This window comes from Dromaius novaehollandiae, chromosome 10 (assembly GCF_036370855.1).
Source record: "Dromaius novaehollandiae isolate bDroNov1 chromosome 10, bDroNov1.hap1, whole genome shotgun sequence".
Taxonomy (NCBI): Eukaryota; Metazoa; Chordata; class Aves; order Casuariiformes; family Dromaiidae; genus Dromaius; species Dromaius novaehollandiae.
Genome location: NC_088107.1, coordinates 20669389 through 20791284, shown reverse-complemented (window position 1 = coordinate 20791284; position 121896 = coordinate 20669389). Strand labels below are relative to the sequence as shown.

The following is a 121896-nucleotide window of genomic DNA, read 5'->3' as shown; positions in this document are numbered from 1 at the left end:
TATTTTTTACCATATTAGGCAGTCTTCCTTTTCTGGGATTTTGACTTGCTTCACACTAAACAAGGTCAGCACCCAAATATATTTTTAGTCATTTAAATGCATGGAATTTTGCTGGGGGAGGGGGAGCAGGAAGGATCAGGAAATCAGTGTGTAGTATGATACACATCACATTCAAGAAAATTATCTGAAGTAATTTTATGGAATTTTAAATCTGCAATGACTATTACTTCTTTCACTCAGAGTACTGTACAATTAGACTCAATATAGCTAAGCACCCACTTAAAAATATCTACAGGACAACATTACTATTTCTCTACCTGCTAGACTCTATAATTAACCAGGTTGACTTCTGTAATGCCTGTATAGCTAGGAATTTACAATGCACCTTGAAAAGAGATTTATTGGCACTCCCTCAGGAAGTACCTAGTAACTCATCCATGCTCACATAATGCAAACATCTCCAATTCCCAGTGACACTGTACCATGTTAACGTGCATTTCTGTATGTTCTGAGATCTGTATGCCTAAAAGAATCCACGGTGACACATAACTGAAGCAAAACCTGTCATTACGATGATTCCCTTTTGTTAAAAGTGTGCTTTAGTAACAGTGACCAGAATAGATGTTCCAGCCAGTAAATGAATAACCTTGGTAAGACCTGCCACATTTTGTGGTCCCTCACTGCCCCATCACTGGCCACATAAAGATAGTTAAGCAGCACGTCCCGTTCAACATCTTTCACCTACAAGTTTACAAAGTACATAAGGGCCAGAACCTTGAAGTATAGAATAATCAGGATATGCTTGCTGTATGTAAGGTATTTTTCTTTTCATGGGTAAATGCAGCAGCAGCAGTAGATCAAAAGGCTGATTTAATAGCCATAGTATTTAGGTGCTCATAGGCATGCTGTGTAATCATCAATCTTGCTCCCAAATTCTGGGCTTAAGTTTTACAACATTGCTCTCTATTTCTGCAAGAAGGTAAAGCTTTATATTACTGTCTTTCCCTAAGGAAACAGAGGTTGACAAGCCTGACTTCTCACTAAGGCTTCTCAGCAGCATAAGCAACACCGCATTTGCCATTCCTATGGTAAAAGGCTGGGACAGGGCCACTCCTGCCATGAGGAGAGGAAGGGAAGAAAGAAAGGGGGACAGCAACTACGGTTGCTGGGCTGCTGGTCCACCAGATTCCGAACTTTGCCATATCCATCGTGTCCCCTTCTCCCAGAGCTGCAGTCACAGCTACAAGCCGACTGGTTGCCTAGGGCTGTGGCACACGCATAGCTGCTGCTGGCAGCCTGCTGTCCCAAGCAGCTATTTCGCTACTGTCTAAAGTCAGCTCTGGATGTTAAATAGAGAAAGAGAACTGGTACTCCACCTTGAAATGTGGGAAAATGAGTAGATATTGTTGACAGTGCTGTAAAACCATTAGCAGTGTGAAACCACAACTTATCTATGTACAATGGGGGTAGGACTCAGGACTATCTGCAGACTTTACATTTTCCTGCAAGTACATGCATTGTGTACTTTTAGGATGTGTTGCTGGCATATGCTGCTTGTATTCGATGCAAGTTGGTCTTTTTTCAGAGGGGCCTACATTTCAGAGTTTTAAGGATTCACATTTATAATTATTTAGCTAGCTACAAGTCATCTGGAATTGTGAAGACGCTTCACTAAGGGCCGAGCAGTGAAATTAAAAACCAATATCGGACTCACCATCATCTGGATAGATTTGTTCAGCTAATGTGGAAAAACTCGTTGTTCATGGCCTGTCAGGGAAGCAGTTATTACCTCTCCCAGCAGCACCTCTGTAGGCAAACAGTTTGCAGCAGTCCATGGTTCTGTAATCATAGAAGATATTCAGGAATATTTACAATCTACAGTGCTAGTTTATGCTGGTTCCCTTTTACCCTATTTGCTAGGATAATGTGTTTATGGCTATGTATGAAATGTCACATTGCCGCTCTAGACACAAGACTCCTGGAGTAAATAAGCTGGTGGAAGGACTCCAGCAGCCCCAGGTGCCAGGGCTGCCTCAAAGATCCCTTTGTGGAGAGCTTCACACCAGCAGCTGCACCACCACTGCATTGCCTTCCCCTGGGAGCAAGGGCCAGAAGATGAGGACTCCCTACATTGCTGGAGGACACTTAACATTTTTTAAGATTTTGGAACATATTATTAAAATATAAACAGAGTAAACTTCATTCAAAAGACACCTATTTTTCATGCCTTCATGCAAAGAACTGGCCCCCATTTCATTCTCCCTTTTCCCCCACCCCCAGCTCCTTGGCCTTTGCTGCTATTATTAAGAGATTTACATTTCTGGAAAACTACAACACTAACGTCTTTCATGTTGGCTTTTAGAGCCAACATATGATTGGCAAAATGTTTACCAGCAAGACAAACCAAGCAAGCTTTTTAATGTCCCCCAAGCTACTAAAATACTGCTTGGAGCGCAGCTTGCTTTGAGTTTCTGTACCAGCAGAGATCACTCTGCAAGCCCAACATGTGGGGACGGCTATTTTAATCATCCTGAAGTTGCTTAAGCATACGTTCTCCTGTCGATTTAGAACAGCCCCACCCCAGAACACTAAGCCATAAATACATTTGGAGTTGAGGTTGAAGAAGAGTTAATATTCGTCTCTCTGGTTTTATGTTAAAATACACTTTTAGGTGTCCTGATGTGTAGCAGACATCACTGAGTCACACCAGACAGCTCAAAGATATTTTGGAAAAAGTTGTAAAGTGAGTTTTTAGGTTTGTTTGTTTGTTGCTTTTTTCCTTTTTTTTTTTTCCATCACGTGCAGACCTGGCTTAGTTATTTGTTTTTGTTTTGTAATAGGAGAACTAGAGAGTTGCATAGAAGTTAACGAACACATAACTTCCCTGGGCCATGCAGGCACTCCGAGAGAAATTCAAGGACTTGTGGTGTGATTCTAGCCAGCTGTGTTGATGAAGCTAGAGGAGAGGTGACAAGGGGCCTTTGCATTTATTGTCTGCACAGCAGCATCCACTGCAGCGAGCCTCTATGCTCACAACAAAGATGGAAGGAGGAAACACAGCAGTGAGGCCATTTCCCCAAACTTCCCCAATTCATACTGCTTTATGGGTCTGGCTGGCTGCAATGTGGGAAGTACGCAGCACCTATGGGTGTTTACAAATGTGCAGGGACAGAAATTAAGCAGAGAGGAGTCAGAGCAGAAAGGGAAATCCAGCACGCAGACTCCTGGTGACCTGCCCAGCGCATTCCCTTCTCCTACCCTGCTAGCTTAGTAATTAGGCAAGGCCAGAACTGAGGAACTACAGGGCTCTCTAGAGGCATTTCCATGAATATATCTGTCTGTAAGTGTTGTAGGTGGCACAGAAGATATTCAATGCCAAAGAGCAAGAACCCTAATAATAACCTCACTGGCCCAAACCTCTGCAGATTCTGTGCTTACTAAGTAGTAAGGTGAAGTCTGGCCTCCACCACCCAAACTGTACCTGTTTCATATACTTTCGCTTTTATCTCCCAGGTATTGTTAAAAGCTGCAGAGACAAAGTTATTGCAATCTGCATGTTTAGCAGCCATTTCTAGGACCACTGCCCGCAGCCCTGCTTCCTTGTCTGCACCTTTAGTACGTCCCCTCTACCTCGGCACAGAGGCCTCCTCACTTGGTGGAGTTTTTGTGCCCCTTATCTCTGCATGCCACTCAGCACCCTGACTCTGGAAAGTCCTAAGTTTGAAATCAATATAAGTATCTGAAGGCCTCTGTCTTCCCTACAGCAAGACCTTTTTCTGGCTACTCCTTCAGTGTCTCACATGTAACACGGGATCAGCTCTTGAGCCAACACCACGACCAGGTGTGGTGAATGGAGCAGACGGAGCAGAGACACTGATGGTGGTGCCAGCCGCAAAAATGGTCCCGTTATTCTGAGGCTTATTTATGGCAGGACCCAGCAGCAGTGCGAAGCACTGAGGCGAATGCCGTGTTCCCTCTTTAGCAGAATGCCTCCTTAGCTCTGCTTCCCAACTTGTTTGCTTGACCCTTTTTTTAACCAGACTTTTGGGCTTTCCAGTGTGTGCAGACAGGACAAATATAGTGACTCACCAGTGTATACCTATTATTTAGTTGTTATATAAAGCCCACCTGAGAGTGCCATGAATTCACGTTTCAGATTTGCTGGAAGCTTTCTTTGGAAATTTGCTCTGGGCTGTTGCCACCTTGCAGGGATCATTTCTCATCCCCCACACAAATATATCCTCAACACCCTTCTAAATGGGTACAGAGAAACCCTGTTAGTCACAGCAGTGACCACAGAAAAGGTTTTGCCTTTGAGATTCTTTTATTATTTCACACCACTTTACTAGGTAACCTTTCATAAAGTAGGGTAGCATTTGTACTTTTCATGTGGTGGCAGAGGCCACCATCCTGGCAGGCGGCAAGGAAATTTGTCAGAGCCTATTTTTGATACCAATTCTTGTTGCACATCATTCATCTAGTCACCACTTCTTCTCCTCCATTCCCCCATTCAGTGAAGACTTAGATCCTCAGCTCCACTCTAATGGTGGGGAAAGGTTTGAGTCCCTGACAAAGTGTAATCTAGGACAGGCTGATAAATCAAAGATTGTCATGAAAAAGGTGAGAGATCTTTTGCTACAGGGGTACTGCCAATATTTGGATAAACACAACAGATGAAGAGACCTAACACTAATGCTTCTTCTCTGTCTGCCTTAGAAACTCAATTTCTATATGCTTCTGAATAAAATCACAGTGGAATGCCATTTTATGCTACATCATTATTGCTCAGTCAATCCCGTCATAGAGTATCTCAGAGGAGATACGGCTCTGAGCCCAAGAACAAAACAAGAGGCCTCTGCTTTACAGAGGGCTCCACAAATTCCTGGATCCTCGCACATTAGGCTGCAAAAGCAAAGGAAAGGTACAGTGGGGTGGGCTCCCCTCCCATCTGCCCCCAGCCATGAGAGAAAGACAAGTTGTATAATGTCAAAAGAACACCTCCCCTTCTTTTCTAAATGGGAGACCAAACGGCTGTGTCCAGCCCATCCTTTCATCCCCCCCAGCTTTTTCATATTATTTTCTGGCAATTCTGCAACGAACACAGCATCCGAGTGAGGGGTGCTGGGGAGGGGGAACGGACACGCTGATGAAGCCATTGGCCTGGGAAGCGGGAAGCAGGTAGCCGGGCATTTGGTGCCGCAGTCTTTGAGTGAGGGTGAGTTGATAGTTGGCATTATAATGACTAGCTGAAGCTCACTGAAGGAGCTACTCACTGAATGGCTTGTGGAGAAGGAGGGAAAGACTCTGTGCAGTGTGCTGGTTCCCGGGCCATGTCTTCAAAACCCAAAGTCCTCACCAGGTCACTGTCTTGTTAGGAATGGACTGTGGTAAATTTAAGATGACTGAAATAAGCAACCTACTTCTGTCCCCACCTTTCTCCATCTACTTGATTTAGCAAAAAGTAATCCCAAATATTGTCTACTGAAGATAAGACAGCCAGCAATTTTTCACAAATTTAGGGAAACTTCCCACAGCTCTATTGCACAATTCTACTGTTCTGGCGAATGCAGCACCTATGATTAGTGTTAGTCGCGCTCCGAGTGGACTCTTGGAGCCTGCTCACAAGGAGGTGATTCTCATGTCCTAAAAATTATACAGAAAAAGCCATGCCTTTGCACAGAACGCAGGGACCAAGGCCAATCTTCACGCCTACAGTTCATTATAAAGCAGCATGTTTACCTCATCATTATCCTCTTAAATTTACATAAACACAGGTGATTGATGACCTCTATTAATTCATGTGATCTATTAGCACCAAAAAGGTTAGTGTTCAGTTTGGCATATACTCAGTTTCTTATTCATTGCATATACCCCCCCCACATGCAAGCTGTCTCTATCTAGATACCCGACCAGGTCATTTTCACAGAAACAGAATGTAACGGCTTGGAATTAACTGGAAGTATATTTGGACTTCTCACTCACATGTATGCCAAAATCAGAACTATTTCTAACTAGTTGTAGTTACAAGCACTGTAAATATGGCATTCAGTCTGCTTCTTTTATGGGTGCTGCTTAACCTATTCTAAGCAACAGTTTAGTCTACTGTTTAAACACTGTACTGTAACAGTTTGTAATCGACCCAGCAATTCAAGAGAACTGAAGCCTTCTGAAAACATACTCTAAGCAAGCCAATAGATGTACTTGGAGGGAGTTTTACTCTGTGCCTGACGTGATCCCCGTTGCATGCTCTTGTAAATCTGCCTGAGAGCTGACTCAGGGAAGAGGGGCTCCCAGTCTGAACCCCTAAAAGTGTATTCATGAATTAGGGTATTCCAGTCAGTTGTCCTGTTCTGTGGTGAAATACCAGGGAATCAGCAAGCTTGGAAGTGCCATTTTTCCTCAAGACACAGCCTGCACTCCATCTCCATCCAGTGTCTTCTCAGGGGAGGAACGGCAAGTCTTGGTACGTGGGTGAAGACCCCAACTTACAAGCAAGCTGCTTTATCAGTAAAAATGTAGCCAGCTGGCAAAAGGCAATAAAAACCAGCACACAGTGAAACCTGCCCCGGGACAGGGCAGTTTGCTAAAGCTGAGACCCGAAGATGGGCAGTGGAGGACTCTGCTGTGGCTCACCGGGAGGGTACGTTCCCAGGGCCTGCTCCTGTGTGCTAGGCTGCCCTTTCGTGCCCGCTAGGAGCTTTTGGACTGGTCTCCTCTTTGAACCTCAAACTGTTACCAGCACGAGAGCCCTAATCTGTCTTGCTAGGAAGTTTAGATCCTGTTCAGCTAACTGCTGTATATCACAGAGCATGTTACCACAGTGGGTGCCACGAGGAGCGTGCACAGCATAGGAGTGCTGAAAGCAAAGACCACTGACATGGAGGAGACTGGAAAATAGGAAGCTGTGACAAGCGGCGGATTGCTCCCTCGACAGCTGTGACTCTCTGCTTTGGCCTCTTTCTAGTCAGTTAACCCAAACAGATTGCCATGCAAACAGAGCAGTTTCATACTGTCTAGAAATCAAAACGAACCACAGAACTATATTCCCATGACTTTAGATAGCTTATATGGGAAGCCTGACTGGAAGAAAAGTGCAGACAAGTAGTTAATGGTGCATAATGCAGCTGAGGAGAAATAGTTTTAACAGAAGGCCAAGAATCACACACAGAGCAATAGACAGTGGCCACAAATTAAACCTGGAGCTTACTTCTGTTAATTGCACAAACATCAGTATGCCCTTGTATGTGCAATAAACAGCCTGATTAAAAAAATTATCTTAAAAGTTGTTCTCTGTTATCCAGCTTTCATTACAGTGCAAGGCAATAGTAATGGTCTTGCTCTGAGGGCTGAGAATAGCTTATGAGAATGGACATCACCATAAGCAGTAAGGGAGAAGTACAGCATCTTACAGCCCATCGGTAGCTGCTACCCCAGGCCATAAACTGAAGAAGTCACTATCCTACCTTTTTATATATTTACACCTAAAGACATGATCTAACATCCTCCTCTCAGCCTGTCAGCTTCGTCTGCAGCTTTTCATGCACTGGAATGATCCTCCTTTGTCCAGTTTCACCAGCTTAGTATTACCCTACGACATGTTACAGCCCAGAAAGTCATCCTAGCTCCCCACTTCAGGCCCTAAAGCAGCCGTGCATCTAGTCCATCTGGGCGCTGAGCAGAGGGATGGAAAAGGGAACCTTCTAATCCCACAGCTGATCAGCAATACAGTCATCACTTATACATTGTAAGACAGAAATAAAAACAGAAAAATAACTGACAGTACAAACAATCTCACTGTTTGTAAAATGCACTGATGCATGCAATGCTTTTTACCATTGCATATGGTTACATACATTTTTAACAACTTGTTTTTTATTGTGCAGTGAATCCAAGGAGTAAATGAAGCTAAAATTTAATACCTTTCAGCAGTCACCAGGCTCTGTCCTTTGAAATCCTAAGCCATTAATTCCTATTGTGAGAGTGTCAATAACTTATCTTTATTCCTACACAAACTGAAGCTGTTGATGTTTGCATGTCACATCAAATTCACCATTATGTTCAGCTAACATGAGAATTAAGGGAGTGGTTAATGCCCAGGAAAGATGTCGGCATGACAGCCCTGGAAACAGGAGCAATGATCTAACGAGAGTAAGCCGTGGATTTCCAACACAGCTACCCCATAGTTGCTCCTGTGCCCCCAACTCTTTCATTCTTGGCTGGCTGTCCACCCCCAACCCCGACCAGGATTCAGCTCCTGAAGTGTAGAGACACCTGGATCCAGGGCTTTCGGTTAGTCTCTCCTGAATTTAATGGACCATAAGCCCCTCCGGCTGTCTCAGATAAGCTCCTCTTCTAGTCAGAATATGGCCAGGCATAAGTGACATTCTGGCCTTCACACCGGGAAGGGAGGGTGGACCTGGGACTTCCAAACCTGCCGATTTATGATACGCAGTCCAGCACTTCTATTATTGCACCTATGAATTCCACTTCTCTCCCTAACTCGCTCACTCATTAATCCTCAGATATTATTTCATGCATCTAAACTGTACTTTAAAAACTAGCAAGTGGTTCAGCAGTTGCTGGTGTTTTCATGAAGAAGATACTATCAGAACTTGTTTCTGCCAGTCTTCGATCACCTGTAGCACATTCTTGTAACCAGCCCTGTGACTGGAGCCAACTGGTACAAGACAGTCCTACGGACAAGCACACGGTTTTCACCTTGCCGGCGTGCAATGCTGCAGGAGGGCGTTCCTAGGACGAGGGTTCGGCTGCCAAGGGCAGAGAGGCAATACTGTGCAAGCTGCAGCTACTAGGATTAACTACTGCCAGCTTTATCTGCTTGTCAAGCAACTACCTGAAAGCATGTGATCTTCTGGTAGGGTAGATATCATATGAAATAAGATATTAAACAATTTCTTGCATTGCATAATAGTTCAGAAATGTAGTTTTCAAGTTGATGAAAGACTGAAAGGCCTAATGGAAGATCATGTCAAGAAAACAAGGAACTTCCTTGAGACAAAAAATTGCCCATAAAATCCCAGTCTGGAAGCAGCCAGTTCAGCAGCGGACTGACCTTTCTAGGAGAGCCAGTGTCAAGAAGAAGGCAACACTGAAGCTCTGAACAACCTATTTTATCTGTACAGCTAAACACTCTGAGAGGATGGGGTTAATGGCAGTGTGCACACGCATTTCAAACACGGACATCAAGGTTTATATTCCAGCAGAGCTCAAGCATGAAAACAGGACTCAGTTTAAAGGCTGCTGCCTTGGGTCATGGCTGCAAATTGCCTGACAGCCGTTCAAGCCCTCTTAGGGCTCCTGAGGCAACTACACCCTGGGTCTCCCTGCCGATGCTGTGCCTTTGGCCTCCAAAAATCCTCAGGCAGTCCTGAGGTCAGGCCTTTCGCTGACACACAGTCACTTACCAGCCGATCAGCACAGGCCGGCCTCATCGGAGCCGCAGCGGGCTGCAGCGGCGTCTCGTGCCCACCGCCCTCACGGGGCCCCGTCGCCAGCCGTCGCCCCGGCCCACCCCAGCCTCGCCGAGGGGGAGACCCCGCCGCGCGGCACTGCAAGCCAGACTGATCTGAGCTATTGCAGACCTCAGATGAATTCCTTGTTTTGTCTCCAGCTGCCCGTTCTGTTTGCTTTCTGTTTACAGTATGCACAGTACTTCATAAAGCCTCTGTTTGTTATCACCGTTTACCCCTATGTTTGCTACATTTCTTTCACAGGTAAGTACCCATGCAGTACCAGCACCTCCCCTTAACTTTGACACTGCTCACATCAAAGCTTTCTCTTCCCATTTCACTTCAACTTCATATTTGAAACTAAAAATGCCAAGAGGAGGGACCGCCAAGGGGCAGTGGTCAGTCAAATCACGGCAAACTTTGCAAGTGAAAACTCCAAGTGTGTTGGATAGTCACTCCGATTTTTGCCAGCACCAGACTTTAAAATGGAAATGACACCTCACGGAGCATCATGAAAAGGCCTCATCTTGTCCATCTAATGGGCAAGGAGTATCAAATATTTAAGTGTCACTTGTGCATACTGACTGAGCAGCCTCCAGGCTAACCAGCTTGTAAAAAGACAAATAAAAAACATTCCCACTTAGTTTTCAGAGAGCTCTAATAGGCATTGAAGGTTGACACGTATCTACTCATCAGTGTATGTGTTGGTAGTTCTTGAGGAATATGTGAAAGCCCATATTCCCAATTCGATTTCCTGCTAGAATAGGTGATTCTTCATTTGATTCTTACATAACAGGAATGATACAACCCTTTTCCATGCTAGAAAGCACTTAAGGAATTAATTTGCAATAAACCCACAAGATATAACAAGTTATTCACAGTAACGGCTTTACAATCGGAAAACCACGATATGACAAACCAAAGGGAGTACAGGAAAAATCAGCGGAAACTTTGTCTGAGTATGTGTTGGATGATGCTGTAAAATATGTGCCGACAGGGCCAAGCAATTGTAAAGATACAGAATATCGCTCATTTCTTACAATCTGGAACTACTGGAAGTGCTTCAGTTCTGTTTCCAAAATTCTTGAGTCCGCCATCATGAAATGTGTCTGCTTGGCGATGGCAGAGTTTGGTTTGATAAATGAATCTGGTAACTCACGTGTCAGAAAAAGACAAGAGCATGACTGTTATCTATATTTTTCTTTTCTTTTTGCTGTGTCCCCTTCTAATACCATACTCCCCACAGCAAAGGGCATTGCTGTGATGAAGCAATTCCTGAAATGACAAATACAAACAGAACATTTATGAATCTGAAAATGAAGGAAATATTGGAAAACATGAGCTAATAAGAAGTAGTTTCCCAGTCTGGGAGCCAAGTGTCGTTGCTGTGCCTGTTAGTTTGTATCTGCAGTTTTTTTCTCTGTATGCCTTGTTATGAGATGGACAAAACAAATAAATGGGTATGGACTGATGCTGGGGAAAGAAGCAGCAGAAAGCCAGAGATCTTTGCTTTTGTACCCCAGATTAGCAGAACTCACGGGTGAGTGAGATGGAGCAGCATTTCCTTTGCTGATGAGCAGCAGAACACGTACTGGCCACCTAAATGTAGATAGCCATTTCCAAAACAAGGATATTTATACCCGAACATGTTTATTTATTTACCTGTAAGATGTCTGTCCACTTGTAACACTCAACCTGTGTGCCCACAGCAACTGCCACCATCCCCTAACTCAAACATGAGCAAGGAGACGCTCTTCTTCTTTTTTTTTTTTTCCACATTTAAGCCTGAGCACTGTAAAGGCAGCACTAATAATCTTTGCCAGTGGTTTAAGACATGTGTTAGTGATTGCACACAGGAATGTGTGCTACATTCGACAGAGCCCATGTGTATATCACCTGAAGGATAGCACATGTTCAGATCGAACAACTGTTTCAACAATATAATAAACAACATAAAAAGTAAAATAAACATGAAAAATAAACAACAAAAAAGAGTAAATTTTCTTGCTAAATTAGTATTTTGCTAATTTAAGTTACTTAGGAAGATGAACTGCAGTGAGATCACTTCATATACTATATTTCACTGAGGCATACAGGAATCATGAAGCTCTTAAATATTTGTAATAGAGAACTGCCTTGATTGTGGCTTACACTGCCCAGGTTTAATCACAAATGCCACCATGACAAGCGTGTTCCTCTTTAATTTTCCCTGCCGAAAGGCCATTTCCCCTATCATTGTCTCACTCCTGCAGCACAATGTCCTGGGAAGCAATATCCTGGCTTTTTTTCTGTTCCCAATTCTACACACAGAGATTGCGAGGACAAACTGGTACAGAAGAATAAGGCTGAAAATAACTATGCTGATAGTGCATCTTTTGCCCTTTGAGGTATACCTTAATAGCGGGAATTATATATTTTTAAAGCAGTTCCATTCATACACTGTGACAGTATTTAATGCTCCACTGTGTTCATCATGTTGAAGTGCCACGGCAGCGTAAGCTTCAGTGTAATTAGGAGAAATCTGGCCCGCCCTGCACAGCCCTGGTTAGCTAGATTAGATTTGGATGGTGCCAATGTTTTATTACCATTGCTCCAGGGAACTCTGGGAGCTTGAGTCAGCCAAACTCCACCACCTTCTCAGCTGAGAAGAGCAGAACTAAAAGTCTTGCAAAACACTGCAATAGAGAAAAACTGAGGAATAGAAAAAGCAAATGCATATTCAGGCCAACTGCACTCTGCATTTGATCTTCTTGTGTCCTGCTTCAAACCATGCAGGTTTCATGACTCTTAGTCAGGTAGGGGTGTGTTGGCTACTAGCTGGGGCAGAGCATTGAATATCTACTTTTCTCCAACATTGGGACATTGGACAACTATCATTCACCCCTTGCATTCCTTTGCCCCAGCTGTAAAATGGGAAATCACAACTTGTAAGAAACTGGATATGGAATCATTATCTTATAGTGTAATTGCACTTCTGCAGCTCCATTCAGCAGGGCATCTCACGACAATACTGAGTCTCCTCTGAGGCCCACGGTCCTGCTGGGTGGCCATGGTTTTCTTTTGTTTGTTTCTCCTTTCTCCATACCAGCTTTTGTCCTCCCTGTTCTTAGCTCTTCCTGTTGTATACTGTGTTTAAGTAAATATTTTAATATGGCAAACCCCCCATTCATAGAAGTCCTATCTATTGGCTGGCATGATGAGTTGCCTTAAACAGGTTGACACCAGCTTTAGCAGCTTGTCACACAAGTTGCCACTTGTGTGAAGGCTGATGAGAAAACCATTTCCTCTACAGAAACCTACAAAATGGTATGTTCAAACTTCTGGCAAGTTAGGAGAGGTCCTACATGCAGCAGCGATCAATTCTGTGCTGACGGCCCACACGTCTCAACACATTCAGCATTCCCCTCTGTACAAACAGGGCAGACAGACAGATGCTCTTGAATGCCCCTCGCTTTTGGTTAATGGCATTTAAAAAGCCAACAGCCAGACAGAAGAATAAAGATGTTAAAGGCATTGGCGCAGTAGCTCACACCCTCTCCCTCTTGATTACATCTGGCTGAACCAAAACAAGCAGAATCAACTGTTACAATCTAGGTTTACAAAATACAGAGGAGAAGTATGAGAGAGGAACTGTACTCAGAGACAGCTACTTTCCAAAATGCTACGAAACCTTCGGGGCTGCTGCTCTCTGGCTGCCCACTGCGTGGCTAGGAGGAGGAGGGCTGTCGCTGCCCAGCAGCAGCAGGCCAGCACCGCGCTCCGCAGCAGGTCCCTGCCGCGGCTCCAGAGGCGAGCCAAGCTGCAGTCCCCTTCCCTTTAACAGCCTCATGAATGGTCGCAAGCAAAAAGAAATAAATCTAATCATACTAAACAATTAAATAGTGTTTGATACATAGTGATGCTAAAAAGAATGAAGAGTTCGACCAAAACTAATATATGCTGCGTAGCTGTTACTGAGATATAGTAAGTAGTTAGTCACATTTATAAACAGTAATGTACTGAGCTAAAACTACTACCAGTCTCTCCAATCCCACCCTCCCTTCTTCAGCTATCCATGGTGCCTTCAGATTTAAGAGGTTATTGCTCAATAACTCACAGAGCAGGGCATCACCTGCACCCCTTCCCCCTCTCCATTTCCTCTTTTCCCCTTTCCATACACATACTTTTCACAACATTAGCCTCTGGGGCCATTTCTTCATGATTTTTCAGCCTTCCCTGCTTCATATACTCTGTTTCAGGTGCTTTCAAATTAAAAAAATCCCTTGCTGACCAGCTGGGTGGTTTTTTGTGGGAAGTGCCTGTGGTGCCCCACACAGCCTCCCTTGGCCCCCCCCCTCCCTCCAGTCCTCACACTAGTCTCCTAGGCTGAATCACACGGATCCAACAGTGGCAGTTGAAGGAGCTGCTCTGAACTAGGCTAGAAAACCCCTTCTGTGGCATGGCCCCGAAGAGCATGGACATTTTTTAAGCCTTTGTGTCCCTGCTGAAGAATTTCTGAAGTGCCACATTTCAGTTCCCCGAGTGCTGGAGTCTGCCCTGTCAGGAGCTCAGCAGAATGGGGGTAAACCAAGGAGAGGATCAGTTTTCTGAGGGTGCTCTGACCTAGAGGCAGGTCTGATTACATCATTTGTTTTGGGTTGAGTCTGAGGAGCTTTATAAAAAGCAGCCCTAAAAAGAAGGAGAGAATCGAGGAGAGAGAAGGGCAATAACTCATTAGCAGAAGCTCTGTATGTGTGTGTCTGCTCTTTGCCAGATATCTACAAGGGAGTTTCTTCAGAGTGCAGAGAAACCTGTGGACTGCCAGGATATTATAAGTCTTTCCTTGAGATGTCAGCCAAGAGCTTCAATACAGTCATAGTTGCTACTGTGCTTACTTTCTTCCTACAGATACAACTGTCAGTGCAAGCGCCGCTGAATGGTAAAGTCTTTCAGCTTTCTATTTTATTGTCATTCCTAACTTAGGGCAGCTAATGTGAGCAGAAAACTGGGGGAGACTTTTTGTTATTATTTCTATAGCATGCTCATAGCTGTATGTCATTGCAGTTTGCAGCAGTTTGGAGTTAGTATCCTTTTGCAGTTTTTCAGGATAGGTATTCTGATATACACAGAAAAAAAGAAATTTGTCCTCCGATTTAGTGCATGTTACAGACTCCTTGCATGCTCAGTATGCCGTGCTTTGTGATGTTTGTTTCTTGTAGAGTGAAGCAGAGATTGGCCCTTCTCAGAGCTAGCGGGAGCATCACCCCTTTCCCTCTGCCCTGCTTAGCTTCAAACTGAGGAAAAGAATCACTGTGAAGTGCCACATTTCTTATATACTCGACTTCACCATTTTATATTTAAACAGGACCTGTTTCAGGAGGTCAGCCCTCATTCTCCTTTTAGGAGTTAATGTTCATCCATTCAAGCTGATTATAATCAGTTTTCATCCATTTGAGCTGATTATAATCCATCTAGTGTGATTATAGGATGTGAGGCAGAATCATAGTGGAGGGTTGTGTGAGAGAGGACTTACTCAGCACCTATATTCATGGCAGGAAAATCCTGAAGGCTCAGAAGTAACCCAGAGCAGTCAGCTTCATAAAGAGCCCTGCCAAGACAAGCATTATACCAGGTTTTCAGCACTAGCTACACAAGGGGTGGAATTCAAACTTTTTAGGCCAGCTTGTTATTTCAGGAATATTTCCTCTGAGAAATGCCTGCATTCTCCAGCAGCATCTCCCACCTGAGGGGCAGAGGTTCCCAGACCTCGGTGATTCCCAGAATAACCTCTCTGACAACAGGCAGGTTTGGAAGTGAAAGTGTGTGTAGGAAAGATCTGTCTTATGACACATCCTGAAGGGAAAGCTGGAGAATTCCTGTTTTAGAATTAGACACCCTGTACCAAGAAGCGGTAACAGCTACAGCATCTGCCTGTCTTTGACATCTTCCCAAGTCAGAGAAGTAACTAAGGTACAAGCTATTACAAATGGAAGTGTTCCCACTCTCCCAGCTCCAAAGTGTCACTGGAAAGGTATTATTCCCCAGATATAGATCAGAGAGTCACAAATACGTTGGCTGTAGGTATTTCCTCCTCCATGTACAGGAGCATAACTGTGTTACTCATCAGCACTCACCCCAGCATGAATGGAGGCAGCAGAGCCCTCCCAGGTAGGGAGCTGTGATACTTCCTCTACTACACATGAATCAGACACTCCAGTGACTCCTCTCCAACCCAGGGAGACTGTGCGACAACCTGCCTCATCTTGATGTCATTGCCAAGCAGAATAAGGGTAAAAGCAACCTTGTCCACAGTCTTAGGATAGTAGCAAATCACTTTTGCAGCTCTGATACGTTCATACAGACAAAGCGAAGAAGATTCTGCTATCTGTTCCTCTTCTGGTCTGAGTTAGATGACAACAGTGCTAAGAGTGCCTCAGCCCTGCCTACACCAGCTGTTCCTGTTGTGCTCATTGGTAAAGGCATGATAGCGAATTACAGATCATCACAGGCTGAGGAAGATTTCATTCAGTAAAAGACTTTAAGCTTTCATTTATTTTTGTTCCAGTTGGGATAAAAGCCCAAAATACTGAAAATCTTTGAAATTTACTTTTTTAAGGTTGTTCTGGATTATCAAAAAAGATAGTTTTGACAGTTTATACACATTTCAGTGTGAAGTAAGAGCATGAGTGGAGAGTAGCTGTGTAGTTAAGCCAACATTTTTTCAAACCCTGCTCAGATGAGGATGTGGGGTTTCTAAAACTTGCTGACAGTCGGTTGCCCTCTTTATCAAAGTTGTGCCTATGGAAAGCGCTGACTGTAGGACACAAACACCCCCAAAGACATCAGTAAGAGATAGTCCCTTGCAGACGAAAGGGTGAAGGAGAATGGGGTTTCTCGTGTTGAAATCCCAGACAGAGCATGAATTCTCCTACACAGCATCACGGGGATTTCAGCCAGGATGATTACACAAAGCTTGTTCTGAAAATTCAAAAAGAACAAGGCTCTCTGGTCCTGACAAACCGCAGCTAGGGAGCTTCATGCTCCCAGCCCCACTCGATGCAAAAGAGCGAAGTGCAGCTGCTTTGCACACCCCCACAAATTCACCCCAGACATTTCACACTACATTCTTTGGTGAAGAGCCATGCTTGGGACTACATTTCAGAGTACAAGAAATGTAGCCAAGTACCATGTACGGAACATACGTGTGCGTCTGAGGATACACAAGCGCCTGCACGCCTGCACGCACACACATGCACACAGGGTGTTTGCAGACTCGTAGTTCAGGATCGTTTCCTGGGTGGAAACAAAGTTAAACTTGGGGAAAGTAAAGATTTTTATTAGCCTGAAGACCAAATCCATTCATGCCAGTCAGGACAAGCATCTGTAATTCCACAGCAAGCTGAACAACTGTAAGTAGGTTTCCAGGACCCAAAAAATTTTAAAAGAATATTTAAATAAATCAAGACATTTCTAAGAGCATGCAAAGGCAATGTCCCAATTCCTTAGGCAATCAATGGATACATTAATCATTTTAACACTCACTCAAGCTCCCATGATTCTCATAAATTATTTGGGTTCACATACCACATTCCCTTTTTTCAAAGTCCAGACATTTCCTATCTGTTTCAGACAACAAATCCCAGAGCCTCTGTGCAGCAAACACTGTCCATCGCTTCTCAGAGCAGCAGCTAGCACTCCACTGACATGTTTCAAACTCCCCAACTATGCATGGGGGGTTGATGACAACCTCACCCTGCTTGTATTTCTTATTTTCCCAATCAGAGAAGATCAGGGATACCTACATACTGATGTTTGTGGCTATTCCAAAAAAATTCACAGACAGAAATTTGTCCCCGGAATTTAAGTGACCATGAAAGTGTCAAGTCCTACAGCCAGGATCACAGGGATAAGTATAGCCAGCATTTTGGTTAGAAGGGTTCATAAGTTGTGAAAACTTTTATGTTTCTGCTCAACATCTGGACTAGAAAGACAGATAAGTATTGCAAAAATCAGTAGATGGGTTTAAATTGCAATTTGTTTCTTTAATGTGCACAGAGTAAGCTCAATTTCAAATATTCATGGTAATATTTCCTTTGTTTTTCACAGGGTCGAAATGGTCTTATATCGGTAAGTAGTAACTAATTCGTACATAATAAGTTGTAGCTTTTTTTTTTGTATTTTAAGGAGAACTTGCCAAATTTATCCCACTGAGAACCTACTGGGTTCAGTATCTTTACCCAGGTTTCGATCTGGCCCACTGTCTTCAAACCTGCTATTAATCCACCAGGGCTGTGTGGAGGATCGGGAGGCAGTTAGTGGGCTCTGCACTGCCCTACAGAATGACAAGAACTTCAGAGGACTGAGAGGAGCCCCATGACTGCAGAGGCTCCCCACAGCGCTCTGGTTCCTCACCAGTCACAGACCAGTAGCACATCTCAGCCTAGCTCTGCAAAGAGCTTGCCTCTCCCTGTCCACACAGGTCTTCATTTTTACTAGAGCCAGAGTTCAGTGTCACCTGGATCATATCACTGGAGACTCAGCTCCTTGAAGACCCCAGCTCTGACAAGGTAGAATAAATAACATTCAGTGGTATTTTGCATACCAGTCCTCCGAGTCAGACATTAAACCAGAGGGGCCTGATGGCTGCTCAAGAAGAAGGACTGTCTAGAGACTTTCTTTTAATTGAGCAAAACCCCTGGCCAGTATTTCCTCATTCAAAACCATGTTTCAGTGCCACATGCCCACAGAGAAGAAGGCAGTACTGAGAATCTCACAAAAAAATGCTTGTTCTTAAGCCTTTAGTGCTGCTCCAAGACAAACCCAAGAAACTCCAAGATTTAAATTGTTTAACTCTAATAGCTGCTCCTTTGGCTGTGCTCCAATTTACCTGACTTATTTCACATAAGCAAAAGGAAAACTGTCAGCTGCACATCTATAGGTATTAATCTAACTGACACTGTGTGTTATATATATTTCATATTCTCATTTGGAGAAGATGCTTGACACACTTTGAATAATAGAAGCCTGGCTTTGCCACCTTGAGAGCAGCAATCAGATGAACCTAGCCTTACTGGGTAATCAGGAAAGCAAGCCTTCTTTTACTACCAGCAAAGTAGAAGTTCTGCCCTCCTTCCCAGGGTAAAGCTTGTTTAAATTAGATACTTCTCCCTTTCTAGGCATTTGGAAACCAGTGTATTTTTCAGAGTACAGTATTCTCAGTGCCCAACTTCTTCAATTCATGTTACGCATTTCTACGCTGCAGTCCGATTTCTGACAGGTACTGGAGGATAGAGAAAAGGTTCATAAACCAGATTTGCATTCATTTGGTTTTTTGCTTTCTCAACTACTTTTTAAAAATATCTGGATAAAGATTTATAAAAGCAACTTCAAAAGAGTAAAGTGGCAATTGAATTGTACAGAACAATTCTTTGCAAATATCTGGAATAAAGCATGGGTAAAATGTTGCATGGAGAGAAATGACAATTAGAGAGACTGTCATCAACACCAGGGAAGGGCTGCTCCTCATATTCTCCCACTGATCACGGCTCCTAGGACAGCCTACACCTTCCACCCATTACCTTTACCCCTGCAGCGCTCTGCAGCGCCACCCACTAAAATGAAGCCAACGGGAAGGGAGAGGAAGTCAAGCCTTTACAGTCACAGTGCTGATCTCCAGATGAGGGTCAAGGTACAAGGTAAAGGGTGGAGGAGAAATTGAGACACCCCTGGTCAATGACAGGCCTATTTGCTCTGTAAGACAATATGCAGAACTGAACGTTGATACAGCACAACAGCTCAGGGCAAGGTGGTAAAGCAGGATGTGGCCAGGTGTTATATTTTCAGAACAAACTTGTAAAGAACTGGATATTTGGCTTGGCAGAAACTACTGCATTAGCTACAATAAACATAAAGGCTAACCTTCTCCACTTGCCTCTTCCTTAGCCAAACTGTAGCTATGCTATTTGTTCTTCCTGATTTCCTTAATCTTGTATATAGTCCAAGAACAGAACACAAACTGTGTGCCTGGAAGAAGCAGCGCAGGCCAGTGGGCTGGGGCATGGGCCCCGGGCCCATCTCTGACATAGGCTTGCTCTGTGTCCTTTGGTGGGCTGCTTCACCTTCTGTAACATGGACAAAATAAACAAAGTGCTTTCGGAAAGGGAAGCTCTGTCTCTAGTCACCATTACTGTTATATAGTACTACTATTGCTAATATATAGGTAGCTAGGGAATAAGGTGCTAGTGTCACAGTATGTAATGCTGGTAGCAGTGAGCTTCAGCAGTGTCTGGCACTCCGCAAGCTCCTGCCTCCGTGTGATCTTCTGCTGGGGGGGGCTCCACTCTATACAGCACTGAAGACAGGCAAACACGGTATCAGCCACAAATTTATGGGGCACTGTGCTACAAAGCACAAGGCTGACCTCAGAAATCAATGCTAATGAAGGCAACGCTGTTTCAGCACTGGGCTTTTTCTGGTGAAAATCAGAGAACCAGCATAAGACTGAGAAACATCCTGAGAAAAGTGTTTCCAGCTCCAGTTAGGGAACTCAAACAATGTTCAGATACCCCTAGAGCTCAGGACACTGTGCCTACACAGCTCCTTCTGCGTTGCTGCTGTGTGGCTGGAGGTGCAGGACCAAACTCCTCTGCCCAGAACAGAATTGGCAGAATTGGAGAGCTGGGCTCCAACTCCTTGGGTGCTGATATTCTGCTGCTTTTATGTAAGAGGACTGCAGGGAAACCAAAGAGCTAGAATCGCTCCCTAAGAGTGGACAAACAGCTAGGACACTGCCTAGTTTTACAGACAAGTTACAAGTCACAGAAGCAGCAGAATTATTAATGTGCTTTAGCATGTGAGGAGACAATCTTATTAACCTAGACACCACAAGGACTGTTGTTAACAGACATTATGCTAATTAAAGCTGCAAACTCTTTAGTTTTGTTGTTGCCAGGTGCTCTACTTCAATTCAGTGAGATGCTGAGAACCTGCCCTCTGTTTTTAGGAAATGCCAGCTTTAATGAACACTCTAGAACATACCCAAAGTTTCTTGTACAGCACCTGTACAATGGTTTAATGGAGTAGCAGCGACAGCTACAGCCCTTGCCGATTCCTCTACCTCACAAGCTGTCCTCTGGACACGTATATGGAAGACACACACATATTGGATACGTGTATGCAGAAAGAACGGAGCTCTGCCTGTGCTGTGAGCCAAACGGAAAACACGTGGCCACGTTATCGTGGCACGCAGCCCAGTCTCTCAGCCTTCGTTGCTCAGTCAGCCTCAGACCCAAGCTCACTGCAGCTACATAGCTTCCAGCTGGCTGGAAAATGGGACAGAGTGCTCCGTGTGGCTGCAAAACACCACACAGACATTCCCGGTCTCACTGATCCCATGCATTTTATGACATTAGTTCACTTCAGCCCAAAAGATCTCGGATCCCCCATCAGAAGCTCCAGCAGCATGAGTATTGACTAGTCATCAGTGCAAAAGCCTATTTGTAATAATGGCATCATACAGACCTGTTTTCTTCTTCTTTTATCCAGCCAGGGTATGCCTCCTGGGGGCAGAGACCCCTGTCATCCCTAGGGGAGCATTTGCCTACATCTCCTACCTGTGCCAGGGCCGTGGGGCTTGATGAAGGCTCAGGCGTGCAGAAGGATAAAAGGCATGAAAGGAGATGATATGATAGAGATATGCTGCTGTAGTGCTGAGCCATTTCACTCAGCTCACTGTGGAGCTGGGCAGCAAGGCCACCCAAAGAATTGTTACTATTTTACTCACAGGCATCGTCTATAAAATAGCCATGAGGGCACAGCCATGCTTAGGGTTACTTACATCCTGCTAAGGGAACACAGGCCTGGGAGCTCCTGTAAAAGGAGGCAGCCGACAAGCTGGATTTGAGCAACCAGGTCTGCAAGCGCAGCACAGCGAGTGTTCACGGCTGCATCAGGAGCAGTGGTGGCAGGGGCAGGGGGTCTGACATCCCCCCACGCTGACAGCTCCGCGCCTTAATCGCTTACTCCAACAGCTGAATACCATGTTGGATGGGTGGGACAGGCCCACAGCACAACTACCGCTCTGCTGACGCAGTCCTGGCAGGATCCTCAGGGAAGTAAACATCATCTGAGATGCCCGGGCCTTCCCCTTTGTCATAACTGTTGTCACAAAAGGAAGAAATGAAATATTAAGATGTTTTTGCAACACCTCTCATGTAAATACCTTATGGGACTTGTAATACAGGCCAATCTGAATACATCTACATGTTATTCTTTATTCAATAGTGATCAGACAGAGCCTTTGTAAACAGAATGTGATTTCCACTGAATTTCGCTAAATGTGCTGGCACAGAAAAAGGAAAATCTGGTTCACAATCAATCATTCGTTTTCAGCACAGCTGGCTCAGAGATGCCTTCCAGCTGTGTGGTTTATCTACCATGGAAATCTCAATTTCATATATGAAAACACAAGCTGCAGTGAGCTCAGCTCTTTGAGACAAGAGTTTTGAGGCGCTAAAATGAGGAACATTATGTGACAAAAAGGCTGAATTTCTAGAAAAACTGGTTTTGTACCAAAAAAAAAAAAGTTGTGTTGATTGAGCAGGAGTGGGAAACAAGCAAGAACTGCCAAAGCTTAGTGGCCTGAAGGCAGATTTGTGGATGTGTGCCAGGGAAAGGATGACAGCTACTCGAGATTAAGGTGCATTAAGACTGCAGTAACTACATCATTTTATTGTAAAGAGTGTTTCCCTCTTGAACTGCTGATGTTGGTATGAAAGTTCCCATACTATCCTGCCAACTCCTACAGGCATGCAATGCACCAAAAGTAGTACTAAAAAAGTGTGTTGTACTTCATGATGTGGCTTCCATTGGCTGGACCAGGCTTCTATCTTATGTATCAATTAAAAATTACCTATTGAATTATCAAGTGTCCAAACCTATGATGCACCTTAAAGACTTTCTAGAAACCCACTACCTCATCAGTGCACAGAAAAACAGACCCTTACAAAATTATTGGAATCTTAGCACAATAAAGGCTTTTCATCAATTTTTCCTGACACTGCTGGTCTGTTTAATAAATCATTTTGGCACTGCAGCACTGTGCCATGAAACCCACAGCTTGCACAAGTGCTAAAATCTTCTGTTATAAATACTTTGATGATCATGAAGTTAATGTCAGCATAAGATTTATTAACTTTTAAAAATAATTTAAATAACTTTAAGATAGTAAGTACCGTGAAAATCTAGGAGGAGAGAAATTACAGTGATTGTCAGTCAACTGCAGCCAAACACATAAGTTACAGCAACATCAGAGCCTATTTATACTGAAAAGCACTGATTGAGTCTGCGTATCCACACTGCAAACAATGTCATGTGCTAACCTATGTCTTGAATAAACTTAAAGAGCTTGCCTGAGTAAGTAAATTGGTCTTTGAGCACCAAAACTGAACTTGTAATTTTTGTCATACGCACTACATTTAAATCAGATTCTCCTCCTTTATTGATATCTTTGGAAATTCTTTCACATTAAAAAGCGAGTCTCCATTAATATTAGCCTGATCATTAATTTCCCTTTGGAAAATATCTGAACTTGCTTTGCCACTGATGACCTGATGTAACATTAGATACTGACATCCACAATTCAAGGAAGATGTTAACATACTGGAGAGACTTCAAAGAAGCCACAAAAAATATTACAGGTCTGGAAAAGAGGCCTTCTAACAAAAGACTCAAATAACTCTATCTGTTTAGCTTAAGAGAAGCATCTATGTTACAAGTACTTCCATGAGGAGAACAAATACGCTAACAGGAAGCTCTTCAATTACTAAGCAAAGGATTAAAAGCAGCCACTAAAGGTCAAAGCTAGACAAACTCACACTAAAAGGCAAGCTGTCAAGAGGAGTAATTACCCATTGCGCAGTTATGAAGTATCTTTTACCTGCAATGCTTAAAACGAGATTAGATTTTTTTTGTCCTGACAAAAGATACGGCCTCATTAAAGCAGAAATCAATCCAAGCGAGTCCAATGGCCTGCGTTAACAGGCCAGGTGACCCCAAAAGACCCTCCTGCCTTAGAAAGAATCAAGATGAATCTTCAATGTCGAGGAGGAACACAAGTTGCAAGTACCTCTTTTGACATTTAAATCTCAGTGGCCTCAGCTTACAGCTTGAAAACAGCTGCTAGCTATTAATGTGTAGTTAAATCAAAGGCACAATGAACAATTTCTTGATATTACCTATTCTTTGTAGAGTCTACCTAGGGCAAAAGACTGTGATGAAGAAAAGTTTCACAAGAGTTCAAGCAAGCTACTGCAGGTCAAATTACCATAATACTTTTCATTGTTGCAAATTAACTTTTCATGGCGTGTTATGACATATTGCTAGATAGAGCCAAACAGCTTGTACGATGAGGAAAAGGCTTGCTTCTTTTCTGTGATGTTTCCTCTGTCAACGTGAAGTTACTTTTTTCAGCAATTCTCTCCAGAAGGCAGGCACAGCTGCATTAGTGTGCGTATGCCTGTACTTGCACAGGGAAAAGTCATTCCTGTCAGAAAACAATCCAAATTTTGTGACACATCCGAACACAGGGGCACAGCCAGCACCGCGACTGTCTTTGTTTTGTTGTTGCCTGAAAACACTTAGGCCTAACCTGGTGAGCTACCAGGCCTGCAGTTCCCAAAGAGTGCAACCTAAAAGGCAGCTGAGATTGTCAAAAAATCAAGGGTCAGTAGGTGAATAACGAAATAGAATTTAAAGCATAATTTGGGGGTTTATAAATACCTGCATCTTTTGGAGCTCAAAGGGAATAACACTGTCATCCCAGAACTCCATTTCCAACCACTGAAAGGGTTGAAAAAGGCAAAAAACTCTTCCACATCATTTCCTTACTCCATGGTTTGGTAATAAGCAAAAATATAAAGGCCTAAAAATGCCTCTCTCCTATACCAGTGCAAAGTAAGACTAGCACTACTGAAGTTAGGGAGGTTAGACCAGGTCAGATACCTAAGCAAGTTCAAAGCTGCTCCCCCAACTTCTGCTGCACGCTGTCTGCTGCACCATCGCTTCTGGCTGAGGGTGGGGATGTGCTCGTCAGTGCACAAAGGCATCGCAAAGACTTGGGACAAAGGCTTCAGGTCAAAAGAAACATAACCAGGTCACCGTCGAAAGCCTCTGCAGGACTGTAAGCAATTCGTGGGTAATTCTAAGCAGTATCTGTTTTAATTGGTCACTGATGGAAAAATAGCCTTGCATGCACTGGATGTATTAAAACTCAGTAACAAAAGTTTTTTCAGTTATTTTAAAAACAAAAAATTGTTCCTGGCTTTTTTTCTAAGGAAAAAATCATTTTATATATGTAGTAGCTAACGGTCTGTGAAGGCTTTTCCTGCTATATGCATGACCATATGTAATAACTAATATGATTCATCTATCTAGCTATCATTAAGTTTATGTGAATTAAACTTTTAATACAGTGGCATTTTTGTACTACACAGTCTTATCATTGTTTTGTGAAATTCACATATATGAGAATTTGACTTGGATTGACCAGCACCAGGAGCGATGAAAATTGTAGAAAAAATGGAAAATTACAACTCAGGAATCTGTCTAGAAATTTGGTATAAAGTGTCTCTACGTGAGATTTTTGCTGACACTTTCTCTGCCAGCAAATGCATCTTATTACAGTAATCTGGCCCTTTTCTACCTAGTGAGATACTGGAAACATGAAATTGAGAAAAGCAGAGGAGCAGAAAAAAATCTTCAAGATTCAGAAAAGACTCCTTTTCCAAATTTTAGATGAAGGCTCAAACACAGGAGTTTTTAGATTAACTGTAATAGTTCATCCTGGTCTGTTTTTTACTATTTCTCAGGGAAGATCCAGACGACATCAAGGCTTGACAAACCTGTCTTTCTGTTAATTTACACAGGTCCTGATGGAGAGAAAGCCTGGCCAAAGAAATATCCATTTTGTGGAGGAGTATTCCAATCGCCGATAGATTTTCACAAAGATATTCTCCAGTACGATTCTAATCTCTTGCCCTTAGAATTTATAGGCTATAATGTGCCCTCCACTGACCAGTTTACATTGACCAATAATGGTCATTCAGGTAAGGAAGCTTAATGACAGTAAAAGATTGTGAAGGAAAGTATCACTGGAGTTCATAATTTTGTAAATCATGGGTGAACTACTTTGATTATCAGTTGAAATTAAGCTGAGATGGATGAAGCCTTCACATCAGCATACATACACCCCAAAGAACAGGCTAAGGAAATCTGGCAATGTACTAAATACAAATGGACCTGGCATAAGCAGAATTGAAAAACTGACATTTTTAAATAAATTTTAGGCAGGTCACAGAAGTAATTCCTGAGCTTTTGAGAGCTTTTCTTGTTCCTTTGGTTCAAGTGCTTAGAAACAAAAACAGACTTTGCAGTTTTGTTTAGAAAGAGAGAAACTGATAAAATATAGATGCATCGGCTCTTTGATATTCTAGTCTAATCAAAGCAGCTCAGTTGAATTTAGTGCAAAAATAAAACACAGTTAGGAGTACCATTCTCTTCCTTTGACTTGAGACCGAAACCTCCTATAGTGAAGGATAAGACAGATATAGATTCAAAAGATATAAAAATAATTAGAAACAGCTTACAAACATACCTTCCACTGTAGTACTAAATCAAAGTGTCCAGTATAGAAGATAAAAGTAGAGAAGAGGCAGTCTCATAAAGGTCTACGATATCTAATGTATCAATACGACATACAATACCAATAAGCTAGTTCCACCATTTTTTTCTTCTTGAAACATTTGAGGTCCTATAAATAAGAACAGGGCTAAGGCTCTCCTTCTGTGTATCCTCCTCTATTGCACAGGCATCAGAAGAACCTGTGTTGTAAAACGGCCTCTGCGCTTCCCTAGCATGCCTTGTTGAAAGATGCTTGACAGGCAAACTTTTCTCTTTTTCTCACTCTTTCAGTGGGGTAAGCCTGCTCTGTACAACATCATGAGCCCATTCGTCAGGTAAGGACCAACCTCTTAGGGCATGGTTCCTGGTTTTCCTCATCTTGACCAATTTCTCCACCAAAACCAGGTTGCTTTAGACTAGTAATACTGAAAGAAATAGAAGGTCTGGAACACCTTTTCTTTGGGAATCTCCTTTTCCTAAGAGCATCCCTGAGTCCTTAGCAAAAGATTATACTGTCAAAGTCGAATGCCTTAGGCCATTGCAATCATCCCTAGGCAGAGCAGGGAGCATCGTCACTGCAGCCTTTAAAGGTACCAGAGCGTAGGTGGAAACAACAGTACAACGCTGAGAGCCTGTCCCTTGTGATACAGTCACACGGAAAAAAAAAATTCCTCCCAGAGCCTAGGTCACTAAGATTTTCAGATTTTGTCCCTAACACCTGAAATTCAATCACTTCCTGATAAAAGCCAAGACAAAAATAGATTCACTCTCAGAAAATCTGGCTTCCTAAAACTGGAATTCACTTCTCAGGTAAGTGCCCTCCCGGGAGGCAGGAAACATATGGCCCACTCTCGCCAGAAAACTCACTCAGACACGATTGCTTGATTGCTCCGAGTAATAAGCATTGGTTTTCTTGGAGTGATCATTACACCATCTGCTGTTATCCTCTCTTATGGCTAGAGAGGAAATCAGTAGGATATCTAGTACTGTGCTATCAGGCATTCCTATATACAATTACTGTGTTTCACAGCCAGCTACAATTATCTACTTCAGCTAGACTGAAAACAGTAGAGCTCAAGAAAAGCTCTTTAATATTAGCTGAAGAATACATATGTCAGCAGTTGCTCCTTTATTAAGGTTGTGGGCCTTGTTTCCCCTGCAAAACATGCCTGGGACATTCCAGAAATGAAATATATTCATATTGGAAACTAGTAAAGGTAGATTGCTAAGAGATTGATCTATTCTCTACACAAAGTGTTGCTTTATGAAGTACCAAATTTCTCCAGACTGAACAGCGAAAAGAGAACAACTCAGTTTCTTCTCTACTGCAATTTCTACACAAAAAAAATAAGCCGGCCTGCCTTCCGCACTGAAGATCAGCACTGAGTAGAAAGGAGGGTACTGTATACAACAGTCCCCCTTCCCTCTGTCAAGAGAAGAAGTATTAATTCTTAAGGCCTCTGATTACCTTGCTGCTTGACATCATTACTCTGGGTTTGGTGGAGGGTGTTATTAGTTTATTCCAAATGCTTCTAAGAGAAGATTAAAAGGGAAAAGAACTCAATTTAACAGTGTTTAAAAATACCAGACCACATATTGGCTTATTAAGCCATTTTTTTACCATAATAAGGGAATACAAAGAAGGCACATGAGCCTAAGTTCTGCTTCAATACTCTGATAACTGTCTCTTTAATAAGACTGAAGTAATTTTGCATTCTTCAGGGAAGAGAAAGAATTCCAGTAGCAACAATTCTCATACTTAATTCCTTCAGTTTAAGGAAACAGAAAAAGGGAATGTTCTAAACTCTCCTGAACTGCCTAGAAAGGCTTAAAGACAACTGAAATGTTTATCTCTGACTGCAGACTGAGATGGATTCCGAGTTAAGAATCTAATAGTTTATTCTGCTCTGTCCCTTCTCCATGTGTAATATAGTTAGCCGGTAGTTCTATGTGCCCAGCGCTTGGAAGCTGTGCTATCCTCTCCTCACATCTGGGTTTGGTCTGCTTACAGTGAAAATGTATCTGTCGCCTACTATGTACATCAGAAACCTCCCGTTTGAGTACACTGCATCTCAACTTCACCTACACTGGGGCAACAGAAACAAGTCAGAAGGCTCGGAGCACACCATCGGTGGGAAGCATTTTGCAGCAGAGGTAAGACGAGCTCAGATCAGGGAAACATGCAAAGAAGGTTGGGCAAGTCCCACCAAGTGGGATCTTTACCTTTGGTATATGACTGGACTTATAATCTGGGTATATACTAAAAACCTGCACCGTGCACCAGGAAGAGGATGGGCTCCCATGTACTTTCATGAGTTTTCATGTACTTTCAGGGAGTTAGAACCCAGCTTTTAAACCCAGGGCTGACACTGGGTCACTGAGCAATTTCAAGCAAATTGCTAGATATCTGACCCCTTGTTTCTTTTCTATAAAACAGAGCACAACATTGGCTCCACTGGGCTTAAATGACATTTTGAAATGTTTTCCCTTTATCTTTACTCACTTTCTTCTATCCGGCAAAGAACTATTTGACAAGTCTTTTTCATTTCCATCTTTTCTAACCCTAAATTAAGGATTTAGGAATAGATTTGAAACAGCAGCACCTATTGCATGCTTATGCCAAATGATTAAATGAGAAATTATTCAGTCAGAATCATTTGATTGCATAAGAGCCCTTCAGGAATCTGCTTCTTCTCCCATTACATTTAACACCAGTTTTTGCATACTAAACATCAGAGAGTCCCAAGAATACCAAGGTGCTACAATTTCAGAAATATTTACTAGTACTGGCAATACAATCAAGATAGCTTGAAGCTAAAGCAACCCTCTTTTTTCTCCATCATGTAGAGAAGAGGGATAACTCAGCTATACAGGGGCTAGCAGAGGGAGTTCCAGCACATGTTGCTTTTCTCTAGAAGGTATTTTGCCATTACTGCCCAGAAACCATAAAAAACCATGGTATTGTCCTGGCCTGAGATGGCTGCACTGGTCTTTCTCAGTCAGTGATACAGAAGTGTTACCATAATATCGTATCTCCTTCTTTGTAGCTGCATATTGTACATTACAACTCTGAGAAATATCCGGATATAACAGCAGCAATGGACAAAGCGGATGGGCTGGCGGTTCTGGCTATTCTTCTTGAGGTAGGATGTAGGACTTCTTTATTTTTTAACACACTTTTGATCATTAAGTAAGGCATCGGAGATCTTTAAAGTATAAAATTACCTAGATTAACTAAAGGGATTTTGCTGAATATGTGTTCTTCCTTTTCTATTTCACAAAAAAGGGCCAGACTCCATCAGCACATATATAAATGGGTACAAACAAAGAAAAAGAATAATTCTGAATATTTCCTCATATTTTTCAGCAAATTAACTTCAGATATGCTGAATCCACTTTTAAATTCATTTACAAACTGAGGATTGGTAGAGTTTATCAAATAATAGATGACAGTGAATTTCAAACTCATGTATTTAAAACTGCCTATTGCAAATGAAGCAGTTTAACACAGCAGAGAGACACAACCCTTGCTCTGGCAACGATATGCAATTAGGATGTGACCATAGCCTTCAGGACGCAGACTTCCCAGATTCTTTGAATCACAGATTCTAGTAGTGATATAAAATTACAAACATGTAAATTCGGTGCATTTTTTAAAATGACAGAAGGACAGGTATCCAATTTTCCCTTCTAAAGCCCCACATCCATCAGCTGATCTGAAGAAACAACTTTGACAAGCTTATATAATTTTCTTTCTTTCTGAAGAGAAACTCCTCAATAAGCTTTACTGTAAAGCTATTCGTAAAACTGGAGTATTTTCCACTTTCCACCTAAGGCTTGAAAGTACCCAATTTCCACATTTCCATTGAATACGTAAAAATGTTTAAGGACACAGGCAGTTTCAACAACAAAAAAAAGGAGAGGGAAAAAAATGGAAAAAAAGATTTTTTTGGAGATTGACACAAATTAGTTTTAGGAACTTAAGACCAGTTTTCAGAAACTCACTTTTCCTAAGAATGAACTCTCAGGTAAGGCGGGGGGGAATGCAGAAAAAAGTGCCCTTTTCCTATAATTCTTTTGTCCTTTTTCCAAAAGGAGGACAGATTTGTTCAGCTCTCCTCCAAGGTTAGTCACCCAGGCAGGAGAGCATTATGTGACAGTCACAGCTAACACATACCGCTCATGCTTCTAATTCAGAGGGGGTGAGCACAGAACAAACATTCTGGTATCAAACAGCTCCTGAAACAGAACCAGAAGGAATAAATGCAAGAAAGCAGCTGTGTCTCATGCAGCCCCACACACCGAGACAGGGGCTTTATTGGCGTTGGCTGTGAACTGCACAGCCAGGCCCAGGTCCCACGCGGGGACAAGCATCCAAGCTTGCTGACCTAGCTCCACCGCGAATGGATAACATCCAAGCCCACCTCCTGGCCCACCTCTAAGGCTCCGACAACAATTTTGTGCCAAATTTCAGCTCATTTGGAAGTCAGAACTGTGGAAAGTTTCAGAGTATTGCATATTACTCTACGGAAGAATATCAGGATTCTAGGCTGCTTCCCCCCCGCAACTGTTAGTGTTTAAAATCAAGTAAGAGAATGTTGTTAAGCCTGGAGATTAGGTCTCTGAAAAACTTTCAGACAGCTGGTGGCTTTTAAAGTTGATTTAAGGTCACGGTTTTACTATGCTCAGTTGTCAGAGGAGTTGCTAAACACCAACTCCAGAAAATTCATATAAAAACGCATTGATTATTAAACCCCAAAGCTGCTGGGAGAAGTTGAAAAACACAGTCTTGCTAGAGAGCTGGGTTATAGTCCTTGCCGGAGGCCCTGTGGTGCCCAATAGTGTCATTCTTTATCTTCTGGAGCTGTGAGGAGCAGCAGACTAAAAAATGTTTGTGGGTGGGAAACTGTGGCTTTGCCTAGAGACCAGGGAATGACCTGGGACGCCTGTCAGCAGAGAACGCGGCTCTACAAGGCTCCTGCAGGAAAAGGGTTTTCTTCAGGCGCACGGTGTGCTGAACGCGCAAAGGCAGCCAGGTCTTTCGAGCACACGTGAGAGATCTATGCTGTCATTGTTAAGGCTTCATTATGACAATGTGCTAGAATAACATGTTAAAGCAGCTCTAGTACCCACAGAGCAGTAAGAACATTGTAGGGATTCTGGGAACAGTGTTAACGCTTTGGGTGAAAAGAGGAATTAGGCCATACTAGTACATTAGTGTCCAGACAGTGGAAACATTTCCCTAATGGTAGAGTTGTTCATCAAATGCTGTTACCTGCTGCATGCAGGAGCAAAGATTTGTATTCGGTCTGTGGTGATTTGCACAGCTGTTGATGGTCTGCTCGTTACAGATCGGACCTTTCAACCCAACATATGAAAAGATCTTCAGGCATTTCCGGAATGTGAAATACAAGGGTGAGTGACTATAAACCAGCTATGGACTGAGAGTGGCTAAGAGTATCCAGTATCAGCCAGAGAAGGATTGAAGAAACAGTCCAGAAGTCACAGGCAAACCTCTGTCATAAACTCTAGAAGACTTAAAATTCAGTGCATTTCTGTGAAGAGTGTACTGCTAGCGTGAGACAAGCACATAACACCATGTGTTTCTGACTGGCCCTTCTTTCTTGCATATGGTGTTGTTTGATTGACGTGGCCACAGTTTATGTTACAGAACTCTGATTTGGTATCTAGGAAAAGATTTGTACATAAAAAGATCTATTTCCTTATTCTACTGGGATAACCTTTGTTAAAATGTAGTTTCTTTTCTTAGTGATATGACCGAAAACATCATACTTACTGAAAAACAAATTCACTTCATCGGGACTAAACTACACCATCTGTGTAATAATGATACAGCATTTAACACAAATCCTCTATTTTAGATCAGATGGCCCAAGTTCCTGGTTTCAACATCCAAGAGCTGCTTCCCGACAGACTGGATGAGTATTATCGCTATGAAGGATCCTTGACAACTCCTCCTTGCTACCCTAGCGTTCTCTGGACAGTTTTCCGACACCCTGTTAAAATTTCACAAGAACAGGCAAGTTTAAATATGCCATGTGTTTTCCTTATTGGTGTTTACTAAGGAACAGTAAATACATATTCTAATTTCCTGGATTTCTCTTATGTTCCAATACATATCAGTATTGTATCAGCTTGAAAAAAATCACAGCAAAGAAAGATTCTTTTCTGTTTTCACTATGTACTTGCTCACTGCTTTGAGTCTTTCTATGAGTCACTATTGGATCATTTTTGTTCAAGTTTCACGGCTGAACCCTATCCATCAAGCCTTTAAGTGCTACTTGGATCCTGACTGACTTAGGGATGATAGCTCGGGTAGATGTTAGTTTCTAAAAGCCTGTGATAGATTAATGTCAAGCCCAAATCCCCTGGCTTTTCTCCAACACTTGTTTCTGTGCTCAATTAATTTCTTTTATTCTCAGGTGGCCACTGATGAATTATATAGGCTATAAACTCCCAAACACTGTCTTCTGATTCACCTAGTTATAAACATGAGGGGAAAAAAAAATCAAAATCTCTGACCAAATTAATATGTGCTCCCTGTTATGAAAGCCCCTTTTTAACCTTGTCCACTTTGCCAGATCATGTCTTTACCAAAATAGCAAGTCCTTTCATAAAGTAGCTTTTCATTCTGCTTGGGATTTAGACTGCGTTAGGGAAAACATGCAGCACAGGCCCACCATGTTTTCTCTCCTCATCTGATTTCCCTAGAAGCCGATTACTACAGAGGGTTAATTTTACCAGGATGTAAACAAAATACAGGTACAGGTTTGGAGATGTCACACTGTCTACATATTATGCTGTATTTGGGCTCACAGGCCATGCAAAATTTTTAAGTAGTACATAATGTATCCTCTTCCCTTTGACTTGCTCTGTGATTTCAAAGACACACCCTCCAGGAGTGTGATTCCTGGGATCGTACACCCACATTGCTTTTGCTGTGTCTGGGAGCTAACGGGTGCTTCCCTTTGTAGTTACGGGCGCTGGAAACAGCCATGTATTGCACAGAGAGTGACGACCCAGAACCCCTGGAAATGGTTGATAACTTCCGCCACGTTCAGAAGTTTGATGAACGACTGGTTTTTATCTCCTTCCATGAAGGTAAGTTGCGTGAGCGCTTCCTATAAAGAAACAGCGCACCACGGTTTGTGTAGACCTGGAATACCGAGGTGGCAGTCCCGCTGCTCTTCACTGCTGCCAAAACACAGCAGTCTCTTTCCTGCCGTTCGCTTTGTTGCCTTTTCTTCTCTTACTGCACTGTTGCCTGGGCAACTATGAGAGTAAGGTATACAGCGAGTACACAAAAAGCTGTTTCACAAGGGGTATCAGGCAAGCCAGCGCTGTGCATCCCTTGTGTTTCGGTCAAAGGGAAGGAGACAGGAGAAGGAAGACCATGCTTGCCCTTGTCATGCCCAGCAGAAGAACAACTTCTTGTCATTCCAAACACTAACCCGTTCTCTACAGCTGAAGTCTTTCAGTCAGTATAACAGCTTGAGCTAGCCACATTTCACCAGTTACATTTGCTGTAATTTCAGTTTGCGATGCTTTAATGAGACTCTCCAGCTGCTTATAATGGCTGTGTATGCCACCTACATTTCAGCAAAACACCTCTGCTCCAATACGCTGTTCGTGGTAAGCGAGTGACAAGAGTCCTGCCGACACAGCCAGGACTGGTCCCAGAAGAGGCTACATAAGATATGTAAGATATATCTGAAAGATCTAAAGAAAGGGCAGGATTTTGCCATGTAGGCTACCAGTGGCAAATCTGGCAAGACACAAGATCCCCCAAGGACACTAGGATCAAGAGGAGTCTTTCCCTTGACTTGCTGAAGCTCTGATGCAGGCTCAACGCCTGCATTCGTCTCATAAAGCTACAGATTATACAGAAAGGTGCCTAACTTAGGAACACGGCTGCTTCAAGCTCTCTTTTCAGTAACTGGAGAGTGATCTGCCAGAGAAAGTCACTGGCTTTTAAGCTACTGGGGTTTCACTTGATAAGAGATAAAATAGCATCTTGAGTCAGGAAAGATTTCAGTCACTGTGATGCCAGGCTTGGTTTGAGCAAGATTCTTCTTACGCAGAACACACATTTAAAAGGAACCACAAGCTCGCATTGCAGGGAGACTGTTTTGCGGGAAATTACAGAGAATCAGAAGAGGTCCTTGAGGAGCTTCCATCTGACAAGTAAAAATAACTTACAACACTGGATTTTATGATCCACTGTTTGGGGTGGAAAAAGTTAGCCATCTTATGAGGAAGACCTCATTTAAAAACTTAATTATGCAATGTTATACAATGACAATATTTAAAATACATACAGGCTTTTAAGGAAAACAAAGAAAAGCATCTGCGGTGGGGAGCTTTATCGCCCCAACAAGGCATTTGAGCATCTTGTTTGTTAGGATGTATTGCTCCAATTGCTGTGTTGTCTTGCAAAGAAATGCCCTTAAGCAGAAGTTGTGAAGCTGGATACACTGGAGGCAGATGAACCCAGGCAAACCACTATGTGTTTTGAGACTGTCACCAGAAGGGTTTTTTTTTTTTTTTTTTTAAAGAAAAAGAGACTGCAAAAAAAGACTCGCCAAGCAGTAAACTTTCAACTTCATAAAACACTTTAGTGTACCATTTTGACTTTGTCTGGTAGTTTCTCTACTGTTTAACTGAAAGAAAAGAAAAAACAAGAGGTGTCTATATTGGGAAATGTCACACAATAGCCACTGCGGGAACAGCTCTCCCCACAGGCATACTGCAAGTAGCTTTTCTTGCCCATTTCGTAAATATAAAGCTATAAAGCAGAAAAGTGAAAATTAGAGATTGGCCAAAATAAACCCCAGATAAAACATCTCTCTAAAATCACAGATGATCTGGACTTGTGTCTAAAAGTTTGCAAGTCTCTTTCTCGAATTAGCTGCACCAGAACTCCCAGGCTGGGCCATGTGGAACATCAGCAGCATTTGGCCCTGAGCTGAAGCAAATCCCCACCTTTGGGATAAAACCCAGAGACAGTTCCAGCAGTCATTTTGTGGCCAGGGATTGTTTCAATCCACATGGAAACATTTCTAAATCTTTCTAAAGTTTCCCATAAGAGGAACTTAATCCTACCACAAAGCTTCTCTTAAGTGCCTTCTTTGGAATTATTGAACATAACCTAGACAGTAATTATTTAAATAGGTATGTGACTGTTGTCCTTGCTGCTTAAGCACATTTTTCTCATTGAGTTCTAATGATAATTTAGATCTTCATTTCTCTATATTTTTACTGATCAAAAAATACTAACAGTCCTGAGCAGACTGAATATATGGCTTAAACCACAAGACATGACTTCACAGTTTAATGACATTCTCCAGCTCTGCATTTAAATCCCTGCATTTCACTGTCTCCTGGGCTCCAGCAACAAAGGCAGCATATCTTCTTAGACTGCTGTATCTCCTGCCTTCATTTAATTAACCACTCTACCTGCAGAGTGCAATACAGCTGATTCTCAGGAAAAGCTTATGGACTATGTACATTAAAGAAGGCCAGGCTGGTATTGCTCTGTGCAGTTCACAGAGCTCTCAGTGGCTTCAGTGCAGTTCACAGAGCTAAACTACATCAGGGTCATGCATGTCCGACTTCTGTGCACTCTGCAGAAGGCCACTGATTTAAAAAATTATTTTAACTTGCAACACTGAAAAGGACAGTAATCTAATAACAGATGGGCTATTTCCCAGGTGCAGAGAAACAGCATAACACATCTTACTGTTTAACATATGATAAGGAGCTGAAGATGTTACACTTGATGAGTAGTCACGACTTCGTACCTTTTACTGAGCACCTTCCAGCTCAGGTTCTCAACCCACCCTGCCTGTCTGTACACAGCTTCCAGCTTGCAACGAGAGGCCTCCAAAAGTGACTTTCCCCAGAGTTTCACTATGATAACTGCTGAGTGGAACAGAGCCAGGAGTCTGCCCAGCCCTAAACCCCAGTGCGCTGTATCCCAGGCCAAGAAACTTTACTTTTCAGCAACAGAAGAAGGACCTGTGACATCTCCTCTGAAGAGGACAGAGCATATCTATGAAACCCACTGTGAGGCTAACCAGCACTGGGAAAGCCTGCCCTTAGCACTGCTACACTTCTGGTACATGAGATATAGCGAACTGTGTTACATAATGTAAACATACACTGTAGAAATCTGAAAAATAACTGTCTTCTTTTTCCTGCTTCTGTAAGGACAGAATGTCCCAAACTGCTACAGCCTTCATTCCCAGTCTTTGGGGAGAAAGGAAAACTGCAAAACAAATGCACACAATAAGCAACTTGTGCTAACCCAAGCTCTGCAGTGCGTGAGTGCAAAGCCCAGCCTGGAGAGCCTCAGCCAGTAGCAAGTGGGTAGCTTTGGAAACAACAGTCATTTTAACAATTGCAAAACACTGAAATTTTTTACCAAGACTGTTGAATTCCAACAACAACAACAAATACAAAATAACAGACACAATGTAAAGGCTCAAAAAATGCTCTGAACAGACTTAGCATACCCAGAATATTTCAGGAAATGTTTCTATTTCACTATGTAGTAGACACATAGCTTTACATTTCAAAGATGATAAGATTTAAGAAGACAGATTTAAGCATTCCCCAAAACACTAAGGCAAGTTTATCACTGAAGTCAACACATTTACACCAACTCCCACCAGCCAAAAAAAAAAAAAAAGAAAGAAAAGAAAAGTATGGCCTGATTTATCATTTCATAAAACCTGTAAAAAATTAAGATGGCTAATTTTTCTCTAAGGCAAATTTCATAAGCCTCTTCAGAGGAAACCAGTTGGGGCCTTTGATTACTTTGACGTAATTAAGGCACTGTCATTCTCTATTATATGTTGTATTTTTGCAATAAGTCAAAATATTTATAAACAAACAGAGGTACAAGTGATAATTTGATTGATATGTTTTGTTCACTTTAGGAAAAAAAGAGGAGTTCCAAAGCCAACTCTATGTTATATTCAAAATGATACCACAGAGGGGAAAATGTCTGTAGCCTGTACATGATAGCAGGGTACACTTTTACCATCCTCGGTCTTTGAAGTACTCCATACCCTCCCTCTTCTTACAGTCAGAAGTGCCCATACCAGTATTTCAAGCACAACAAATTCTTGGTGCTTAATTTCCATGTTCTGTTCTCTTCTGATGGAGGTTAGCAGTGTCTGCCTCTCTCACAGCCAGACACAGGTTCATATTTCAAGTACACTATGAGTTAGAGAATTAATTCAGGCCATTTGTACCACAAATAGGCTGAGTAACTTTCATCTCCCATCCTCACTGAGGAAGGCAGGAATGCATTCATCCTAGCTACCTCCAAAGAGAAGTCCTCAAGCCTAGGAAGCCTGTTGAGACTGCAATGCAGAGCACTGTAAGCATCCACATTAGCTATGACTGTATTCTTTATATTTCTCTATACTTTCTCCTGTACATTTTTATCTCTTCCTCATGTATTTATCCAGCTAATTCCACTGCAAACTAAAAGGGAATCAAAAGTTATAGGCAGAACCTTTCACTTGGAAGATCCCAGCTTAAATTCTTCTATTTTGGCCAAAATTGCCACTGCCTCCTCTCAGAGGACTCTGACGCACGAGACAGTATCTTCTCTTCTCAGTAGATCTGAGAGCCAAGCTCATCTCTGGCCTGACAGCAGCTCTGAGCATTTCACATTGGAGCTTCCTATCAGCCACAACTTTGGTCAGCTGGCGACCCTGCAAGCTGGGCCAGGGTATTCTTAAAGGGATTCTGCCACTATAAATATAGTGCTATTTGTCAGGATGCTTTGCCAATTACAAACAGCACTGAGGTTTCCTATCAAGGGAGAAGACTGTGTCTTCATTTACCTTATAATACCACATGCATGATCAGTTCTGCAATTTTCACTTCTATAGCTTTGTTTTGCTTTTGAGAATTTTTCCCAGAGTGAAAAGAAAAAAGTTATATTTACTTAGAACTATTTATAAAGTCACCAAATGTTTCAGGGGAGCTATGAAGCAAGTTGCAACACTTACATTTACTTTCAACTTTTGTTTTAGGAAAATAAATTTTCCTAAATAATCAAAACCAAAATCCAAAAACTAGACTCCTAAGTTCACTTATCCCTTTAAGGTACACACAGTTTTTAACTCACTGTCTTGAGGTTGTTAAATAGAAACAATAAAATCCTGGTTTTAGTGATGTCAACTATGCTATCAACTTCAGCGGATCCAGGATTTCACACATGAGTTGTTAATTCTCAGTACAGCTGCACAACAGGTGTTTTCTGATATGGCTAGTGAATTTTTAAGTGCAATGTTTTATGGAAAGCTCACACTTAGCATTATTGCTAATACTAAGAGCTAAACAATAAAATCTACTATGTTATATTTTCAGTTTTGCCTTGCTAATGTTTGACTTTGTCTGGGCTAAAATCTGAGAACGTTCACATGGTTCACATGGAATAGCAGAGACTCAGCTACCCAATTACACATGCAAATAGCTGTCTGGATATCCAAAATGATGAGGGACAACTAACTTCAAATCGAGAGACAAGAAGTGAATATTTGTCCTTTACTATTCATCACTTTTGTTTTAAGCTTTCTAAAATCAAAGAAGGTCAAGTCTTTTCAAGCTCTACACTGTATCTGTTAAGGTACCATTATATGTAAATACCGCCCTGAAAACAAACTGCAAATTAAAATCCATTTTGCACTGTTTTTGTGGGCTGTGCTTAAACATACTACAAGGAATTCATATACTAGATTTGAGCTTCAGCTACATGTACATAGATGGTTATTAGTTTACATGCAAGTATAAGGTGTTTTTTTTTTTAATCTCTGTCTTAACTCCGATATACCAGGATAGTACTTTTCAGGTGAAATTAGTTGCTTTTGTGTATTCAGAAACCTACACTAAACCATCTGCATTATGTCATTTCTTTTTTATGCTTTGTGTGTTTATCTGAAATATTTTTCTGCTTTCATTGTCATTTTTTCCATTTTGTCTCTTTATTTATTTGCTGCCAAATGTATCTTATCATCTTGTTGATGATGTTCCCATTATAGCAGCAGACAGCTAAATATCTAAGTCTAAGGTGGCTCACGCTAGTTTCATCTTTCATCTATTTACGGCTATCATTCCTAATCTCGAATTACTGCTGAGAGAAAAGTTATTCTGATCAATTATCTCTTTTCTCAATTTTCTTTGTTAATTGTTTGGAATCAAGTTTCAAGGTCTGACTAGAACATAATACTAAATTTACCTCTTTTCTAGAACAAAAGATAGAGAGTACATTTAGGTACCAAACTTTTGTGCTAGTCTGCACCAGTGCACGTGTTAACAAAAAATGAGATCTTGCCCTTTCCGAAAGATCATAGTTACCTTTCTGCTATGCATGAGGAATGTCTGTTCACAGGTAGCTCTCTGCAGTAAGCAACCATTTGAATATATACAATATACGAAATTCACATACAAGGCTTACAAAGGTCACATTTAGGATTTTGCCAGTTCTGTACTTTGATTTCTCATTGTATACTATGAAAAAGCCATACTCATAATATTCTAACCTATTCTTGTGCTTCTTACCAAGTCCCCATGCCACTGCTTGCAGAGTATGATGGTTATAAAACAATGTCTCAATTTAATATCATTTTTCAATGAGAACTATACCTGTAATAAAAGGTAGAGTCTAACCAAAATAGATAAGAAAATTACCAGTCAGTTTAGCAAATTATCATCAACAATCCTATATAGCCACATGAGTTATATACAAACCGGTATTAGTTGTGCCAAAATATTCTGAGTAAAGTAAAAGATGAACAAATGGTGAAACAGGGAAAGAACTAGAGTATGAGAGGCCTTTTTTTTTGTAAAAAGAAAGAGAAGTCATAAGGCAGCAATCTCAAGATCTCCATTACATTAATATCAAGAATCCTGCCCTACTTATGTCCATTTTTGAATGCATGTATTTGTTTCTTTGGCAGTTTTCAGGAGAATCTAGATAATGGCAGCACAGGAAGCTGAGAGAGTGCAGAGAATGCTGAGGCAGCTCAACAGAGGCCCCACATGGGTGGCCTGGAAGTACTTAGTTCATTTTCCCAATTCCTAGGCAGGTTTACTTGATGTTTTCTTGGAGACAGAGCACAAATTCTTTCTCCAAAATGGGGTGCTTCCAGGAAGACTGAAAGGCACATCAGTATACTTCCTACTACATGCTTTTGTGGCTCGGTCACCTAGAAATATCCTTCCCCCACGGCACATTCTTGTTTGACTAGGAAGAGGGATACAACTTTCTTCTCAAACTTCCATTCTTGAACATTGGCTACAGTAGTTGGCTCCAGAATGGCTATTGTAGTGATTTCCTTCAAACCTCTGCTTTAGTCAAACCATGTACAATGATTTTAAGCAGCATGAGACTCACAATTTGCAGTACAGCTGCCAGGTTTCTGAGACAGCAGGGCTCCCCTGCCCTAAATCCATAAACAAATAATTTATTATAGCAATGCCAAGGCAGAAACAGTTACTGAAGTAATAGAAGCAGTTTTGGAGTGAGCAGCTTCTCTGTGTTTAAGACCAGTTCTCCATGAAATCCTAGTGATCTTTCACTTTTTCTCCCCTTTAAAATCAAGACCCAATACCTGATGGACTGACCACATGTATGTTGTTGGTTTGCTAACAGCATCTATGCACCGGTGATTTTTCTGATCTGAATCATGGTCATGCAGAAATGAGAAATGTAATTTTCCATCTGTATCATAATGTGACCTTTCAACACCTGTCTACCTCCTCTCTGTAAATCACACTCAATAGTTAAATAGTATTAAGTTACAATCCATGATCCCAGTAATTGAAAATCAGACAGTATGCTTTTCATCCAGGGATCTCTAAACACTTCACAGGAATAGTATAAGCATTATTATTTCTATCTATGGGGGAAAATTTGACCCAGATGTGACTTTCTCAAAATTGTTTCTGTGAAGCAGTGCCAAAGCCAAGAACAACATTTGGCTCTCCCTCTATTAAGCCACATCATTTGGCTCTCACACAGAGGTGACACCAGCTATAAAAGCATTTCCAATGTATCTTTAAAACTGGCATGACTTACTGGAGGTGAATTGTGTGGGTTATTGCCCATCCTGCTGTTCTCACCCAAGAACTGGTCTCTATGGCTACAGAAGGCATTGCTCTGTGCTACTTTAATAGAAACCCCATTCAGGCTAAGTACATTTAATTACAAAAGCTCATTGACTCTATCAGTGAACCACAGCAAAATGTTCTACCCATTTCAAAAAAGGTATTCATCATGCCTGTAATCTCCCAAGCAACATTCAAACACATTCCACCTGCCACAGCCACAAAGGCTCCCTCACAGGTGCAGCCCCTCACCTCAAAGAAGAAAGGTTCCTGCCAAAGCACAATTAAAGTGCACCTGGTTGTTGGCTGCAAGCACCCAGCACGCAGCCCAGTGCAGCCAGCCGTGCCAGGCAGGAGCAGCGTGTGTTTACTGGGAAAGGAAGGAGAGGCCGTACACACAGTCCTGTCTTGGGCCAGGCGACCACAGAGATCTGTGAAACAAATCCTGCTGTGCGGGCTGCAGGCCCCTACCAAAGCAGGTCTTCAGAGCAACTTTCCTGACCCAGCGTCAAGGCTAAGGGCTGCCATCTCCAGCTGAGTGTAGAAGCCACAAGATGGGGGTGTTGAGCTGTGCTTTGCACATGGATTGTCAATGACTGAAGCCTTTGGCCATCTACGTTTTGATACTGATAAGTAAAATCTAAATTCGTGTTAACTATTAACCAGTACTACACTGCAAAATGTCTCAGACCTTAAAGGATTACTCAGCAAAACTCAAACATGTTTATACTGTATTTTGCCTGCCAAATATTCCAATAAAAGCAGCTTCACATGCAGCTGAAATTCATTACAATGTCCATGCCTTCCAGTGCCCGCAAGTTACATGGAAACTGGTGCCTAGTTTTGATTACAGGACCATGCTGAACAGAACTATGCTGATTCTTGTTCTCATCAAACAGAAATTTAAGGCCTGAACTTTAACCTTGCCCCTACCCTTCCTCTTTAAATCACAAGCTCTTTCTACTTGTGTTATGTTTTGATGCCCTTTGGAAACTCCTTTACTTTCCTAAAAGTCCCCTTTTCTGTCTATAACAGAGTTTTTCTTCAAATCTATGCATGAACAGTTTCCATTTACTTGGACTTAATAAAGCACCCAGTGGGATAAGGATAAGCTCCAGGCTTTGCATTTCTGTTTTCTCCACGGCTTATTTAATAAGAGAAAATATTTAAATGGAATACATGAAACCTGTAAGCAGCTTAATATGCTTCACTCTGAAAGGGTTCTGATGATGCTTAGAAACAGTCATTTGATAAAATTTAATAAACTGTGTGTAAATGAATTATGAAAATGCAGCTAAGGAAAGAGTAGGCTCTTGGGAAGGCCAAAATAAGTAAAAATACTTCAGGCTCTTTGGGAAGGCCAAAATAAGTGAAAATACTTTCACTGCCAAGAATGTATCTGAAGATCATTATTAAAGATGGTATTGTAATGTTAATGCTTAACACCTCAGTGCTAAGATGAGATCACGCAATTGTTTATCTTAATATCTTGAATTCATTCTTACCTTCCTTGCCTCCTTCAAGCACTGTTCTCAAAGACAAAGCACACCATTCTTAGCTGCCATCCATCAGTGATGTTCTTCTGCCATGAAACAAAACAACAGGCATCAGACTTGACATCTTCATTTGCCCGGGCTTAGTTGCTGAATTTTGCTTATGCTTTCTTACATATTATAGCATACAAGGAGTTTCTGATCTGCCATGACTTTGCCTGAATGTTGGCTTGGTGACTTCAGTGGAGCTCTAAGTTCACGAAATTGTAAACTGAAGATCCAGTTGTGGGATGAGGATCTTCCAGTATATATCTGTGCAAAGCTATCCACCGAAGAGCCTTTGTATATGGCAGAAGCAGAACTAAAATGTTATGACTGACTAGAGACCAACCTTCTCCTCTCAAGTACGTGAAATGAACTGTTTTGTATATTTTCCATCTTCTCCTAGGTGTCGTTGTTTCTGTTGTGATAGCCTGCATTGTGGGAGTTGTCATTATTCTTGCAGTAGCCTTTTGGCTATTCAAGAGGAAAAGGTAAGACATCTTGTTGTCACATCACAGAAAGACAAGTCAAACCAAATCCCTGTTCTGACACAAGGAAGTGCTTGTGTGTCTAAAGCTTTCAGCACTTTTTCCAGTGGAAATGGTGGATCTTTTAGGGGAGGTATGATCTCTCCCTATAAGCTTTGATTTGTTTTTGCCATGGTAGATGCTATTTCTCCTGTATCATATACTCCAAACTAATCCTATTTCATTGCCAGCAAAAAAGGCTAAAAAATGGCTAAAAGGTCTCTATTTGCTGTGACTTTTGTGCCACAATGGCCACCCTTCTGCCACTTAAGAACAGTAGCCCCCTGGTTGCTTTGAACTTAAAAATAATTACTTAAATGGTGTTCACGTAAAACCTTAAAACATACAATGACAAGAAATAGAGAAGAGTGATACCCAGAGAAGTCAAAAACGCTTCACCTTTTAGCTACCAACTGCTCCCACAAGCAAAAGCTAAGAAATGAGAGTCCCTTTCCAGACTAAATGAGACAAGCACGCTGGCTAGATAACAGACTTACCTGATTTTTTCCAGCTATCAATTGCCATTTGTTCTTTTTCCTGGTCTTTTTGCTAGAGTTGCCACTTTTAATTGTTCTTCAAATTCTTTCATTTTTTTCTGGAACAATAAGTCAAATAAGAGGGGAATTAATTTTTAGAGAAAACCCCTTCCAAAGGTCACATCATTCAAGGGAAAGAAATATGTACTGACAGAGATAATTTAGCCAGACTGTTTCCATCAAAGTCAGATTCTGGAAAAAAGATTAAGACAACCAACCTTCCTACAGCATATTGATATTCCTTTGCAATCAGCATCAACTTTGCCACACAGAATGCGTTCACTTGAAATATCTGTAACAGTAATCTACTGTGACAGTTTCACTGGTACAGAGAAAAAAAAACCTCATGCATGCATAACAGACATTTAAAATAACCAATGGTGCTTTTCCTTCATTGCCATTTCAAACATCTTAATACAACTGTTTTGTTTTAGCTGCAAAAAGGGAGAAGACAATACAAGAGTCATCTACAAGCCAGGCAGGGACAAGGAGGAAGAAGATACCTCCGAAGTATGAGACTCTTCTTTGTCAAAAAAAGCCCCTTTTCACTCATAGCACTGACAGAATTTTGCATTGGCAAACACATCTCGTGTTCCTGGCTAATGATAAACCTCAAGACTGTTCAAAAAAACCTAACAGCCAAAACATTTTTGTAGCTCTTGCTCTCTGGTTTTCGGGGAGATACGATCCGTGAATACTCCTGAGAGAGAATTCCTCCCCACATTCTTTTCATGTTGGCCGTCTGCTGGGTCTGAGTCTTTTAACTGATTTTACAGTTAATACTAAACGCTAATTTTATGGTTTGTTTAGCATAGATTTTCCCATAAGTATTCAAATCTGAAGACATTCATCAAGCTACAAGCACTCTTCCCTGCTAAATAAAGGGAGGATAACTCAGGAACAGCATCATGCATATAGACAAGGTAAAGGGCTATGTGCATCTGAGTTACTGTCAGATCAAGATTTGAACCAGGTTGGTCAGCTGATACAGTGTTTTAAATCACAGCAAATGATGGTATCACATCCACCGGTGGGTTTGCCCCATTCAGAAATATTAGAGGAAAAGGCAAGTGTAAATGCAGTGAGATCCACATGGACTGTTAAAGGGGTTCAGCACAAAGAGTCAGTGCTGAAAACACAGATCTACTGCTTGAGGAATGACCCTCTTTCCAGTCATTATATAGCCTCACAAATGTGTTATGGAGGTCAGTTCTCAGAATGACTGTATGTCTGCTGGCCTGGCTCTGGAATTACAGAGGCATCTTGTCAGTCTTTCATGTCTTATTATCCTGATCTTATTTGTAGTGTGCACGAGTGATGCTGGGATAAGGCAGTTGCTGCTACTTTTAAGCAGACTAATTTCTATTTAATCATTAAAACTTGATTGATTTTACAGCATATATTATAAATGCAATTATACAGTAAAGGTTGCTGATTTAGTTCTCTGAACTCAGTAATTCAATTATTAGAAGGTAATTAAAATTGTCACTTCAAATCTCATAAACTAGATACTCTGAATCTCATTATGCATTTTTGAAAGCAAGAACCTAACTCCGCTTCCACTGAAGACAGTGTGAAGCGTACTACTGCCCCGAGGGAGAACAGAGCTAGCCAGTCCAGTACCGCACCTCTACAGAATCCCTCCGGAGCTGGACATCTGAAGGGCGGCACGGAAATGCCTGCACTTGCGTACACAGGCAGGACGTGGTTCAAGGCAGGGATACCCCTAAAATAATTCCGAGTCTGAGTGCCGCTACACACCGATTACTGGGGAAATTCCAATCTGAATTTTACACTTAGATCCACTTTCCATTCATATTTATGTGCTCCCTCAGTAGCAACACCATCATATTTGTGATTTTAAATAAACAAATAAATTGTGATTATATGTGTTTTCTCCTTTAGATTTCAGCATGCAACTAATTCATGACTAAATTTTTTCAATGTAATTGAACTGACATCCAAAATGTGGATTAGATTCAGTGGAGAAAAAAAGTAAAGTTGCAGCTGAGAAGTTCTTGAAGTAAAAGGATGAGCTACCAGCAAACACTCTCCTCTCCCCCCCAAATTACTAATCAGAAATGTCTGGATAACATAGAATGGCAATTTCCAAACTAACATTGGGCTCTTCCATGAAGCATGGTGAAAATGGCTCCAGCACGTGCATATGGCCCAGTGAGAGGTGGGAATTTCTGCTGGTAACAAAGCTAACCAGCTCTGGCAACCCTTGGTTGTCCAGCCGTTTGGGCTGCAGCAACTAAATCCAGTCTCAATTATCTCTCATGTAAGCTGGACAACAAAAACACAGTTTCAAATTATGTTTTGCATAAACTCAACTGATGCACACCAGGCATGCCCTCAGCCAGTTTTAAAAGTACACAGGCCTGTACACCACTAATTGACTTTATTTTCCAACCTGTGAGAAAAAAAAGCCTCCCTGTCAACAGTGAATCTTGATGAGCTTCACCGAGTGCACCAGTTTGCGCAGATGTTTCCATGTATGTGCAAACCTTAATACTGACAAAACAAAGACCATATGAATTCATGGAATATGATACACTGCAGCAAATAACCTTTCAGTGTACAAAGCTAAATCCATTTCTGGCACATTTATTTCAACTAATTCATTCCTTTTCAAAAACTGAATATCATTAGCCACGCTGAGATGCAAACCCTTTGTATGGTTTAAGCTGTAAATAGAGGTTCAGCAAGACCACAGGTCACCTACGTGCTGCTGGACGTGTTATGAACTGGTTGTACAAACAAGCAGTTCTCTATCTTACCAACAGATCTGGCATTTAACTGAAGTATGCACCGGTGGCCCCATTTGCTCCCTGCCTTGGAGCATCTACAGACCTGGACAGTCACAGGTAGCACTGCTTAACACCAGTCTCCCTTCCATGTCCGCTGAACCCTCACAAGAAACACTGCTTCTTTTTTGCCTCATTCTGTTCTTTCCCTCACCCCGAACTGCTCGAAGCATCCTGCTTCACTGTGCTGAGGCCTCAGCCACGCGCCCCAGAAGATGTCCCAGATCCTGGGACTCTCCCAGACAGTCGGAGAATTCAGGCCACAGGGTGAAACCTTCCGACTGAAAATACCGCCGGGGCAGGTCACAGCGAAGGCGCCGAGCCCTGGGGCTGCGGGCAGGGAGAGGGAGCGTGCCACCGTGCGCCCCAGGCCCCGCTCGCAGACGTGTTCGATGGCTTGTCAAACACGCCAGCTGCGCACGGCACAGCGCCCGCTCTGCCGTCCCTGGCGCGGGGACAGCAGCCTCCCCGGCGGGGAGAGGAGAGGCCGTGGAGGAGGGGGGCTGTAACTGCACCGGTCGCTGGTGAGCGTCGCTCAGACACGGGAACCAGGACCTGCGGGGCTGCTGTGTCCTTAGCTTTCTCCCGCTCCATCCGGAGCCAGAAAAGATGATGCACAAACTGCCCACAAAAATGACTTCAAAGATGAACCTGGAAGCTTAAATAGGCAGGACAGATTTCGGTCTAAACACGGGCTGGCATAAAAAATTAATCTATCATTACTTCTTAAATGAAACTGAGTTGACAGAATTTTTAAAACTATTCAGATCATAAGATCACATAATTTTCTAACTGATGCAAAGAGCCCCAAGGCTGGATTTACTGTATTTTCCCAACCTGTATTTGGCCTGAAGTTGGCTGCTCCTCTTTCAGGCATGAAAATATCATGCATCTAAAAGTCCATGATTTTTCAAGTTATATCTTGTAAAAAAACAAGCAATATTTTTACAAACAGTGGCTATCTTAGCTGCCAATTAAGTCATATCTTTTAAAAATCAAATCTGCAAGACTTCTGCACTATGCTAAGATGGTTATTATGAAAGTATTTGTCCAACAGCAGCCACTTGGTATTTAAAATGCCATCTGACATCTCAGCTGTTCAGAAGTCATGCATTAGTTCTTTTCTGTTGTTAGAACAGATAATGCTTAATAAGCAAAAAAAAAAAAAAAATCTCTATCACACGTTTATCCTATTGTGGAGAAAATAAGAGGCAACCAATACATCCTATGGACAGGCTGTGAACTATTCAATAGCCAGATCTGTACTGACTGGCCTGGAACTATCATGTCACTGTCTGCCCTTGTTTCCTCATCAAATATAGATGACCTTGGGTTGTAAAGTACTCTGAGTCTTCAGAATGGTGTTATATAAAAGCTACCATGTTAGAAGTTAAGCATACCAAGGTCAGAAATCTAATTATTGTTTTTCACTTCTCCCTTAAAATCAAACTAACAAAAAAACCTCTAAAAAACACTACCATAATTTTTTTTCATCTGGTAAAACCAGAAAAAAATTGCAGAATAGTCTTCAAACAAAAATTAATTTAAATTTCAAATTAAAAAATATTTTTAAAAAATTCTGATTCCCTTCATTGTAGAGGCACAGCAGTATTTAAAGTTTCCTTACCTCCAATTCATACCTAGCAGCCTCTATGGAACCTTTTTGCTCTTTTCATCAAGATAGTCTTCTCAGATAAGCATAAAACCCATAGACATACTACAGCCTAAGTGTTCTCAGCATTCCAAAATCCAGACAGGAAACAAAGATTATGAAAATAACAAAACAACATCAACCTGGAATGACAGGGCTTTAAACATGTGGACAGATGTGCCTTCTCCAAGCAGCTATGCTGATAGAAGAGGTTCTTGCCCATCAGCCCGATGCCAGCAGCTCAGCAGCATCCCTTGATAGAGGTTGCTTTTCCAATAATAGCCAGCTGAATTTGCCCACCGACTTTTACCTGTTTCATTGAAAAAAAGCCACATTAGATTAAGCAACAGGTGTTTGCTAAATTGGTAATTTCTTCTACAAGCACAGCTAAACCCAGAAGAGAACATCTGCCTTAGAGATTAATGTTTCTACAGTCTTGATTCAAACCAACATTGCCAATAACCTTCAATAAGTAGCAAGTTATGTCACCTCCTTTCCTTCGTATCTGTATCAATCCCAATCCCCTCTAATTTTCACCCCTTGCAGTCTTCATGGTTTAACTGTACTACTGGGAAAAAAAAGATTACATTATCTAACGAACGTCCAGCACATTCTGCATAAACACCCTCCTTAGGTCAGTTACTGCCTCACATTCCCTCCGGGTCAATCTCTGCTGACTCTGACAACTGATGCAAGTTTCACAATTGCTGATCTACAGATTAAAGATTTTCACTGTAAGGAAATAATATAGCAGCAAAGTTGAATAGAGTATCATTTTTATTTGCCTTTGATACATGTTAACATTTGAATAAGAGTGTTCTCAGTATTGTTTTATTACAGATAATTAATACTGTAATCTAGTTCAAATGACAATTTGAATAACACCTTTCAATTAACAGTCACGCAGTTTTGATGCTCTGAGTTCAAAATTAATACTTTGAAAACTCACAGATATAACAAAGTATTTCATTCATGAATTTTACCTCCACGCTTTTAATGACAGACACTGTTGTCTTTTATAAAGCTTGTTCCTCATATACATTAAGACACTGCTTTGCTCAGGAAGTGAGAAATGGGCTGCAGACAGCTACCCTTCATATTGAGAGGGAAAACAGAACCACTACCAACCCAACAGAAACCACCAGGCTAAATTTTCCTTCAGCTACATCACAGCAGAAATCCAGTTTCTTCTCTAATTATTATGCTTCATATCATGCTGATACTGAATCATGCAATCATGCTACCTTTAAAATAAAACTGGAAAATTCACGTTGTGCACTTTTACTCTTTCATTTACAACACAAACCAACCTACAACACAACAAAAACGTCTTCTAAATCTTGTGCACTGTAGGACTAAACGCAAAGTAAAAACACTGCAGCAGGTTTAAGCCACTTCAAAATAAATTTCTGTACACTTTCTGATCACATGGGATCAGAAAAGTACCTAAGCAATAGCTATTCTCTGATAACTTCAAAGGTATTTTACAGTTAGCAACAAAAGAATGCTGATACTCAATAAATGGGATTTTAAAAGCTCCATTTAAACTCTAAAATATTGCAACTATTTAAAACACGTAGCTATTCAAAAAGCATGTTCTTGGCTTATATTGGTATGATCTATGTTGACATGAATCTTAGATGCTAATTATTATGAACGAATCTGACAGTGACAACTTATGACAGGAAAGCACAGAAATCATTGTCCTGCTACTCCCACTTGTAACCCTCTCTAATTGCATGAAGTGCTCCTAGGAAATCCATACTACTTTTGAAAATGCAAGCACATCAAAATTATTGTCTTTTTTCGCTAATATTATATTATCAATTCACACTGCCAATGGCCCCTGAGCTGAAAAAGTCTAGAATCGCATGTTTTCTTGGCTCCTTAGCCACTATCATTTAATAAACCTATTTAAGTGTCACATTTTGAAATACTTCCCATGATATTTGTTTGTCATTCTCATGTGCACAACATTGCAGACCTATAGAAAGTCAAACATAATCAGAAACACAGGTGTAGTTAACACACTACTGTAATAAATCAAATCAATTTATAAAAGTTGCAATTCGCTCCTTCCTTTTAAATTGAATTGGCCACTTTGGAGACTCCAATAGCAGAAATTCAGCCTAAATAACTGAAGCCAGAATAGAAGTAAGAAAATCATTACTGAGCAGTTAGATGCCACAAGGGGTGTAGAGCTCTCTTCCATTTCCTTGTGACATAGGCAAACCCATGTCTTCGTGTTACAGTGCACCTATAATGCGGTTACACAATCTCAGGTCCAAACTCAAGAGCATTAATTTCCTGTGAGCAAAGAGGAATCCCATCGCAGAGGTGCCGCAGGGCCTGCCACGCTTCCTGCCTCCGACAAACGTTATCCCCCTGGGAGGAGGTTATCAAACTAGCAGCTGCCTGTTTTTCTTTTTTTCTTCAGAAATGAGAACTTACTTCTTATCACAGCTTATATAACAAATTTTGAAGTCAACGTGACACAACTTTGTAGTCCACAAATTGGCAGTCAGTCAGAAGATTATCCTACTAAAACTTAGGTACACTGGGCCACAATAAAAATTTTATTTTCACATTTCCTTCGCTATGTGAACAGTGAAGAGGCACAACACTCTTTGCAAAACTAAGTATATTTCAAAATTTGGTCAGGAAGCATAGAGTTCTGTATGTTTCATATATAATGCACAAAAAAAAACCCCAGACCTGAAGGATTACTTTCAATATTTTCACCTAGAAGTTATTGTCTTCTAAAAGCAAATATTAGCATCTGAAAAAGCCTATCAAATATAGAAGTAATTAAAAAAATAAACCTCTTAACTTTGGCTAAAATGCTGAAGAAAATGGAGTTGTATTGTTATCACATCTGTTGCAAAGGTTACTGTGTATTTACCCCCTCTGTTCTTGAAATATTGGGGTAGGTTGTTCCAATCTGAGCCTGAATGCCTCAGCTGTGGTAACTCCAGTTCCCCCTCTCACTTTCCATCCCTTCGCTCTCCTGGCTTCTCTGCCGCAGCACTTGCAAGTCTCCCCAGCTTCTTCCAAAGCTGTATTAACTCTGACTTCATCTCCTCCTCCTCCTCCTCGGGGGGGTCCAGGTCCCCCCAGGTCTTCTCTGCTTCCCCTCCGGAGCGGAGGAGGCAGCAGAAGACAGGGCTGCTCCGGAGCCACGCGCTCCTCCGGACGCTGGTCAACACGCGGGCGCTGATGAGCCGGCAGCCGCGGCCGGCCAGACATGATAACGCTTCTCCCCCAGCCGGGACTCTGCACCGCGGCTCTCCTCTCCTGGCCGCTCGCTAAACCTGCACGGACTTTAACTATTTGCCAGACTTTGTGGAAATCTGCCAATGGGTTTCAAAGATATTGGGGGTAAACTGAGAGCAGCACTTTTTCAGACATAACTGAAGATATTTTACAAGTATTATGGTTTGTGAAATAGTTAAGATAACTTTTTAAAGTAATAAAATTTTATACAATTCCAGAAGAAAATTGTAAATACTTATTCTTATGCATTGAACATATTTTAAAAATTCAGCATATGACTTAACTATGGGGTTTTTTTTAATCATGAATACAGTTTGGGACATAAAAAATCATAAAGACACTGTGAGGTTTCTATTATTAACCTGCAGAGAATATTTAAATCTTAATAACACTCCCACTTTATTTTACTTGCCTTGGTTTTTCTTCTATTTTAAAAAAGACCAACGTTCACTAGAAAATGTAAACGGGGCATAATCTGCCCCACAGACCTCTTTGAAGGAAGGCCATATTTATATGTTCTACATTTGGAAAATGCCAGATAATCAGACACATTAAAGGAAAGCAAAACCTGACACCTTGCACCAGTTTTGGCAGCCCACTCAATGAGTAAACATTTACAGAGAGACCTCACATCCACCACGCTTTAACTGAGCCCCACAAAAGCCCCCAGAGGACCTTGTGACGCGCACGCAAGACCCCTCCCCACGTTTGCCTGTCGGCTCCAGGGAAGCGGCAGGGCCGGCGGGGCGCGGGCCGGCCTCGCTTCTTCAGCAGGAACATCTGTGATGTGCTGGGCTCCTCAGATAAACCAGGAGTAACAACGCGATGGTGCCTTGAAAGCTCGGGGAGGCAAGGCGCTCCCCTAGCCAGTTATATATTTTGGCGGTGCCGGTTTTAGATTGTTTAATTACATTAAAAGCCTTTCTCGACCTTCCCGGAGGCTCAAGGCCTGCTCACCTTATAACCGACAACTGTAACTCCCTTACTGCACAGCTTTGGACAACTTATTTCTTTACTACCTTTTCTGAAACCTATAAAGTTTTTCTGTTATTAACCTAACTCATTTCACCTTGGCCATCCATATAAAAAGAAAAACTTTCCACCACGATGTGACAGCCACAGTTTCATGATACGGTCTCTCCCTCAAAGATGACTGTTGGACGGCAAATCAACAGCTGAATATTAGGCTGCCTTACATTATTCAAAGTAAGCAATTTTATTAATGAAAAGCATTCATGTAAATGCTAAGTTCTGTTGTGCCATTCTCTCTGCTTGAGCTATTAAAAAGGTGTCAAAACCATTTTGCAAAATTGATTTTGCAACCTTTCCTATTTCTGACCAAATAAACAGAAAAGTAATTAGTTATACTCGAAAATAATACCCACAACTTATACCCACTTCTTAATCAGCACGAGCTGTAACAACAGACTAGATTACCACGTAGCTTTTTAATGTGAAACTATGAAGCAAAAGTTTCCTGGTCAACTTTTAGCCTTTGCATTATATTATGCAAAATCATTTTCGTGGTACCCTATGACTAGAGCTGGATACATAAATGAGCCACTGTTAACCCTGTTCTTTACACTTGTTCGTACAGTCAAAGAGAACTATAGAGCAATTATCAGTGGATGAAAACTGCTATAACTCAACTGAAGTAATTCGTATTATAATTCACTTTAGCTGAGGATGCTTATCCAGATCTCAGGGGAAAAAAGGAAAAACACCCTCAAATAATTCTGCATAAAATTGCGACATTTTTATCAAATTAGGTCTCATTATCAAATTCAGTAAAATACATGTAAGCTAGCGTGAACTAAAAGCTTATGACAGTTTAAAAGAACAGAACTTTGAAATTTTGCATATTTTCATTAATGCACTCTTTTTCTTTGAACAAAATATGTATACTGCAGAATCTCAGAAAAAAAGTGAGGGTCCCCCAAAAGGAACCCCAAAAGTCTGATTCTTTTGTTTCCTTTTAAAACATAATTAACAACTTCTATTCAAAACAACATGCAAGACAAACTGTTTGTAATTCCAAAGAAGTCAAATGGCACCATCTAGTGACCCACGATCAGAAAATGAAGTCAGGAAGGTTGTTACTTCTTTTACTTCCTCACAATACCAGGCATTCAAATTTGGAAACAATAGCAAAAGGAAATGTAAAAATAAACATGAATTCTGGAACGCTTATTACGGAAAAAGGAAGTGAAAGCCAAGTATTAACTCAAGGGTTATTTTTCTACAAAACTATGTATTCGTAGTTTTTAGTACTTTATAATGTTTTGGGAGGATATGCAATATAAATTTAATAGTCACTGTACATACTACTGACTCAAATGTCTTCCTAGGAAAGCCAAATGCTTTTTAAGCTGTGGCAACAACAGCTAATTATGTAGTTATCTGGCAAGTAATGTTAACATATATAGGAGTCAAAATTTATTAATAAAAACTGGGTAACTTTGGATGCATCTAACTCATCACTGATATAACCAAGTAAAGCAGTGGCCCCTCTTTTCAACTAATAACACATCATTTTTGCATAGGCACCAGGTTCCTACGTGTTCATGTTCATCCATTCACATTTCCAGCAGACTGCTTAAAAGCTGCCAGCAGAAAAAATTTCTATGCTGTTTTTATAGAGCCAAACTTTACAGATTCTGTAAACATTGTGTACTTTTTATAAAGTCTTCAAAGAACTCATCCACAAGCAAGCTACAGACAAAAAAGAGTGTCTGCTACTCTTTATATTCTTTCTCTGTTTTTCTTAAACAAATGTACTGAAAGAAACTTAAAACTTAGTCGCATGACGTGTCTGAATTGCTTTTTTCTCAAAGTCATATGCCCTCTGGAGTACTATCAAAGGGGGTTTTTTCCTCTGGAAATTGCTGTACAAAGAGAGAAAGAGTGAAGGAGGCTGTGCAGTGGAGATTTTATAACCTTCAGGAATTTTTCACTCATGTTTTCTGCCTTGTTCTTTGCATTTATTAAACACACACAGAAAGCAAAGAACGGATTCCTGCTTTGCAAGCAAAATTAAGTCTCTAGCAACTAAAAAAAAAACATTAAAAGTGGGACAGGTTAAAATTACAGCATCAGAGAACTATCTATTTTTATATACTGAGAGAGTGAACCTTGTGAAGAACATTACAGTGTTCTTGCAGCCCTGTTCAGCTTCTCGCTTATTCATACTTCCAAGGGTAATAGATTATTCTATAACAGGGCAAGGAATACTAACTATTTCTAACAAAAAGAAAGATAAATAAGACAAACTGTGTATTGTGACCACGTCAAAAGCCATTAAGAAAAGCAACAGGCAGGAGCATTGGCACTGTCCTGTACTGCCGCAATCCTCAGCTGTTGCCCGCATACGCAGGAAAAGCGCAGAAGAGTCAGCTACTACCAAGCTACTACAGGCATGAATCATATTCCAAGAACTTTTGCATAAAATCTTTTGGTTAGTACTGCACTGGGTTAAGCTACTTAATTTTATCCACCATAATGTATGCAGCTGGTCCAGAATGAATCATTTCTCTATTTCTATGAATCAGCTCACCGCACAGATACCTATTTTAGCTATAGCAAAGCACAGAAACAGACACACGTTTCAAGAGGCTGCCCTTCCTCTTTTCAACCCGATTTCAGTTCAGGGTGAAAGTGCCGTCTGCAAGAACGGTCTTTGGCTGACACACGGTAACAACAGCCCTCTCCTCATCTGTCTGTCGAGAACACCAGCAGAGCTCACTCACAGCTTTTACAAAAAACGTATGAAAACTTTACTTGCATATACCTACGGATATTATTTATAACATAACAATGTCAGTTGCTTTAGATATCACGGAGACAAACACAGGGTAAGTCTACAGACTCCCATTCAAAATGATGTCTTTTTCTTAGCCCAATGTCAGCTAAAGATGCACTCTAATTAGACAGTCATAGGACTAAAAGAGCAAATGTTTCTGGTCACAAAAACAGTAAAATAAGGAAAACACAGATGGTAAAAAGCTCTGATTTATGTTAGAGTATTTTTGGATTCGAAAAATGTATATGAATACCCTGAAGGAAAAGGCATGTAAATAGTTACAAGAGAATACATGCACAAATATGCCTTTTTAAGAAGATGTCATCGTAATTTTTCTTTGAGTTGCACTAAACTTTAGACAAACTAATGCTTACCCACTAAATTAGTTTATATAATTACAGAGAGCTACATTAAACCCCTCCCTGAAAATAAAAGGATAAAAGATAATTTCTACCACTTAATGCCTAGTAATCAGGGACCACTTGCAGTTAATTCACTCACAGTTAAATTTTAGAACCCTGCATGCCTTCAGGCGAAAGTAGCATACGCTTTCATATGAGAACTCAGGTTTGAATGAAATTCATCTTGACTTGAATAAAGTTGGCATAAAATTTTAATAAGAATCCTAAAGATAGATTTTCTGAAATCTATACTTAAACCCATAAAAATACATCAGTGTGATATCATCACCCTTCCAATAGCTTATACGATTAAAATATTATACATATATATACATATACACATAAAGTCTTCCATGGACTATCTGTTGTTCCAGGAAATGTGCTAGGGGCTCTCTAAGAAGATGATGGAATAAACAAAGTCTCTGCTGACTGATGCAACCTCACACAAGTTTCATGCAGCCACACACAGATCACGTACCAGAAGACAGGAGGTGCTGCGGAGAATCCCCGCAAATATCCCCCATGCCTGGCCCCAGAGAGCCAGCCGGCATATTCACAAGAGAAAACACTCCACTCATGCTCCCAAAACCCAGGCCCGATACTAGAAAGCGGAAACAACCCCCCAAATGGACTAACCTCAGTAACTACTGCTTGAAATCTTTCCATGGGGCAGCAGAAATCTAATACTCAAAGTCAAAAGATTAAAAACTGAAGAATCTCCTCTTCCATTTCCATATTCCACCTTTGCAGGAAACTGGTTTCTCTATAGTGAACACTAGATAATCTTGATTTCATATTTTTATGAAAAACTTTCCATGTTTAAACTGAATTGGAATAGAATGTTATTGTACAGAGAAAATTAATAATGCCTTGGCTTCACCAAAGCCTTCCTAAAGGGATGTATAAAATGCAAAATATTCTACTCACAGATCAAGATCTCTAAGTATGAGGCACTCAAAAATATGAAGTTAAAAGACAGTTACCAAAAAAGTATAATAAAGGCACAAGCTAGGAGAAAATTAAAAAAGATTATACACTATGAAACAGACAAAAATCATAAAAGATATTTACTATTTGAATCCAGAAATCATGAAGAGTATAACATTTAACTTGCATTAAGTGGTAATTACATGATAAAGTAAGTATCACAGAGCGCTACAGAGCGCTATATGCCTAAACTGTGCATGCAATCTCAGGTCAGTGACGTAAGCTGTTGCTTTTGCACTCAACCCTATTTGCTCATCTGACATTTTATACAGCTGTCACAAGACAATTTATCATGATATAAGAGGCTACCATATGATACTGCAACCCACTTCTCAGCAACTTACCAGGCTCTGTCAACTTCGTGTTCTCATTTAGACAGAATTTAAATAAAGGGGAAAAACATTATAAAAGGTCAAAGTAAATATCTGATTCTATATCCTTAAGTAAAATGCACTTTGGAAAGTTTATTGGCATTTAATCAGTTTAATCTTTCTAGAAAGAGCTATGATGTCATATAGTGAAGAAAATTGGCAAGCAGTAATAACAATAAATCATGAAAACATCAAAATATATCATTGAAATTTAGTTTTCTCTAACTAAAACTAATTTTTAATGAAAAGCCATAATAAATGAAATCCAAGCTATTTAGTTCTAACTTGTCTTTCCTTCCCAGAGGTGGCCTTTATTATGGAAGATATAAGTTCATGAATTGATCCTTTTGTTAACCCTACTGGTTGTAATTGATCTCCACTTTGCATCATAGATTCAAATTTTAAAATTACAGTTTGGAAGTTTTATTAGTTGCCTTAAGGCTGCAACCACTGTATTTTCTATTATTAAACCCAGCTCTTGAGAAAGTATGTTGCCATAAGAGAACTGCTGATCTTGAATACCATTATCTATCTGTCCAGTATGGCTACGTATTTAAGGAATCTCCAGCAAATGGAAGATACCATATGACTTACTTTAAAAGTCTGTAGTAGGCAAATGGGGATAGTTCCTGGAGCAGAAGAGAAAACACCACTCCAGAGACGAGCACGTTTTTCTGTACTGATGCATTATGGCTGCCCCCAACTTGCACAGCAACAAGCCACACAAGGGAAGAAAGCAGCAGGAGAGCGGGCAGCAGAAGGACCTAGAATCAAAGAAGAAAAAAAGCAACTGTTCTTCCACTGTATTTCCCACTAGCATCTTAAATTTCTAATAAAGATCTCCATGAGGCAAATACATTAGTTAAGAGAGTAGGACAGTAGATGCCACAACAAAAATATATTATAAAGAAGAGTGCTTTTCCCCTGAAAAGAAACTGCTTTTTAATTTTAAGAATAATTTGACTAGCAATTTCATTTCTGATGTGGACAGGGTGGTTACAAATCAGTTAAAGAAGCCTGCTTACCCATGGAAACTGAACTACCGCAGAAAGAGGACGGATCAGCCTGATTACAGAGGAGCAGGACCAGCCTCTAGAAACATCTGCTTCCTGCTGTACCCGAGCTTCTTGGGAATACCTGCCAGGTACCGAAAATGAACCAACGGCAACATGGAACAGATTTAAAAATGCGTATGAAAAAAAGAGGGCATGTTTGAACGTTAGAGGCAGAACCAGGCCAAGCCCGTGAGGAGGGACCATGGAGCAAGGAGGGACCATGGCGCGAGGAAGGACCACGGTGCGAGGAAGGACCACAGTGTGCAGAACGTTCATGGTGTGAGGAGGCACCATGGCGTGAGGAGAGACCACGGGGTGAGGAGGGACCATGGCATGAGGAGGGGCCACGGTGTGAAAAAGGACCATGGCATGAGGAGGGACCATTGCGCGAGGAAAGACCATGGTGTGAGGAAGGACCGTGGCGTGAAGAGAGACCACAGCGTGAGGAGGGACCGTGGCATGAGGACACCACACTGTGAGGAGAAACCATGGCGCAAGGAGGGACCACAGTGTGAGGAAGGACCGTTGGCGCGGGGTTTCCCCTAGTCCCGCCACCCGCCTGCTCCCATTCAGGGCCAGCGGGGGCGCCCGGCCCCGGCCCCGGCCCCAGCCCCGGCCCCGGCCCCGGCCCCGGCCCGACGCGAGCTCCCTGCCCCTGCTGCAGCCGCTGCCCGGCACCGTGGGCTCCGCGCGGGAAGTCCGCGGCTCCCCCAACGGCTGCCGCTGGCGCGAGGCGCGACGCCACCTCACAGGCGCAGCGGCTGCCAGGGCCCGGCGGGGACGAAGGGCGGCGGGGACACCCGGGCAGGCCCCGGGGGGGGGCAGGGGGGGGCTCTCGCAGAAGGGCAGGTTACCGGATGGCCCCGGCTGCGAGAGAAGCGCAGGACTAACCGAGAGCACGGAGAAACAGCCCCCGCACTGTACGTACAGTTGTATTTTTTTTCCTTGACATGGATACTGTACCTGAAGCATAATGGAGCAGCTTGGCTAAACCAGGCTTGGGAGTCAAGGAAGAGTTAACTAAATTACTTCAGGAATATTCCTGAAGGACAGCACAGCCCCAGCCCCAGCCCCAGCCCTTGCACAGACAGCTGTTTAGGCATAACATCAAGTGCTTTTATCAGTGCTATGTTGGAAACACTAGTTAAGATACACACAGTTGCCTTTTCCCCTTCTATTTTATTGGTTCAGAGCATAAATGTGAATTGTACAAAGCTGTCGCACGCCAGGTGAAGAAGTGTGGAAGCAGCGCGCAGCAGCGTTACACAAGCAGTCCACGGCTAGAACTTGCTTGGGCATCTTGAAACAACTCCATCCTTCATCAAGAATATATACCAGAGCTAGTTAGTTATGCTGCCTGAAAAAAAAGAAGAAAAGAGCCTTGAAAAATAATTAAACATTCAACTTCCCTTATTAAACAAAAAAAAAACGTTATTAACCCAACCACAAGTGAAGTGGAAGTTCTTAATTGGGTGAAGATGGCAGCTTCGCTTTACAGATGAGCACATTGCCAACTGGTCCAGCCCAAGGAATTTATGTGCATGAAACAGTGCCGCAAACAGCACAAACGGTGAACGCAGCAGTTAGGAAAGGTGCCGGCTGGGCAATTCTGGAGCCTGCCCTTGTGTGTCACAAGGTAAGTTCAGAGCAGTGTAATCTCTTTTGTGCCGCTAAAGCGTTAAAACCAAGGTGGAAAGGTTAGTATACGCAATGGTAAAGCTCCCCTGAGAAATCAGAAAACATTTTAGGAACAAGTTCACCTGACTTACTAACTCAGTCTCGGAGAGCACTGCCTAGCATGAGGCTTTTGGATTGGTAGCCCTGCATCATGGACAATCATTTTTTAAAAAGGAAAAGTCACAATTGCAAGAGGTCATCTCAAAACTGTCTGCTCCAGGAAGTTAAGACTAAATAGGGTGAAATTCTCAACACTTACTGCATGTTTACAACTTTTCTTCACTTTGAAGATAGTGCACTGCGTTCAGTAGCAGAGTTCACAAGCTACAAGTGCCTTCACAATCCATTCAATGTGTACCAGTTCCCCAGGTGAGCAACATGAGTACATCCCACTTCACTTAGTTTTATTTTGCAGATTGAAAGAAAATAATTATTTACCAAACTTGTGCTCATAGGAATTTATGCAACATTTGATCATACCAGAAGCTTAATGCTGATGTGCTCTGCTGAAGATAGTGAGGACAAAAAAAGGAGCAAGAAACTGCAACATCCTAGAGGGCTGAGAAATTGTCTCTTCAGCATATGATCATATTTTGCATTCCCTGCCCTTTCTTCAAACCTCTAGATAGCAAGAACAACATTAAGCACTGAAACTTGTAAAAACCTCATTTATGTATCTCTTGCAGATTAGAGTTGTTTCTAAAGATAGATTATTTTGAAATCTTATGTGATATTAGTGACCTTGGTATAGCTCAAGAAGCTTAAAAAACACTAGTCAACTAAGTTGGAAAAGGAATTATTTAGAAAAAGGCAATTCACCAGGTTATAAAAGCTGGATAGGCTCTACACATGTACAATAATTTGCTTCTCATCTACAAATATGCTAGCACTATTTTTTATGATAATACCGTGTCTGCACCAAAAAATAGATCAAGGAACTTTAACAAATCACCATTTTTAGCACTGTAAATATTCTTGCCACTTCCATTTGATACATGAGGAATATAAATACATTTAAGACATTACTGGTGCAGATGCATGCCACTAACTTCTGAGAGAACTGAATTTAAGGACTCAGCTTTTAGGACTGCTGAGCATCTAAAACCAGTTCAGACCACAACGATCTACAAGTTAAAGTTTAGTCCTGAAGCAGTAATCTGAAAAACAACAAAAACAAAAACACACACACGGGTGTTACAGAACAAGAATGTAGCTCTAGCTTGCTCTTAATGAAGGTAAAGAGACTACATATCCTTTCAGCTAAATGCAGTTTACTAGAGGAAAATGTGAAAAGCAAGAATTTCAGAAGCGGCTTGTTACCCATGCTGAAGCACCTTTCCTGCGTATTCCTTAGGGTATCCATGTGGGTCTTGCAACCATGAAGCTGCTTTTGTCTCGAGTAAACCAAGCCATTCTCTCCTTAGTTTCTCTAATTTTTACACCAGTCATCTGAGTTACTGCCAAGCCACACTAATTTCTAAGTCAAGAACTGCTGTAAATGTAATTGCCAACAAATACTTGTCGAATCCCTCAGTGTAGAAGGAGGCTGGGCAAACAATATTTGCTGTATTAGTTCATTATACTTGTGCCTCAGGTTACTTAAAAGTCATAAGATCTTACCCTTCACACACATATACATATATAAATCAGAGTTAACAACTTAAGTGACTAGATAATTCTTTGACAAACCGGAGATTGTGTCTCACTATCTTTATGGAGCCTAAGGTCATCTGAATAATATACTTGGATCTTATTTCTAGGCTAAGTAATCACTACAGGAGTACAGGATATTTCAGGAGAAATCTGAAGAATATTCATGTTTAGGAATAAGCAAAACCATTCAAAAAAACAAAACAAAACCCCTGTGACTTGGCACTGAAGTTAAGCAAAGCTTTACTGATGCAGTTCAGCTGGACCCCTTTCCACATCAGATGTACCGGAAATAGCTGGAAATGCTAACTGTATAAAAACTACATGGAATATTTCATACAAAATACTCCAAATACTTTTCATTATGTAACTTTTATTTGAGACACGTTGTAAAAAAGTTTGCATGGAATAATAAAACCACTGAGTTTGTTGTTTTGGGGGAGTTTGGGATATTTTTGTCTATACATATTATCAATACACAATTAATGATTAGGTTTACAAGTTAATGACATAGCCAGTTCACTTTATCTGCAGGAGCTTTTCATATTACACCTTTAGAGCAGAGATAAAATGTGCTTAAACACACATGGTAGAACAATCCTATTTCAAAATTAAGCATTTTTTTCAAGGGCTATACTTTTTAGTCTGAATTTAGTAGCTATATAACATTAAAATAATTGTAATTGAAGTTTTATTTGAAAAATGTTTGTAAGGCCATAGGAATACACTAAAATACTTAAATTCACTGGAAATAAAATTAATGGAAATCCTGCTTTTGTGGCAGGGAGAAATACAAGTTTTATTTATAAGAACAAGAGTGGCACAAGCAGTTCAGTGAACGGAGGAAAAAATGACCTATCATCTACAGGCTAAACCTTAGTAAGTTTAACTTTGCAAAATTTCAGTTACATTTATATATAAACAGATAACAGATGCATTTCCACAAATAACACACTTATGCATTTTACATATTATTCATGTAGCTTTCAAATCATTATCCATTCACAATTTTTAACACAGTATGTGTATTCCAGACTATTTTCAACTGCAAAAACGATTGACTTGATTCACTTGACTTTAGCAGACCAGGAGGGGAAATGTACTTGTGAAATACATTTTGCTTAAAAAAACACCAAAAAACAACCTGCATGTCTGAAAAACCAATTAGCATTTCTGAGAACCCTCCCCTGCCGCCCCCCCCCCCCCCAAGTGAGTTGCATTAGGTTTCATGAGTGGTTTATGTTTTAACAATAATACAATAATAGAACATCAGGACAATTAATAACTAAATCAGATATTCTGTATCTACTCAACAAAAACACTTTGCGCATGTTTTGCTGAGCACAGACTGAAAGCTAAGGTTGAGAAGCACTGAGACCATTTTTTCTTTTGTTTTTTAAACCATTTAGGAAAAAACTTGGTCAAGATACATTGCACAGACATGGGGCAGAGGGAAAGGTTTCATAAAAATAGAAATCAACAGCATAAACGGCAGCTTTGTTTTATCAAAATCCACCAAAAAAGTCTGCCTTTCCTAAAAAGTTGATGACAATTTTTGGAGCAAGACAGAAATACATTTGCTGCTTAATGAATAATAACTGCAATTACATTTGCTGCTTAATGAATAATAATTGCATGACTTTCATTCTAATGTCCATTAGAATAGTAGCTAGTTGACTGAGGTATAGTTAAGAGTCCTTCAAAGTTCAGATTATATAGTCTTGAGCAAAGCTGCAACAAAGACTGCACAAAACGATCATACTGCTATCAGAAAAGCCTGTAGTACCCAGTATCTGATGCCTAGGCAGAACATATCATTTATCATCTTCCACTTGCCTAAAGCAAAATATAGCTTAAAAAGTTCCCAGTAAAACATACAATTGATTTGCACGCTAAGATACAGCACATTTTTCAATGCCTGACAATCCAGACTGTACACAGAAAGAGGTCTATACTGACCAAAAATTAGCACACTGGTAAGGTGCAGCCACTCAGCCATTTAATACTGTTGGAGAACATGGGTGGGAGCAAAACAAGACAAAACAAGAGAGGAGGAGAGAAATCTGCATTTTACCTTATCCATAAGACATGAAATTAGATTTCTTCAGTTTCAGCAGGGGACAACAAAATTGCACTAAGTTCTTCTACAAATAGAAAAAGATTAACTTTACATGAACATTAAGCAAAGGGAAATACTGACTGCATTATTTTATCATGCATAAAGTGAATTTCCTATGGTCTTACCTCACATTTATGTACAGTTTAGCATAGCTAAATGTAAGAAAATAGCAAGTTTTTTTGTTTGTTTTAAATACAGAGCAGATACCCCCATTCGCTGCTGCTTCAAGAAGCACTTCATAGACTCTACTACTTACAGGCTCTTTCAAAGGGAAGTTCATGGAGACTAATATTGAAGGTACATTTAGCTACACAGATAGGACAGGAAAAACAATACAAAGCATTCTGTAAACGTTGCCAAACGCAGAACATGTCAGTTTTGGTTTGCAAACAACCCCTGAGATAAAAATCAAAGTATTACGACACCAAATAAGTCAGAGGTAAATTACTGAAAATAAACAACATTCATAATTGGTGTCACAACACTTTCTGTATAGAAAGCACTTTTTTTTTTAAACCATACAGAAAACATAACTGCTTTAGCCTGTCCAAGAAAAACATCAAGGGCAGACAACAGAGCAGTTAGGGTTGCTTTGTTTTTCCACTAAACCTTGTTGCCATGAAGATTTTTCTGTTTTAGTGCAGCAACAGCAAGTTGCGAGAGTCACAATCTAGTTACAACCACCACTTCAATTAAACTACATGTGGGGACAGGTTGATAGAAAGCCACTTAAAACTTTATAACTTTATGGAACCTGCTACTAATAAAGCTTTTCAAATCAAAAGTCTTTAAATTTAATGCTATTGGCCCATTCTCTTTCAAAATATTTACAGCAGACCCAGAGATGAAAAATTCAGTACCCAACGCCACGAACTGGAGCAGAGCTATTCTGTGGTAACAACCAACTCACTGATTGCTACTCTAGACAACATAGTGGAGCAAAAGCAAGCACGTCAGAGACCTTACTTTGACAACAACAGAATCCACCTATCCCCTACTAACAAACAAGCTGGACACAAACCTGTAGGTAAAGCTTACAATGGTCCAAGTTTGGCACATCAACAGAAACTAAAGCACCTGTTTTAATTACTCAGGAAAATTTTCAGAACACATTTAAAAAAGTGGTAAAACAAAGATTAGGTTATACAACGCTCAATTGAGTAGAAAGGCAACTAAGTTTCAACTCTGCTTCTAACAGGCTAGGTCACTGTACCAGTTTTTGATGATAAAATAATTTGACAGTTTGAGCAGACCAAAGAGGGCTTCACACATTCAACATTAACTGCAGAACAAATACTACATTATAACCCTAGCGTGACCCTTTCCTTAGTGGCAGAACTTGATAAACTTTAGCAACTGCACAGGAAGCTAGTTTTTGTATGCCTCTGTTGTCAAGGGTCGATGCTTACAGACCTTAACAGACTATCCTTAGAATTACAGTACAAATGGAAGTCACCTTTAGAAACAGTCATTTCTGAACAAATGAATCCACAAAGAGGTTACTCAAAACTCATGCATTCAATTTCCGCAAGCCACTTAAGTGATAGCGATGAGGCCAATTTGTGATGACGATTTCGACTCCAGAGTGTACTTCCTCATCAGGAGCAAAAAAAGGTGCAGACAGTTTGAGCTAACAAAGGGAAGTTAAGTGAGGAAAGACACTGTGTTTATTCAAATAACTGAAAGGTGCATCTGTGAATCAGACAGTGACTGGCAATTCAGAACACAACTTTGCTAAGTCTGGAAAAGAAAGAAAAGCAACATACTACATTCAGAATAGAAGCCACAGCTTCTGCATAAACAGATTTGTGCATCTAAGAAAAAAACATACAAATTGTTAAATGCCAATTGTTCCTATAATACTCATCACTAGAGTGTCAACATCCATACTGCAGTCATAGCCACATGTATACAGCAAAGACTAGTGGAAATAAGACTTAATCTGTTCCTGGCTCTTCTGCTTTAAAATAATAAATTTGTTAAAAAAAGAAAATCCTGCACAAATCTGTTAAGAATCTTTCTTACAAGTCAAACTGTGCAAATACAAATGTAAGATTGTGCTGTAACAGGCAATAAGAGGCTAATATGGATGTGCAAAGTTAAAAGAAACATAGCAGCTTTTGCAACAGGCAATAAAACAGAAAGTAAAAAAGGAAAACAAGTTAACTCTTGCATTTGTGTCTCCACTTCATAGCTTCCATATCTGAGAAAGAGGAGCCTGACAGGTCAATAGGCTTAGTGAGCAAAATCCACTTGGTATTTTGTGTATCGCAGTCTACGTTCAATGGAGCTCTCAGCAGCAGCTTGGTGGTATTATTTCTGAGGCTTTGTGACCCTGTGCTTTCAGAGAAGCAGAAAAGGTTCTAAGTGTGCTGCAGTCTATCATTAGAAGTTCATCAAAGTAGCGTGCATCGAAAGAAGCTGCTCTTCTTAGATCGATTTTCTGTTATTTTTACTGGCCCACCTGCCCCTGATGAACTGTTGTCATTCTGAAAAAGAAAAGAACATCAACATCACAAAATGCAGGAAAAAGCTTTTCTAATTTCCCTCCACATCCTCTCCCTTACCAAGCAATAATCAGAGCTGTTTGCTCTAACTTGAGCTCCTCAGTTATCCAGACTCTGTTAATCCCTTGATAAAACTGCCTGCTTTTAAAGGAACTTATCTAACAGTCCAAATCTCAAGAATTAACTCAAGGACTGCACAATCTGAAGTTTAATAAAGCAAGGATCACATTGTTACAGTTAGAAAAAAATGCACCAATTTCAGGTTGCACTACATTTAGTGTTCACAAAATAAAGAAAAACTGCACACTAATGTGTGTTTGCATTAAAGTACCCACTTAAGTAGAGAACAGGTATACACCCATCTGCTTAAGATCTGACTAAAAGCAGAGGTGGGTTCTAGCATCTACCCTACTGAATGGCTCAACCACAAAATCTACTGTTTTTCTGAAGGTTCTTTTACTAGAAAGTGGCAAACCCATTCGCCTAACAAGATCTGCATCACTAAATTCTTGTTCACTGGCAATGGCAACTTCACTGATTGCATCAGTCAATTAGTCTGGCCAAATGTTTGCACAAGTGCTTAAGAAATTAACAACCACGTTTGGCACCAACTGCATTTTGCGTCTCCTTCTACAAAAGAAATACTTTAAAGTAATAAAGTAAACGAAGGCATATTCTCCAAACCTCATTTAAAGCTAACAAACAACTGTTAAGAGCAGCAATGCTTCCTACATCTGGAACCACATATGCTGAAGAACGGCTTCATTAAATCAAAGCTACAGGTTATATTATGAATTAAAAACAGATGAAGCATGTCACAGAATCGCAGAAATGTTCGAAAGGCCTCTGGAGATCATCTAGTTCAACCCCTCACTTGAGGCAGAACTGTCACTAACACTAGATCAGGTCAGCTACAGCTCTGTCTAGCTGAGCTTCGGAAACTTCCACGGAAATGGATTCACAACCCTCTAGGCAACCTATTCCAGGGCTGCACTAGCCTCATTAGTGATTTGCCTCCTGCTGCCCACGCCCAACCCAAACCTCCCAAGCAGCAAATTGTGGCTTTGCTACAGCTCCGTTGCTCTAGGCGCTTGCCCATCCTAAGAACTCTCCAGTGGAGACTCTCCAGATCATCAACCAACATCCTTCCTGGATCGAGATGCTCAAAACTGGATGCAGTAGTCCAGCAGCAACAAGTAGAGGGAGGCAACAACTTCCTTTGCTCTGAGGGCCCAGTTTCTTCTAATGTAGCCCAGTATGCAATTAACATTTTTTGCGATGATAAAAAACTGTTCACTCAAATATAAACTAGCAGCCACTGTATCACCACAAGCTTTTAGGTAGGGCCACTACTCAGCTAGTTCTTATAACTGGTTGTGTCAATTAATAAAGATTGTATGCCAATTGGGAATACAAACCATTTTTCTGTTGAGCTTTGTCATAATGTCCCGTGCAAGTGTGAAAAACGCCTGGCAAGGGGAGAGAGGGAAAAAAAAAGTCACAAGACACATTAGAGACAAGATAGATTTGGAGTAGTCAGATACATTAACAATACTGTATTCTGTAGGCCACTGCTAGCACTTCAAGTTGCAACGCACTCTGTGTACAATACTTACCTACACTGCAATAAGCATGCTTAAAAAAGTAAAATAAAAATAAAATCCTGTTTTAGTCTCCTTCTCTCGAAACTTTGAAGCAAGTGAACGGCCTTTCCCATTGAATAGCTCTTGAACAAAAACAACTGCTGAATGGAAGGCTGTTTACACAGCATTGTGATTCAAATATGCAGCATATATTTGCCCCCCACTCTTTTTTTTTTTTTTTTAAACCAAACTATATATTGTGCATTGCAACTAGAAACCTACAGAGAGCTTTGAGGCTGTTATGTCCAGGAATTCACATCAAGGTCAGCACTTTCTTTCTGTCCTCCAAAACTGCTGCACTTGGGCTAACTACAACCCTGTTTATGCTTCTAACAATCTTAAAACCACTTTGGCAAATTGCATCATTTCCAACTTCACAGCACAAAGAAGCAGAGAAATTTCTGTAGCAGGAAAAGGCTGCAATTCTCTAGAAGCAGGGAGAAACGAGATTTTAGGGATAAATCTGAAGATATCAGTACTTGAAGGACAGTTCCAGAATGGAAAGTGGTAAGCATTTTCCCCCTCACTGCATTTTGAATATATCCAAAGGAAAAAAAAAAAAAAGAAGAAAGAAAAAAATTACTATTGTATTAGTCTCCACAAGTTAAACATTTGGTGGAAATAAGATTAAATCATTTCTGGCAGAGTACCTACACCAGCTGCATTCTTTCTATGCTTTCGTCCCAATTCATGTGACGATCTTTAAAAATATTCAGACAGCCAAATGTTTTGGAATATGCACGAATTAATTTTGTGCATTTAACGACCTACAGGAGTTACAATGAAATTGCAGGGCATGTCATGAGGCAGCAAGTCAACCATCTGGACGAATTAATTAAGATGGTATGCACTTCTGATTGGGAGCCTATTGCTATCCATCACTGGTATTAGTTGCTAATGTTCACACTTCCACTGCCTGCTGTAAGAATCACAGGGATACTGTGAAAATGAGGTCAAACACTACTGCAGATGCAGCACAATTCAAATAAATTCATCCCAACTATGAACCAACCATTGTATCACAACCTTCCTGCAATGAAATAAAAGGCTAAGTGCCAGTTTAGTGGGCACAGTATCAGGCATGCTATTTTACAGTAACAGTTTCTTTAGTTTCTAGTTAATATATTAGCTGCACGATCTGAATTCAGTATGCATCTGGAACACTTCTAAGAAGTATCCCAAAGATACACTTGGAAAGGCTTTTAGACCATTAGCCTCAGGAACACCGTTTAAGAACAAACCTGCCTTATTTGAATGAACTGAACGGCATTTCTGCACTGCTTAACCCCAGCCTTAAAACTATTATGACATATATTTCTAAGATTAACATCTCATGTGTGATTTAGTACATTCACAAGATTTTGAATCAGCTCACACTTCAATCCTTTTGAGGGCTTCTTAATGTAACTGCCTTCTGATAGCATGTTTTACTGTCCACCTTTTTCACAGAGTTAACATCCTCCCCCCATCCTCTGTAAGACTACAAGTGTGATTCATGGTAAGACAGACTTGAGCTGAGCCACTCTTCCTTCCGATTCCATTTCCTTACACTCTCATAAATAGGGTCTGGCATCTTTTTGCACAAAGTTTATTTGCAGGAAAACAGATTGCAAATCTACAGACAGTATTATAAGCTTTCTTCCTCCTCTGACATCAACTTATGACAGTCTACACTGATGTTCCAGTTTAAAATGCAAATCTTAAGTCTCATCTGCATAGACATATTTAGTAGTAACCTGAAGTCTCCTTGACATAGTAACATGTTATTCAGAAAGTAAAGAATCTTGAATCCAGTTTCCTGCAGGAAGCGTTGTTTTAACATCACACCTACTCCTTGCCCAAAAGCACCTGTAATTTAAGCAGCAAGACAAAGAGGTCTAAAGAATCTGTTTGCCACAGTAATAGCAAAGCACTCTTAACACTCGTCTAAAAAGTATTCCAGATATTACCAGCAAACAAGCCATCCTGGGTTTTACAATAGCTATTTAAATAGAACACGACTGGAGTTGTCACTTCAAGTTTCAGATCAGGTCAGAGAGTCCGGCAGTTACAGATCACATAACATGCCTCCAAAGTAGTACTTCAGGAAACACAGCCAACTGTAACACCCATCTCTTACCTCTTCCACATTTATGCTGGATTTTGCACTCGTCTCCAAAAATTTGATTCCATAATCAATTGCTAACTGGAAGAGAGGTTAAAGTTTTTCAGTGTATTTAAAAGTTCCTTTGCAAAAGAGATGTTTACACAGGTTCATAACAGAACAGGGACTCTATGATGCTTAACAAAAAAAGCTTCATTTGTCTGCTTTCTCTCACAAAAACATTAATGTTACTGGACAATTAGACAAAATATTCCAACAGGCCAAATCCTCATGTAAATTCAAAACTCACAAAAAACATTAATTGCTCACAGAATAACTTAATTAAGATCCAAAAGAACATAAAGACAGAATCTTCACTGATTTGGATTTGTTGACAGGATAACTACATACAACCATCCCGTAAGTTGTGTTACTAGCAGCTATACTACTTCAGCTGTGTGATATATTGTGTAGTATTCTTACTCGCTTGTTAGCACTGCAGAACAAATTACTTTAGCTTTAACAACAATACTCACAGGAAGAGTCAGTAATCACCATGGTGAATTGTATGCAACATGATCAAACTATACACAAAGCTTTATATTGAGGTTTGTAACACTTGATGTTATAGGGAGAATCAACATTCTTTGCAGGATCTCTCCCTCAAGACAACAGCAACATTAAATTAGTCAAACTTGAACACAGTCAAGCACTATTACAAAAACCTGACATCCTACAATATATAAAAAGTTCTGAAACATGAGGCTTGAGGCCCATTATCTCTTATATACCTAAAACTAATGAAATATTCAATAACCAGAATCCTGAGAAGAAGAAAAATAGGCTTCTAAGCAAGATAAGTCAACATAAAAAGTTTACCTTCTCCCCTTTTTCTTTTGAGACTTGTCTTTTTTCATTCATATCACATTTATTACCGAGGATCATTCTCTCTACATCTGAAGAGGCATGCTAAAGGGGAAAAAAGCAATCTCTCAGAAACAAATCATAGCATTATTTAAAAGAATTTTCTGTAGGCCAAATTCATCCATGAATTAATATTTTCTTCTAAAAAAAGTTATCTAATGTGAGGGCATTACTGAGAAACGGCAGGCAATCCAGTAACTCAATATTAAAATAGTTTGGGACAAAGATTCCCACATTACATTTGCCTGAATATCACTACAGACTGACTACAGCAGCACCAGCTCTGTACCAGGTTGCATACACGCACAGGCATTTGGTTATTTTGGGTGTGTCCATACACCAGTTTGAAGTAGAGTGGGTACCATTACATCCACAGTATTTGGTTGGAGTATCATTATGCAACACATTTGCATTTTTAAGAGATGCTATAAACAAAAGACCTGTTCAGTAATAACCACTTCAGCACAAACACTGAAACATGCCTTTCCAGTCAAGTCATTATCACATTAAATTGATCACTAATACAGGAATTTTGCTTAGAGAGTCAAAGAACAATAATAAGGAAAAGCCTGTGGATTTTATCTTAGAGAAAAAACAGTAAGATTATGTTACCTTACTACAGCTTCATTAAGTATCAATTTAGGGCTTTCCCTACAACTTCACACTGACCTCCCCCTACTTGACAGCACGTCATGTTAAATAGTTTACGAGAGGTTAGCAGGCAGCTTACCCAAGACCAAATGAAAAGGACAAAAACATTTAAATGGACAAACACACAACACAAACCAGCAACTGAAATCAGACAGGTCTGTCATCACCCCAAGGCAGATACCCCAAGATCTTTCTCCTTCCCATTCCTTAGACAAGGCGAAAAGCAAAAAAGAGCAATGAAAATTATACAGGAAGAACAGTTTTGAAACACTTATGCTTGCTTTTTAAACCCAAGTTTCCTACTTTCTGTGCCTAGATAAAGGAGATAGATATTCTTCCCATTAGTAAGCACTGTTCCATTCACTGCAGTGTCTAATCTGGTCATATATATTGGCTGCTATATTGAAAGTCAATAATTACTTGATTATTATCTGTCCCAGAGAAATCATAAGGTGCACACAATAAGAACTACTTTCCAATGCCTCCTGTTACAAAGCACCTACCTCCTCAATGTTTCTTATCCAGTTTTTTATGTTGTCGAAAGACTTTTCATTTGTGATGTCATACACCAGCATAATTCCCTAAATAAAATTAAGAAAATCTGGTTAGATGAGCAAATACTATTGTTTCACTTTGATGCATGTTGTTGGTTTGATTATACTTGCAAAAAATTCAATATAGATAGGACTTACGCCCCTACAATCAATAATCCTTTCTCAAAGCATTAGGCCTTTGCTGAAAGTTTACACAAAATACTGTTTACATCTCTTGGCACTGTTCGATAGAGTCTGAACACACTAGTATGAATTTTTAAGTTATTAGCCTATGATCAGGAAGACTTTGCAAATTCTACTAGAACAGAGACCAGGACTCTATTGTTAAAGTCAAGTTTAGAAGCAGCAGCTTCGTGCAGTCAAAGGATGACAGTCCCATGAGATCTGACCTGCTGGGACCGTTAGATATTTACGGCAAAGCTGGTACTAGGTGCTCCCACAGAAGCTTAGGTCTTTCACACAGCTGTATATATATACCTGCACAGGCTCTCAAGAAATAGTGAAGCAAGTGAAACCACACTACAGCTACATGAAGTACACGTTGCCAAGTTCACCTCCATTCTTCATTGCCTTTCCGGTCATCCTTTGTAAGACCAAGAAAGGTCCTTGGCCATGCAGTGTGAGGTAGGGAGAAGACCCTGTCACTGCCAAACCCTTAAGTGCTTAATGCTCTAACACAGGACCGCGACCATGACTCTTTCTCCCCATCTGCATTCAATAACAATGGGGCTATCTGGATGCACAACCAGTCTATGAATGCAACTTACCTGTTCACACACAGTGAGAGAAGCCATAGTATCAACATAGCTAATAATCAGTCAGTTGAAACTAACAGTGTCCCAAACTAAAGCATCCCAAATCCTGGCATTTAAGAACCACTACAAGTAGTTGTACCACACAGAGTGCAGCCTTTAAGTCAATTATTTGACTTAGAGTCATCCTTAGTTGAGGAATAAGCTAAAGTGGCTTCTGCATGCAATCACATTTCTAGTGAATGAAGATTTTGCATTCTTGACCAGCTGAAGGTGCCAAATAGCAGCAGGAAAGGCAACTCAGTGAAATACATTCTTAATATTAAAACCTTCATTACCTGTTTTTCAGGCACTTCAACTGTATTAAAATGGTTGAATGCATTTTAAAAAATTGTCAAATTAAAGCTTAGCAGCTTAGCTTATTATATCTACAGAGATTACAACTATAGTAAAAAAGACAAGTGGGCTCAAAGTTTCATCACAGAAAACAGGATTAAACATAGTACCAGCAGGTTAAAAAAAAAAAAAAAGCAACCAATCAACCAAAAACAAAACAAAAACCCCACCACCACATTATTCCCCACATCACAAGCCACAGTTCTCCAACCCTCCAATCAAAGTCTTACATGGTATAATCGTAAGAGTAACAAACCAGTTACATTAGTTGCACCTAAATTTTTGGAAGGAAAAACACTCACCATGGCTCCTCTGTAGTAAGCTGTTGTAATTGTGCGAAATCTCTCCTGGCCTGCTGTATCCCTAAAATTCAGTGAAAACAAATACCCGTTGGAGACCTTCTTTAAACTCTTCTGTACTAAAATAGATGTCTTTTTTAAATAATAGTGTACTGATACTTATTAAGCAAATCTGCACAAATTTCTTCAGCTCTCAGCACCCTCTTCCCCCTCAGCTATCATATTTACACCAGTGGTTACAGAAGCACCATAAATACTGTATAAAAGCATTTGAATTTTCACACAAGCAATGGAAACCCAGCGCTACGCAGCCTTCTCTAGAATAACTAAGGCCGCTCCGATGCATCCAAATCTTGCGTTAAACAAGAATTAACACATGCAGCAGTAAAATATTTTTAGGATAGTGCATTTTCATGTACAATTAGCTATTAAAATCAGCCACTATACCTTAGTGTGCTGATATTTTATCCTAGATGACTTCAAAGTAGTATATCTGTGAGTGAAGAAGAGGACCAAAGTGTTTGGATACTGGTTACACCTAGAGGGAGCTGAACCCCAAAGACCTGAAAAAAACAGTTTTCTGACTGCTATCGGAGGTATAAAATTTGTACCAACCACTTCTAGCACTTCACTTCCTTTGTCACAAGGATTCTGGCTGACATGCAAGTATTAATCCTGAAGTCACAATTATCTTTGTTAAGACTTGAGTAATCAGCAATAACCCTACATTCGCCAGTAGCATTTTAAGAGTTTGGCATGTGCAGTAAGGCTACTCTATGACTACTCATTTGCTGCTCTATTACACACCAAGCAAGCAGCATTATCACCTGTCCATTTGTTAAGTACAACCAGGTATCCAAGTATCGGAGAATTCAGATTACATTTTTAATAGCTCTCCCCTTTTAATAGGGCTCACATTTTAGTCTACTGCTATGTAATTAATACTTTTCTTCCACATGGAATAACTAAAACTGCATTTAAGATAAGAGCTTTTGGTAAAATGGGAAGTTGCTTTAACACTAGTATGTGAACAGGCTATTTTCTGTGCTGCTGAGACAGAGCCACTCTAGAACAAGCTAAAAAAAAGCATAAGCCTCATGGGCTGCCAGTGAAAAGTTATGAGACTTCTAGCACATCCAGGCTCAAAAGCTATGAGGTGCTCCCGCTCAAAGATCAGTCCAATACGTACTGAATACTTACCATATTTGTAGCTTGATTTTCTTTCCATCCAATTCTATTGTTCTGATCTTAAAGTCGATTCCTGCCAGAGAAAAAGATACTTAAGTTTTGCCACAAGCAAAAAGGAAGTGTTCAGTTTCCTTTTGATGATTTGGTAAGAGCAGCGTTAGGCAAAAGATAGTTATTCTGAGGCTGTCACTTCTTCCACACACTAGGAAGTGCTGAGGATGCACAAAGATTTTCAGCTGCATCCAAAAAAATCAAGGAGAAATTATTCTGCTCAATGAAAATAGAACAAATTCAGACTCATTACTAGAATTAGTCAAGATTATGAGAAAAATTAATGTCAATACTCTTCAAGTTTATATGAATAAGGTCACTAGTTTAAATTGCTATTTTTCTTAGCTTTAGACTAGCCCCTGAAATTCAAATCAGTTCCCTAGCACCTCTACTGGCTAAAGTTATATCCTATGGCTGCTTATTTGCTTTTCAAAACTAGTATCCACTTTTTAATGCTCATGGTTAACGCAGTCTCATCAGACATCACGGTAAAGAGGAAAGATTCGTAGGACATAAAAGATACACAGCTGGTTACTAAAGGCAACTGAAGATGACTACCCACGGGACTGTTTCAAGAACACCAGTTTAGGAACAACTCCAATCTCCTGGAAAGCTCCAAAAGTTAGTGAGAAAATGCTTCCCTCCTCTCTCCCCCCTGCTCTTCCACACAGTACCTACCAGTTCTGTGATTGTTTCTGAAAGCAGATTTTAAACTATGGGTAAAAAAAGCTGAATAAATTCAGAAGAGCCTAGTAAGATCTGTTAAGGTTTAGGAGGGTCAAATGGATCTATGAATCCAAGCCAAGATTTCCAAACAACCTAGCAGGTTGGGTATTCTAACTTTTGCATCTCTAAACCTATATTAGAATATAGCTCAAATTTGCCAGTGCTGAACTCCTGCTATGCGGTTGCCAGATTCGTGAATCTCAGAACAGCCTCCCCAAAGTTAGTCCATTTTGAGGCTGATGGCCCATTTTCCCTTCACTGAATTTTAAAGGTTACTTGATATTTAGTCATAATGATTTGTTTGTTTTTTCTCTTCTTCAGATGTACCTTAAGTGACCATTATCAAGGGTATTTTAACTGGGAAAATCCTGTCTCTAGCTTTGCTAGTTCATCCACAGCTTAAACAGGAATCACTGGAAATAAGCTATGGGATTTTTTTTTTTTAAACATACTACAATAGTATTTTAAAATGAAATATAGATATTCATTAACTACTTGACTTTCACCCTTCTCACAGAAGGGCATAAAATTTTAATTGACTGAAAATACCAAGTTTCAGCCATTTAATCTTGATGCGATAAGGATACATAGTTTAGCCTATTAGAAAGAATACATATTATCAGTACAAACATCCCATCAGCACTTTTCACACTGTATGAAATTAACTGCATTATTTTAAAATGCTATGATGACTACTGCTACAGTCATAAATTCCCAAGATTCCCCAAGATTTAAAGGCAAATAGATTATTACTAACTTGCATTCCTCTAAAGTGATATAAGGATGACATTTATTACAAAAAAGTTCTTATTATATGTAGCAGAAGCTACAGAAGTGTCTCTATTCTACTTTTGCTAGGACTTTGTCTCCTTGCTGTGAGGGATTTTTCCTTTACCTTGCTATGAAGATTTTTCTAGTAACTAGTTGTAACACTTGCTGAAGTCACACTTCATTGTATTCATGTCTGAAAACAAATGACCTTGGCTCTCAATATATTTTTTTAGCCTCACAGATTCCAAAAGCACAAATACAGATTTTTCTGGAATGGCTATTTTACCATGGACAACAGCAAATTAAATAAGTTTTAGAAGTTCCTTTGTGTCTAGGCCTGAAATCTTGGTATTAAATACAATAACCCTACCAGAAAAATGAGGTTCAGAGACCTCTGTGGTTTAAAGATAATTCTATATGTACTGTGAACTAATGAAACTAAGACACATCAGCACAAGTAGTACAAGACTCCTGTAGGGATGGTTTCTCAAGAAACTGAGCTCACACTGCAGTTAGATATTAGGTGCACCAGTCCCTGCCTTGCACAGACTGGTTTCTTATGGTTAGTCATTTCCCTTACGGCACCAAAACAGTTTATACAACCATTCCTTTGATCACATCTACAACTCAGGATCTGCACACAAAATAGCTTTTCAGATCTTCAGATTTCTAGCAGGAACTCCACCGAACATTTTTATTGAATAAAGATGAAATCGAAAGCTAAAAAACAAACAATATACAGGAGAAAGCCATAAATCTCTCTGTTACAAAGAGGTTTAACAAATGCAACTTTTTAGAGGTTGAAACGAAATACAGGCTGATGTTTCTTTTGTTCTTTCACTTCAGTAAGAGGAAGCGGTGAGCAGCACACATTTGCCGAGCAAGCCTGGTGACACAGGCTACCACTTCCTGCTAAATACACTCGCATGGCTAAGTCTGAGCAACGCTTTGGGTACAGAGTTAAGCTCAAATTGTGCCAAATAAAACCCTTTAATGACTATTCCACTAAGTCTGTAGAGTGTCTATACTTAATTTTTTTTTTTTTTTGGTGTGGCTGTAGTAAGAAACCAGCCAGGAAAATAAGTCCTTGTGGGATGCAAATCCTTGCGGGAGGCAAATAAACTTCACTCTCTGTTGGAGTACGCTAGTCCATATATCCTCCACAGTACAGTATTTCTCTATCTCTAGCAATGCAAGATGTACTTTACAAAAAATGTTATACATAAAATACATTTAAAAAGTATAAAAACATGTACAGCACCCAGTGCAGTAGCATTTTAAAGTTTGTTTCCCCCCCCTCCAAGTTGTGAGAATAAAAACAGGTGACTGAACACTGAGAAGCTGAACAGAGGCATAAAAATATTAATGCTTGGTTTGCTTGCTTGCTGGAGTCTCATTTTAGACCCATCTATCAAAGAATGTAAAAGACAGCACAGTATTAAATTTTATTCATCAAACTAAAAACTAAGATCTGTTTTGCATGACCCACAGACAATAAAAGCCCCACCCTTTTAAGTAGGTAATCTCCCTATTTATCTAGCCACTTTACTCTTTTGAACTAAGAGTGGAAGGAGTCAAAATTAAGGGGAAATAAAAGTTTTTTCCAACTAGGTTCCCCGATAAACAACAACTCTGTGGCACTTATTCCCACAGGATATAAAATAGGAATTCATTACAAGATTGGGAAAGGAGTCAAGATATCAAGTCTCCTTCCCCTTTTAAGCAATAGGGCATCAAAATGTCTGGAATTCATGCATCAGCTTGCAAGCTGAGCTTGCTCCAACTTCACAGCTTTGGTCCTTCCTATCCTACTGTGCTCGTAAGTCTTTTTTGATTTTTGAACTTTTTAATGGACAGAGCTGGAGATGAAGAACACTTTGCTACTTTCTTACTGCAAGACAATATGTTAGATATGCAAAAACAAAGAAAAACATTTTCCTGCAGTCACTCAGAGTAAGGCTGAATTAAGAGCAACTTAAACTAAGCAAGCAAATTTGTAAGCTCCCTTCAGAAACAGGAAGCGAAAACAAGCACATGACTGACAAGCAATACACTTCACCTTCAGTTTGTTGAATTCTGGGAGGGAATTATTTGCAAAACATTTCTCACTGTAGGTTTTGCTTCTTGCAGACAGCGAACAACTAGCTGCATAGCTGAACGTCAGAAGCAGGCAGCAGCAATACGGCTGCAACCTAGCTCTAACAGCCGGTACTGTTCTGCTGACTCCCAAAGGGCAGGTTTGAGTTCTGCAGAGCTGTCACAGGCCCCTAATCTCCAAGACACTGCAACAGCACATGTCAGAAGCAAGGGTTGCAAGTGCATTTGCTTTTAACAATACTTTGAAGAGCTGTAAGCAATCGCTACTAGAGCCCACCGACATGCTTATTTACACACCTTGCTCACTACAGCATGAGCAGCTCGTGCAGACACCAGCACTGACCTTAGGCCTGGAGGAGCTTTGTGGGGAGGGCTGAATGGTTTCGACACCTCCCCAGCAGATACCAAGCACCGACAGACCTCCAGGACAACACTCCTCCAGAAACTTGTTCTTTGCCATATGCCATCTGACAGCTGAGGGAGATGGATTTGTTCTTGCAGATTTTCCTGCAAGCTTACCCAGGAATTACTATTTTTTTGTTCTCTGAAGTAGGTATTGCTGGCTACATACACAACCACTTTTTTTTTGTAATGGTGTTTTTAAGGGAATCTTTCATTCTACTACATCACTCTTCTGTCTGAATCTATAAAGACTGATAAATGAAGCCTCAGAGAGATGCCTATTTATTAGCTCTTTCTTGAAGGGTTCGAGTAAACGTAAGAATGTGACCAAGTAGGAAACAAGACCAGAGTGTAAGAGGCAGGGTGGGGAACACTTGCAACATCCTAGTGTGCCTAATGCAAAAGAGCAAAGTCTAATCATTTTGAACTTGAACACTTGGCTTTACTTCCTAGTAACATCTGCAAGGCATTTTCAGATGATCTCAGCAACATTTGTATCAGTATGTAAATTAAAGATGCAGTAGTTTTTATTGCAACCACTAAACAATAGGGCAGTGGAACATGAAGCAACACACTAGGGTGAAGGTCAACATTTTTCAAAAGTTGCAAGATACATTTATTTTAGAATTATACACAAGTGCAACTGGATTTATTTACCCTTTCATGACTTAACAGGACAAAGCTGTATTCAATATGGACACCCCGTAAGAATCCACAAAACACGACTTAAGTCAGAACGGGCTTCTTCAGATTAAGTTGGCCCTCCTTCGTCTCAGTCTTCGACTGTACAAAGGATCTAATATTGGTTTCCTACACAATGATAACAGAGCAGTGTCTTGCATCTTTGAAGCTATGAACACAGTAAGGTTCTTGAAGGAAAGTTCAAACACGCTACAGGTGGCAAAATAAAAACAGACACAAATGGCTACAGTAGGTAAGGCAATAAAGGATGCAAGTGCCACGTATATATGACACAAGGCAGTTTTCTGCTCATAAGCACTTGGAACTTGTGAACCAGATCAGATGAATGCTCATAATAATGTTAAGCAAAATGCAACTTCTGACAGTACTTCTCTCCTGAGCTAGTGTACGGCTACCACATCAAGATTTCTTTCTTTCCTCAGGTAAATTACTTGTCACTTAAAAACAAACAAGAGATTCAAAACGCAACTCAATTATCGGAATTAGAGCAGCTACACTTTGAAACATGCAGATTTCTGACAGCTCAGTGACGTACAGCTTAATCCGACTATCACACTAACATCTGTATCTAGCACCCTAACACACTTCAGTCACCCGTTCACAGCAGCACTGCTGGGATCTCTAGCAGCACACTGGAAGGCTTCAGGGCCAACACCAGAGGGTCCTGCAAAACCAGGTTCTCTTTTCAGAATTTTGAATTCAGAATTTACAAACTCCTTTGAATAGCTTTTAAATAACATGATTCTAAACATCAAAAATACTCAATCCACATCTAAAGACCACAAGATAAAGTAACAGTAGAACTTAATACTGCTCGACATGACTAAAATTACCAGTTTCACCAACAACTTTAAAGGAGTCGGGTCTCTGCAGAACGTCTTTTAGAGTTTACAGATATTACAGTACTATGAAAGTGCATAATAAACTAGCCTATTTCTATTCCTCATTCTATTTTGAAAATAAAGTAAATGACATTCAGTGAAAACTTAGTTTCATCTTGCATTGTTCTGGAATACATTAGAATTGCACTACTGATACAGATAGCATGGCTTGCTTATTTTAAGGATTATTTATAGACTGACTGTCTCTAAGAGGAATGCACTAACTTAGCTGCTTCGAAAACATATTCCTTTCAAGCTAACGTATGACTGAAGCGCAACAAATATTAAAATCATCCACCAGCCTTGAGTTGAGGCTCCAGTTTCACAGCTAGTCGAAACTCAGGTAGGCGCAGGCAGCCACTGAAGAGTGGTGACCAAATCCTCTTCTCTTTTTGGTCAGGTTAATCTTTAGCTGGATGAATTCCCTAATTCAGCTTAGCATTACCTGAAGCACTACTGATTGCACAGCAAAGAGAATCAGCACACAGTCACAGCTCTCCCGCTCTGAGCTGCTCACCACAAACTAGGCTGAATCAACGATGAAATTCAAGGTCTCGCTAACAGAGACTAAAGGTGCCCACCAAGTAGCTCGTGAGCAGAGCAGTCCAGTGTAGCTCCAATCCCAGGATACGACCTGACCAGCAGCAGCTCCGTGCTTGTATAGGAATTGTTCTGTATTTGAATCTCCACCTTTGGCTAGGCACTGGCCAAAAGCAGCTGCAGTGCTGTCCGAAGAACCCAGCTCCACACTCGCTTGTCCTGTAACGCAGCAATGGGGGATCTGTGCATCTGTCATCAACTCCAAAGCTGCTCCTTCCCTCGGGTCTCTAGGACACGCAGTACATGGCGACCTACTGCATGAAAACTTCATCACATTTGAGAGGTAAGAAAGCCAGATTTTCCCATTTAAAAGGTGGCTTAGGAATACAAGGATTTGACTACTCTATTGGAAACCAGTACTTAATGCAGAATACTACGCAATTCATAATCATTAACCACATCATTTAATAAGTATGACCAAAAAGATCCCCCAAAAAACAAAGCCAGAAAACCAGGAGATAAAGATGATCTGGTGTACAGCCAAACTTACTTGCAGCTCCTGCCTGTAAATCAGACAAGTTTGTAGATACTGAAAAGACAGAATATACTTTAAGCAAGATAACCCTTAAGCACTAAATACCTCCATCAGCAAAGTAGCTCACTTCATCCAAAAGTAAAGCATATTAAACATCCAAAAGTAAAGCATATTAAACATCCAAAAGTTTGAAAAAAAGCCTTATTAAAAAGATCCTATACAATCAACACTATCCTTAACATTACAAAGTTCCTTGTTCACTATTTGTATTCCACACTTCAGTTGTGCTGATGAGAAGTGGACAAGGAGGTTAAGTTTATTTTTGTTCAGTAATTTCTGATCCATATAAGCCTATATGACTGTCTAGTAAGAAACAGAGAATGGGCTTTTTATTTATTTACTTATTTATTTTTAAACCCTCTTAAAATTTTAGGACTCCACTTGATCTGAATGTATATAATGAAGGGGTTATTCCAAGTGAAGAAATAAAGACTTCTTAGGATCACACAATTGTTAGTTTATAATGGAAGAGCCACCATATAAAAACAATCATACAGAGGGTCCTAGAACGCATGAAGTAAAAGAAAAAGCGGTAAGTCATTGATCACTTACAAATAAAAAAGCCTTACATGGTACAAACAGTGCACCTTTTATCTTATACCGCAGCAGTAGGAATGATAGGCACTGCGTACAGATCCTGTCAGCTGCAGACTTAAGACACAGTGGTATGAAGAGTTGAAGGGAACAGTTAGTCTGTACAGCTGAACTTTGCTACAGCCTAACAACTACATTGCCAAACACCTCCTTGAGAGATTCAGGGATATCAAGGTAGGGCCAGGGGCAGAGGAAAATAAATGTTGATTTGGGTAGTGGTAGACGGAGCAAATACAAATTACAAATCACTTCTATAAAGCTAGAAGCAATTCAAAAAGATGAGCAGAGATGAAGATTTTTGAAAGTTTTACAGGAATGCAGGAATGCCCTACTCACTCATTACACAACAGACCGTTGGAAGCACAGGAGATGCGACTTTGGAGGGCCCAGACCCGCCAAAGGCTGGGGGGAAAAATACACAGAAGAGGGGTATTCCCAGCAACATATATAGAGACAAAAATGCAAGAAGAAAGCATTGAATTCTGATCATGGTAGCAGGACTGTTCTCAGCTTTCTAACTAATACTGTAGCCCAAAAGTATTTCGGTTATATGTAAAGATGAAAATGTCTCATTCAATAAAAATTATCTTTGTTAAGATTAATTATCTAACCTAGGACTTTCCGTAAGAGTCTGAAATATGTGAAAGGGTGTGAAAGGTTCCTAATGACCCAACATAGGCAAGCCAAAAGTCAAAACAGAAAATTTAAAGTTACTGAAGTTGTTTTTAAAGATGGCTCTCTTAACAGACTTTGGGAACACCATGTTTACAAGAGGCATTTTTAAACTCATGTTTTAAAGAGGGGATTACTGTACAAGTTTATTTTCATTTGGGAAGCAAAGGACATGGGGGAAGAAGGGCTCTTTTATTTAACTACTTATATGAACAAAGAACTAGGCCTTTCTGAAAGGTTTTTAGTTACCTAAATTAACAGGCAAAAAACACATAACTTACTAAAAAAGTCCATACTTGTGTTTCTGGCTCATAGCAGTTTTTTATCCAAGGTTCTTTTAATGGCCACTTCGTCTCCTTTTCCTACATTGCATGCTCTAAGTACTCCTCTATATCCACTTCAGCTAAGCCAGAGGAGGTCTCCCTGCCAGCAGTTATTCTGGTTTACAGTATCTTCCTCCTTCCAGGCTTGGGATGATACAGATACCTTAGCTCATCTTTGATTCCATCAGAAGTCACACCATATAGACAATGCCATTTTGCAGTAAAGCAAATCTATTTCTCTCCAACAGAAAGGAGAGTTTTGTCCTTTTTTAGTTTGGGGGATTTGGGGGTGGGGGGGAGGTGCATGCATGTGGGGCTGTTAGTGTTCATGTTCCACTGCTTGTACCCATTTAATTTTGCACAGTTTCTTAAACTCAACCTGTTCTCCCAAAGTTCCACATTTGCTGTCAGACTCCTGTTAGTGACCAGTCTGCTTTGCACTTGCTCACTTTCTGCATCGGATTTTTTTTTCTTTGGCGCCCAAAGCAGTAGGGTCTGTACAACAGTAATGAAACTAATACAAATCATCTTATACTCAATCAACTGTTTGGTCTCCCAAGCAGAAGAGAAATCTAAAATGTACATTAATTGCCTTCATAACCATGTACAATCTAATCAAAACTGTCACAGCTTACATTTCAAAGGAAAAGTTACTAAAGCCCACAAGATTAAATGATAGTAGACAACTGTTGGTCAAAAAAACTTAAGGAGGTACTATGTTACCTCCCGCTGCCACCCGGCTGCAACAACAACTTGCTGACTTGAGTTCCGACTTATGAGTCAGGCAACTAAAAGCCTCGGGATCAACTCTGCTTCTACAAAGCTTTATGCAGTGCAACTCCATTGGATTTAGTACTATTCATAGATTATTCACGTTAGAAAAGGATCAGATCCACATTTCACGCATCTAAGGTCACCTTGATGCACAAGGTATTTAAACTACCAGAACATTTGATTAAAGCTAAAAAGCAATGTAATATTCTGGGAAATCAGATGTTTGTTTGTAATGCCATCACAAAACTTGAAATAAAATATCACTATAAACACTACATGTATTCTTCACCATGTATTATGAATTTTAGGTAAGTTTTGAAAGAAGTCAGTTCAAGACGTATTTCTGTTAAAGGGATGGCTTTTAGTTGCCCTATCACAGAAGCACTAGGAAGTCCTATAAAACAAAAACAAACAAAAAACCCAGAAGCTATATGCTCTCAATACCTTTCTCAAAGCCTGTATCAATCAATTAAATGATACAGTTGTTCCTGCATTCATTCAATGCTACTGCGTTCTTAACTGTGCATTCACAGCAAGTCACAAAACTCCAAGCTGCCCTCCTGTCACTCAAATAGCCAGATAACACATACCCAAGACAGAGCTCCATCTGCCAATTAAGAATAGGCATGAAACAGTTTGACATCTGTCACGCTGTTTCTGGGTAACATGCAGCAAGGAAGCTGCAACAGCATTTTTAACTAAAGCCAAACAATTGCACTCACGTTGGCCCCTTACAGAACACAAAAGGGCAATTTGATCTCATCGGCAGATGGAAATCAAAGTCCAAGGTGTCCTTCGTTACCAACTAAGTGTTAGTGTCAGTTTTTATGTCACAAGAGACAAACTTTTAAACCTATGATATCTCTAACATCAGTCCTTTCTGATGAACATCTTGGTGATCCCCCATCACATATCCTGAAAACTCTGAATCCTTCTCCAGTTTCATATTTGCCTCCATAACGCTGTCTTCCCCTATTCTTACTTCAACCTTTGACCTCCTCCTCACAGAGATACCCGAATCCCAGATCTTACAAATCTTGCACTTTAAGAATGGAAGTGCATATAAGGATAACAGTACCACCTGAGACAGTTTCTACTAGCCTCACAGCTTTCAAAATCAGATTTGTAATTCCCTTAATATAATGACCATTTTTAAAGTACTGCCAGTAACTCATTCCTCACTCTTCCTTCCCCAAGCTCATGATGCTTGTTTTCTTCTACAGCTCCCATCTAGAGAAATCCAAAAGAGACTTTTTCCCCCCATCAAGCTTCAGTATGCCCATGCACTTTCAAAGAAGAATCTGCCTCTCCTCAGCTACTTTTTGTCTATAATACAAATAACTGTGGGGACAAGAGCAGAAATATTCAGTGAGGCATAATTTGAGTATACTGAAACAATTTACATTACACATTACAGACACAAGTTTCACTGCAAAAGGGAAGTTGGTAATTTTGCTTGTCAAAGGGTTTTCATCAATGCGTTCAAAGGTCAGCATACATGTGCTTGACTGCTGGAGTAGCAGCCTATTTTGCAAGATGATGGCGGAGGAAAAGTTACTTCTGTAAAATCAACAAATTGTTTCAGCTCACAGATACAGTACTGCCTCCTGTGGCCAGCTTCCTGCCTAATATTGGTATCATCTTGGATTAAAAATAAATATGACATTTTGTTTTAGAGTCAGCAAGTCTTCATACTAAGTCAGAAATACTCTCAGCTAAAAAATATGACTTTACTCTCACAGAAAACACTTTATACAAGAAGTTGTAAGGCTTATTCTTTGCATTCCTTCCTATTTGGAATGATAAACCCAATCCAGTTTTACCAGACAGCACTACTTGAACAGCAAGTTAGATACTTGGAGACTGATAAATTAATGCTTCTTATTCTCATATGCTGTATTAAAAGTACTAGCAAAGTGCACATTAGATATTCCAAGATAAGTTTTGCTTTAGGAGTTGTTGAAGTGTGAAAATTAGCTGACTTGATTGCATTTTACTTTCCACGTAGATCTGTGTAAAAGCAGAAGTCTCCACTTAGGAAGCAAACTGAACAACGTAACCTGACATAATGAATTTCCATTGTAAAAAGAGTTTTACCCTATGTTAACAGTGAAAAGCTTATCCTTATTAGTAATCACAGCAGTGATGGATTTTTTTGGCTTGGCAATCTCTTCAGAAATTTGAGATACATGTAATAAATTTAAGGTTGCTGAAGGCCAAAGACCTGCAGGCCGCAAGTTGAAAACACACACTTAGCATAACTAAAGAAACATTGGAAACAGATTGTTGGTTCACTTCTCTTAGTGGATGGCAAAGTTTGCTGACTGTATTAGTTATTCCAGGTAGCCAAGATGAAGACGGAAAGCCCCCGAGCCAAGGCTCACTCAAAAAAATATTCTGGTAAATTGTAAGCCCACATGCACTGCACTTTCATCTTACTCCTTATGCCACAGGATACAGGGCTAGGTGGACTTACAGTCTGAACCAGTGCAGCCATGACTATAGCATGAACACAGTCTTGAGGAGAAAAGTCAAGGGACCACTTGCAAACCTGCAAGCAAACTACCAGGATTCAGGCATGGTTTGCATGACAGCAGACAAGAAAAGAATCTGTAAAACAAGCTGTTTAGCTCAGTGACACAAGCACGTTGTTAAGAAAACAGAATAACTACAACAACTCATTATTGACTTATTCCTATAACATGAACATTGAGTATAAATAATATGAATATAAATAAAATAATAAAAAACACAAGATTTCCATATTCTTTTCCTCCTTTTTTGTCTTCCACAACTGTCAGGAAAAAGTTCCCATCACTCTGATAACTGAAGTTAGCGAATAACAATGCAACTGGGAAAGAATAAGGAAGATACTTTGGGCTTGGACATTTAATCATGGCAATAAAGTTAAACTCTGCATCTAGAATTTGAACTAAGAAAAAAGTTGAAAACAATTAGAAGTTTTACATAACTTAATTAGAAAAGTTCCCTAAATGCCTCGCCTCACACAAACAATATTTATGAGTATGATTAAACAACAAAATTTGACATCACATCTCAAGCAGATGCCTTTTCAGATTCTGGAGTCAAACCAACTCCAGTATTGTCAGGAATCAGACAGACTAAAAGAGATCTAGGGTACTGCTAAGGGCATATAACATAGTGCAAACTAATTAAAATGACTATGAGCTGAAGACATGTTGTAACAATAAGTATCACTGTCCTGGAGAAGCCTCTTTTTGGAGAGCATATAAACAAGGCAGCCTGGCAGTTTATACCTCAGGAAGACTCAGTGTACTCAACCAGGAATGCTAATCCAGGGACCTTAAAAATTCATTTCAACTGGCAAAGGGAAAAGCACTGCATTTCCAAGTTTCCCTCCATGCCATCATTGGTTATGCTTTATCAGTGGAGGAATAAATTCAGACGTGTTAAATACGGAATTCCCCTAAGCTCATCAGATATGTTAGTTATGACTGTAAAACTGACCGGTACCAAACAGTCAGCGTGCACTCACTGCGGTTCACTTTTTTTTTAAAAAAAGAAAGAAAGAAAGAAAGCATTTTCAAGAACATACAGCTTAGACCTGCATGAGTGACTTAAAAGTAATATAACCAATACATGAGAAAGACTGAAAAAAAAAAACCCCACCCCCACGTATTTTATTTAAGCATCCGTCAGCACTTTGTACGAACAATTTCACTATTTCCTGTGTTGTCAACGTTCCTCTTTGTAGGTCCTTTGCTAAAAATAAAAAAAGACTGGAAGAAAAATTATACGAATAGGAAAATGTGATTGTGAAACCACAAATACTGCTTGACGAATCAGAAGTATGCCTCAATTATTAGTAACTTTCTTCAAGTTGATTAGTGCTGGTATCAGTACCCTTATAAAAACAAATATAAGGGAAGGAAATAAGACAATGAAATCTTACATTTGCTGAATAAGGTAAGAAAAAAAAGAACCATCTAAAGCATCCTCAAGACTTAAAAGTGAATCAGCGCACAAAAGGAAACATCGAGGGACGAAGCAGTTCAAGAAGCATCATAATAAAAGATGACTGGAAGAAGTAGCGATGCACCCATTTATGTTAGCCATCTCTTTATATAAAGAGTTATTTTATATTTAGTACAGCACCCAACTTAAGTTTTTTTGAAAAATATATAGCATTTATAATAATCTCAATTAAGCCTTTTATCGTACCACAGGTACAGCGAAATATTCTTTAGATAACTGCTACTCAGGCCTTGATCAGCTGGTGTTACTGATGCAACATTTGAAAAAGCAGTTGCAAAGAGCAAGCAGAGGGGAAAGGAACATGCAATTTTAATTTTGTAAAAATGCTTCTTTTTTTTGAAATGTAGGAAGACTGGTTTTTCTTTTTAAGACTTGGAAATGCCAGTGATATCCAGTTTAGTCACCATATCTGCTTAAATAAGAATTCGCTTTTTCCCTGTGCATCAAGTGTTCAGCACAATAAGATGTCTAAACAGACTATGACATTTCAGTAACACAGAATAAGTCATATATTATTTCATCTCATCTTTAAATCAATTCCCTTAAAACAAAGGGAGCCTACTCATTCTCTTAACATTATTCTTCAAAGTGAACATTAGTTTTGCTCTCCTAAATACTAGCAACCTCCACAGGAATTTACCCCTTCATTCTGAAAACAGCATACTTCATTTTATTTTAAAAGTGACCCCAACTACAAGCAGTTAACCACGTACCTCCAGTTTTGCAGGGTATTTCAACTCAACAATATCTCAATAAAAGACTTTAAAAACTTTCTGCTGAACTAAATATAAGCACAACTTTTAAAACAAGTCTTACAAAAACTTAAACCACAGTAGTCTGCTTTAATATATTAGATCTCATTAAAACAGGTTAGTTGAGTTTTTAGAAGCACTCCTTTTCACCATCGAGTCTAATAACCAAACTCAGCTTTTATCAAGGAAGTTCCCCTATTCAATCACTAAGGCATTTCTACATAATTCTTAAACAGAACTACTTCAAACCCCCCAGATTTGAGCTGTATGTATATAAATACACACATGCACATTCAGAGAAGTTAACACTAGAAAAGAGATTTGTCAACGACTGCTAGGGGCGGTTTGGTGGCTGTAGCTACGTAGCTGAGCCCAACAAGAGCAATAACCAGCCTGAACAGCTCAAGCCATCTTCCATTTTCTGAAAACTTACGTACAAACACGAAACGAACAACAGCGAAACGATAAGGAGCACAACTGACAAAAAGAGCACCGATAAACCAGTTCGCATCACATTCTGCATTTTGTATATGACTCATTACTGAGCGAGCTCTGCAAACAGCTTTTTATTAAAAAAGAAAAAAAGAAAGCTCCACACACACACGGATTTCCAGGGCAAGAAAGAAGAAAAGGCGGCTCAGTGAATCCGCACAGCCGAGGAAGAGCCAACTGTTGATACCCCGAAGGCAGGCGGAGGCCCCACGCTCGCAGCCCCGGGCCGCAGGGAGCGTTACAGGGCGGCGAGCCCCCGCCAGGGGAGCCCCCCCGCCCGCCCGCCCGCCTCAGCTCAGGGCCAACTGACAGGCTGCTCCCGCCTGCGGCTGCCGGGGAAAGCGGCCGCCGCCGCCGCCCCTCTTCCTGCCCCGGCGCCCGGGGCCGACCGCGCCCCCGCGGAGGCTGCTCCCGGCCGGCAGAGCTCGGCGCCAGCCCCTGGGCGCCCAGCGGGGCGGGAGGCCCGGCCGGGGCCCGCGGCGGGCAGCCAACGCGCCCCGCTCTCCCCGCGGCGGCGCTTCCGACCGCGCGGGGCCCGCAACGGCCCGTAACGGCCGCGGGGCTGCGGCGCCGGAGCCCCGCCGGGAGCAGCGGCGGCTGCCCGCGGGCGGCGCGGCCCCCGCCCCGCGCCGGTGGGCCCCGCCGGGGAGCCCCGTGCCCCCGGAGCGGTGGAGGCGCCCCGAGCCCCCGGCGGCGCGGCGCGGCCGCTCACCGATGGTGGAGATGAAGGTGGTGTTGAAGGCGTCCTCGCTGAAGCGGAACAGCAGGCAGGTCTTGCCCACGCCCGAGTCGCCGATCAGCAGCAGCTTGAACAGATAGTCGTAGGTCTTCGCCATCTTCGCTCGGCCTCCGGCTCGCCGCCACCCGCAGCGGCAGCGACGGAGCGAGCGAGGGGGGAGGCGGGCGCGGCGCAACCCCGCCCCGGCCCTTCCCAGCGCCCGCTCACGGCAGGCCGCGTCACGGCGCGCCGGAAGCGCCGCGGGGGGCGGCGGGAGCTGTAGTCCCCGGCGGCGGGGCCCCTCGCGGCGCGCCTGCGCGCAGAACGCCCGGCCCCGGCGGTGCCGAGCCGCGGGGGGCGGCGGGGGCGGCGGGGGCGGCGCCGCGTGAGCGCGGAGCAGCAGTTCAGCCCGCCGCCCTCGGAAGCTGGCGTCAAAATCAGTCCTTTTCCCAGCAAAGCGTTTCGGCCGGTACAGCCGCCAGCGGGGACAGCGGCCCGGCCGCCATTGCGCTGCATATAGACAGCACAGCGCTGAATTCCCGTGTGCTCACAGCATCTGCGTTTGTACCGGGCAGAACGGAATCCGGGCTTCCCCACGAAGGCCTCCCTCCCTCCCTGCCGCGGCCGGGCAGCCAGCTGCAGAGCTGTGGCACGGGCTCAGAAATCTGAACACGCTTATTTAGGTAACCCTCTATTTCTTAGTGGTTTGCCTGGGAAAAACAGTTCCTTGTCAAAAACAAGCCTGTCACCAAAATAATGCTTCGGTGGTACTGCTCACACCACACTTAACACCATGATTTCTAAGTATTTGATGTATCTTCTACTTAAGAACAAAGATAAAACTTTGGACAGACTTTTGTGGCCCTTCCACAACGAAGCAATGCTGCACCAAACGGCCTGCGCGCACCTGAGCCCAGCAACGCTGGCTCTCGGGTAGCTACGGCCAGTAACGTGCTGCAAACCACCACATTCGGCTTCTCCTGTTCACATGCACTAGAGCTGCCAGCCTCATTTCTAGCTTTCCTATTTCCCAAGGCTGCGAGCAACGTCAGAGGATCTCACAGGCGACATACTGCCCAGGAGCTTCAGATCGGAGACCCACGTCTACAGAAAGGCTTCACCAGCTGCCTTTAGCTGAACAGCTCAAATACTCTCTACAAGCTACTTGTCTATATATTTTCATATTAACAGTCTTCCATAAATGTAATTTTTGAGGTTGAGTTTTAAAATGTGTATCTGTAGTTTGATATTGTAATATCAAATTTGTAGTGTATTCTAGTGTATATTACCTTTCAGGAATGCTAAAGCTTAAAAACTAAAAGAAATAACATTACTTTAAGAGTATCAGCAGATGAAAGAAATACAAAGCTAACATAAAGAATACTGAACTTCATCCTAAATGCACTGACACTACTGGTAAGTTTGATATCTTGTATTTTTACTGTCAATGCTCAAATTACAGTGGATGCATGAGTTTTCTACATAGAAACAGATGCATTCAGAATTTAATGGCACTGGCAGAACTGCTAACACTGAGCAATCAGGTGGTCAGCTTCTACAACGGACTGGGCTAAATTCTCTTTGGAAACCAATCTAAATTTGTAAATTAGAGTCATGTATTTATCTGAAGTGACGCAATAAATAATGGCATAATACTGCACTTCAGTTATATATGTACATCATTAACAAGTAGAGGTGAAAAAGAGATGAGCATGTGGCCTCAAAATGTTTCTTTTAAGTGTTGATTTGGGAGTGCCATGTAAGGAATAAACTGTAATTCACACAACACAGAAAATTATTTTCACCTAGTCTCAAGTAGAGAGTTAAAAATGTGAGTATTCTAGAACAGTATGTGGGTATTTTACAGCATCTGAATGAAGTCCTTTTCCCATCTTTTTCCACTGGTAATTATCTCTTAATGTGAGGCAGCCTCATTATGTATTTTTTTATGCTGTGTTCCTTACAAGATGTCACAAGGTGCTATAAAAATAAATAACATTACTGAAACAATTTAAAATGACAGCAAAGATCTATTGCTTTAATTTTTAAAGTTGCAATACGCCTCTAAAGAAGCTATAAAGAGAAATTTCTATCTGTGTAAGTCACTGCAACAGTACTTACTTCCCTCTTAGGAAAACAAAGGAAAAGAAGCAGTTTCACCCGAATGATTCATTAAGGGATTGCCATCCTGCAAGGCCTGAAACGCCAATGTTCTTTTCAGCTCCCTGTAGGCTTTCCCTCACCCCTGTGCAAGAACGGCCCTTCGGCACCTACTGACGCAGGAACAGCCCCTGCCAGTCCGTCTGGCGGGGCGGCTGGCTCAGCAGCTACCCTGCGCGCGGGCAGGGGTCAGCTGTGGCCTTAGCAGATGCCAAGGGCAGGACATGCACCCCTCTGATTTTTTTCCCTATGTGCAAGATTCGCAAGTACCCTCTAGCTGGGACTGCCCCCACCCAAGTAACTTCAGTCATGATAAACCTTGAGAAAACAAGGGCTGTTATGTTCTTAATCATGTATTACTCAGTTTGGTGGTGTTCCTGACCAGCATATGTTTGTGTCACAAATCATGAAAAAAGATCCAGTGACAAATCTGATGTAAAACTGTACAAGCTGGGTTCAATAAAAGCTTGTCATAAATGCTAATCAAGCTTCGAGTTAATTGTATTAAAATCTAAATTCATAACATAGATGCTGTGTTGGTGATTCAAGTAAAAATTTCACTTTGTTTGATTAAGACCTGTGGCAGATCAGGATATCATCCGGTAGAGGGGAGCCGAGGTGGCAAAACAAGGATTTTGGAGGGGAGAGGTTTGCCGGTTTTATATTAACACACTTGTAGAGCTCAGCCCTGTTCAGGCTGGAATTTGAAAACATGGCTGCTTAGTTCATTTTTTTTACTGTATTATTGGCAATTGGGCTGTTCAGATGTTGAGATGGGCTGCTGAAGTACTATAATAAGATTTAAGTTTATATATGATAATGACAATCTGGCACTGAAGCAGTAAAACCAAACAGATTAATTACTTCAGACTAGCATGAATAATCAGATTATAGGAAACTGCAAATGAAAAAATAATCTCTGAAACATTTCCATATATCTGCATTTTCAGAGACACGAATTGCTATGTACTGTAATTAGGGCCCTGCTGAGGATTACTGCATCATCTTCTTTTAGCAATGAAGAGAGTAATTTGGGGGTTAATATTCACTCTGAGATTTATGGAACAAATAGGTTTCCATATGTCTTTGGAGCAGTATGTTTGTGACTGCCATCTGTTACTCAAGAGTAGTTTTATAGAAAAATAATGCAAATTGCCTCCCTCTTTAATTACACTGGTGCTTTGCAATATTGTGTTCTGTTCTGATTTGGAAAAGTGCCAGCCTGCCAGACTCAGAAGGCAGATGTTTACTTAACCACCAACTTTAAAGTTATTTTAAAAACAAGATATAAAGACTGAAAGTTGTATTATTTTTGATTTTTTTGAACATGTAAAAGCTGTAATTGTACAATTGTATACCTTGCAATACTTCAGTAAAAGTTTGAAGAACACTATCAAAGCTCTTAGGGCTTAATAATTAATCCAATACGGTACTTGGTCCATGAAAATACTTTGAAACCCAGTCTCTGTTTTAGCACTGAATTGTAAAAGACAGTATTTGTTTTATGTCACATTGCAGTCAAATAGATCAACTAAGATTAAACATTTTATTTGTGTCTGACATGGGAGAACCACTGAGGGGAATACTGAATGCGTAGGAAGTTGAAAATGGTTGACATTATAGTTTACCTTTTGTCACTATATAAATGGGGATAGCATCATAATAATGTTGTCTAGATGTTGACTATGATGCTTATTTGTACATAACAAAAAAAGCAACACTTTAAAACCTTTTAAAACCCCCCAAAAGAATTCCAAGTTCAATCTCAACTGCCTTAACAGTTTTGCCTGAATATCACAGTTGAAACTCATCCAATAAACAGATGTTGAGTCTCAACCAAGATATGGGAAAATTCCCTTAGTCACTGAGATGTATGTAAAGTGCATCTGTTAAAGCACTGAGATTTTGCCAAGAAAGGCACTAACATGAGTAGCAAAACGCAATTACTCCCTTGATTCATATGCAATAAATATAACAACCTTTACAAACACATAAAAACCCCGGAAAGTACTTGTGACTAGTTTATTGACATCTAAATTTTTAGGAAAAATAATAGATTACAGTCTTGCTCCTTAATTCCCACTCTTGTTTCTACTTGTGTCAAATGATAGACACATTACTTCTAACTTTCAAAAATCTTTTTTCCCCCTCTATTCAAATAGAAGATTAGCTAAGTATAAAAGAACCCCATACAGAACACATATTGCTGTGTGAAAGTCCTTCTTTAATCAAGTTCTTTTGTTCAATGCGTAAGAAATTGTAGGAATTTCTAAGTCTTAATTGTTAAGTACAAGGCTTCAAAAAACAATAGGATTATTTGAAACGTCGGTAGAACCAAGATCCTGTTATCCTGGCACTAATTGGGGTCTACAGGTCCAAGTTCTGCAAAAAGCTTATGAGGCAGTCTTTCCCAGAATGCCACCTAACTACAAATCATGAACATGAGCTTTGCTCCTTAACTCTGGTAAATAATATAATAATAGTTTTCATGTATATCCTTAACAACTCTGGTTTTGGCAGATGCCACTGAAATTTATTACCATTTGATGACTATCATGTGACACTCCTTTAAATAACTGCCACTTATTTGCCAGTTCTAATAAATACGTCTTGCTCTGCAGGTGGATACCTCTACGCCCATTCTCCACTTTGTCTCAGTGCATTCAGTATGCCCTGCTTTTTACTTTTAAAAACATCAATGCACATGTTTCATTTTTTTGGTCTTTAGAAAGAGTAGTACTTTCCTTTACCTGAGTGACCTAAATGTATGAATTCTTTATATCTGTACATGTATATGTTGCAGAACTTTATATAGAAGAGATTAAGTCAAGCCATTAACAAGAAAAAGTACACAAAGTATGTACAGTTTGGTCTCCCTCAATCCCAGAAAGGAAAAGCACCATAAGATTCTTACCTGTAAGTTCTATGAAGTTCAAGGTTTGTTAATAAGTTAAGATTAATGCTAAAGGGGACCTTCTTCAAATTCCTTTGCCAATCTGAACTATCTCAGCATAAGCCATATTTAAACCCACTGAACACATCCCAGCATTTATACCTTTAATTTATAAACAATTAAAAATTACTATTCGTAATTCTGCAGTATGAACAAAACCACAGGCAGTGTTCCAGATCAAACATACGACTTGAAGGGAAACTTGTTCTGAGTGCAGCTTACAGTTGGTTAACATATGGAAATCTAAACAGTTTTAATGATAATACTACAGAGACACCTACCCACATTTTAGTATTCCAAATGCACCGCAGGAAGCATTATTATGGTGAATTCATTTTTCTGGAATAGTCAATATACATCTCCTCGGAGACCATGCTCAATTTGAAAGATGCCCCCAGTAGCCTGTATTCTGGCAACATCACATACCAAATGCTAACAACCCACCCAAGCTCTGCTGCCAAAGGCCACAAAAGGAAGAGAAGGGAGTAGTACCGGGTGCGAGCAGGCGCTCCAGCGTGGCCTCCCACGTCGCAAAGCACGTCCCAGGCACAGCTCAACGAGAGACCACCACAGTGCATGTCATCAGAGTTTCAGCTTCAGCTCTGAAACAGCAAAAGACTTCCACTCACTATGTGGAAAAAAAGGAACCATCATTATATTGTTTTTAAACATCTCCAGAACAATTTCTGGAAATTTTATCTAGTTGTTCTAGCCGACAGACAGTGTTTCTTGTTCTTTTCTCTGAAGTGAGATTAAAGTCTTCACTGAGGGAAGGTTGGAAAGGGGAAGTAATTTCTTTTGGACTTTTAGATATACTCCATAGGCCATGTCACTGTGGTACAAACCTGGCAAAAATGGACTATATTTCTCTCCCAGTTAACTTGCAACATAAAGCTCTGTGCTACATTTCTGCCTTCCAAATAGTGTACTTCAAAAAATGGTTTATATCATAAGATTGAATGTAATCCATTATAACTGACTCCTTTAGCAGGTCATGCTCAACTACAAGCTGCTATGAAAAGGAAATGAATCTCCAAGTAAAACCAAAATAGAGAACCAAATAGAGGGATGTGTCCCAAACACATCCTGTTTTCAGATCATCCTGTGTGCCCCTTCTTCCACAGAAACCTGTTTTTAATGTAAACTGTGAATCGACACTCTTCCTCAGGCACCGGATGGTCCTCGCAGGAAAAACGTTTTTGAAAGGAAAGTTAGGAGGAAGAAGTGGAGGGTAGTACTTGAAGGTTTGTTTTGTTTTGTTTTGCTTTATATATTGTGAAGGTGGTATCATAACCAAAGAAATGTATAATTCTCTTCCAGATTCTGATGAACAGCCTTAATACATTCTCTCCTTTCTGCTTGCAGCTTAATACCATACATTTGAAAAAGACTGAAAGGCAGTAGAAACAGTTAAGAAGCAAGAACTTGAGCCAGCTGCTCTGTATTGATAACTAGTGCATGTTCCTAACTTCACAGGACAGCGTGCAGAGCATGAGTCAGGGCCTTTCAAAGTCCCTATGATATAATGAAAAGGACTTGCAAAATACCCTTGCTATGTGTCATCATCTCACCAGAGCATAAGGAAAAAAATGCTAACATAGCATTACGGTGTGACGGCTGTGACTGAGACACGAGAGAACAATACAATGGCCTGAAGCACTATAACACGTGGGTCTATTCTTGCAGAATAACATGGGGTTTTGAGGGAGGGAGAACGTATTTTGAAAGCTTTGTACACTGGCAGCATTGGAGATGCCGCCTCAGCTTTGGGAACACTGTCATCAGACAGATGTGCCTCTATGAAAATTTACATCTTCACTTCTGCACCCGTCAAATTTTTAAAATCCTGGAGGAAGAAAAGGCAGGAAATCCCAGCTCTGTATTTTAGGAGAAATTAAAACAATTCTCAGAAAGAAATAAGAAACATCAATAATGGAAATTTTTTTACAAAAACTTTCATATTCATGCAATATTTCTTACTAGACCATAGCAAATTTAAGATCAACATTATTAACAAATATACTAAGCAGATAACAATTATGTTAATCGGTGTTATGTAGTTTAGATGTTAAAGTATAATACAATGAATTCACTTTTTGACAGTTATTGAAGAAGTATTTCAGAGAAGGTGCATGGAGAATTCCTTTATGTCTGGTTAAACTATTCTTAACATCTATTTCTTTGATAACATTTTTGCTAAATGCATCAGTTCTTCCTTCAAAAAGGATGTGGCTTGACATTCTGCCTGTTTTACGTTTTTGGAAGACTTTTCATAGAAAGTGTTTTTTGTAAGGTGTATTTGTGCCACTTACTGGACTTATAGTGAATTACACTTTCAAATGCAGCTTGGGACTTGTTTCAGTTAAATCCAATAGTCTGACAAATTATACTCCTAATTATTACTCATAAAAACCTTCTACCTCTTAGTAACAAAATTAATGACTATTTTTTCATTCCCACCATCAGCAATTTTTTATTTCTCATAGCTTTTCTAAATCAAATTAAATGCATAAATGATAACCAATGCAAAAACTCTTCTGTATTTTTTTTTATTTGAGTGGGAAACTCCAAAAGAGCATGTAGATATATACAGCTTAAGTCAGGTGTCATTTAGCATAAAACACTGAGTCACATTTTAGTCAAAATCTAATATAAAGTTACATTGGTCTTCTAAACTCCATTTAATATCTGAAATTTCGAGTTGAGACCTTGAGCTCTGCATCAATGAACATATGAAGATGCTTTGCAAAGAGAACTAAGTATCTGTAGGCTGATGAGTTGTTTTAGCAATTATACTTGAACATGTAAAAATCCTATTTTACAAGTAAGTGTATTTTGCTTATTTTTTCATGTGTTATGTATTCAACAGTAAAAAGAAAATACAAGCAGATTTGTTTAGAAAAAAAACTAAAATAATATTAATATTCTAGCACTGTTTTTCTCTGCGCTTAAATCAGTACAGCCAGAGGGAACGTTACGGTGTTTACAGCAGGGCAATGTCACAACGACCGTTATAAAAGGTCTCGTGCTTTCTCTTTCCCGTAAGCTGCATTTTATCTGCGATAAAGCATTAGACCCATCATCAAGAACATCTTTACAGGAAGTGTATTTAACACATTCTCTACGGCAATTTGCTGAAAAAAGGTTAATTAGTTGCGTTATATGCACAGAAGTTACACTGTTATTTTTCCAGTACTGAAAAATAACTTCTGTATTAGGATGAGCTTCCTCCCTGATTTCTAAAAGTCTGTCAAAAGCGCACGAGACCCGGCCCCAGGCGCTCCCAGCGCGGCCCCCGGCGCCCCCAGCGCGGCCCCCGGCGCCCGCTCGCCCGCTCGCCCTTGCCCCTGCCCCTAGCGCACGGCCCCGCCCCGCGCGCGCCCCAGCGCCGCCCTCACCGCGCCGTTTCCCTCGGGCGGCCACGGACCGCCAGGGGCGGAGGCGGCGCGCCGCGCGGCCGGACCGTTACGGCCGTTGGCGGGCGGGGCCGGTTCTCCGCCCGCCCCGCAGGACACAGCCCGTGGCGCAGGGCGCTCCCCGCCCCCCGGAAGCGGCGGGCGCCGAGGGGAAGGGGCGGGCGGTGGCGGCCGTGGGCTGGTGTGGCGGCTCCGCCGGAGACATGCCTGTGAGTTGTTTACCAGCGTCGGGCGGCGCAGCGGCCCCCGGCCCGGCCCCGTCGTGACCGGCCGAGGCCGGGGGGGTGGGCGGGGCGGGCGGACCCCGGGAGGCCGCTCCTGGGTGACGGCGGCCCTCGGGCCTCCTCGTGCGGGGCGCCCGGCCTGGCCGGAGCGACCCGGGGGCGCGGGCCGCGGCCGGGGGCAGCGCCCGTCCCGGTCCCTGCCGCCTCCTGGGAGAGCGGGGCGCGGCGGGGACGGGCGAGCCTGCTGCCCGGCCTCGCTGCGGCTGCCGCCCGCGCCCTGCCACCTTGGGACTCTGGGGCTTATCACCTCCCCGTAATCACTTAATGGCTCTCAAAGGCTGCTTTCCTCAGAGCTGTGGCGTGATCTGGTAAATGCCTCTTCTCACCGCCCCCCTTTTTTTATTTCCCCCCCCCTCCTTTCTAGTGATAGCTCCGTGCTTGCATTTACAGGGATTCATTTCAGGAAGCAAGGTACTCAGCAAGGGTTTTTTGGTTATTCGTGTCTGCTTCAACCCTTTTATTCAAGGGGAACATGCATATTAGCATTGCTACTTCACTATATGTCTGGAATGACAGCATTTTTCCTAATATACTACGTTTTCTATTCTGGCATTCAAGTAACATAAGTCAATAATGGTACTGTAAGTTATTCTAAAGAACAAATGTTTACACAGGTAGGTTACGGGCAGCAGAAGATACGGTTCGTTGTATGCAGTCTAACTAGACTGAACATTATTTAACATTCAGTGCATTTTTTTTTCCTGTCCAGTTGGCTAGAGATTTAGTGCATCCCTCTTTAGAGGATGAGAAGAAAAAGCACAAAAAGAAACGTCTTGTGCAGAGCCCAAACTCCTACTTTATGGATGTAAAATGTCCAGGTAAATACTTAAAATGTTTGTATCTTAAAAGAGGAATGAAACTGATTTTGTATGCAGTTCAGCTTCATAAAAGGCCTTTGAAAAATAATTTACCTAAATGTGGTTTGTGTGTTCTGTAGATTAAAAAAATATGGTTGTAAATTTTGTTACTTTTTCTTTACAATAAAATGTTTCAACCTTTTTGAAGAATTGATTTAAAATATCAGGTTTTATTTTATTTTCTGGAGGTTTGAAATGATATGTTGGGTTTTTTTGGTATTTTTTTTTTTCTGAAATCCTGGCAGGTGGGGAAAAAAACACCAACCTTTCCATGTGTAAGAACTGAAATGAAAGTGGGGTTTTAGAACATCCACTGCACAAGTTTCAAATGGAAAATAACATTATTTTTCTCCTAAGTTGGGTGATTCTGGAAGAACAACCAGAAAAATGCTTTGTAAGGATACAAACAGATAGACTGGAACTTTAACTGTAAAGTAAAAAATACAACACTCTCTCCTTTACATATTTCTGTTAAGAAGTAACTTTACATTCAAACCAGACATACAGGAGACACATTTAAGGTATTGTCTTTGTCCACTTTTCACAGGTTTTAATTATTTTGGCTTAGAAACATCTGTACAACCTCTCCTATGTATACTAAAACATAACATCTTCTAGCACAGTTTTAGGAGGATGCTCTACCAGTGAACAGTTTCTTTGATCAGCACAGCTGCATTCATACTGAGGCACAGAAATTGTCAAATGTTGTAACTTGTCTCTTGGACACTTGCAATATAAGAAATCTATAAACTGTATCTTAAATTAAAACAGTAATAAAATACATAGACTCACTTAGAACAGTGATCATCCTGACAGGAAGCAGCATAGTGAATCGTTGCTGTATTCATTTCCTTGCATTTGTTGTTATCCAGTTCTTTCTTAGTAGTTACATTTCTAGGATGGTCTGAAACATTGTTTTCCATCTAAAGATGATGCAAATTCATTAAACTGTTTGAAGGTAAAGTGTGATTATTAAAAAAAAAATATATGGTTAATGCCACTTAAAAATACTTGCTTCGAACAAGTGTTCATACATGCATGTACTAAGATATAGTTAGAAATGCTGACTTATGCCCATAGGTCATTTGTTACATTCATAATTGTTGGATTAATTGGTTACTGAGTTTTAGGGATATATAGAGCAGAGGAGGAGAGCTTCAACCATGACACTCATTGAAGCACTGCTCCTGACATCAGGCAGCCTTTTGTGTCATCCTCTGTTGCTGAAGATCCTAAATAGTTGTTGAAATTAATTGTGCTCATTTTCTTGCAAAACCCCAAATAAAAACTCATCAACATAGAAGTTCAAATTTGTGGGGGAAAACACTTGCTGTTGTTAAGTTTCAGCTTCTAGTATTTTTTTTTTCAAAGAAAGATTCTGGCAGCAGCTATTTATGGTTTAAACAAAGTAGAAGCTGTCATCTCCTCTCATGGAGCGTCTCTTTGCCTGCCAGCTTGTCAGGGGTTTTTCTGACGTTTCGGAAGACCTTTCTCACATCAGACATTCTATTTTGTCTTCTCTTTCTGATATTTTCAGATAGTGATGCCACCTGAAAATGGCTTCTATGCTTGTCAGTAGCTATTTGTGTATTGTTTATATTCACATCCGGATTGAAATCCATTATAAATCTTCTCACCTCCAAAACCTCCCTTTCCAATTCCTCTTGAGTAATCAAAAAAAGGAGTGAAAAAGCCCTTTGTCTAAGCCACGTATGAGAACAATTCAATTTTCTGCTTTCTTAAGTACTAGAATTTAGACATTATCTGCAAAATGCTGGAATTGAGTGAAGCTCTTCTATGCAAGTCTTCTGTTTTAAATACGACACTAGCTTAGAATACAGCCAAGCATGTGCCTTATGTGTACCAAATATTAAACAGAAAGCAAATAGATTTATACAGTAATGTTTATATTCACAGCTGCCAGACTTCATCAACAGCAGTGCTGTACCATAACAAATTACCTGTTTCCCCAGATAGACGGATTCTTGTATTCAGTGGAGAAAGTCCAGAACCAGACTTCATGTCAGGAAAGCAGGTTTGCAATGGCAGTGCAGTATTATGAGAACTGGGATGCATCACGGCAGTTTGACCTGCGTTCTAGTTACAGAATGTTTTGTTCTGCATATGATGAGCCTTCTGAACTGATGTAATTAAGAAAAAAAATTGTTTGAAGAAGGTATGAAGACTGTCTAATAGGTGGCAGCTGCTACTTTCACTCTTGTTGGCTGTATAAATAAAATAAAAATAAGCCCCCAAAATTGAGAATAACCACTGTGTAAAAGAGTGGAGTAAGCTACTTACCAAAGGAAGAGCTTAGATTATTCTCAAGTTTGTCCTAAGGACGTATCGATATGAGTATCTAAAAGGTCCATTAGCAGATACCCTAGCCTGTATCTATAGAACCTCCTGCTGACTTATTCCTTTCAAGCTTGGGATGAGATAGCTGTCTTTTCCCCCATGCATTAAGAAAGTATAAATACCAAGGAACAGTTTCACCAAGCAGGAAGATAAGTAAGTTTCTAAATGTTTTGTGAACAGTTTCCGATAGCCATAAAGATAAGGTATCAGACTCCTACTGTTTGCAAGAGACATACTGCAGGTAAATGGAGGCTTGTCAACCATCAGGCTTTGTTCATGACTCATATAAACAGTCTTAACAATTTCAGTTAATTAGCTGTCACTTTTGGATGCATTTTAATAAAAGCAAGTACTTCAAACTACAGTAGCAACACTTTCTTTTGGTTTACTTAGTATACTGTGTAATGAAATATGGATCCATTTTTGGAATGCTGTATTTAAGGTATCTGGTTCAATTACACATACAGTAAATAATTTGAAAATTTTCAGTTTTAATAGCCCTGGGTAACTTCGCATGCATTTGGTTTTTTTTTCCTAAAAACCATACAACAGCTGAACAGCTAACATGCCTGTCTCAATGCCATCTTAGTATGACCAGTATGTTGATAAAAGGAAAAAAAATACTGTTAATACAGCAAATTTCATAATGGTAAATAGTGCTATATGATGTGTGTCAAATAATGCTGTTGGTTACTTAAACTGTAGAACAACTTTTCTGTACTGCTCTTAAGCTTCTCATTGCAAGCATCTTGATAGAACCAGTAACAAAACACACTAATACAGAGCAGCTGTTTATTGGGCACTGTAAGACAAGTTTAAGCATTATTGTTAAAGATGTACTTGTCTGACTTGTTACGAGGCATCCTGTACTTTTAAATAGGTTAAGATAATGAAATACACTCCTCTCTTTTTATCGGTGAAAAGTTGCAAGTTGAAGTAAGTAGTGTCTGAGAGCTGTCTTTATTATGTTAAAAAATGCTAGAAACACTCAATGGAGAGATTGTAATAATGCTGTTTTCCAGGATGCTACAAGATCACCACCGTATTCAGCCATGCTCAGACAGTAGTTCTGTGTGTAGGGTGCTCAACTGTCCTATGCCAGCCTACCGGTGGAAAGGCTAGGCTCACAGAAGGTAAGGGGCAATCTTTAACAGTCCAACTATTGAACTCACGACCTTGTATTTATAGTCTGCAAATAATTTAGCTTTGCTTTTGAAAACACATACTGGAAAATTTTCTCAAATTGTTTATAGAGTTGATTAGCAAAAACATTGTTAATGCGCCCTGTTTTTCTGCAGCTTCTTTTTTAAAAAAATGGCTATATAGACACACCAAACAGCTAAGCAGCTATATTTTGGTCACACTCGATTTTAGATGCTTTGACTTGTAATTTCCTTCAGCCTAACTGTAAGAGATATATGACCTTTTTAATTTTAGTTCTGAACAAAGTCTAGAGGGTTAAAAAAAAAAAAAGCCTGTGATTATCCAACATTAAAGGAGGAGAGTACATTTGTCAGGTTAAAGTGATCCCTCCCACTGCTAGTCAGTAGTGGCTTTTTTCCTTGCTTCCTTCCAGTTACTTGGCTAATGTTGCCTATCAAAATTTGTTTTGTATAAATTATAAGGAAGCAAATAACCACTTATCATTATGTATGGATAACTGGTACAACACCAGTATCTTGAAGTGCAACCCAAGGTCTAGGATACGGAAAACACTGAAAACACTTGAGAGTTTAAAGTAAATCAAAGAAAGAATCCAGATTTCATTCATACTTTTTGTTTAAAATGTAAACATATATGGGAATTCTATATAGTGGTGCTTGTATCATATACTACTATACACATGTAGCTTATGGGAGGACAGAATATCTGAAATAGTGTTGGAACCCTTTCAGCTGCTCAACAGCCTTAGCAGCTGTTTCAGTTTAGGGTTTGTACCAGTCAGGTCAGGGTGGAACAGTAGAATGGAATTTAAAAAGGCATCTAGAGGGGGAAAAAAAAAGTACTCCTGAGCCTTATTATAAGATGATTTATAAAACAGTCTTGTCGTTCTGGTTGGATTGGAGTCGAGTCAGAGTGCTAGATCTTTACCTTTTGTGGTACATGAAATTTAAATTTATTATGGCAGTTCTATAGCAGAAGTTGGGTGAGCAATTTTTCATGGCAGTCTAACAATTTTAAGGACTACTCATTTATACTCCTGTGATTTCTTTACAGGCTGTTCATTTAGAAGAAAGCAACACTGAAAAGTCTCTTCAGCATACTGACTTGGATCTGTGTTCCTGAAAGCCTTATCTGTTTAAAAAAAAATGCCTGTTAATATAACAATGTAATTATGGTTGATTTTGTAAAAATTACATACCACAAGTGACTAATGAGCTGGAATCTCTTTTTCAATAAATGGTTCAAAGTGCAAATTTTTCCTGCAAGTTTGCAGACAGCTGAGCTCTATTTTTGTAGTTTTACTTCTAAACAATGTATTACAATTGGGTAGTGGCATTTAATGCAAGAATCTGAACCTCACACTCACTGCATGCACCCTTCCCCTTGTTGTTATCAACTACAGAAGTGTAAGGCCTGTGGTGACACAGAGACCACTGCACAGAATGCATTCTGTATGCTTTATCACTGTAGCTGCTCCCATGGGAGGATCGTAAAGGCTAGAGAGATTTATAAAGGGCATGCAACTCAATCACTTGCAGCATTGCTTTAGTCCCTTTACTATGTTGATGAATATGCTGGTAGTCTGTCAGTTTAGTTCTCAAATATAAATTACCCACTTATGTTCAGCTGTTATTCTAGAATGCATGGTTTCCCCCTCTCTCTTCTAGTCTAGAAACTCCCATTGAGCTTCTATATTGGATTGGATTACAATACAAAGAAGGAATATTTTGCAAAACAACAAAAGCATTCTGTACAGGGAAGGCATATGGTGTATGAGTAACTAAGTCAGCAATCTACGTTAACAGCTGAGAATAACAGCAAGTCATAAAAGAAGTAATAGCAAAACCATGCATATTTTCAGTATTAAATATAAATAATTACCTTTTTGAATGAGGAAAATGATTTTTAGATTAATTTTTAAAGACATCCCTTTCTAAATGGCTGTACAAGACCATTAGAGTTGAAAGGTTGTTTTAACCATGATAAACCATTCAAACAATGTAATCTTATATGCATCTTATTTTACTAAATAATATCTTCAGTTACATAACAACGTATTTTTCAAAATACCAGCTGTCCTGGTGAGCTGATTGTTGTTGGGAATTGAACTTGTATTCTTTTTTAATGGTAGCAAATTTGTCAGTGTCTAGTCAATAAAAAAACTTGATATTATAATTAAGTGCATTTGCAAGATATGTTTTATTTCAGTTAATGCATTCAGTGAACACTGATAATTATCAGATGCAAAAAGCAGGTGTTTGGTGGAGAAACAAATACACCAATTTAGTATACATGCCTTTTAAGGAAAGTAGTTTTAAGTCAGTGCCATACTGTGTTTTCACAGTAAAGGTTAATTTAAGAGCATGTTTATCACTGAGGTTGCTCTTGACTGACCAGACAGTTGCCCACACTTAATGCCAGTCCATCAAACAAGTGGTTTCAGAATAAAGATCAGAGTAGCAATATTAATTCACATCTGTGACCTGAATACACATGCTGAAACCAGAACTGATTCCTGCTCCCCCATATCACTGCTTTTTCTCCCCACCCCCAACATATGAGAACTTAAAAGTCATGATTAAGTAAGAATCACCCATTCAAAGGAAGTCAGTGACCCATTTTGCTACAGGTGCTAGAAGGTGAAATGTAAACATTGTAATGTTTCCAATACTGTACACATGACAATAGGCTAGTGACATCTGAACACTGATTTTTTTTTAAAGCCTTAAGTTACCAGAGATATAGTATAAAGAATGTTGTCTCTGCATGTAAAGTTAACTGCTAACCATTCTACCATTCTACTTGTCAAGTGAGTACTACAATAGTATCATTAGTAGCTTAGCGTTAGAAATACCTTAGACACTTCTGGCCATTATTTGCTTTCATACATATGTCAAATATTCATTCATGATGCATATTTGGTCACGTGTAGACAAGCATACTGATAAACTCACACTTCTTACATGCTGAATCTTAATCTAAACCTAAACGCAACAGTCATTGAATGAAATCTGTTTTCTAAAGTACGCAAAATGCTTTTCAAGAACAATTATACAAAAAAAAAAGGTGACTTGCAAAATAAAAATATCACACAAGAAAAACAGGCTATAAATCTTATAGTACCAATGTTAGTTTCCAGAGTTTCTATTTAAAACATTGTATTTGTTCAATTTCTGTTAATGTGTCCTTGACATGAAAACAACTCTGAACAAATTAGTTGTTCCCTGCCTAAAATAAGCAATGACTTCTGCTGTCGCATGCTCACCAGGTACTAGGTGCTCAAGACTGAAAACATGTTGCCATTGTAGAAGATGCTCCTCTCCAGTACTTCTGTATTGGAACTGTCAACTATTACTAAAGATTTCAAAGAAAAATTAGATGAATTTATTGCTTGACCAAATTAAGATTTTGTTCAGAAAGGTTTTCATGCCTATATTTTCTCTACTGGTTTGATATTTTTGAGCTATGAAGACAACTCATTATTAATGAATTAAAAAAAAAATGAAATTTTGGTGGGCCAGAAAACCCAAGCAAGAAATATAGATGAAAATCTTTTATTGCTTTAAGGCACAAGAATGGTTATGTATAATCATGAAAAGTGCTAAAACAGTCATACCATCTTGAATTAGAAATCTCGATAAAACACTGACACCTCATAATAGTACATTTCCTGGTTTGTCAGTCTTAGTAGCTGTAATCATAGGCATACTGGGAACAGAGCTGACAGTATTATTATTTCACCACACAGCAGCTATCAATTATGAACTTAACATGAGAAGCACTAGCTTGCGGAAGAGGCAGGTAAGGCCATCTTCTCTCAGCTGTCATCTGAGACATCTTTCTCCCCAGGTTCAGAGACACACAGCTGCTAAACAGTACTGGGACATAAGCACTCAAATCTTTTCTAAAGAGTATTTTGTGTTGTCACAGGCTGGAAAAAAGCATCTGATCTAACTGCAGGGAAAGAGGAGTTCTTTGTTTAAAAAACAAAAACAAAAAAACAGTCCTTGCAGTCCTGTGAAAAAACTGTTGGTGAAACATGCAAAACAAGGCTCCGAGCACCAGCTCTGCAAACGATCAAACGTACTAGCACCACAGAAAAAAATGTGGGATGCAATCTACCAATAGTAGCTAATGGCAGCTGCACGCTAAACCAAAGGTGTGGGCATAGAATGAGTTAGTGGCATTTGTCTAACAGCAGTAATATTGAGAAGATACTCCGCAGAGGCAATCAAATCCATTAAAGAAGCAAACTGTTTAAGAGTTAGTGAATTGAGACCACATATTTACTGTTTAAAAAAAAATTTTTAAAAAGTGATAATACAGAAATACCTAACTTTCCTGTTTTCTAAAATCCAATCCTATTACACTGATTTTACACTGATTGGAATTTGCAGCAAGAAGACAACGAACTATCTTTCATCAGAGCATTATTTTCACTCTGACCACCTCCAAGTTTACACATGCTAGTTCTCTCAAGAATTAATATATGGACTGCAACACTGGTAACTGGAAATGGTAACTCCTACACTATACAGTATCCCTACAGTCTCAAGTATATGTCATGCTAAATTTGTACCATATTTCATTTCCCAGCTGTTTTGGGACTGACATCATGCTTAGCACTGTACAAGAAACGTGGGAATTCTCCTAAAGACAGTATCAAAGATCTCCTGATGACAAACTTAACCAAAAGATACATGTGAAAGGGATAATTTAAGTGGAGAACACACTAAAACAGTTCAGTCTGCGCTGCCTCATGCTAAACATGTAAGAAGTTGCAAAGGCTGTGATACAGCTAGCATGAGAAATTGTTACCAATTTAAAAAAGGAAAAAAGACTCCACCTTTTGAAGTATTCCAAATCTAATGTTATGGGACAGAAATTTTATTATTTTCTGCATTAGGAACAGTACAGAGGCTCTCAAGAGCTATGATAAATATTCCAAAATTGTCTGACACCAAGAAAAGGCAGTAGTCGAAACCCTTTTCAGTTAGGGCACATGGACAATAGAAAAATATGTCCCTCCAAAAGGGCACATAATTTCCTATATTGAGATACTTAAAACCCATTTTGAACAAAAGTGGACTGGGGAAAACACAGATCAGTAAAGGGATGACTGAGCAGTAAATGGCTTTTTGATGCCCTTGAGAAAAAAGAGATGCCATTATGGACTATATAGAATTCACAATAGCGAGCTGTCATTATACTCCTATAATAAAAATGAAGCTTAGCTGTAGCTTCTTTGGAAACCTGCCACAATAATTTCTTGCTCAACTTGTGCAAAAGTAACTCCTTAAGGCAGGTCTTCAGAACGGGAAAAAGGACAGTTATTTGGGGGGGGGGGGGGGGGGGGGAGAAAGAAAAAGAAAAGAAAAACCCCACCTCTCCATCTGTAAGACTTTTACTCCTGGCTTCAAGAACAGCCTTTAAATTTCATTGAAGTTGAGTTCTTATTCTCTTTATCTAAAGCTCTATCTACATACCAGAATACAGTGCTATTTCTGGCTATTAGCTACCACTTCTACTACCAAAGCTAAGTTAGCACATGCACATCGTGGCTGATTTACCTTGCAAGGAGAGATGGTTTGATGGCTCACCATGTTGTGCTATTCTGGCATATTCAACTGTGAAATAACACCCTTATTTCACAGTAGGAAAGTTTCACACATTCTCTGTGCTCAAGAAAAATTGGAAGAGCCCACAGCTACACAGTGAAAAGATTTTTACTCACATTACTCTAGCTTCATTCTTTTTTAATTCTTCAACAGTCCACGTCTTTGATAAAAATGTACTTCTGGTATAAATCTGCATTCTGGAGGTAGCTTCAGGATTTGTTTTTTGCTTTTTAAACAAATAAGAAAACCTCTGTAAAAATCTAAAATCAATACTAAAACTTTTTTAAATAATACTGAACAGTTTTGGCAGACCTGAATTGTGAAAGAAATTAAGCCTTTGTGTGCTCAAATCAAGATGTGAAAATTTTTTTACAAGGTTAACATTTAAGTTAGATAATTTGTTGCTGTACTTCCCAGTAAAAGAAACCAATACTAGTTCTTTAATCTTGGTCAAGTGCTTGACTGGATGAGGGGGAGAGAGGGAAAAAAAAAAAAAAAACACACAAAAACAAGACCCGCCAATATAATGATAATTTACATGGGTAACACAGGAAGTCAAATTCAACTTTTACATTCTCTTCTATAAGCTAGGAACTTCCCTGAGAGATGAATCCAGTTACATGAAAATGTAGCACCACTAGTGGAAGTTAATTAAGGGAATTTTTGATACTTTCTCTCATGTATTCTTAGCAATCTCAGACTTCAGCTGTACCCCTCTCCATTTATTTTTTTTTCCATGTTTCAGTACAGTAGTTCGGTTACTCAAATCTGTTTTTTTCTTTTAATCTACGTATTGCACCCATTTTTCTTTATCAAATTCCCTTGCAATCTTTAAGGCAGTGCTGTTGAGGGAAACCGACTGCATATTACAGATAACAGTAACGACTACTCCTCTAGGTGGTGCCACCAGCCCATTACCCACGGCTTCAGAGTCCAGCTCTTCAGGAAGAATGAGGAGGACACTGCTTGCCCCCACTGCACCACCTGTATGGGAAGCATAATGTCTCTGCTGTCTGCAAAAGCCACATTGTTGTTTCTTCTCTACTACAGCCCAAGCCATGGCGTATTTACCATCCCTGTCCCACGATACTTCAGTTTTTGGCACTGGGGTCCACATCATTGCGACTGTATCTGGTTTGAGGTACCCAGGAAGCAGTTTGACATTAGTGTTTTTAAATCGTCCAACTTGGTAACTGTACAACAAGGCATTTCCAAATTTCAGAAGGTCACCTACTGATGACAGAAAGCCACCACCAGCCCACTTGTAAGAGTTGTCCACATATGGTGCGTTTACCAGCCGTCCCTTTTTGTTGTAAACATAACACCTAGAATTCAAGAAAATTTAACTCGTCATTCTCAAATACTATGCACAACCATTTTAAACTGCCCTACTTTTTAAGGGCAAGCTGACTATATATCAGCTTGTTCTCAAGAAACTTTAGAAATGTCTTTTTAAAATATTAAATATATTTTTGCAGAAAATCAAATTATAAAGAAATTCAAATGGGAAAACAAAAATAAGTGAGAGCTTTTATGTTAGAAGTTTTGTTTTGATAAAGCACTAGTCTTTCTTCTTACTGTTAGGATACACTAAAGGTCAAAGCAATACAGAAGACATGGAAGAAGTCTGTAGATCAGCCAGCACAGGACTTCTCTTAAATCTGTGCAGTAAATTGAAAGTGTTTCAAGAGAGAGGAATCCTATTACTGACCTTATGATTATTAGACACTGCTCTGAAATTTCCCCAAAGTCTTACATGCCCTGTCCACTGTGAGGCAGTGTTTCCCATTTATGATTGCCTTTTTTTCCATTACAGTGGCTTTGCAGAACAACAGGGTATGCTGGAACTACTAATAAGACCGAGAAGCATGAAAGAGTCTTGCAAAACCTTTTGTTAAAATATAAATTGGAAACCATCACCCAGATTTGGAGAATGAGCTATCAGGAACAACACAATAGTAGCATTGATTGAATTATGCTTCTAACATAAACAGTCCAATCACTGGATTAATTTCATACAACATATCAAGAGGAACATCGACTAATGACAAACTGATGAGTTTCAACCTATTGTCTTCAGACCACCAGAGGCGCATAGACTACTTACGGATCCATGAAAAATGTAAAAAGCACACCTACTATCAAATAGGTATACTTTCCCTAACTAGTCTGCATTTAGGCTGAAAAACTTTTAGGGATCTTCTGAAAGTAACATAAAATTCACAGACTGAAGCAAAAAAAGAGAGATAAGGAGTTCCACTCCGAATAAACTCAGCCAGTGACTTGAGTACCTCTCAGTGTCCCTATACTCAATTTTTCTATCATGATAATAGTTTCTTACAAAGATGTTCAATGCCTGGCTTACACCTCAAAAAGATCTTGAAAATGCAAAGTTTTAAGCATTTTAATATCAGTGAAACATAGCATAAGCAAACCATTAAAAAAACCCTCAACTTCTCAATATTTTCTAGTTTGAGACATCAAGCCAGTTATGCTTGAAGGAAAAACACCACATTGGTGCCTCAGTTTCGCTTAACATTAAACAGCCCATAAGATGACCCCCATAGCAGTGTCTGTCCCAATTCTTTCATCCCTACCGTATTTCAGTTTGTAAAAAGGTTCATATCTCTCTATATATATACACAGATAGATCTAAAACCTGACTGTACCAGCTTGATGATCTACAAGAACAAAGCAACTAGCATCCAGTTCTCCAAATGACCAGAAGAACCTTTTAAAACTTTCAAGCAAAATAAACACCATCACGGAGTCTTAGAAGATAGCGTTAAAACTATTCTTAAAAAGTTATGGACTGCTTTCTGTATATATACAGATTTTAAATATACACTTATATGTAGATATGATTGTATTCAATATGTCTATTACCATTTTCATTGCTTAAGAGCTTCTTAGAAGCCTAACTGAGTTTTTATGAGACTTTTTCCACAACTGTATGTGATACACTTAGAATCCTCTTCCTCTGTCAAAATTTAAGAGAACTCAAACAGGTAGCTGAGTAAAATAAGACTGGAGAGAGCGAGAGAGAGATGACAAGCACAACCCTTACTCACTAAATTCAAATGGTTATCTAGTTACATAAATTCTTTTTTAAAGTTCTTAAAGAGATGTCAATTGGAGGAACAGGTTCTGCGTTAAACAGGATTTTAATTCTGGCTAAAACTGATACTATAATTTATTGAGCCTTTTGTTACTGTGGGACTAAACCACTACAATTCAGTGGAACTCTCCAGAAGTCAACATGTAAAGCAAACTCAGGTAACTACACACTGTACAATAGCCTCCCAGTTACTCCTTAATTTTCCTCTATCTACACTTACCTGCTTCTTTGCAACCAAACTAAATGCAAAACTTCAAAATCATCCCCCACCATCTCCCTCTCTCTCTCTCTAAAAATATATAAGCCCTTATTACAGAATACAAAATAAGTATTTCCTGTTATTTCACATGCTAATTACAGCATCAATACCATAATGCTGACATAAAATTCAAGTTTGAAATAACATGAACCACTTCACCTAAACACCTGTTGTCATCAGTCCACCCCCCCACCCTCACCCCCAATTGCATATTTTCATTCAGGAGGCTCAAAAAGATAGAAAGAACAACAATTAACGTGGAAAAAGTAGAGTAAGATTTCATTCCTGTTTACCTTGCTCTGTTATATATCATTGCTTCATTATCATCCAGTACAGTTGAGAGCATATCCAGGTCCCGAAACATTTTTAGCATATAATCTGTAAATTTTTGTCCTGAAACTCTCTCCACAACAGCACTTAAGAGGGTAAAGCCATACGTTGAATACAAGAACTGACTACCTTAAGGAAATGGAAAAAAAAGGGGAGGGGGAAAAAAAAAAAGTTAGATGCATGATGCTTAAATGAAAACTTTGAAGGATAAACCTTCAATAATCACACAGGAAATAAAACTATGTATAGCAACGAATAACCAGTTCAAATAATTATTTACATTATATTACAACTGGGGAAACTAGGGCTCAAGATACTGATCCCTAGGAATGACTGTACTGGAGCAGACAGAGATGCTCACTGAGTGCAGGTAGCTGCAACAACAGCACTGAAGAATTTTCAAGAATCAACATTTACAGAGAGGTTTCATGCTGAGACGTAGAGAGTAACATTTAACATCCTTTCCACAAGATTTACCATACTAGTTCTAATGCGGATATCTGGATTTAGAGCAGCTGAAGTGAACCATGTAATCACTGCCTAAGAGAAGCTGACCCACTATGATTTATTTGTGTATCTATATCCTGGAGGTGGAAAGGCAGGGGAGTACTGGCTCAAGTTTTTCTAAGGTCCTCAGCCACTTTTATCATCATGTTTTAACCTTTCTAGTTCTAGAATATCCTTTAAGGTAACACGAACAGTAACACACATTATTTTAATAATATTATTTACAAAATGATGTTTTGTGTTTTAAATCTCCTTTTTTCTTGTGCTAACACCTTTTCCGAAACACCTCCATACCAAGGAAAAGTTTTCATTGAAGTACCTACAGTCACAGACAGACCCCCTATTTGAAATAGTTCAGTTAACTTAGAACTCTCCAAGGTGGAAAACTGGTCGACTTCTTCCTCTCCATATCCATCTCCCCTTAAATGCGCATTATTTGCTGTTTATCGGCAACGAGTATTATTTGCCTACTAACCCAACTCATTTAGAATTTATATCTGAAACTCTTCAAAGTAATCTCTGGAATTAACATAAATAATTTCAGCATCTTCAATAAGGTTAGGTATTCTGCTCTTTCACTAATCAACCTCCCCTCGTCCATGATGTGAAGATTAAAAACATTTAAATGAAGTCTAACTGTTGTAGCTGTGTAGCTGAAGTAACAGGGAAACTGAACAAGTGGTTAAAAACAGAAACGAGAAGTATACAAGTAGCGTAAACAGAAAATGGAGATCTCTCCATACAAGGCAAGTATTCTACTGTACAGATAAGGACTTTCAAAATATACAAACACTGTGGTCTGCACCTTTAAAGACACTGAAAATACAGTACCACTAAAGACTTCAGCTTAAAAACACCCTTATAGCACTGCTTTGTCTTGACCAAGTCCTAATGATTTGTTTGATCATCAAAAGTTAAATCAATTCTAAGATAATTACAGGACTGGACAGTTTGTACAGGACAGCCTGAACACCTCTCTGTCGAACTTTAAATGGAGCACAGAAAAACAAATAAACAAAAACCACTCCACTTTACTGGACTAAACTGACTTCATCGCATGTAAAACAATTTGAAACTAAAATTTTACTAGAAAAGTGCATTTTTAATCAAAAGAAATAGAAACTCACCTGGTTTAAAGAATAAAGGATCATTTTTAAATATCTTCAGTGATTCAATCACACTTTCAAATTTTTCTTTCAAATAATACTCTTCTTGTTCAAATTCCTTGTCTCTCCTGCCAGGTTTTGAATTTCGGCTTTTTACCTCCTCTTCATGTTCTTTCTTAGCTTTGACAGAATCAGTTTTTTCAATGCCTTTAGCTTCTTTTTCTTTCAGTTCCTTCTCCTGGTTAGGTTTTGTTAGTTTAAATGCTCTGTTTGCCTTTTCCTTCTCTTCCTTTACTTTTGTAATATCTTTTTCGTAGTGACGAATGCCACTCAAGTGTGAAACTAACAGTCTTGTAGTAATAACAACCTAGGTAGAAAGAACAATATCAGAGGACAAGCCCTTGTAACTAAAGACGCAAAACATACTGAATCACCCAAAAGAACATGACAAGGAATAGTCAAAGATACAGGACCTTTTAAACGCTGTATATTAAACTGGTTTAAAATACATACATCTACATATTTAAGTATATATACACACATGTACCCATACACGCTCTGAAAACAAAACTGAAGATCCAGATTCCCAATGCTGCTTTTTCAAGCAGCAAACATCAGTACATGTCTAAAGGATTTCTGGTGTTTTACATCAATAGATCCAGGTACAAACACACAGGGCTGGGCAATGGCTGGAACAAAATCCAAAGTGATACCAATAAACTATCATGTACCTTTTCACCCTCATAGATTTTTTCTGGAAATTCAGGGACATATTTCTGTACTGGAGCATCTAAGTCCAGCTTTCCTTCTTCCCACAATTTAGCAACAGCCATCATGGTAAGACACTTGCTAATACTAGCAATTCGCATGATCGTCTCTGGTTTACATATTACACGATTCTCTACATCAGCATAACCCAAACCTGTAAGAAAATAAAAATACCATGTCAGGAGAAAGTTAGAATCTTTCAAATTCTGTAACCTCACTTTAATGAAATACGTTGCTATGTACTGCTATCATCTTAGTTTTCCATAAAGAACACAAACCTATTATCAAAATGTTTATTTAAAAAATTACTGTATTTATGTTTTCAGAAACAACAAATGCCTACATAATATGAACAGTACTGACAGGCTGTATTTAAAAAATAACCTGTGTAACCAGAGGAATTACTTGTAATTTCTGGAAGGATGATGGCTGTTAAATCCTCAGTACCTTCCCAGCAAGAATCTGTACCTCAGCCCACAAATGGGAGATGCATCACCAAACGGGAACCATTCTTTCTTTGACTGTTACATAAGTTCCTGGGGGGAGACCAGTTCTTTGCGTCTCACATACAATTCTACCAAACAGTACAGCTGTATGCCTCAAGAATAAGTATATACAAAGACTGATCTGCTAAACTAATGGAAGAAAGGTTCTTAAACGTAATGGTTGAGATACACTAGCAGGCTCAGGAAGTTACTAAATTACTGATTGCTGGAGGTTAGTAAAGTTTACCAGGGAAAGTATCACTTCATACTCCCTGGGCACCTGCTTTTGGCCACTGTCCTGAGACAGGACAACAAGTGGCTGAAATTCTAGTCTGATCAGTATGGCCACCCACATAGTTCTTCATCATTCCACAAACAAAACAAAGTACGTGATTATTTTGTACCATGATTTTTCAAGTAGGAAGCATTTGGAGAATGAGTGATACAATGATCAATGGTCATTCACAATGGCTTAGACTTGGGCCAGGACAGAACTCTTTCATGAATTTCCCATACATGAGTTGGTAGGAAGTTTCCTCCAAGATTTCTTCAAAAATACTGATGAAAAAGCCTTATCAAACCAAAATAACTACTCAGAAATATTTCAATTAAAAATGACATACAGCTTAATTCAAGTGCCAAGCTGAGAGCGGTTCCACTTATTATGGCAGAAGTCACATGCCACTGATGTCAGCCCCACACCCTCTCCTAACAGGTATGGTGCAAATTAGTCAGCTCTAAGACACATTAAAGTATACCATATTCTTTATTAAATTTATTCACATTAATAGCAGGCACCTTGCATTAATAAATGGACAGAACATCTTTTGGAGCCTTATATTGATGATCATTTGTTCTAAGACAGCTCTCTAATTTTAATAATTCCTTTACCTCATTTGAAAAAACTAGGCAGTTATGAACTATTAATCCCATACAGTGCAGGCAGAAGTTGAAGTCAGCTTAAAATTTTAACAACAACACTTGTCTATGAAGTAAATAGTTAACTTTTAAAGAGTGCCCATCATCTTCCAAGGGTGTGCACAACTACAGAACTAATACTCTAATAACTAATACCTAATAATAACTAATACCATATACTAACCTTCTGACCAGATTTCCTTTCCATCTACAGAAACTCCAACCAGTATACCTGGGATTCCTGCTTCATCCTGTCAAAAAAGAGAAAGGAAGCATTTTAAGGAGAGAGTTTAAAAAAAAAAAAATCCCTCCAAAACCCTAAAGAAGCAAAATCGATCCTCCAACTAAAAATATTCGTGCATATTGTTGCCAAATTACAACTGAAATTATTTTGTTAGAGTACTAGTTGGACTGAACTGGTAAAAACTGCTCTGAAAAAAACAGACAATTTCAATACAGCAAGTATGAAAAATATAATCCAGCAAAGTAATAATAATTTAGTTAAAATATTTTACTTCATAGTTTAGTGGATTTAAAGATCAGGACATGCAAAACCAATGGTAAATACAGAGGAAACATTAAAGAGCCAATACGTAGTACGTGAACAGCATCATATATTAACAAACAGAACTTCAGGGGGCTTCAGTTAGATTTCCAAAATAACTTTCCAAAACAGTTTTTGAATAATATAAAAATATAAACCTGGTGACGTATAAAAAACAACGACCCCCCCCCCGCCCCGCGGCACCTTGACCCTGCGCAGCAGGTCCCGGCTCCTCTCGATGGCCCCGCCAAAGTCCCGAGGCGCCGCCTCCGCCGCCTCCAGCCGCACGTCCGCCTCGCAGCCCGCCGGCGCCTGCACCCCCGGCGCCTGCACCCCCAGCGCCAGCCCCAGCGCCAGCCCCCAGCCCCAGCGCCGCGCCCCGGCCCTGCCGCCCCCCGGCAGCCGCCCGGCCCGCCCCAGGGCCGCCCCCCGGCGCAGCACCCGCGCCAGCCCGCTCATGGCGGCGCCGCGCCGCGCCTCGCCGCCGCCAGCCGCCGCCGCCGCCGCCGCCAACGGCCGCCCGCCAGGCGACGCCGGCCGCGCGCCGAGCGCATCGAGCAGGGGAACCGCGCGCGCCTCGCCCAGCCCGGCCGTTAAACGGCCGCGGAGGCGCGACGCCCCGGGCGGCGGGGCAGCCCCGCTCGCCCGCCGGGGAGGAAGCGGGGGCGGGCTAGAGAGGGCTGATCGGCAGCGCTGCCGGGGCAGCCCCGCTCGCCCGCCGGGGAGGAAGCGGGGGCGGGCTAGAGAGGGCTGATCGGCAGCGCTGCCGGGGGCCGCGGCCCCTTCGGGGTGCAGCCCTTCCCGTCAGGAGGGGCGCCTCGCCCCTCAGGGGTGCGCGGCCGTTGGTCACCGCCCGCCATGGCCCGGCCGCGCCTCAGCGCCCCGCCATGGCAGTGACGAAGCTGCTGTATAAGAATCACTTTTCATCTAGGTTTGCTAATTTAACCACTAGGGACATCTTTGCGCCCAAACTCAGTTACAGGCGATATTTGGCCCCTTAAGATTAATCAAGTTATCATGAATTCTTCCTCTGTTTAGAAAGGAGGATTTTTAAGGTACGGTTCTGCTTTGCCGGGTACCTGGAAAAGCTGCGAGTCTGGCAGCGTGAGCTCGGCGCTGCCTGCCTCCTTCCCCCTTCCCTGGCGGGAGCGAGGAGTTTGTGGCTCCCGTCAGCACCAACACAGCGTGAGACAACAAGCCGTTTTTTTACCAACGCTTTCCCTGTACTGATCTGTAATAAAAAGAGAGAAGAGATCAAGGACAAGTCAAGCTATGACATAACTTCTAATTCGTAACTCTGCACTCCATGGGAAATGATTGCAGAATCAGTCCCTAAATTCAGATTAAAAAAATCATTGCTGAATGTATGCCAGGCAGAGTAATGTTGGGTTAGCCAGACTGGCACTAAGATAAAACTTTTAAACTGTAATATGAGTGTATTTAATCTAGATTAATGAGGAATTAATTATAAACCCTGAATTTCCCAATGCTAGTTTTAGAGTCCAGCTTCAGCCTAGAATAGTACTAATGGCACAGCCCCCATTTCCCCTTGGAAATGACTTTTCCAGGTAGTTGCAGTTGCTTTCTGATACACTGAGGCATGGGAGATGAGAACGCCGTCCAGCTGATGCTTTTTGAAGTACCTCAGACACAGGTTTCCTCTCAACTTTCTGCATGTTTGACTTCCAATAAACTTTTAATAGGTCTCTTCAGAATGTTTGAATGTTTGTGTGTTGTCTGAACAGCGAATTAACTTTAAAGAGACTAAAAAGTGACCAAATCATAATATTATTACTCAAGAGGGCAGAAAGAAACGAGAATTTTCAATGCATCAGCAGATGCAGATCGACACGCTGGTAAGCAGTGTCAGCTAGATCTAAGTCCACATGTCAGGCGAGGAGCCAAGGATGGGTCCAGTAGTCCGGACTCTTGTGAGCTTGCCAAAGGGATGAATCTGCAGATTTGGGATCCTCACTTCTCATTGACAGTGGAAGAGCTATGCTCACAACGCAAAGGCAAATCCAGAGCAACTCAAAGGTGTCAGTGGAGTTGTCAGTCCACACATCTAAGTGGCTCATCAAAACATCTTCATTAGTATTAAGATGTTTGGTCATCCTGTAACATTTTCACATTAACTCCTTTTTCCTTTCCTATATCTATCATATTGTTCATTGCTGGGAAATTACTAATTACACTGATGATAGAGCAGATGATGTCAGGCTCAAAGACTGTTACAAAGACACCCTCGCTAACCTTCCGTTTCAGTCTTTTTTATCACTGATACTGTTCTTTTGGGTTTCAGACTAACTTGTCCAGGAGTTTACGTGTAAGAGGGGAATGGAAAATGCAATGGTTTACAAACAGGTTAGAAGTGATCACAGCGCCTTTCTTTCTAACTGTTCAAAGTCAGTCGTCTCAATGAGGGGATGCCTTAAAGACTGAACTCTTCCAGGGCCCTAGACCCTGCAAATAACAGACAGAGTGACTGGGATGCATCAGTCCATTGCAATGCAGAAAGCCCACAGTGTCCACTCTGATGGATTGTACAGTCCGGTACAGGGGTTTGCCATTCCTTTCTTGGAGATCTTCTGGGGTATTTAGACAATGACTTAAAATCAGATGTATACATGTTCAAGGATTCTTGAACAACAGCTAATGACCCCTAATAATGGCCAAACTGCAAATGTTATAAATGTTGACAGAAAGCACTACAGCTTAAAAATTCAAAAAATGAAGCCATAATTGTAAGCAAAAGGGGGGAGTCTGTCCTTCCAGAACTCTGCATAGGATATGCTGGGAGAAAATTGTGAGATACTAAGCTAGGGAATTCAATGTCCTTCTTCCTGTCTGACGATCTCCAAAACCGCAGGACTTGGCAGGAAGCCAGGCCACATAGCTTTCATGTGTGAAGCCAAATGCAGACCATATGATACACATTTTACTGCAGGCATTTATTTCTCATTACTATTTTCTCAATAAAACTCAGTTGTTTATAACAGTACAAATTCATAGCCAACTGGTACAAGATGCAATATTTACTTTCTAGTAGCTCATTTGCACTGTGTTAAACTGTCCCAGGAAGTGTTTTGCAGCAGGAGGAGTCTCTGCATTCTTAAACTCTCTTTGGGACCACACTTTTGAATGGGCCTAAGCAAGTAACAGATCTTGCCATTTTTCTCTGACTCTCTTTAGTGAAGAGCTTTACATTAAATCCAGTAGCACAATGTGACCTGCAGTTTATCTTGCATCTTCCTCAGAGCTGCTGTTTTTGTTGAACTTTGAGTTGAGTTGCCAGGCCTTAAGAGATGCTGAGAAATCTCTCTCCCACTGATAGCAATAGAAAGTGAGAACAGCAAGCACTAGGTTAATTCAGTTCTAAATTTACCCAAAAAAGTTTTTCTTCTGTCTTTGTGCATCAGTCACTTAAAAATATGGGAACAGATTCCCAGCTGTAATCCAGCTTCCTTACGTAACACAGCCAGAAAAGGCCATCTGGAGAGCCCTCTGGCATAGTGGAAAAACTCCACATGGTTTAGCACTAAAACAGCTGAATTTTCTTCTGCTCTGCCTCCCTGCCAAGTGGTACTTACCAGATTTGAAGAGCCTGCATGAATATGCTAATTCTGCTGCTGGTGGTCAGCAGAGTCTGGAAACATTGGGTATTTTCAAATCACGAAGATTCATCAATACTTCCTCAAGTATGGCTCCTTAAAAAAAAGGAACTACCACTTCATGATTTCTGTCAATCCTCCTCCATTTGTGCAGGAGCTTTTGTGGATCTTGATGTTTCAGCAATGTTTCACGGCTGCTACTATGGCTGCTCTTGCTTGTAGGTCTGGCCTCTGATCTCGGTATTTTCTTTACAATGATTTCACTTGCTTTTCTAGCTCACTGATGTGGCAAAATTCTACACTAACATGCTCCTCAATTTAACATTTTCACTGAAATGGAAAAGATAGGAACGGTTATTAATACACACCATCTAAGGTTCAAATGACAGGAACAAGTGGTACCTACTAGTATTCCTCTGATAAAGGGTTTGTTGATTCTGAAATCATTAGCTCATTAGCCCAGTTCTGCCTTTTCATCCTACTAAATACCATTTATATCGGCCACAGACCCAGAGTGAAGCTTTCACCCTGAGGGCCAGTTTCTGTGAAGGGACTTTCAAACATTCAGGAAGCAACAGTGTGAGGAAAAAAGCTTAAAATACTCCTGTGTTTGGATTTATTTTGAAACAATTAAATGTTCCATTAATCCCTGTGATTGTAACTTTTGTAAGGACTTGAAACAACTAATTTCTAGATCTAAAAAAAAACGAGTCTAACAGAAAACAATAAAGAGGCAGAAGATAAAATTGTCAAAAAAGAACATAATTTATATTTGTGCCAGATAAAAAGAGTATGAAAAGAAGGAAAGCAGCAATTTTAATACTTTTAATATTAATATCTAGGTATATCTGTGTACATAGATATAGGGGAAGCTGATGTTGATGGAAGATGCAAAAAACAAAGCAATAATGATTCACTTGATCACACCTGATGTTTCTGCTCTCAGTATGTGAAAGATTGCTTTAAACAAATTATTTCTGCTTTTGAAAAGAAGACAAATAAGGGGAACATTAGATCTAGACAGAAATCAAGCTCTGATTTCTCTCTTTTCGGAAGCATTTTCATTTTCTGGAGAACCAAGAGACGGAACTTTTATTCCCGATTGGCTTGAAACCTTCGTACGGCAGATGGCAGTAAGAAGCTTTATTGGTTTAACCAGTTCTTAGCAAAAGGGATGGTTTCACTGCAGTGCGATCTCTCTTGGGGGTCTCAGTCTTACTGAACTGAGTTGTTACACAGATTCCTCGCCCATTTGTTTGCTCTTGGTCAGTACGGCAGCTCTCAGGGGATTATTATTTGCTTATCCAGGTAACACCCGCACGATTACAGTGCCATTACAGTAACAGCGCTAGCCTCACCAGCGCGCACCAGTGAAGTTCTATCCTAGGACAGTTAGATCCAGCCAAAAACCAAACATCCCTTCCCGAAAAGGTATGTAAATAGGTGTGTACTTACAGTCTTACTTTAAGATAAAAATCTTCCCTGCGTTTTTTTTGAGCAAAAATCATGGGTGAATGAATTCTCTGCTCAACAACTTAGCCCAGAAACATTATTCAGGAGCAGAACTTGAAATGTTTAAGATGTCTGGATGAGGAGACTAAGTAGCATTAAAACTACATTAAAACATTAAAAGGTGACTCAGTCTTTAGACACCAAGACCAACATGTTTATC

At 40.4% G+C, this 121896-nt stretch overlaps 3 protein-coding genes and 2 long non-coding RNA genes across 6 annotated transcripts; 2 read left to right on the top strand and 3 right to left on the bottom strand.

Annotated features, from left to right (window-relative positions):
- Positions 1 to 1478: 1478 nt before the first annotated feature.
- LOC112991155 (uncharacterized) lies at positions 1479 to 48633 on the bottom strand. Its single transcript, XR_010390807.1, has 4 exons — positions 48476 to 48633; positions 43833 to 43930; positions 42779 to 42855; positions 1479 to 1839 (listed from the first exon to the last, which is right to left on the bottom strand). It is a non-coding gene; the product is annotated as an uncharacterized LOC112991155 (long non-coding RNA).
- On the top strand, positions 14166 to 45375 carry CA12 (carbonic anhydrase 12). Its single transcript, XM_026113441.2, has 10 exons — positions 14166 to 14388; positions 17556 to 17576; positions 25373 to 25552; positions 28138 to 28280; positions 29174 to 29269; positions 31478 to 31541; positions 32009 to 32166; positions 33122 to 33248; positions 43215 to 43299; positions 44306 to 45375. Exons 1-10 carry the CDS (start codon positions 14298 to 14300, stop codon positions 44385 to 44387), a joined length of 1047 nt encoding a protein of 348 aa, XP_025969226.1. The 5' UTR covers positions 14166 to 14297; the 3' UTR covers positions 44388 to 45375.
- A 13265-nt stretch (positions 48634 to 61898) lies between the features above and the next one.
- On the bottom strand, positions 61899 to 90013 carry RAB8B (RAB8B, member RAS oncogene family). 2 transcript variants are annotated; one of them, XM_026113387.2, is made up of 8 exons: positions 89763 to 90011; positions 74674 to 74734; positions 73477 to 73537; positions 71976 to 72053; positions 70777 to 70866; positions 69934 to 69999; positions 67590 to 67640; positions 61899 to 66153 (listed from the first exon to the last, which is right to left on the bottom strand). In XM_026113387.2, the coding sequence occupies exons 1-8, from the start codon at positions 89884 to 89886 to the stop codon at positions 66061 to 66063; spliced, it is 624 nt and encodes a 207-aa protein (XP_025969172.1). In that variant the 5' UTR covers positions 89887 to 90011; the 3' UTR covers positions 61899 to 66060. The 2 variants fall into 2 exon arrangements, with proteins under 2 accessions (XP_025969172.1, XP_064373592.1); XM_064517522.1 differs by lacking the exon at positions 61899 to 66153 and having other exon boundaries at positions 67590 to 69662; positions 89763 to 90013.
- Positions 90014 to 90022: 9 nt separating this feature from the next.
- On the top strand, positions 90023 to 92455 carry LOC112991119 (uncharacterized). The gene is made up of 2 exons (XR_010390806.1): positions 90023 to 91184; positions 91901 to 92455. It is a non-coding gene; the product is annotated as an uncharacterized LOC112991119 (long non-coding RNA).
- A 12506-nt stretch (positions 92456 to 104961) lies between these two features.
- On the bottom strand, positions 104962 to 117153 carry LACTB (lactamase beta). Its single transcript, XM_026113392.2, has 6 exons — positions 116818 to 117153; positions 116254 to 116320; positions 114630 to 114820; positions 113920 to 114265; positions 112249 to 112414; positions 104962 to 109903 (listed from the first exon to the last, which is right to left on the bottom strand). Exons 1-6 carry the CDS (start codon positions 117070 to 117072, stop codon positions 109360 to 109362), a joined length of 1569 nt encoding a protein of 522 aa, XP_025969177.2. The 5' UTR covers positions 117073 to 117153; the 3' UTR covers positions 104962 to 109359.
- Between the last annotated feature and the right edge of the window lie 4743 nt (positions 117154 to 121896).

Bases quoted from the DNA above. Each gene is read 5' to 3' on its own strand.
- RAB8B (XM_026113387.2), bottom strand. From the start codon at position 89,886: ATGGCGAAGACCTACGACTATCTGTTCAAGCTGCTGCTGATCGGCGAC. The intron at 73,538-74,673 runs GTAAGTATTCAG...ACTGAATTTTAG, and splicing joins AAAATCAAGCTACAAATATG to GGATACAGCAGGCCAGGAGA. The intron at 66,154-67,589 runs GTTTGTATTCCC...TTTCTTTTTCAG, and splicing joins CAAAGCTCAACAGAAAAATG to AATGACAACAGTTCATCAGG.
- CA12 (XM_026113441.2), top strand. From the start codon at position 14,298: ATGTCAGCCAAGAGCTTCAATACAGTCATAGTTGCTACTGTGCTTACT. The intron at 25,553-28,137 runs GTAAGGAAGCTT...GTCTGCTTACAG, and splicing joins GACCAATAATGGTCATTCAG to TGAAAATGTATCTGTCGCCT. The intron at 43,300-44,305 runs GTAAGACATCTT...GTTTTGTTTTAG, and splicing joins TGGCTATTCAAGAGGAAAAG to CTGCAAAAAGGGAGAAGACA.
- LACTB (XM_026113392.2), bottom strand. From the start codon at position 117,072: ATGAGCGGGCTGGCGCGGGTGCTGCGCCGGGGGGCGGCCCTGGGGCGG. The intron at 114,266-114,629 runs GTACATGATAGT...CTTTCTACCTAG, and splicing joins AAATCTATGAGGGTGAAAAG to GTTGTTATTACTACAAGACT. The intron at 109,904-112,248 runs GTAAACAGGAAT...CTTGAATTCTAG, and splicing joins ATGATATATAACAGAGCAAG to GTGTTATGTTTACAACAAAA.